The 121896-nt window shown below is 37.8% G+C and overlaps 4 protein-coding genes across 7 annotated transcripts in view; 2 read left to right on the top strand and 2 right to left on the bottom strand.

Annotated features, from left to right (window-relative positions):
* serf2b (small EDRK-rich factor 2b) overlaps positions 1–4201 on the bottom strand; it is a 5948-nt gene extending 1747 nt beyond the window's left edge. The window contains exons 1-2 of the mRNA XM_061964433.2: positions 4036–4201; positions 3244–3352 (exon numbers count right to left, since the gene is read on the bottom strand). Coding sequence (XP_061820417.1) covers positions 3244–3352; positions 4036–4168 — 242 coding nt within the window. The 5' untranslated portion in view covers positions 4169–4201. The remainder of the gene's footprint in view (positions 1–3243; positions 3353–4035) is intronic.
* Positions 4202–45035: 40834 nt separating this feature from the next.
* On the top strand, positions 45036–96635 carry LOC133608849 (RNA polymerase II elongation factor ELL2-like). The gene is made up of 12 exons (XM_061964434.2): positions 45036–45227; positions 45390–45437; positions 72517–72644; positions 74089–74252; positions 82183–82427; positions 82942–83066; positions 85243–85357; positions 85440–85896; positions 86325–86376; positions 91381–91552; positions 91636–91680; positions 92011–96635. Exons 1-12 carry the CDS (start codon positions 45090–45092, stop codon positions 92119–92121), a joined length of 1800 nt encoding a protein of 599 aa, XP_061820418.2. The 5' UTR covers positions 45036–45089; the 3' UTR covers positions 92122–96635.
* A 186-nt stretch (positions 96636–96821) lies between these two features.
* wdr93 (WD repeat domain 93) lies at positions 96822–117721 on the top strand. Of its 4 annotated transcripts, XM_061964437.2 has the most exons (17): positions 96822–97029; positions 97195–97309; positions 101712–101913; positions 102064–102128; positions 102220–102298; positions 102409–102473; positions 104312–104381; positions 104493–104562; positions 104633–104697; positions 104776–104865; positions 104947–105078; positions 109485–109689; positions 109773–109833; positions 109930–110086; positions 112419–112602; positions 112713–112777; positions 117581–117721. In XM_061964437.2, the coding sequence occupies exons 2-17, from the start codon at positions 97202–97204 to the stop codon at positions 117598–117600; spliced, it is 1638 nt and encodes a 545-aa protein (XP_061820421.1). In that variant the 5' UTR covers positions 96822–97029; positions 97195–97201; the 3' UTR covers positions 117601–117721. The 4 variants fall into 4 exon arrangements, with proteins under 4 accessions (XP_061820421.1, XP_061820419.1, XP_061820420.1 ...); XM_061964435.2 differs by lacking the exon at positions 117581–117721 and having other exon boundaries at positions 112713–113888; XM_061964436.2 differs by lacking the exon at positions 117581–117721 and having other exon boundaries at positions 96824–97029; positions 104779–104865; positions 112713–113888.
* LOC133608851 (putative gonadotropin-releasing hormone II receptor) lies at positions 117030–121405 on the bottom strand. Its single transcript, XM_061964440.2, has 3 exons — positions 120887–121405; positions 117949–118153; positions 117030–117883 (listed from the first exon to the last, which is right to left on the bottom strand). The coding sequence occupies exons 1-3, from the start codon at positions 121403–121405 to the stop codon at positions 117402–117404; spliced, it is 1206 nt and encodes a 401-aa protein (XP_061820424.1). The 3' UTR covers positions 117030–117401.
* Positions 121406–121896: the final 491 nt, after the last annotated feature.

Consider the following 121896-nt stretch of genomic DNA (forward strand, 5'->3'; position numbering starts at 1 on the left):
CCGGTCGATCTACGTCCAAAACCTCACCTATGGTCATGAGCTTTGGGTTATGACCGAAAGGACAAGATCACGGGTACAAGCGGCCGAAATGAGCTTCCTCCGCCGGGTGGCGGGGCTCTACCTTAGAGATAGGGTGAGAAGCTCTGTCATCCAGGAGGAGCTCAAACTAAAGCCGCTGCTCCACCACATCAAGAGGAGCCAGATGAGGTGGTTTGGGCCTCTGGTCAGGATGCCACCCGAACGCCTCCCGAGGGAGGTGTTTCAGGCACGTCCGACCGGCAGGAGGCCCCGGGGAAGACCCAGGACACGTTGGGAAGACTATTTCTCCCGGCTGGCCTGGGAACGCCTCGGGATCCCCCGGGAGGAGCTGGAAGAAGTGGCTGGGGAGAGGGAAGTTTGGACTTCCCTGCTTAGGCTGCTGCCCCCGCGACCCGACCTCGGATAAGCGGAAGAAGATGGATGGATGGATGTAACAATTAAAAATTACCTGATTATGAAACTGTGATGTTCAGATATTATATCTTGTTTTCTTATTACATATCTGAGTTTCATTTGCAAATATTATTTAGTAGACTCTGCATGTAGTTGCAAATTCCAAAACATTGGATGGCAGTATAGTATAGACTACTGCAGTGTTTTTCAACCTTTTTTGAGCCAAGGCACATTTTTTGCGTAGAACAAATCCGGAGGCACACCACCAGCAGAAATCATTAAAAAACGAAACTCGGTTGACAGTAAAAAGTCCTTGTCGCAATTGTTGGATATGACTGTAAACCATAACCAACCATGCATCACTATAGCTCTTGTCTCAAAGTTGGTGTACTGTCACAACCTGTCACATCACACCATGACTTATTGTGAGTTTTTTGCTGTTTTCCTGTGTGTAGTGTTTTATTTCTTGTCTTGCGCTCCTATTTTGGTGGCTTTTTCTCTTTTTTTTGGTATTTTCCTGTAGCAGTTTTATGTCTTCCTTTGAGCGATATTTCCTGCATCTATTTTGTTTTAGCAATCAAGAATATTTCAGTTGTTTTTATCCTTCTTTGTGGGGACATTGTTGATTGTCATGTCATGTTCGGATGTACATTGTGGACGCCGTCTTTGCTCCACAGGAAGTCTTTGCCGTCGTCCAGCATTCTGTTTTTGTTTACTTTGTAGCCAGTTCAGTTTTAGTTTCGTTCTGCATAGCCTTCCCTAAGCTTCAATGGCTTTTCTTAGGGGCACTCACCTTTTGTTTATTTCTGGTTTAAGCATTAGACACCTTTTTACCTGCATGCTGCCTCCAGCTGTTTCCAACATCTACAAAGCAATTAGCTACTGGCTGCCACCTACTGATATGGAAGTATTACACGGTTACTCTGCCGAGCTCTAGACAGCACCGACACTCAACAACAACACATCATTTGCAAACTATAATTACTGGTTTGCAAAAAATATTTTTAACCCAATTAGGTGAAATTAGATCATTTCCCACAGCACGCCAGACTGTATCTAGTGTGCCGCGGCACAGTGGTTGAAAAACACTGGACTACTGTGTGTTGCCTCGTTAGGAAGTAATCTTTGCCATAAAGCTGTCTTGTCTTATGTTGCGCCCTAAAGTGTTTATACTGTAAATATTGTACTTATTACACAACAGCTGTTTGATTGCAATGTGGATCTTAGCTGTAGTTTTAATCACAAAATGTAATTTACCATTAAATCGGTGCATAATTCTTTAACAGTTCGTTTTCTAACGTTATGAGACTTATGTAAAGCACTAATGGCTTTTTGTTTACGTTTTTGTGATTTTTTATTTCAGTTTTAACATCAAAGTTGGAATTATATCTGTGTCATTTAGTATTTAACACCTGACTGCTACATGAATAACTATTATTGCTGATTTGGGGAAACAATGTAATTGACGCTATTGTTGTTTACATGCATATTATCTGCTGTTTGTATTGATGTTCACGTTCTATGCAAATAACATACAGACTTTGAGTTTAGTGTCTGGAATAAAGCTTTACGATTTAATAAACATAATAAATAACTTATTTAGGAATATGCAGGGATGTGAGCACCCTTTGAGGAAAGAAAAGAGGAACATCTCCATCCGCACAAAGTGCTGCCATGCAAGTCCCGAAAGAAAATGTTGAAATACAAGACTACATTCCCTGTAATTGGGTGCATTTCCGCACTATATTTTACCTTTAGATTTGTTCTCATCTACCAACCTCTTTTAGCTTTCTTTTGGACACTTATATGTCCCATGTAATGTACCACAGAATGTTCTGGTTCTTTAGTAGATAATTTAGTAACATTATAATTATTGAAAATGTAATATACAATTTAATAACATGTCTGCATAGAACTTAGAAAACGTTTCCCATTCAGCCATTCTATCCTGTAGCCACGCCCCTTTTGGGTAATATACTTCCGGTGTTGTGACCTCTGTTTACAATCCGTCATGTCAAAAATATACCTTCTCGCTGGGTACTAATAAATACTTTGAAACTACAACTGGTTCGGAACTAGTAGTGCTCTGATTGTAGTCATCCAAATATGATTAGCAACGAGGTAGACAGCTCCCAGTGTTGTAGCTCGAAAGGTGAACGGAGGTGACAAGTAAGCTAACGAGATGGTTGGCTAAATAGCGAGCTTGTTTCGGTGCTCTGATGTCTGTGCGGCGTTAAGGGAAGAGGAACAGCGAGCACCTGCAGCTAAGGCAAACGTTCAACAAATTTTGTTTAGATCATGTCCTTTATTGATATTTCATTAAAAAACTAGTTTAAAAAGATGTATTTCTGCCTGAATATGCTAAAGATAGTTTTGTTTTTTACTGTCTTCCAGTACAAGAGGGCCTTTGGCAGGACCTATAAAGCTGAAATGAAAATGAGCTTGACACCCACGCAGTTTAAAAGTACCAAATTTGGTATCTATCCCTACAAGGATCAGCGTTAAAATCCCACAAAAAAGCACGCAGAAATTAAAAAGTCATAAGGAAATGCTGGCTGTTTGTTCAGGGGCAATACTGTTTTATACCTTGGACAATAAGGTAAATAGACTCAAAATAAGCTAAAAGTCATACCTTAAAATTCCCGTGCTTGCGTGAGTAATAAAGAAGTATCAATAAATAATCACATCGCTTCTGTCACAACTTAAAAATGGCAAGTTACAGCCTTCCACTATGAAAATAATCAGTCAGGAGTTCCCAAGTTCGGCACGGAACGGACAGCCTAGTGAGAGTACGATAATAATGCCTTTTACCTCTGCTTCCGAGCAGCAGCCGACAGCCCGTCATCGCCCCTCTTCCCTTTGCCGCCGTCATTCGCCTTCTTGGCATTCTTTTGGCGTGCAAGCTCGCGTTGATTTCCCCCTTTAAAAAGGTAGAGCAAAACCACACAATGTTAAGTACATGTGACCATGAGCCACACTAATAATAGCTTAATACCTTCAATCAACACAACAAGGAGAGAAATGTCATATTGTCTCAACACAACTAATAACATTTAGCATGAAAAAAAAAAGCTGAAGAAAAAGAGCGGGGTAAAAAGCAGCAGACGTGGCAAGGGGGCGCTGTGGAGCAGCATGCAAACAACAACAAGTCAAGCGTCAGTACAACAGGTCAGCCAATTAGCAATATTTCCCGTAGATTGTGATCGAATACATATTTCACAGACAATTAGTTTGAAAATAAAAACAATTAGAAAATGACCATTGTGACAACTAACAAGATAGGAGCGCTTTGAACATGGTATTGCACGAAGTCGGTTTCAGTAGGCCCACTAGTAGATATAAGAAGCTATTTTCGAATAAAATAAAAGTAACAATGTCTTTTAAGACATTTTGGTTGATTTTAACTGTCTTTAAGGAGAACAGTTTGAATATTGGTGCGTTTTTTAATAAAAATTAAACATCCCTGAGGGAGGACGTGATGTCTGGATCCAGCAATTAGACGGCACCCAAACTAGCTCACAGAAACAACCGGCCCAATACGAGCATGCAATTGTTGTGAAGTACATATTGCCTTACGGTAAATTTATATATGTCGATACCCACTGGTCATTTTTGTATTCGACTCGTCTGTCGACCCAAATCCACACGAAAAGCTCAGCCGAAATGGCCAAAGTCTCCCTCTGCGTCTCCTCCGTCGCTCTTTCTCGCCTGCTTTGGTTTGCGCTGAAATGCGCATGCGCGTAGGCAGGACTCGAAGGTTCCGGGTGCTCATACGCAGTGGTGTATAGCAGAGGTGAGCCCCAGAGGAATACAATAGCAGAGGTAAATATTCTTATCATTAAATAAATAAAAGGTTTTCAGGAGGTAAATATTGTAATCATTAAATAATTGTGTTAAGTGAAAACAATGTCCGACAATAGTTATTTTGTGTCAGAATGGTGGTTTGCTTTTTTTATACAATATCGAGTGAATATTTACTTCATTCGCCATCTGCAGAGCACAAAATAAAAAATAAATAAATAAAAATAAAAATAACTACAAATTAATACAAATAAATAAAAATGAATTAAAAAAAATAAATAAAAATAAAAATACTAATACTCGGGCCCAGAAAGCCGGCGGCGTTTCTGGATGTTGTTGATAAATGGCTTTCGCTTTGCATAGTAGAGCTTTAACTTGCACTTACAGATGTAGCGACGAACTGTATTTAGTGACAGTGGTTTTCTGAAGTGTTCCTGAGCCCATGTGGTGATATCCTTAAGAGATTGATGTCGGTTTTTGATACAGTGCTGTCTGGGGGATCGAAGGTCACGGTCATTCAATGTTGGTTTCCGGTAGTGATGGGTCCGGCAACACCGATGCATCGGCGCATGCGTCGAGCTCATAGAGCGAAACCCTGTGTCGGTGCGCGTACCGCTTTTAGAAAGTCACGTGACCGATCATGAGCTGTGTTGGTCACGTGACCGATACGCGAACTGTGTCGCACTGACGCATCCTCTGTGCCCTGTGAGCGGCTCTTTTCTACAGCCGGTGAAATAATAACTAAGAGAAATCGTCTAAAATGTAATACGTTGGACAAACTTTTTTTTTTTTTTTTTTTTTTTTTTTAATAAAAATGTGTAAAAAAATAAAATAAAATAAATTCCCAGTCCACAATCATACACAACACGTTCTCTTAGATTTCCATTTTATGATACATGTTCACATTATTTATTGACTGTATCTAAAAAAGATAAAAATATATTTTTATTTTAATGAAGATATGAAATAATACTAAATGAAATACAATGACTTGGTTTATATTATTGTATATACTAGGGCAGGGGTCACCAACGCGGTGCCCGCGGTCACCAGGTAGCCCATAAGGACCAGATCAGTCGCCCGCTGGCCTGTTCTAAAAATAGCTCAAAGAGCAGCACTTACCAGTGAGCTGCCTCTATTTTTTTAATTTTATTTATTTACTAGCAAGCTGGTCTCGCTTTGCTCGACATTTTTAATTCTAAAAGAGACAAAAATAGAATTTGAAAATCCAAGAAAATATTTTAAAGACTTGGTCTTCACTTGGAAAAAGCGGTAGAAAATGGATGGATGGATGGGTCTTCACTTGTTTAAATAAATTCATTTATTTTTTTACTTTGCTTCTTATTACTTTTAGAAATACAATTTTAGAGAAAAAATACAACCTTAAAAATGATTTTAGGATTTGTAAACAAATATAACTTTTTACCTTTTAAATGTCTTCCTCTTCTTTCCTGACAATTGAAGTCAATGTTCAAGTAAATTTATTTATTTTTTTATTGTAAAGAATAATAAATATTTTAGCTTCTGGTTTTTCGACGAAGAATATTTGTGAAATATTTCTTCAAACTTACTATGATTAAAATTAAAAAAAATTATTCTGGCAAATCCAGAAAATCTGTAGAATCAAATTTAAATCTTATTTCAAAGTATTTTGAATTTCTTTTAAAATTTTTGTTCTGGAAAAGCTAGAAGAAATACTGATTTGTCTTTGTTAGAAATATAGCTTGGTCCAATTTGTTAAATATTCTAACAAAGTGCAGATTGGATTTTAACCAATTTAAAACATGTCATCAAAATTCTAAAATGTATCTTAATCAGGAAAAAATTACTAATGATGTTCCATAAATTATTTTTTTAATTTTTTCAAAAAGATTCAAATTAGCTAGTTTTTCTCTTCTTTTTGTCGGTTAAATTTTGAATTTCAAAGAGTCGAAATGAAGATAAACTATGTTTCAAAATTTTATTTTAATTTTTTTCGTGTTTTCTCCTCTTTTAAACCGTTCAATTAAGTGTTTTTTTTTCATCATTTATTCTTTACAAAAAACCTTCCGTAAAAGGAAAAAAAAAATGTACGACGGAATGACAGACAGAAATACCCATTTTTTTTAATATATATAAATTTATTTATCTAGCTATTCTTGTTTAAATCACACTTACGTGTAACTTACAAATGACAATATATTTATTTATTTAATTGTGTATCAAACTGGTAGACCTTCGCATTAATCAGTACCCAAGAAGTAGTTTTTGGTTTCAAATAGGTTGGTGACCCCTGTACTAGGGCATAAAATCAGTGTCAGTTGAGTCGGTCCATAGGTTGCCTGTAGGGATTTTTAATGTCCAGCAGATGTCAGTATTTAGTGACACAGTATCGACACAGTATCAATACAGTTTTGCAATGTGTCGAAGCGCTTCATGACGCCTCATCAACCCATCACTAGTTTCCGGCCATGCCGCTTACGTGGAGTGATTTCTCCAGATTTTCTGAACCTTTTGATGATATTATGGACCGTAGATGTTGAAATCCCTAAATTTCTTGCAATTGCACTTTGAGAAACGTTGTTCTTAAACTGTTTGACTATTTGCTCACGCAGTTGTGGACAAAGGGGTGTACCTCGCCCCATTCCTTCTTGTGAAAGATTGAGCATTTTTTGGGAAGCTGTTTTTATACCCAATCATGGCACCCACCTGTTCCCAATTAGCCTGCACACCTGTGGGATGTTCCAAATAAGTGTTTGATGAGCATTCCTCAACTTTATCAGTATTTATTGCCACCTTTCCCAACTTCTTTGTCACGTGTTGCTGGCATCAAATTCTAAAGTTAATGATTATTTGCAAAAAAAAAAAAAGTTTATCCGTTTGAACATCAAATATGTTGTCTTTGTAGCATATTCAACTGAATATGGGTTGAAAATGATTTGCAAATCATTGTATTCCGTTTATATTTACATCTAACACAATTTCCCAACTCATATGGAAACGGGGTTTGTATACATATATATATATATATATATATATATATATATATATATATATATATATATATATATATATATATATATATATGGGGGAAATTGTTGTTTTTAGCATTTAAATCATAAAAGCCACTACTACTAAAGCTACCGAATAACACTTGTCCTTGTGAGGTTATTAGTTTTAGACTGTGGAGCAAAACATGTTCTCAAAAATGAATTTTTCTTTATAAGGTTTTTTTTTTTTTTTTTTTTGGCAGTCTTTGAAGAATAGTCACCCAAAAGGGACAAGCGGTAGGAAATGGATGGATGGACACAGAGGTCTCAAAATAAAACGAATAAAAAAAAGCATTGGCAGTATTTGGCCAGAAGATGGCAGCGTTAGCAAATCATGGAAATGAAGGTTAAAAGACACTTCAAGTAGTTTTTTTAAGGATTAAAAATGGTACACGGCCATTGAACGTTTTGTAAATAATAATTTTAGGAAAAATATGTTTTGCACAGTTGTATTCAACATTATTTGACACTCATTGAAAATATATTTATACCTATAATAATGTAGTGCAACTCTATTTGCATGATATTGAAATATGTTGTTACTTTTGAAGTGTTCTTAATGTTTTGGATTTTTATGAAACACTGCATAATCCAATTTCCACTAATTTGAGTTTTACCCAGATTGTATATAAAATAACGCCATACTTGATTTTAAAATAAAATGTTGACTTAGTCTGATCTAATACACTGAATAAGTGAACAACTGTATTAAAAAAAAAAATTTTTTAATATTATTTATTAACAATAATAATATAACATTTCAAATAATATTTTATTAAAAGAACAAGCGGTAGAAAATGGATTGATGTATTTATCTTATTGTTAATTTATATATTAGTTATTCATTAGTTCTTTTTACGAGCTCCCTCCTGGCCATGAGAAAATTTCAACTACATTAGTTGACACATGCAGATCAGAGACCAAATAAAATAAAATAAAAACTCATTAAAACACTAATTACACGAATAAATGATACAAAAATTGAAAAAAAAACAAACAAAAAAAAACAATTCCTTGTACTTTTTTTGACCTCTTTAAAATCTCAGGCTCTTAGCCAATGCACCAGGAAATGTATTTACTGTCACGCGCCTTAAATGACACAAATAACCCCTTAGTGACCATAAACACTTTCACACTTTCACTTCATTTGTGCCACCAGAAGAACGTGTTTTACGCTTGTGAGGCATAATGAAGTCCAAAAAATTAACTAATAGTGTTTTTTGTTTTTTTTAAATATTACTAATGTTTTTTGTTTTTGTTTTTTGTTGTTGTTTTTTTTACAAATGACGATATTATATCATATAGGGGGATTCAAAAATGTATACTTCTTCCCATTACCCTTTTGAGATATGTTTTAATTTAATTTAATTTAATTTTCTTAATTCAATTTTCTTTTCTTTTTTGTGAAATAATAATATTGACATTGAGCAAGAGACTGTTCACTGGAGATATGTATGTATATTATGTACCACATGTATGATATGGAACAAAGTATGACATACTCAATTAACAAAACAAAACAAAACAAAAATCGCAGGTGTTATTTTTTTTCTCTTTGAATTGTGTAGATGAAGAGTGTTTTTGTGTGTCTGAAAACAATTATTAATTAAAAAAATATATAATTGTGTACCTAAATATTTAATTACAGTTAGTACATTATGGCACACTTAATAACACCTGTATGTATTTGATTCACATTATAATGAATTAATGACACATTCAATTTTCTTTCCCATTTCACCCTGCATAAATTAGATTATTATGTGTGAATTTATTCAAAAGACTATCATACCCTGTATATGTTGATAGAAATACATGTTTTTAAATGTATTTCCAGTGTAACTGCCTAGAAATGTGCCTTATAAACACACACACACACACACACATACACACACACACACACACACACACACACACACACACACACACACACACACACACACACACACACACACACACACACACACACACATGCCTTGTACAGTATTTATATTTTGTCTGTGGTTCAAAAATGTAAAAGTTTGCACAATGAGGGGTTCGTACATCAGGGTTCCACTGTACAACAGTATAGTCGCCCTCTGTTGGCCAAAGAGAGAATGCAGCTTTCAAGGGTTTCCTTCACCTTTTGCAATGACAAGCTTTGTCTACATTTTTCAAACAGTAGTTTAGTGGCACACATAACTAAAGTAAAGCAGCTGCACATACATGTTTTTTGTTACTCTACTCCGCAGGTCTTCTTAGAAAAGCCTACCACAATGACATATAATTGGCCATATTGTATTTTGAACTTTCTGGGGGAAAACAAACTCCAAAGAATGTTGTGCTTTTGAGTCACCACATGATGCAGAGAGCTCTCTCCTTTTAGTGAAGACAACAGAGTAATTAAAGCTTGAGACAGGATCTGAGAGGTTTTTGCGTGTTGGAGCATGAAGAATTTAGCAGCATGTAGCGGAGCATGTCAAACATTGTGGTCAGTTTATTAGGCTGCTGGCGACACAGTATGTCTGCCTCCGACTTGTTTTTGCCTCCACAGCTGCTGGCAGCTACAGTGTCATGCTTCAACCAAACTATATTTGTCTCCCGGTGCTTTTAGCACCACCTGCTCATTTGGACTCTCTCAAAGATTTTGGATGCTAATGTCTCCTTCATTGCTGCTGGGCAGTGCATGCACCATCACATCCTTGTTATGAATGCCACATATGTATTCAGAGCCACGTTCCATCTTTCCAATTTTAATTGAAATTCTTAGGAACCTATTATATCCACCTGCACAATCCAAAACTGTAAAAAAAATAACCAGGATTTCACCGCATTCAACAGTATTTTTCACAGTGAAATACTGTAATCGAAACTAAACCAAATTTACTGCAACATTAAAACAAATGACTGTTGAAAAATTATGATATCCTTATATTTCACACGCCATTAACTTTGAATTAGTAATCTACTCTTGACTTTAATTGAAATCAATAATTATATCTAACCTACTTACAGTGTACAACCTTATAAAATGATATAGAACCATGTGTTTATCACAAGTATTAACTTTTATTTAACATATACTGTAAACATGCACCTGGGGATAGGTTGATTGGCAGCACTAAAATTGTCCCTAGTGAGTGAATGTGAGTGTGAATGTTGTCTGTCTATCTGTGTTGGCCCTGCGATGAGGTGGCGACTTGTCCAGGGTGTACCCCGCCTTCCGCCCGAATGCAGCTGAGATAGTCTCCAGCGACCCCCCGCGACACCAAAAGGGACAAGCGGTAGAAAATGGATGGATGGATGTAAACCTTAGGCTTAGGTCAGGCTGATTAGAAAAAAATAGTAGCAACCAAATATACTGCATAAGAAAGGACTCATGAATAACTGATGACAAATATATGCACAATTGTGTAGTGTTAAAATAAATACCCAAAATAATAATGAATATGTTTCTTAACTAAACTGTCAATAAATTAAAATGCAAATGAAAATACAGCTTTACCACTTTAGTTATACTTTTTGCGCTGAATAAATTTCTCCATGACTTTAGCTCCTGACTTCTTCTGTTTGTCTGAGACAGAGTCGTGTATAAATAGATTTTGGCCACCTCGGTTTCGAGCGATCTCCTCAATGATCGGTCAAAAGGCACTCTCGTGACGACAGGGTGCCATGACAGCTACCAACTTTGAGCTGATGGGATGTGTTTGCGGCTTTGAATTCAAGTAAAACTAAAATCATGCAATTCAGTGAGAGAAGAAGAGAAAGTCAAACACAAACACAAATAAACGGACATTAAATGAGTCAAAGAAACCAAATTTTGGGTGTAATAATAGATGAGAAAAATAAACTGGAAATCTCGTTAAAAAAAATTAGAACCTAAAGTGGCAAGAAATACATCAATAATGAATAAAGCAAAAATATTTTCTGGGCCAAAAATCACTCCATATTCTCTACTGCTCGCCAGTGTTACCATATCTGAGTTATTATGCAGATATATGGAGAAATGAGTACAAAAGTACACTTATTACTTAGCATGTTACAAAAAGAAAGCTCAGTTAGAATAATACATAATGTGTGATGTATACAGTGATTACAAATACACTAGAGGCAGCCACCACAGGTGAAATACTTCACACAAAAGTCACAATTTCTCCGTGATTGTTGGTCCAAAGCTAATGAAGGTTTCGGCATAAAGAGGGTAATAATTTTTTTGGTCGTTCTGTGTGTTTGTTTTACATTTATTGTGCCGTCTAGTGCGTGTTAGAGTGCCTGCTGGTCACGAAACACTGCAGGAATGCAGTAGCAGAGTGCGTCAAATACGGCCGCAAAATGATACTTTCACAAAATAAAAGCATGTTTTCTTGTAAGTTTATGAGCTGGAGTATGTTTAGGACTATTTATGGAAATATTATTTTGGTTTCTGTCGACAGAAAAATTAACGTCAAAACGACAAAAATTGCATGCAACCCGTCCTTGGTAGCAGTCATGGCGCCTGTTGTTTAGTTGGCCATACTCTCTTTATACACCACTCTGGTTTAAGATTGTCATTACTGCCACAAGTGGTGGAAAAAAGTATTCCAACTGAGTACTCTGCGTTCATACGCACCACAGCTGAGAAACAAATATCTTTTTGGCGGCCCTCTAGGTGGCACTCACAGCCCAACAGTGGACGCCGGCCCTATGGTTAAGAAACACTGTCCTAAAGTTCTGTTGACTATGTTGCACACACTTGTACAATAGGTGGCTGTATGCTGTTAAAACAAGAGAGTAATTAACAATTAAATTACAATTGTGAAGTTACAGCATATATTGTAATTGTACTGTAATTAACTATGAAATTAAGATTGTACCGCTACATCATTTAGTTGTAACTTTATTGTAATTAACTGTAAAATCAAAGCTAAGCAGTTACAGTCAATTGCTTTAAAGATATTTCACGGTAAACTACTGAAAATGTTATCGTGAAAGTAGTGCAATTAATAGCCAGTAATTTACTGAGAATTTTCAATGAACATTTTTACAGTGAAAAGTTCAAACAATGATAATAAACAAACAGATACCGGTAATATGTGTCAATCAAAACAGCATCAGTCCTCACACAGTGCATGAGGCTGTTGAGGATAGGATAGGATAGACATTTATTTATTTACGTTGTTGCAGTGCAGGTTTTTAAATACAGTAACAGAAGTAAAGCATAATGAAAAACAAAAAAAATTAATAAATACTACATGTTGCTCGTAATATGTATAGATAGAAGATAAAATACTAACATCCGTATTGCACACCATAAAAAAACATCACGGTAATCTCGTAAGTGCGTTGTAAAGTCTTACGGTCGTGGGTAGTAGAAAGGACCTGCAGTAGCGCTCCTTCTTGCACTGTGGATGTAACAGTCTCATGCTGAGGGAGTTACTCAGGGCCTCCACAGTGCCGTGCACAGGGTGAGAGGGATTGGACATTACGGTTGTCAACTTGGTCAGCATTCTTCTGTCAGCCACCTCCTCATTGCTGTCTAGTGGGCAGCCTAGGATGGAGTCAGCTCTCATAATCAGTTTATTAAGTCTGTTCCTGTCTCTGTCCGTGTTTCGCCCACCATTTTTTCACCGTAGTATCTATTGTCATTGTCACAGTGAACAATTTGATGTATAACTTGCTTTGAAAACATTTATTTTTGTTTTGAAAATAAATATATATATTAAATATTATTTTTAATCTTATTAAACAATATTACAATTACTAAATTATTTTAATTATTGATATTATTAGATAATATTACAGTTAAAAGATATGCAATTGCATGCAGTGCATGTATTGTTCTTTGTCAAAATGGAAACAACAAATACATTTAGTAATAAAAGATAAAGTACTTTATTGAAATATTTATTTATTTTATTGCATATTATTTTAAGATTTTCGCGGGCCGTATAAAATGATATTTCAAGGGCAGATGAGTTTGACACTTATTTACACTAACTAAATCAGGGTCTAGCGTACAAAACCAAACTGTACAATGTGTCTTTAGTAAATGTAATTACATTTACTTAGTGGCACCACTTGTTTTCTTTTTCGTGTGGTTGTTTATTTCCTGCGAGGAAAGTCGGAGGCAAGTGTTTAAAGGTGGACTGCACTTTTTGTGGGGAATTTTGTCTATTGTTCACAATCATTTTAAAAGACATGACAATGGATGGATTTTTTTTAAATGCATTCTAAATATTAAATAAACGTAAATAAAAGTCCGCTTACAGCAGAGCCAATGGGAGCACCACTATTCTGCCCATAAAATCAGATAAATAACCATTCAAAAACCGCCAACAATACCCCATTTACATTTTGTGACTTGAATGTTAACCAAGTATGAGTGATATTGGTATTATAAGCGCAGACAAACTATTTATAGCGACACATGTGTCCCTGTGTGTACATCATTGAGTGGTCTGATGTTTCCTCGCTTCCCTGCTCCCTGTAAGTTTATTGGAGATCATAAGTCATGCCTCTCACTTGAAAAGTAGATGGCCGAGGATAAAATCCGACACGTTGGTACACTTTGATAGCCATTCAGGACCTGGAACTGGCGAGAACGACACGAAAAGCGCTTGTGTGATCATGTCATCATTATTCATGTCTGGTTTTTTTTCTGGACACAACAAACCAAAAACACTCTCATCTACATACAATTCAAAAAATAAAAATAGCATGCCATTTGTAAAAAAAACAATAGTAATATTAAAAAAAGACACATCATGTGTGTCCAAATAGGAGCAGGAATAGTCAAAGCAATAATAATAACAACAATAATAATAGTAATAATATGTATTCATCAATATTTATTTACTGTTTTTTAAACATCTTTGGGTGAGTTAAAAAAGCTGTATATAAGTCCAAAACATTATTATTGTTATTATAGTTTTCATCTGTGTGCAGAACACACAGTAGGTCAATTTTATGTGGTACATTTGTAACGACACTTGTCAACATTGGTCCAAAATGGGTTATCCCGCTGCTACAGTACTGTATTTGGACAAAAGAAAATTAAATTAATATGAAAGTGTGTGTGTGTGTGTGTGTGTGTGTGTGTGTGTGTGTGTGTGTGTGTGTGTGTGTGTGTGTGTGTGTGTGTGTGTGTGTGTGCAAGCTGTGATGTGCAGATCCACGTAAACACTCCACTAAATGCACCAATGCTGATTATGAAGTGGTGTGAGCACTGATGTGTAGTAGTGCGCTAGCAGGATGTACGCTTCATTCTTCGGTCTCATTTCACCGCTGTCATCCATCACGCTGCCACAGTGCTGCCTGCTGTCTTCAGTGATGGATGGGAGGAGCTGATCCCCACTCAGGTCCCACCCCCAACCACCCAGTGTCCTTGTTTTTGACGCCAGTCTGCAGGGAAACTGTTTGTGTTGCTAACTCCTGCACATTTAGAATAATGATAGGCTCCCTTTCTGGCAATGTACATTGATCAACAGGTGCATGATCTACAGAAGCAAATAACTTCTTGTCCGTCATTGTGGAAAAAAACATGCTGACTGAGCAGTTTGCTTCTATTACAACAATTGGTTCTGGAGCTGCTGTGTTGTGCATTTTAAGTTTTAGTAAATGACACTGTATTAAAAAAGAGTGGAGTTTAAGGGTGGACACAGTGTGATGTCACAGTATGGTGAACGTACGTACATATGTGCACATCCTACAGTAGTATCTGTTCTCTGCCAGCCTCCTTCCCTTCTGCTGTTAGCTGCAGCCTCCTCTGCCATGCCTTCTCGTCTCATGATGTGTATAAAATAAATACGTATCTCTTTATTTGTCCACATTTTACATTGTTTTGTCAACATGCTCCAGTACAAAATTGGTTTTGCGGCTAAAGTTAGACAAAAAAGACGGCGGCAATGCAACATTACAACTTGGTTTGAGGAAACACAAGATAAGGTAGGATAAATGATTACTATATATTATGTTTTATTATTATTTTTATACTTTTTCTTATTTATTTATCTATTTATTTATTTTTACAAAAAAATGTGTTTTCCATTTTTTAAGTACCACCTCTCAACACTGGTGTTTCACCGGAATTGTTTTTCAAGTACAGATTTGATACTAGTATTGGTTAAAATCATATAAACGATTCCCATTCCTAATCATAGGTCGTTTTTTAAGGTAAAAAAATTAAGTTGTTTTTAACCATCGCTTGCTTCCAAATAATGCCCCCACCGATATATTTACATTACATTCCTTAGCATGAGATTCAATAATTCTACCATGTAACTTAGTGTTACATGACCAATTAATCTAGCAATCTAAAAGTATAATTTACATTTTGCGAATACTAATTATTGCCCTTCGGCACCTGATCTACTAAAGTTTTGTGCAGAATAAGGAGAGGAATAAATTCAGCATAACTATTGTCATGAATCTGTAGAATATATGCTGATTATCAGTACACCCACCATACTGCGAGGAGAAAATGCACATTTAATTGTTTACCACACACAGTGTGATTTATCAAGACTGAAACTAAACTGTGGGAGCTGTTTTGCGTCTTTATGGCCCAGTTTGTGCTGCTCGCCAAATCTGATTATTTTTGCCCTCAAGTGACACAGATCTGATTTTTTTTTGCCAGCTTCAGTGCTCAAAAGTGCTTCAAATCTGATCTTTTCGCATCAGATTCAGGCCACATCAGAAGGTAGTCCAAATCTGATTGGAATCTGATCTTTTCAAGTGTGACTTCAGTCTAAACGGCAATGCAACCTGAATGCGACCCGTATGGGACTTTTTTGTTAGCTTTGGGCGAGCTACGTCTTTGGTGTGCGCGGGTAAAGAAGCGACTCACCAGCGGAAGTGGATACGTCATTACAACATCCGGTGTTGGTGAGCAAAGTCTTTTTTCGATGGCCAAATTTTTGGTGCATCATTAGTCAATAGTGTGCAAATACTAGGCTATATGTAATATATAAATATATATTTTGATTGTTGAAGGACCGGAATTTACGCTCTGGCGTATTTGCTTACATGTTACGTACATTGCATAAGTTGTTTAAGTAATTGAGTTGAAAAATAAAGCTAATGTCGCCTCTACTTAACCTCCCAAATATATTACACAACATATATCCATTCATACATAATATTAATTTAATTCATTTTCAGGTTTAAAAAACAAATTTTTTAAGATGTAGCGACTTTTATTTTAATTTGTAGTAGTAGTAGCAGCAGCGACTTCGTCGTACATTTATGAATCTGGTCAACTTCCTGTATTATCACTTTATCGAACTTTACATGCAAGTGACATCTAGGCCATATTGGGGCCACGTTGGATCCTGAGGGCTTTTACACTGGAGTCTGATATAGACTACATTTTACTTGTAGTGTAAACAGTCAGCTGGAAAAAGTCAGATTTCCAAAAAAATCCGATTTGGGCTACTTTGGCCTGCGGTGTAAACGTAGTCTATTTGGTACGTCTCGAAAGGACGTGCAAACTGGCAGTTGCGCAGACATAGCTGTGAAGAAGGAGGCGATTTTGCTGCAACTCAATCCGACGTATGCTTGTCAACATATATTTACTGTTAAAGATAAAAATATTAAACATATAAAATCATATCGTATATTCAGCAATACCATTTTCTAATTGTATAGCTGATGGAGCACTAAAGGGGCTGATTAAAACAAATTAAATTGAGGTGTTTTGGTGTCTGCACAGATTTGTTTTAATGATGTTTATGTTTTCATATACACTATACTGTATATGAAAAAAACTTGCATCTGGAGCGCAGGCTTGCAGTTAGCGCCAGCCCCTCCCATGAGCGCGCACTCAGCTTGCTACAATAAGTGGATTCTGTTGTAGATGCACCGCAGGACTGCTTCTAAAATGCCCATAAAAAGTGGTACATGTCTGCTGCATGTTTCAAAACCTAGTAAAACACCACAGGTAGGAGCACGATAACATGAATGTACAGTAAATGAGTGTCTCCATGGTGAAAGTCGCAGAGTACGCGTAAAAAACTCATTTAAATAAGGCAGTGTACACCAGTTATCAATTGTACACACAGTCTTAGGGGATCACACGCAACACAACCACAAATAGTACACACCATTTTATGGTTTACAAACACTGTTTAGCGCGCCACATTCAAATCTTAGTAGATCAAGCCTTTTATGAATTGTCTACAACAATAGAATACAATTATACTGTGAAGCAATAAAACTGTTGTTTGTTAAATTTTGCCTTGCAGCTGCACGACTTCCTGTAATGTGCTTGAACAATCTTTAGCTTGCAACATCATTTGTGAGAATTGGCAAACAGGCATTCTACTTTCATCCAGCTTGTAGCGATTCATGTCACCGTGGTCTTTGTTCTCATCACTTTCGAACAACATCCTGGACAGTGGATGGTTGTCATTGTGAAAAGGAGCTTTAAAAGTGGGTTAATGTGTTACGGGAAATGGGTCGTGTTAGCGAGTCGTGTGGGATTTGACAAAGCATGGTGTAATGTGATCGTCTGATCTACTTTTAGATCAACACGTACAAATGTTACACGTAGGGAGCATGATAGGATTAAGAATGCTATGTTTGGGTTGGAAGCAGCATCAGGAGGTAATAGGTTCAGACAAAAGTGACCTTCTCCAAATAGCAGAGTTATTGGTCCACCTTTTTATTACTGCCTGAGGCGTCCACTTTGTCAAAGATCATTTCAGGACAAAAGACTGGCAAGCATCATAATAATAATGCCTCCTGTGGTGCAGATGTTGCACTGGCTGACCTTAAGTCTTGGAAGCAAAAGATCGGTGCAGCAGGGGTGGGGATGAGGCTGGCTTGGATTTCACAACTGTTGTCGTGTTTTGCAAGATCCTTTAAAACTACACCGCTTCTCATTTTTATCTGCACACTTTTTTTTTGCTGCAGCTGTTACATACACTGTAATATTGCACATGGTAATTGGGATTTGTTATATATTGTATATCCATCCATTTTCTACCGCTTGTCCCTTCCGGGGTATATATTATGTAAAATGTAATTTAATATAATATATAAGTATATACTATATACTGTATATATATAATCTTTAAATATAACATATATGTTATATTGTATATTGCTACTACAGTACATTTTTAGTCTACTTTATACCTTTTGTTTTCACCCTCTTTTTGTACCCTTGTGTGCATTATCCTTTCCATCCTTTGTAACTGAGCTACTGTGTGGAACAATTTCCCTTGTGGATCAATAAAGTTTGTCTAAGTCTATGTCCTTTTTATGTGGGCACTTACATTATTTTGCTTGCTTCCATTTTGTCATTAATACATTTGTTCACTGACTGTGTTTACGAGTCATTATTTTGTAATAGGGCAGAAAAGACAAGATAATATGTAGCAATTGCTCGATAGCTTATGCAGTGATGAAGGAAGGGAAAGAAAAAAGAAAAAAGTGTGAAAGAATAGAAGTAAAAGTTAAAAAAAAAAGAAAAGAAAAGTGAAACACCAGTAAATTGCAAGAGTAAATAAAATAATGAATTGAGGAAATTAAATAAGTTAAGGGGAACTGCATTTTTTTTTTTTACATTTCGCCTATCATTCACAATTTATATGAGAGACATGAGTATGGATGTTATCTTTTTTTATGCATTCTAAATATTAAATAAATGCAATCAAAAGTCTACTTACAATGGAGCCTATAAGAGCTGCTCAAATCTGCCCTTAAAGCCCTTAAGAAAACATCTCAACACCTCCATTAGAGTTTTATATACATGATGTAAGTATATATGTAATGTAGTAATGGGCACATTTATAATAACATTTCATATTTACGTATTGTGCTCATTTTAAGCATACGCGGCGCATTAATTTCAAAAACGCATCACAATGTTTGCTTTATTTTTTCTTCATCACTGATTACTGCTCACTGCAGACTTTATGAGAGCCAACAAACACAAAAAAACATCACTTACTGTACAATGTCTGCTGTCATTAGGATGCCGACTGCTAGGATGTTCATATATTCCTGTTTAAATGAAAAATGACTCATAATCTCCCAAAGAAACGGGGTGACGCGGCAGGGGGAACAAGCATCTCTTTGTGTACCAAAGTGTACCAATTTGTCGGATTATATCCTCTGCCATCTTTCCAAGTGAGACGCATGATTTAAGATAAAAAATTAAACTTCCAAAGAGCAGGGAAGCAAGAAAGCAGCATACTACTCGATGATGTAAACATAGGGACACACGGTAGTGATCACTTTAAATAGTTTGTCTGCGTTAGGGCTTATAAAAACAATATATTGGTTAATATTCAAGTCACAAAATGTAAATGGAGTATTGTTTTGAATGGTTATTTATTGGATTTTATGGGCGGAAAAGAGGACCTCCTATTGGCTCCGCTGTCAGCGGACTTTTATTTTTGTTTATTTACAAGTTAGAATGCATTTAAAAAAAAATCAATTTGTTGTAATATCTTTCATAATGATTGTGAAAGATAGGCAAAATACATTTAAAAAAAAGTAAATCGAGATTAAAATGCATGAATAAATACAGTAGTGCCTCAATTTACAAGCTTAATTGATTCTGTGACAAAGCTCAAATCACTTGTATCTCTAATCAACGTCACATATTCATCCATCCCATCCAGCCATTTTCTACCGCTTGTCCCATTCGGGGTCGCGGGGGGTGCTAGAGCCTATCTCAGCTGCAGAATTCGGGCGGAAGGCGGGGTACACCCTGGACAAGTCGCCACCTCATCGCAGGGCCAACACAGATAGACAGACAACATTCACACTCACATTCACACACTAGGGCCAATTTAGTGTTGCCAATCACCCTATCCCCAGGTGCATGTCTTTGGAGGTGGGAGGAAGCCGGAGTACCCGGAGGAAACCCAAACAGTCACGAGGAGAACATGCAAACTCCACGCAGAAAGAAGTCCAGAGATCGAACCCAAGACCTTCGTATTGTGAGGTACATGCACTAACCCCTGTTCCACCGTGCTGCCCGTCGCATATTAAAATGAATTGAAATCAATTTAATTGGTGCTTGCCCCCCCAATACTACACAATTTTGACGTGCAACATGCCTTTTAAAAATTACAATTTACCATAGGATAATAAATATTGTAAAAAACAATACAATAGAATGTACTAATAACAACTACAGTAGTTTTATGAAGTAATGTAATAACAATGTGTACAGCATTTACCTTGAAGAGTGGACCTCTAAGGTGTCTCTTTCTATCTGCTTGTCCGTCAAACACACCATCAGCAGCTTTTTCCACATTTTCATCGATAAATATCTGCCATTTAGATATTATTTTAACATTACTGGCTGGTGTTAAACTCATCCTGCTTCAGTATATTGCAGACGAGCAGTGATACGCTCGAAATGTTTTGTCAAACTGGCAACAGACTCGGCCATGTTTTTGATGATTTCTTTCTTTAATTAAATTAATTAACATCTTCTTCTGAGCACTGTCCTTCACACTCACTTTCTTCCTTCCCATGGTTGGTAAACATATTTATGTTGATCTGTAGTCATAAGCTAATGCTAGCGAGTGAGACCAAATGTTTTGGGCGAATCTTGCGGGGTTCACTGTGACATTTGTTCTTCAACTGTGGTTGTTTTTAAAGGGCTTTATAAATAATATTGGTATGGTATGGCATTTCATTTGCAACGCCAACTTGCTGTAACTCAAATTTTGCGTGCAACTTAAAGTATAACAATTAGCAAAGAGACAGCTCTTATCTCAAAACACTTATATTTGGGCACCCCTTAGTTCAGGTCGCACTGTACTGGATTTGACATATTTTATAAATTTTATATATACATTCACCAATAAGTTAGTAAATTGGCATGCATTATTCCAAAAAAGAAATGATTGTCCTTATTTATAACAATACCATAGAAATGAAACGTATATATACTTTAGAGTATAGTGCACAGCTTGTGTGTATAGCAGGTTATACTGTATCTACTATACACTGAAAATAAACCAACACAAATCCACTATTGTCTAAATAGTTGGCAGCACAGGTGTGAACATGTATTTGCACTCCTTCACCTTCCCACCGCTTGAGGATGCCCCAAAGGTAGGATAGTGTTTTATTAATCCCGCATCGGGGAAAATGTATCTATCACTTTCATCACATTCGGCTTTGCCTGTCAACGTGAGATTATTATCATGTTGGAAAACTGCCACACGTCCCAGTTTTCATGCTAGGGAGGGGAATGTGTTCTGTTTCACATGCGGCAATGTTGAAATTCATGTATGAACCACAACCCCTTAATGTCAGCAGCACTCATGCAGCCCCATGATTTATTCCTAATAAATCAGTCAACGTACCAACAAACAACAAAGCAAGCGTGCCAATAGCATGGGTAGCAAAGGCAAAACTTAGCACAGGAATCAAAAGCATAAAAGCACGAATTCATCCAACATAACTTGTTACGTACAGCCAATAAGGAAGCCAAAATGGCGAAAAATGGGAATAAGTAGCTCTCTAATTAGTGCCCGGCAGCAGGTGAGCATCCCGGACACTAATCAGAGGCAGGTGAAACTAGTCAGCACCCATGGTAACCAAAACACGCAAACTTAAGGGTACTGAAAACAGAACTGATGGAGTCAAAAATAAACTAAACATGACCCGGGCAACGGATCATGACACTTTGTTTTCCAATTTTTATTTAAAAATTCTGCTGTTTAGGGTTAAGGTTACAAAGAACAATTAAAACATTGATAACAGATTCATAAAATCATAAGTTAAATCACAAATAAGCCTTTTGCCGCGAATTCAGCCCTTATAGGCCTCACCAATCACAAAGAAAGCATGCAAAATCCTGGAGGGACTGACTAATGGCTGTGTTGACTATTTTACGGTGAATAGTGAATCTATGCTGCTATACAAGCTGCACACTGACTTCTCTAAACTACTTTTCTGTTTAATATCATTGTCCCTTGAGAAGACAGTGGACTCTCATTGTACGTACTGTACATCCTGAAGTTGCCTTGCCAGCCCCGAAACTGAACGAGCGTACCTCGCTTTCTGTAAATGCAACATGCTCTTGTTCAAAAGAGCTTAATCTCTGCCACACCTTCTAAAGAGCAAACAAAGCCTGCAGATGAACCTCACACGTCTTTCTTTTCGGGATATGAACCCGCTGAGAGAACGTGCAGTGTCATTATGAGGCTGAAATTCAATCTTGACCATGTCCAGACCATGTGTGTTTTTAAATGGTTGCCAGGGTAACAACCATTCCTCATTTAATGCATAGTGTCCAGAATGTATGGACGGTTTAAAGGATAAGAATGCTGACTTGTCAGGCGATTTGATTATTTTTTTCTACTTTTTATTGTTTCTTATTTACACCACTTGTCCTGTGTGTTTGTGTGCGTGTGTGTGTGCGTGTGTGTGAGTATGTGTGTGTGAGACTCTTGGCTGATTCATCTAGCTTAGTCACATCTGCTGATTGACAAGAACCATGTCAGTCAACCTAATCTTTTGCTCTTTATACCGCCAGTTTAACACAACTTCTATCCATAGCAAAATATTCACAACATGTTTTTCAGATACGGGTATGGTTTCGTATATGTTGAATATTTTAGAGAAGTATATGTGACATTATCTCATTTCAGCTAGGCTGTACTGATGATAAATACAATTGCGTTACATATGCAGGAACCTCCTTTCCTTCCGTCTATAATTTTTGTACACTGCAAAAAAAAGATGACAAAAATGTAGGATAAAAGACTAGAATTTAGGAAAATAAATACAAAAAAATTGTGAAATTGTCTGTCCATGCAGCTAGTTAAGACATCCTGAATCATGATTTGTATATTTAGAAATTAGCAGTCCTTTTAAGCTAAAAATAAGTATTTTTATTCTGAAAACAAGCATGATTCAACTTGTAATTCTTAAATTAAGCATCCTCGGGATGTTGCAGAATCTTTAAACAAAATGTCCTATGCGGGGAAAACCAAAATATCTTATTTGAATAAATATTTTCTCAATTTTAACATTTAAAAACTACAATAGACAAAACAAAAACATTTATGCTAAAATTGAGATTATGATGTAAAGTCAATGACTAAAATAAGTACATTTCTACAAATAAAATGTTTAATCTTAGCAAAAGGCAAATAATTTGCAGTTTAGTTAGATGGTAAATGGTAAATGAGTTATACTTGTATAGCAGTTTTCTACCTTCAAGGTACTCAAGGTAGTTCATTATAAGTAGCTACCTGTGTGTTAGTATTGTCACATAAATTAACTTTAGGTGTTAACACAAGTTAAAGTTAAGTTAAAGTACCCATGATTGTCACACACACACTAGATGTGGCAAAATTATTCTCTGCATTTGACCCATCGCCCTTGATCACCCCCTGGGAGGTGAGGGAAGCAGTGAGCAGCACCAGCGGCCGCGCCCGGTATTCATTTTTGGTGATTTAACCCCCAATTCCAACCCTTGATGCTGAGTGTCAAGCAGGGAGGTAATGGGTCCCATTTTTATAGTCTTTGGTATGACTCGGCCGGGGTTTGAACTCACGACCTACCGATCTCAGGGCGAACACTGTAACCACTGAGCAGGTAACATATGAAATAGTATTAAAGTAGGAAGTCAGAGTTGGTAAACAGTATAGACCAGGTAATGCAAATATATGTAAGCTGTGCGGTATGCTTGTTGCCAAAGTATGATTTAATTTGTATACCTGCATAGCTCATCACTACAAATAGGCATATATTTGGCTTAAAAAAATACTTTCCCCCCTGCCCTGACAGTAGCAGGGCCGTGGGTGTGGGCGGTGTTTTGGATGAAGAAGCGCATTTGAAATGTCAATAAATAAATGATTGGGCACTTCATATGAAATGTTACTGGAAATGTATTCCCAGGCCCTTCCTGCTCTGTCACTGATAATAATATATTGACAACTTTTCCTTTAATTTTCAACATTAGGACATAACTACAACATAGTGGAAGATAAAGAGGTCAACAAAAGTATGGCAATTCAAATCCTGTCCTCTCTCCTTTTTCCTTCCCGGGCACAGCTCAATGCAAACTCTAAATACTTCCTGTCTCAAAATCACATAGACACACCCCGACACACACATTTCTACTCAAAACCCTAATTCTGTCTCCTACAGAATGTACAGAGTTTGATTTTCACAACTGATATCGGCTTAGATATAGGGCTTCACGGTGGCAGAGGGGTTAGTGCATCTGCCTCACAATACGAAGGTCCTGAGTAGTCTTGGGTTCAATCCCGGGCTCGGGATCTTTCTGTGTGGAGTTTGCATGTTCTCCCCGTGACTGCGTGGGTTCCCTCCGGGTACTCTGGCTTCCTCCCACCTCCAAAGACATGCACATGGGGATAAGTTGATTGGCAACACTAAATTGGCCCTAGTGTGTGGATGTGAGTGTGGATGTTGTCTGTCTATCTGTGTTGGCCCTGCGATGAGGTGGCGACTTGTCCAGGGTGTACGCCGCCTTCCGCCCGATTGTAGCTGAGATAGGCTCCAGCGCCCCCCGCCACCCCAAAAAAAAGGGAATAAGCGGTAGAAAATGGATGGATATCGGCATTGTGTTATTCAGATCCTCAACCCGAAATTTTTTTGAATTGTTATTCATGATACCAAACTCTGACCTTTTGGTAATAATAATAACAATAATAATAAGAAGAAAAAAAAGTTAACTATAAACATCTATTTCAGCATAAAACAACAGTTTGATTTGACAACTGATACTGGGAGTGTATAATTCAGTTCCTAAACCTGTTGCTTTGTCGAAGCATCGGTATTGGTATCGACAATACCAAACCTCTGAATTTAATGGTTAAAATGTTGTTATTCAGCGTCTGCTTTAGCGCAAAGTATGTGCCAGGGGCAGACTTAACATTAGGCAAACACAGGCAGTTGCTAAAAACTATTCATATCGTTTATCCAAATTCAAACTATTTATTTTGTGCACTTAAAAATACATCAAAATGTTTCCTCACTTACGATATTTTAGACAGCTTCCTGTCCCTTCTGACACAATGGACTTTTCCATGTTACTGCACATGTGCAGACTTGATTCAGGAAGGCGTACCAAAACATACCGGTATATCCATCCATCCATCCATTTTCCACCGCTTGTCCCTTTCGGGGTCGCGGGGGGTGCTGGAGCCTATCTTATATACAGTATATATATATATATATATATATATATATATATATATATATATATATATATATATATATATATATATATATATATATATATATATATATATATATACATACAGGTAAAAGCCAGTAAATTAGAATATTTTGAAAAACTTGATTTATTTCAGTAATTGCATTCAAAAGGTGTAACTTGTACATTATATTTATTCATTGCACACAAACTGATGCATTCAAATGTTTATTTCATTTAATTTTGATGATTTGAAGTGGCAACAAATGAAAATCCAAAATTCCGTGTGTCACAAAATTAGAATATTACTTAAGGCTAATACAAAAAAGGGATTTTTAGAAATGTTGGCCAACTGAAAAGTATGAAAATGAAAAATATGAGCATGTACAATACTCAATACTTGGTTGGAGCTCCTTTTGCCTCAATTACTGCGTTAATGCGGCGTGGCATGGAGTCGATGAGTTTCTGGCACTGCTCAGGTGTTATGAGAGCCCAGGTTGCTCTGATAGTGGCCTTCAACTCTTCTGCGTTTTTGGGTCTGGCATTCTGCATCTTCCTTTTCACAATACCCCACAGATTTTCTATGGGGCTAAGGTCAGGGGAGTTGGCGGGCCAATTTAGAACAGAAATACCATGGTCCGTAAACCAGGCACGGGTAGATTTTGCGCTGTGTGCAGGCGCCAAGTCCTGTTGGAACTTGAAATCTCCATCTCCATAGAGCAGGTCAGCAGCAGGAAGCATGAAGTGCTCTAAAACTTGCTGGTAGACGGCTGCGTTGACCCTGGATCTCAGGAAACAGAGTGGACCGACACCAGCAGATGACATGGCACCCCAAACCATCACTGATGGTGGAAACTTTACACTAGACTTCAGGCAACGTGGATCCTGTGCCTCTCCTGTCTTCCTCCAGACTCTGGGACCTCGATTTCCAAAGGAAATGCAAACCAAACCAACCCAAACCATCAGTGATGGTTGCCACTTCAAATCATCAAAATTAAATGAAATAAACATTTGAATGCATCAGTCTGTGTGCAATGAATAAATATAATGTACAAGTTACACCTTTTGAATGCAATTACTGAAATAAATCAAGTTTTTCAAAATATTCTAATTTACTGGCTTTTACCTGTATATATATATATATATATATATATATATATATATATATATATATATATATATATATATATATATATATATATATATATATATATATATATATATATATATATATATATATATATATATATATATATATATAAATACTGTTTATTAGGGGTGTGGGGAAAAATCGATTCAAATTCAAATTGCGATTCTCACGTTGTACGATTCAGTATCGATTCTAATTTTTTTTAAATCCATCCATCCATCCATTTTCTACCACTTAATCCCTTCGGGGTCGCGGGGGGCGCTGGAGCCTATCTCAGCTGCATTCGGGCGGAAGGCGGGGTACACCCTGGACAAGTCACCACCTCATCACAGGGCCAACACAGATAGACAGACAACATTCACACTCACATTCACACACAAGGGCCAATTTAGTGTTGCCAATCAACCTATCCCCAGGTGCATGTTTTTGGAGGTGGGAGGAAGCCGGAGTACCCGGAGGGAACCCACGCAGTCACAGGGAGAACATGCAAACTCCACACAGAAAGATCCCGAGCCCGGAATTGAACCCAGGACTGCTCGATTTTTATTTATTTTTTATTTTTTATCAATCCAACAAAATAATACACAGCAATACCATAACAATGCAATCCAGTTCCAAAACCAAACCCGATCCAGCAACACTCAGAACAGCAATAAACAGAGCAATTGAGAGGAGACACAAACACGACACAGAAGAATCCAAAAGTAGTAAAACAAAAATGAATATTATCAACAACAGTATCCATATTAGTAACAATTTCAACATAGCAGTGATTAAAAATCCCTCATTGACATTATCATTAGACATTTATAAAAAAAAAAAAAAAAAAATAAATAAAAATGAACAGTAGCGTCACAGTGGCTTACACTTGCATCGCATCTCATAAGCTTGACAACATATTGTGTCTAATATTTTCACAAAGATGAAATAAGTCATATTTTTCGTTCATTTAATAACATCTACTACTCTGCTTGCATGTCAGCAGACTGGGGTAGATCCTGCTGAAATCCTATGTATTGAATGAATAGAGAATGGTTTTGATTTGGAAAAATATCGTTTTTGAATCGAGAATCGCGTTGAATCAAAAAAATCGATTTATAATCGAATCGTGACTCCAAGAATCGATATTGAATCGAATCGTGGGACACCCAAAGATTCGCAGCCCTAATATATATATATATATATATATACATATATATATATATATATATATATATATATATATATATATATATATATATATATATATATATATATATATATATATATATATATATATATATATATACATTAGGCCTGCGAATTATATATATATATATATATATAAATATATAAATATATATATATATATATATATATATATATATATATATATATATATATATATATATATATATATATATATATATATATATACATATATATATAAAAAAAAAAAAATATATATATATATATATATATATACATACATTAATATATATATATATATATATATATATATATATATATATATATATCTTCAGGGGGGGGGGGCTGTTGGGCTTGTGGGGGCCCGGTTGCTGGTGGGGCGGGGACGGTCCGGTTGCGGAGAGTCTCGCGTTGCGCCTTTCAGCCAGTGTGGGGTGTGGACTCTCGCTGGCTTGGGGGCTGGCTGTTCCAACCTGTGCACCCAAGGTTTGTTTTTTTTTTTTTTTTTTTATATCAACCTAATCCACAAGTAACATTTCCTTAGTCTGTCCTGAAATGTTTAATGTTCTCTGTTTGTAAGGCTCTAAATTTCTATCATATATTCTCCTCTCTGATGGCCAAAATTCAGTAAATAGATGTCCAACATGAACTCTCAAACACTCTCAGCACTATAAGTAGCATCCCAGATGCGGGAGGTCTCCACCATGGCAACCGCTCTCAATTAACAGAGTCTCAGGGACACATGGGAAGCCTTCACCCATCTGGAGACGTCGCCAGGATAAGCACAGCAAAGACTAGATCAGTAGATTTTAGAATTCCCACACCGTTTGCTACCCACAGTGACTTTTCCCTGAGAGGACACCAGTGGAAGAGACAAATATTATGAAGGGCAGAATAGTCTGGTTACAGCTCCCATGACTCCACATTATAACCATAAAAGATAGCATGGTGCAGATAATTATATGCAACACATATAAACACAACAAATAAGAATCTGAAAGGAAACTGTGATATAAGCTTCTTGATATGTTAGATAGGATGTTCTATATGTTCTGTTTACATTGCTTCTAAACGCAGCAATTCTAAATCAAAGCTGGTTTAAATTGTATTTAACAGTTTTGATTACTTTTGTTTTTGTCACAAACATCAGATATATATATTATATATAATATACAAATATACACATATTTTTTTACATGATACTACAGTGTATCATTTCAAATCTATTATATATAATCATATTATTTTAATATACTCTAGTGTAAATAGTTTTTTATTTTGTACTTCAGTCACATATAAATCAATTTTAATTCTACATAATTTTAATTAAATTATTATATACAATACAACATATTTTTATATTGTGCAAATATAGCATAAAATATAGGATTTTTTTTTTTATTGCAAAATAGAAACCAATGGTCCCCATCTAGCCTCGCCCCATCATTTTGTATTACTAATAAAAAGTGTTTCTTAGTTAAATATGAAAAAATATAAGTTTGAAATATGATATGATTTTTAATACAAAATATTTTCAGACCAGTAGGTATATTTAATCTCGATGTGTTTGTCTTTTTGTTTTTATTACCTAATTGGAATTGTTTAATTTTTTCCAACACATTCCTTTCCTTCACACAGGAAGTGACCTTAATTTAAATATGTAAACATTGCAGTGTGAATTCATTATCAGCAAAAGACACAGAGGTGTGGGCTTAAATATCATTTTGTATTTTTTATTTAATTTATATAACGCTTTAAAGGGCCCCACAGACGGTGGATGCTCTTAAAAAAGGACTCAAGACCTACCTTTTTAAAAAAGCTTATAGCTAATTTCAATCTATAAACTGTGTGATGTGTTTTATGCAATTATTTTCTTTTAAATTATTTTTTTATGTCTTTTAATATGTAACACTTTGGGATTTGGTGTCAAATCAAAAGTGCATTATAAATACAAGTTATTATCATCATTATTAGTTGTTAAAAGGTACTCAAAGACACTTACACATAATCAAAAGAAAACATGATCATAAATAGAAAAGCACATGCATAGTAATAATAAAACAACCAAACTATTTTACATAAGCTTTGCTTCTTCCTTTTCAAATATGTTGAATGGTGCAAATATAACCACATGATGTTCATTAATATATCCTGTTAAACATGTCTAAAACAAATAAATCATAGCCAAATTTGATCTAAAATTAATACAATAATTTTAATGGAATTTAGCCATGACACAAACTGTCATGTAGCCTACCAAAATATTGAATAAACAGTTTTACGCAACTGCAAACTACAGCCAAATTACTTTACACATATCCATTGATTAGTATTTCATTCATACTTAACAGAAAGTGTTTGCGTTGGTTCCCATCACATAGTGTACCTAATGTTGTGTCCAGTGAGTGTATTTTTCAAACATAGCATACTCCAAAGTCACCTACCCTGAATAGGATGACGTCCGTGGCTCATATGAGTCATCTCAACACACTTCAGAGCTGCTGGAGGCCCCCTTTCCCCTCATATTATTCGTGGATGTGGTGGCTCCAATTACCCAGCTGAAGAATGAAGAGGTATAAAAAAACAAAAAACATCACAAATAAGACACGAGGCAGCTCTTTTGAGCATCATCGCTTGCTGTGCTTGCACATGATTACCTGGTCGTGACAGAGCTCTAACGCTAATCAGGGTTCAAAAGCTTGCTCAGTGTGATTTCAAGAATCAGAGCAGAAACTCAACAAAATGGGGACTTTGGGCCTGATCTACTAAGATCCAAATACCATGTGCTAAACAGTGTGTGCAAACTATAAAAATAGTGTGTACTACTAAAGGGCGTGTTGTGTGTGATCTACTAATTGATAACTGGGGCAGACTGCATTATTTAAATGAGGTTTTTGCGTGGACTGTGGCCATGGAAACACTTGTTTCCCGCCACATTCATGTTATTATGCTTTCCAACCTGTGCACGATGTTGTTGAACTTGCAGCACACGTGTATAACCTGTAACACCTTTTCTGCAATATAAAATTGCAATCAAGACAACAAAAACCATCTTTAGCTCTGCAGGGAGGCTGGGTAGCACCACAACATTGCCGCTGGAATGATCCAAACGCAAGGAAATGTATATTGTAAGACAATTTTTCATATAAGAGATGTATTACGATAATACATTTCCAAAATAAAACAAAAAAACACCATTAAAAAAAAAACTCTAGCAGATTTTAAAACGCATCAATTGAATTTGGTTCATTAAGGCTCTCAAAGGGGTCCTTTTATGCAAAACTAACTTTTCTTACCTATTGGTACCTGCTGTTGTGTATTTAGGATCTGTACAAGTCTCAAAAATGTTAAATCCAACAGTGCGGCGATATTTATAAAACAATCTTATCTTCCTTCATACTTCCTCCAATCGGTCCGTTTGGAATTTGCACAACCTGTGCAGTTAGGAAAAACGACATTGGATTATCCATATATGGTAGGAGTGTCCCTTGTCCAGGGTGTACCCCGCCTACCGCCCGAATGCAGCTGAGATAGGCCCCAGCGACCCCCCGCGACCCAAAAGGGACAAGCGGTAGAAAATGGATGGGATGGATGGATGGTAGGAATGTCCACCATTGTAGCCTGTGCTGTAGTCAATAAGTTCCTTCTTTTTCGCTATCATCTTGTTGTGGGAAAGACTGGCTCGTACATGCACATGCTTCCTCTCCTGTTGCCAATTCTAATACAAAGCAGCATATAGTCCTCTTCACTTATATCTGTCAGTAGACTGGCTGTGGAAGCGCTAAAAACTTCAACATGGCTGACGGGGAGAAGACGCTGTCCAAGTGGAGCCACGTAAATAAAAAAACGGCGCATCTTAAAGAGACGGTCAGATAGCGCCTCGAAAACTGTCTGTAAAACATAATCTATGCAAAATTTTGACCAAACATGTTATGTAGACCACAAGGAAGTGTTTTAAATGTAGAAAAAAAGATCATAATGTGACCCCTTTGAGTAATTCAGCTGCTATCAAATTATAAAATGTTATTGCTGATTAGATGACATGTATATTGTTTTTTTATTTCTGACAGTCTAAATATGTTGACACACTCATGTAGGACAAAGGATTCTCTGTCCATCATCTGTCTTTGCAGCGCCATCGCCTCTTTTCTCTGTGTGTAACTGTGTCAGTTTGCGCATAGTTTTCAGATGTGCTAAATAAAACGCAAAAAAAGAGTAGTTTCAGCCTTGATAGATCATACAACGCGCGCTGAATGATTACATTTGCATCTGCCCCTCCCAGTATTATGAGCGTTCTGATGATCAGCATATATTCTGGACATTTAATTGAAACAGACACACTAAATGGATTGTGCTCCCTATACTGTTCACCAAAAGGGGAACTGCATTTTTTTTAATTATGCCTATTGTTCACAATCATTATGAAAGACATAACAAAGGATTTTTTTTTTAATGCATTCTAAATATTAAATAAACATAAATAAAAGTCCACTTACAGCAGAGCCAATGGGAGCTCCATTATTCCGCCCAAAATCCGATAAATAACCATTCAAATAGCGCCAACAATACTCTATTTACATTATGTGACTTGAATATTAACCAAGTATCAGTGATATTAAGTTAAAGTTAAAGTACCAATGATTGTCACACACACACTAGGTGTGGCGAAATTATTATCTGACCCATCACCCTTGATCACCCCCTGGGCGGTGAGGGGAGCAGTGAGCAGATTGTTATTATAAACCTTAACGCAGACAAACTATATATGACGTGATCACTTCCTTGTTTCCTTATGTTGACATCATCGAGTGGTCTGCTGTTTCCTTTGGCTACCCCTGTGGTAAATTTTAAATGTGCTCTATAAATAAAGTTGATTTGATTTGATTTGATTCCTCGCTTTCCTGCTCCCTGTAAGTTTATTGTAGATCATAAAATATGCCTCTCACCTGGAAAGTAGATGGCTGAGAATATAATCCGACAAGTTGGTACACGTTGAAAATCATTTAGGACCTGGAACTGGTGAGAACGACAGGAAAATCGCTTGTTCCTCGAGCCTCCCCCACCCCTTTGCTTCGCGAGGATTATGCAACGTTTTTCATCTAAATGGGAATATATGAACATCCCAGCAGGCGGCAACCTAATGGTAGCAGACCTTGTACAGTAAGGGATGTTTTATTATGTTTGTTGGCGCTCGTAAAGACTGCAGTGGGCAAAAATCAGTGATGAAAAAAAAAAGCAAAAGTCTTGATGCCATCCATCCATCTATTTTCTGCCGCTTGTCCCTTTTGGGGTCGCGGGGGGTGCTGGAGCCTATCTCAGCTGCATTCGGGCGGAAAATGCGTTTTTTAAAATTAAGGATCAAAATACGTTAATATTAAATGTTATTATAAATGTGCCTGTTACTACATTACATACATACTTACATTGTGTATATAAAACCGTAATGGAGGTGTTTGGATGTTTTGAGGGGATCTATAGGCAGAATTGAACGGCTCCCATAGGCTCCATTGGACTTTTGATTCAATGTATTTAATATTTAGAATGCATAAAAAAATATCCATCCGTCATCATGTCTTTTAAAATTCCCAAACAAAAGTACAGTTCCCCTTTAAGAGACCCAATCCACAAGTTTAGTAGATCATCTGTGCATGTGCTATCAAGTTTGCACTTGTTTTAGTACACGCAAACCTTTAGCAGATCAGGCCTTCAATGTACAAAAGTATTTGGACACCCTCCAGAAGAAATTTGGAGCTTCCACTCATCTCTGTGGGGCTGTTTGCCTTTCCTTTATGCTATGTTTTGTCCCAACGGTGATTGATGGGCTTATTCCACACCAAACCCATCCAAGCGTGCCTTGATGGACTTTGCTTTGTGCACTGTAGATCGAATACTTCACTTTCCCAAACTGTACCTACAAAGCTGGAAGCACAGAATTGAACAACATGTCTCAGTTGGATGAATAATTTAGATTCAGGGGGACTTGATTTATTGACTTTTTTTTTTTTTTTTTTGATAATAGAAAATATTGATCTGAAACTACAACATGGATGACGAGGATAAGACGTTGTTGAGGTGGAGGCACGTACATAGGACCCGCCCACAAGACACATCCCGAAGAGACGGTCAGAGAGCAGCTTGAAAACAGTCTGCAAAACTTAATCTTTGCACAATTTTGATCAAAGAACCACCATTAAATGTCATGTAGACCACAAGGAAGTGTTTTAAATGTAGGGGGGAAAAAATCATAATATTGCCCATTTAAAAGTGGCTTGGTTTCGTGGAAGGACATTGGCCACTAGCTAACACTCTACACTGCGTTAAGGACGCTTTTGCTCGCTTGTCACTGTCAAATTTGCAGACACATATGTGTAATCAACATGCATTGTCACAATATAACAATACTAAAACTCTAACTCTATTGTCGGCCTAATTAATACTATCTATATTGTATATCGCCTATATTGCGCAACCCTAATAGTAGCATACAAAAACCTTTTTTTTTTTACATAGTTGACCAAAAATTTCTCCCCATTGAAAACGAATGGACAATATGCAAACCTCTGCATAGCCCACATTTCTCACCCAAATTGAACCGTTCTACCATCCACACACTCCACTCACCCTGGACATTCAAGCCAACATGTTTTCCCATTCCCAAAATTCCACAAATACTTGGAAATACCAGGAAGGTTTCTCATTTGAAAATAAATAGCCAATATACAATGTTCTACATATCCCACCTTTCTCAATGGATTGAGATGTTGAACTGCTCCACCGTCCACACACTCTACTCATCCTGGACAACGTTTTTCCCGCTTCCCAAAATGTCCTGATTACCCAGAATTACCAGGATTTTTTTTCCCAATTGAAAATGAATGGGCAATGTACAAACCTCTTCATACCCTACAATTCTCATTCGATTCGAACCGTTCCACCATCCACAGACTCCACTCACCATGGACATTCAAGCATTGTAGTTCGACTCGCATATGGCATTCACACGCAATTCCTACCAGAATTGCACAGATTCTAGTTCAGTGTGGGTTGTACACCACTACAAAATATACGTGCTGAATAACAAACACAATTTTCAATGGAAATAAATAGAGCAAGTAAGGGCTCAATCTTTTTGTGATGTATTATTGATGAACAATAAAACCCTGAAAAAGAATGTTAAAGCCAAAATAATGCTCTAAATCAGTGGTCCCCAACCACCGGTCCGTGGATCGATTGGTACCGGGCCGCACAAGAATTAAAAAAAAATAATAATAAAAAAAAATATATATATATATTTATATATATATATATATATATATATATATACATATATATATATATATATATTTTTTATTTTTTATTTTTTATTTTTTATTAAATCAACATAAAAAAACACAAGATACACTTACAATTAGTGCACCAACCCAATGTAACAACAGCAAAAAAAAAACCCTCATTCACACTTATTCGCACAAAAGGGTTATTTCTTTCTGTTATTAATATTTCTGGTTCCTACATTACATATCAATATAGATCAATACAGTCTGCAGGGATACAGTCCGTAAGCACACATAATTGTATTTTTTTATGACAAAAAATAAATAAATAAATTAAATTAAATTAAAAAAACTGCTCTAAATGACACAACCAATCCCTGCTCCTTTGGTGGAATTGCTTCAGTTGTTTGTTTCTGACTTTCATCAAATCATTTTTTTCAGGCTAAAGAGAAAAGGTAAAAGTGGACTATTGCTCCCAATGACCAAATCCTCGATGTTGTTTGTATGCTCTAAAACAGCAGACATTAGCTGTCCCGCTAGAATGTAACAAAAAATATTATTTGACAAAACAGCAATAACAGACGTGCATGGAATAACATTTATTTTCTTGACTAGGAGGGTGGGGACACAGAGCTGCTCTTGTTTGGCTCGTCTGCGGTCATGCGTGGAATGATCCGTCACACCTGTAGCCCATGTCAACGTGGCTCCTGTAAAAGCGTCTGCGATCCCAATAAAATGGCACACACACCTGGGGCTTGCTTATAGCCACTGCTGTTTACACGAGCGTAAAGTCAAAAAGCTTGATTTATGTGGAAAATGAACAAATTGACAAAAAATAAATGAAAAAAGAATGCAGTTATTTAAAGAAGGCTTAAAATTAGCTTCATATTTAACCATCAAATCAACATTAGGTATGTTCCAATCAGGCCCGGCCCTAACCAATCTGGCGCCCTAGGCAAGATTTTAGGTGGCGCCCCCCCCACATCGGCAGTGAAGTGTATGTACTCACAAGAAACCGAATAGCTTTGTCTTTGACCTTTTTTTTTTTACTTACAACTATACCTAATATATAAAGTGGTGGAAAAGTGACTATTACCTGCAGGGCAAACATTAGCTAACCAGAAGGCAAACACAATGTAAACAAAAAACACCTGCTTAAAAGATCTAATACAAATGTCCCTGAGGAATGTAAGGTGGGAGTACTGTAATTACCTAACGTTACATTATTATTTTCCATAACAATTTAGCCCCTCCACAATATTAACCCGACGTTAAAACAGAACTAGCTATTTATTGATTAGCAATTGCCGAATCATGTAACATTAGCTTAATGCTAAAAAGCCAGCTACTATCACATTCTGTAACAGACAAATAATTTCATGTAGGCTAACGTTACCTACCTGCTACCTCTGTCTTTTCTCGTTTCTCCTCCTCTTCTTTTCTCTTTTTTCTTCCCTGGGCACCTGACAGTTTTGGCCGTTTTGACATCTTGTATTGATTTTTTGATGTGGTGACGTCCAAAAAGAGTCATGATACGGGAAGGGAGGGGGCGCACCGTGCGGGGGAGGGGGGGCGTAATGTTGTAACAAATAATATTTCTATTAAATAGGCTTTACTTTGCATTTTAATTAACGTGGGATTATTTTTTTGTATTTAGAAATAATAGTAACAACTTTTTTTTTTTTTTTTTTTTTCTCCAACATTTGTGGCACTGGCGTGGCGCCCCCTGATGGACGGCGCCCTTAGCATTTGCCTATACGGCCTATGCCACGGGCCGGCCCTGGTTCCAATCAATGATTTATGCTGCCGATTTCGATACCGATCAACCATCAGATCGACCGATACCAATACCGGCCACATGTGTTAACTGTACATGTTTCAATGTATTGTGGGTGCTATTGACAGTTAAACAATATCAACACAATATTTACCTAGTTCCTTATTCTCTTTTATTAGATGCAATTGTTTGAGCAAAACAAAGTCAATGGTAGACAACAAGGAAACTAAATATAAAACTATTGTCTGTTACTCATTGGATTCATTTTTGTTGTCAAAGTCCTTCTGTGTCCAGTTATTTTTTCTCAGAATTTGTAAACATTAACAAAAACAACTAAAGTATTGAACATATACTGATACTACCCCTCTTACAGTACGTAATGTGTACTGACTGCGGCAATGCTGACACACCAACAGTTGCTGTTATACTATCCTCTCTCTAGACCATTGGTGCTGAAACATATTCTGGCAAGGAAACATTTAAGGATGCGAGGGCCATTTTGAAAGAATTTTATATTAAGGATACTGAAACTAGTCCAATGTAGGTCAATATATGCTAAACTATCTGGACAAAACATCCACATCTTAGCGTTATGTTGTAGGTAGCATAGCGTATTAGATTAATTTATAATTATTTTACAATGATTTAATTTTTTTATTTTATTTTATTCGATATATCGTAATCTTATACATCTGTAAAGCATTTTGAAACTTACCCTATCTCATCTAATCCCCTTGAGAGATAAAATGTTTTAAAATAAATATTTTTTGTTAATTTTATTATTATACCACCAACTAAATTTTTTGGAGGCACACCCAAAAACTTAACCATATCTTGCAAAAAAATTTGCAGACATGATTAAGAAGCACACATGGGAATCATAAAAGACCATATACATGAATCAGCCATTTTGGTTTTCAGATGGTTGAATCGGTTACATTTTTTCTTAGTTTTTCTGTCTTATGTTCAAATCCGGAACCTGTTTATTTTGTTTTTAAAAAGAGTCGCGGGCCAATAAAAAACAAGCTGCAGGCCACAAAAGGCCCTCGAGCCACACTTTGGACACCTCAGCTCTAGAGTCTTATTAATCTACTTGTTAATTTCCTGTTAATATCTGCTTACTTTTGACTGTAACGCGCTTACTTCTACACTACTTTACTAAGCACATATTTTTTCTGTTGTTACTAGCTAGCATAGCTATTAGCATGCGGGCTCCTGCATGCTCTCGGTGAGTAACATGTTTAGCCTTGTCCTACATGATTATGACACTGAAGATATTAGGAAATGTAGTTTATTTGCTGTTATGGAGGTAAATATTTTTAATTTAGGGAAGCTTATCCACGCTATGTATGGAGATACAAAATTAACAGCTCCTTTGTCAGCAGGTGGACTAAAAATAAATACTGTATTAGCCAAAGGGGATCGGTGTTTGTAATCGGCATTGAAAGGCATTCATCGACAATAGCAATCACATATTTTTTAAAGAAAATTGGCCGATCGATTGGCATATCCCTAATCTACATCATATTACCCGCCCTCACAGTAAAACATTGACAACAAATCATTTAAAATCATCTGATGCAATAGTATCGGGAAAAAAAACATTGAAACCAACTTTTGACGCAACTTTGTGAAAAAGTGTCTGCGAATTCAGATTTTAGATTTACAAAAAACGGAGAGGGACTGCCTGACCCAAAATCACCATTAATGTATTTTTTGAGAGTTTGCTACAACAACAAGAATACAACAGAAGATAGATGATGATAGACACGCTGGCTTCAGACTCAGTGAATAATCTACTGTCAACATGACGAGCCAGTAACACGCAGCCTTGAAATTCTTCCACCTTGCACACTGAAGCCTTGACTGTGTGGTTTGATGCAGCTAAAATGTATTATCATTCCAGTATGTAGATAGTGTTGGTATGGTGTATTTGTACAGACATGCTAACATATGGAACGTAACGTGATTATAGTTGTACTCTTATGAAGATGTATTTAAAAACTGCAGGGAAGTCAGTTTTTTTGCAGGCATTTTGAGAGTCTAGACCTCAGGTGTGCAGCGTCACTCCCGCGGGAGTTAGATGTGTTTTGGCTGTTTCCCGTGAAACAGATGGCAAACCTCAAACAATGAGTGGAGGAGACAGACGAGATGGGTCGAGGAGGAGGGATGCAAGCGGTGAACCTTCTTTTGGTTGTCTCTAAGAAACCAAAACCAAAACTTACTGCAGCGTGTGGGAGAAGGGCTTATAATAATAGATATTGCCATAACGTATTCCACACATAAATGTGAAGTTTAACACCTGACACTCATGTACCTGCTATTTTGAAAGTGGAGCTATCCAAGTTGACGCGTTAATGCATGGGCGATTAATCACGAAAAATTATCGCATTATCATGTGTAAATGCAGATGAATCGCATATTTTATTTTGACCACACATGCAGAGATGGGTGAGGCTATATTGCTTCATCATTCAGCACATTATTTGCAATATCATTGTATAATTGTTCAAAAAGTGCACTTCATATGTTACCAAGTTTTTGGGCAAATAAATGCTATGCATTCAAGTTAGATATTTAAAAAAATATGTGTATGCTGACATTCTACAATAAAATTGCATCTGTGTCAAAATATCAGGGTCTTCTTTTAAGTTATTTTTCCTGTGATTAATCACAATTACCGGTAATCAAAATCCAAAGTGTGATTAATCCTATTTGAAAAATCTTGTTTGACAACAATTGCTGCTATCTGACAAGTATAGTAGTACCTCAACTTACCATCTTAATTGGATGTGGGAAGGAGCTCTCAACTCAAAACATGCCTCCAATTTAAATTAATTGAAATCAATTTAATTGGTGCTTGCCCCCCCACGCCCACACCTCCCGTAAAAATGCACACTTAACATGTAACATGTCTTTTAAAAAGAAAAACAAACTTTTCGATCGGAAATATTGTATGAAAACAATACAATGGAATGTACTACTAGCAACTACAGTAGTTTTTTAAACTAATGTAACAATAATGTAGATCATTTACCTTGGAGAGTGGACTTATATGGTATCTCCTTACAGCTTCTTATATATATATACAGTATATATACAATGTTGTAGTTACATTTTTTTTTTTAAATGGCAGATGCGGTTTCCCTCCTTTGCCCCACAGTAACCCTCCTCCTCCTTCCTCTTACGCCCATTCAAGCAGTAGCTTAACAATTTAGCTAAATAGGCTTATCCTTGTCAGACTCTCCTGCTCTTGCCGTCGCTGCTCGCTATCACTTCAACGCTTTCTCTCTAGTTATGCAAACATACCTTGCTACCGTTCAATTCAGGCACGTTTACAGGGGCCAAAGAGACACCGAAACGTAGATAAGAGGTCGACCTCTGGAGCAGGTCCAGCATTTAGTGACTCCTGTTTGCTCATTATTGTGTCTCAAGCGATAAGACATTGAGAGACTGTCAAAAATGACAATAACTAAACCCATTAGCTCATCAGGATAAGCATTTTTGCTGTCACAAGATTATTTATAGATAGGCCTAACCCACATTTTGCTGTTGTTACATTTTCATTGGTGTTTAATGCTAAACAAGTATTGTCTTTTATTCTATGCTTTTATGTTGCAGTCAGGTTCAGCCACATGATTTTAGTACCAAATAAAACTAAATCTATTTGTGAAAAATCTATTTGGTTATGTTATATTTTTTGTTGGTGTTGTAAATCTTATATTTCTGTCATGAAATTAAAGGGCGTATTTACTGGATCAATGCTTTATAGAGATATACAAAAAGTAGATTTTGATCATTACTGTTCAAGTTCCACTAATGTTGCTGACACAAGTGAGTGCTGCAAATCATAAAACCAATGTGCTTAGTCACACAAATAAAAGTGTATGTTTGAGTTCAAAACATTGAACTATTGTATATCATAATTTTTGGTTTGCTTGGCGGTCATTCGTTTGCTGTCAAAAATAATGTAAAAAGTGCAAATACAATGTAAAAACAATAACAGCAAACTAAATAAAATGGATTATAACATAACAATAATAATAATCCAACTGCATAAATATAAAACTCTTCCACCATGAACGTGGCTAAAACATCCAATAACTTTTTTCTGCTGCAGTAAAATGTCCATGTAGTCCCTTTTTGTACACGTCTTTAATACAACTTTTTGATATTTTGTAAACATGTACATAGTTTGATGCGACTTTTAACATGTGTCATCTTCTTACAAACAACCTATGCTACCAAACCAAATAAAATGGATTATAATATCACCATAATGATAATAATGTATTGTATTTGGTTTGGTGTCATTGATTTTACAGTGCATCCAAAAAGTATTCACAGCGCTTCACTTTTTCCACATTTTGTATTGCAAAATGGAATACATTCATTTTCGTCCTCAAAATTCTACACACAATACCCCATAATCCTGACGAGTCCACCAGTACCTGCCGCTGAAAAGCATCCCCACATCATGATGCCGCTACCACCATGCTTCGCTATAGGGATGGTATTGGCTTGGTGATGAGCGGTGCTTGATTTCCTCCAAACATGACACCTGGCATTTACACCAAAAAGTTCACTCTTTGTCTCATCAGATCAGAGAATTTGGTTTATCATGGTCTGAGAGTTTTTCAGGTGCATTTTGACAAACTCCAGGTGGGCTGCCATGTGCTTTTTACTAAGAAATGGCTTCCATCTTGCCACTCTACCATACAGGCCTGATTGGTGGATTGCTGCAGAGATGGTTTTCCTTCTAGAAGGTTCTCCTCTCTCCAATGCTGTAGCTTTGAGAGAGTGACCATGGGTCACCTCCCTGACTAGGGCCTTCTCCCCCGATCATTCAGTTTAGACAGCTGGCCAGCTCTAGGAAGAGTCCTGGTGTTTCTAAATGTCTTCGATTTACGGCTGATGGAGGCCACTGTGCTCATTGGGACCTTCAAGGCAGCATATATTTTCCTGTACCCTTCCCCAGATTTTGGAGGTTTACAGACAACTTATCCAACTTCATGCTTGGTTTGGGCTCTGCCATGAACTGTCAAGTGTGGGACATTTTATGAAGACAGGTGTGTGCCTTTCCAATCAACTGAATTTACCACAGAATTTACCACAGGTGGACTCCACTTTAGCTGGAGGAACATCCGTCCAAACAGGATGCCCATGAGCTCACATTTGAGATCTATAGCAAAGGCTGTAAAAACTTACATACATGTGATTTTTGATTTTTCATAAATTAAAAAAATATATATTTTTTTTACATTGTCAGTGTAGAGCTGAGCTAGGCTCCAGCACCCCCCGCAACCCTGTAAGGGACAAGCGGTAGAAAATGGATGGATGGATGGATTATGTAACATTGTGTGTAGAATTTTGAGGACCAATTTTATTCTTCCGTTTTGGAATAAGGCTGTAACATAACAAAATGTGGAAAAAATAAAGTACTCTGATTACTTTCTACAAACGTTTATAGATTCACTGTACATTCTATTTGCACTACAGAATCACATCCATTGTATTTTTCTACTTATTATATTCTATTCAAATGCATCATTATTGCAATATTACGTAATGCTACTTTTTACGATTTGAATAATGTATTTATGCAGTCCCGGCCCGTGCCCACCCACAGAATCAGCCGTGCCAGTCTTGAGCTGGAAGCTGTTTATTTTATTTTACTTTATATTTTTACATCGGAGCAGGAAAAATTAGGACAATGTTCAATCAAAACAAAGGCATGTTGACTAAGATAATAACACAACTAACTGACAATTGAGTTAAGTATAAAAAAGAGCTGAAAAGGTTGACAGAAACGAAATCCAATCATATTTAATTTCCTCTTGTCGATGGGTGGGACGAGTTCAGGGTGTATCCAATCACAGCTCCATAACGACATACATTGGAAGAGGTGTGTGGGTTAGTTAGAACTTACGAATGATAGCTAATGAAATGCTTTTCCTCTTCAGAAGAGGAAGTTAGTAGTCCCTGCCAAAAACAAAAGCAAAATGTGTGGCTTTAACATTTCCACATCTTATTATGTGTACAACTGGGATTAATTGAAGAGGACTCATTGGATTTTTACTCCTATGATGCCATCAGCAGCAGTCGTCGATTGTGACATCACAACTGTGAGTTAAATCTACTATTCCTGCTGCGGAGCGTGCGTCGATCGCTAAACCTTCACTGCTGGGGCTTTGTCTGTCAGCAACTGATTACATGTAAGCTCTGACAAACAATTATATTTGTGGTTATTCTAACGATATGTGTTTGAAATTATTTAAGCCTTTATCGTGTCCAAGAAATTAAAGAGTTGGCCATTTTTATGGTATTAATGAGATTGTAAAGAACTGTTGTTGATCCAATGGTGATGTGCTAAAACCTTTTTCTTGTTTATAGTAACTGGTCTTTGTCCATGCACATAATAAATATGAATCAAGTGTTTGGATGTATTCATTAAATCAATGTATTCTCGGGTGCTGAAAAGAGATTCACTGTAATAATTTGACACATGTCTGTGCATAAATTATTTGTTTACCCCAAGAGAGTTACATACATGATAATAAAGTACATACTGTACTGTTTACGTGTTGAAGTGCATCGATCGCTAAACCTTCGCTATTGGGGCTTTGTCTGTCAGCAACTGATTACTATACATGTAAGATCTGACAAACACTTATATTTGTGGTTATTGTAACGGTATGTGTTTGAAATCATTTAAGCATGTATCGTGTCTGAAAATTAAAGAGTTGGCCATTTTTATGGTAATAATGAGATTGTAAAGAACAGTTGTTGATCCAATGTTAATGTGCTAATATCTTTTTCTTGTTTATAATAACTGGTCTTTGTCCTTGCACATAATAAATATGAATCAAGTGTTTGGATGTATTCATCAAATGAATGTATTCTTGGGTGCCCAAAAGTGATTCAGTGTAATACTTTGACACATGTCTGTGCATAAATTATTAGTTTACATACATGATAATAAAGTACATACTGTGCTGTTTACGTGTTGAAGTACCCTTTAAAAAGCTGAAATCTACCCCAAATAACAACGTATGCTTGCCAAAGTGATTCAAAGTAACATTGGTATTGACGTATCTCATATTCACACATCTCATCTGCACACCTCTTAAGGGAAGTCTACTATTTTATGCACAGGTGAGATGTGTCAATATCAAAATATCACTTTGAATCCCTTTTTGGCAGGCAACAATTTAGACTTCCTTTTATTGTCATTCAAATTTGAACTTTACAGTACAGATAAGAAGGACATTTCATTGCATTAGCTCGTTGTAGTGCAGGATTAAAGAGCAATAAGGTGCAGATATAAATAAATAGATTACTGTACAGATAAATATATTGCACTTTTGCATATGCATCCACGTTTATGGATGTGTTATATTGTCTTTATATTCCAGCGAGTTAATCCGTTTTTGAAGGGAATTGAGGGGATTAATATAATGCGTTCGAGTCTTATGGCCTGAGGGAAGAAGCTGTTACAGAAACTGGAGGTTCTGCTACGGAGGCTGCGGAACCTCTTTCCAGAGTCCAGCAGTGAAAACAGTCCTTGGTGGGGGTGGGAGGAGTCTTTGCAGAATTTCTGAGCCCTGGTCAGGCAGCGGCTTTTTGCGATTTCCCGGATAGGAGGAAGAGGAGTCCTGATGATCTTTTCCGCCGTCCTCACCACTCTCTGCAGAGACTTCCAGTCTGAGGGACTGCAAGCTCCAGTCCAGACAGAGATGCAGTTGGTCAATAGGCTCTCTGTAATACATTAATTTAATTAATACATCCAAATACTTTATTATTTTGTAGTATGTGCTTGAACCAAGAACAGTTAATATTGTATGCGGCTTTTAAACAAGAAAAAGGTTTTAGCACACCAACATCGAATCAATAACAGTCCTTTGCAAGCTCATCAATAACATAGAAATGGCCAACTCTTTATTTCTTGAACACGATAAAGGCTTAAATAATTTCAAACACATAACTTTACAATAACCACAAATACATATTTTCTGCAGCCGTGTCTGTCTGTATTTATGCATACAAATGCTTGTCACCTACCCTTGACGGATGCTCGGTAAACGTTAAAATGTAAAAACAATTTATATAAGTGATTTATTGAAGTAGTTGGAATGAGAATAATTAAACTTGCCTTGTCAGAAAAGTAAATAAAAGAAACGCCCCAAACCCCGGTGTCGTCATCATAGCCCCGCCCACTTTGTGACGAATGCTGACGTCGCGTGGTTGAGCGGTGAGAGAGGACAAGCTGCTTTAATTTAGCGGAGAGGGGACTGTGGTGGTAAGAGCCACCCGGCCAGCGATGGCTTCCCTCAGGCAGGAGCACCTCTACGGGCTGACGTGTGGAAAGATCAGTAAAAGCAGCCCCAACAGGACATTTTACCACGTCAAGCTCACCGACAGCGCCATTCGAGCCCTCGAGGCTTACCAGAACCTGAAGGTACCGAATACACACACTTGTCAAAACTTCATCTTCATTTTTTTTTCCATTTCTTTCCTATTCGTAGTTAAAGTCGTTGTTAGTTGTTCATGTTTAAACTGTTTTATTTAAAACATTAACCCTTTTTAAATGTCTTGTTTCCCCTCGTTTTTTGCCCCTCAGGCTAATTTACCAAGTGAGCCGTTGATCAGTTTCAAGGGGAGTCATGGGGTAAGTGCATCGGTTATTCTCTACCTTCTATTCAAGCCTTTTTACTTAACTACAACTTATAACCTTGCTGTCAACTAGTAAAGCTCAATAATTTGTTTATTTCCCCCCTAAAGCTCATTTAAACTCATAATACAGAAGCTTTAGTCCAAATTGATGAAATGAACTAAAGTTTTCATCCTGTCATTTTTGTATATGTCTTGTAGCTCAGTGGTCCCTAACCACCGGTCCGGGGACCAGTACCGGTCCGTGACGCATTTGCTACCGGGCCGCATAGAAACATTAGTTCATTTATAAACTACCGCATTTTCCCCGGCTTAACTTTCGCCTGTCCCACTAAACACACCAATAAGCTTGTTAATATATGTATATTACAATTCCTTTATATTACAACTTCAGCGTTATAATGAGTTGATTTTTCATGCTCATTTTTTTGCTGTTTTTATCTGCCACATGTGGAAAGCCGGTCCGTAAAAATAATGCATACATTAAACCGGTCCCTGGTGGAAAAGAGGTTGGGGACCCCTGTTGTAGATCGTTTTCAATTTATATTGCAGCCATAATAAACAGAACCAGCTTTAACATTGTGATACATGGATTGAATGACCCAGATAGTAGGGAAAACATGCAGTTGCATTATACACAACTTAATTAAAAAAAATATTTGCAAATTGTAGCATTTAATTGTAGAGTGTGATTATTTTAGGCATAATATGCTATGGTCAGGATTGATATGTTGGTAGAATTTAGGGATGTAACTATAAAATAAATTATTATCATAGTATTGTTGAATGTTCTCAAAAAATGCTTATACATGCACTCAAATCTTTTAACCAAGTTTTATTTATTCTAAAATAAATAAACAGACACACAATATACTTTCCGAGGTAGAAGAAACACAAAAAAATTAACCTGGCTTCTTAAGAGGCATATTATTTGGGTTGAGTTTTTTCTTGCCCTGACGTTGGATCTGAGCCGAGGATGTCGTCGTGGCTTGTGCAGCCCTTTGAGACACTTGTGATTAAGGGCTATATAAATAAACTTTGATTGATATTTTTATTTAAATGTATTTGTTGAAAGATGTTTCTTTTACTGTTTTAAATTGTAATGGTTTTAGAGCGTGTGTGCTAATTTGTCTTCTGTTCAGCAGCGATTAGTAGCACTAGGTGCTAACTAATAATAATTGTGCTTTGTAATCTTTAAATGTAGCTTGCTTCTCCAGAAAATTAGCAGTTGAAGTTATTGATCACGGTTTTACGATCTTTTTAATTTGAAACAATAATACTACCGTTGGTAGTTTTACTGCGGTTTATCAACTTGTTTACAGTTGACTTTTTCAAGGCAAAACATGTTATGTTAGCATATGTTACTATTAATAGTTTAAGAAAACATATATATTTTTTAAATGTCTATATTTTCACATATACTAATTTATACTAACTAAAAATTGCAAGTCGGCGCAAATAATTTTTTTTGGCTACCAGGCTTGTCACTCACCCTGTCTCATCAACTCATACACACAGGAGGGCGCGTGCACACATACAAAAGAAATCCAAAAGAAGTAACTAACAATTGTCCGTCTTGTTGTTATTGTTGTTGTGATAGAATATACAAACAATGATAGATAACCTTCGCTATTATTAGCTAACAACACGCAAAACTAATGTGTTACATATGTTTGTAGTGTATGTCTTTATGTCCTAAAAGCTGTAATTAGGTGGGATATAATGCTTGAAATACATTGGAAAGTTAACACAATGTGTAAAGGTTGCAAACAGCCCCTTCATGAGCCTAATTATTTTTCAATCAAAGCAATCAATCAAAGTTTATTTATATAGCCCTTAATCACAAGTGTCTCAAAGGGCTGCAATTAATTTCGTATTTAAATGCATTTGTTTAAAGATGTTCAAAAAGGTTTCAAGAGTGTGTAGACATTAATTTGGCTTCTATTCATATTAGTATTTGAGATAGCAGCGATTAGTGGAGCTGGTCGTTTGCTAACAATCTGCGTGCTCGGTGCAAGCGATTAAAGATGCTTGCTGGCTTCTCCAGGAAATGAGCAGCATCACCAGTCTGTGAGTTTCCTCTAAGTGCGGTTATCTATCACGGTTTTACGATCATTTTAATTGGAAACGATAATACGCAGTTTATCATTAATACCGGAAATTGTTACATCCCTAGTAGAATTGAATGTAAACGTCTTTAAAAAAAGAAAAGTTTAAGTCAAAAACCGAACATGATCGGATTAAGGTGTTTCCATGGGTTGTAGGCTTATTTAGAGCCGGACTTCTTGAGAAATCGGACTAATTTAGTGCATGGACACGTACTGATTTATAGTAGTGACCCGTAATGTAGGGGTTTTATAGCATATAGAAAGCTTGCAGGTTACTGGGTCAGGCTGGTGACTGTGAAGAGGAACTCGGAAGAGAGGGAGACACACACACACACACACATGCACAGTCAGAGTCAACAGTGGGGTGAGGAGCCATTCACATGTCAAATGAGAACCCTCAGTGACGCACATTGGCCCCATTGCCTCATGGGAAAGTGCAATTTAATGTTGCACGCGTCGGTTTAGAAACTATTACTTTCATTTTTTTTGGGCCACACAATTTGCAGGAAGCGTCACCAGATTTGTGTGTGTGTCTGTGGGTGTGTTTGTTTGTGTGTGCGTGCTTGCAGTCAGAAACCGCTACAGTTGGTCCTTTGGGAATATTTTACTTCTCAGTCGATGCTAATTGCAAACTGGTGGGGAAATAGCTGCAGCCACCTTCCTGTCTCGACAAGACTGGTAACTAAGCAGTCTAGTATCATATGTATGCGAGGTCTGCAGGCTGTAATGAAGCAGAACTTGTGTTACTCTTTTCCTGTCACAATGTGAATTTTGTGAATGTCAAATTCAATCTGGCTACCATTAACATTCACGTCTTGACAGCACTGATTATACACTAAATTGATGTAAAATTACAGGCATGAAAGGTGCACTTAAAAATGCAAATGGACCCAATTGTAGTATTTTGGTGTTTTTCTATAGCCACCTCCTCCATATTTTAGGTCCTTCAAACCATGCCAAAGCGAGCATCTCATCACATTTTAATAGTTTCAAACAAAAATAAAGTAGCATATTGTCACGGTTTGCACACACTAGCAATATTACAATAATTGTCATAACATGAAATAAATAAAAAAGTATATGCAAATCTGGCTAAGAATCCAATTCATTTTTAAAGAACATCCCACTTCCGTGTAGTAAGTCAGTGTTTTCCATAGGATTGTAATCTATTTCTGTGCTAGGAATGGGTATCGCTTACAATTTACTCGCCTATAGTACCAAATCAGTAAAACCGGTGCTGGTGCTTAAACAGTGCCTGAACTGGTACTTAAGAAAAGGGAAAACATGCACAATTTGGTTAAGAAACAAAACCAAAACCTTGTTATTCTTATGGAATTTTGTGACATTCAAGTTGAACCGACTAGTCATTAAAAACCGTCAATTATATAAAATAAATTATATCAAAGAAATACATAAAAAAAATGAGTACCGTAATAACATCTACACCAAATTGTCATAATTATTGCAGCAATACAGAACATAAAAAACATTGCAAAAAGCAACTTTTCGATACCAATGCTCACAATTTTCGGGGTTTCTTGAATGCAATCTTGCTCACCGTAACCGTCATTAGTGCATAATGACAAAGTGATGTGTTGTTGTTAGTGGTAGCAACAGTATGAGGGCTGCTGTTAGCGTGTTAAGGGAAGTAATTACCGTTGTTTAAAAAGAGCATCAGACACCATGTGCTTCTTTCGGGTTGGACATCACTTACAAAACGTTACTTTTACAGTATCATCGCTAAACACTAGTTGCAGGTTGTTGCCACTGTATTCATTTAGAAATGAAGTACAGATAGCTTATTCTTTTTCGGCCTGGGTACTACCGCTCACGCTGGCACGGTGCCCATCCCAAGTGGTGGGTTTCATTGGGGGATGTATCTCCCAATTTGCATAATTGGCCATGACGTAGTTGCAAGAAGTGAGTAAAAAAAAGAAAAGTGTAACAAATATGTTTGGAACTAGAAATTTACTTTTGTATGTAACTTCTGTTTGTATTTTAAAAAAATGTTACGAACAAGCAGGGGCCGCCTGTGAGTGCCTTTAAGTGGGGCAGGGGTCTCACTACTTATTGAGGAGAGCAATAATGTTCATGTTGGCATGTCCAAAGGTATCCGTTAGGCCCTAACTTATTTGTGGCGGGCCTCCACAAATGTATGGTAAACACTGTGAATAGACTTCCGCTTAGTTTCTTTCTTGCTGAAGACAACATACTGTATTGACCCAAATGTAAGACAATCGCCTCCGTTTTTTTAATTTTTATATATTTCTAAAGAGAAAATGAATCATGTTTCTTTGCTGTTCTATAGTTATTTAAAAACGATGATTCACTGATAACTCCTCCTTTGCTAATAACTTTTAAGACACTTTTTCAATGGATCTGTGTTGCGGCAAATGCTCACAGTCTGTGAGTGACAGGAAGAAAAGGGCTGACTCACTTGGGTAGAAGTCGTTTTCCGCCACCTGTTGATTTGCATGCAAAACCTTTAGACTCCGAATGTAAGACAACCTGTCTTTTTCAGACTTTTCTTGAGGTAATTTTGTGCATTTTTTGATATAACTTGTGGTTCAGTAAAAAGAGGAACAACTGTGAGTCTGACTTTGGACACTCCTCTCTAACATAGTTGATTTACCTTTCTATTATTGGTCTTATTTTAACACTACTTGTTGAGGCTTCTCTTTAAAAAAAAAAAAGTTTCCTTAAAATTTGTTTTTAAAAAAGGTAATCAATCAGATTGATTCCTTTGATGCTCGCTTTGTCCTAAAATTTCAAAACATAATGCTGAATCGTACGACCGACATTACACTGACCTGTATGCAGGACGATGGTAGACCAGGTTGTCCTGCAAGCCACAGTTTTTAGCCAAATTAATGTTTAAAGGAAATTACAGGAGCAGGAGCCATAATACTTTAGATGACAGCTTTCTCTGTCTCGTCTGTGTGTTTGAGGTCTAGACAAGCGTGGTAGCATTACACTGCATAGACAGCGGCTCTCTCCGCTATGTTTGCTGGCCAGCTTTATGTGAGAATAACACTGTTGCGTGCGTAATGTTTGCCTTTGCATGTTATGACGCGTTTGCATCTTGTTTTGGTGCTGAAGGCATTAAAAGGCATGATTTATTCATGTCCCACCTCCTGCCCATTGTGCCGGACCAGCCGAAATCCCCTGAGGACCATCTGTGTGTTTGTTTATTTGGTGGGTCTGTACGTATGAGGGAGACAGGGTGAGGGGAGCGCTTGCCAATTGCCTTTCTATGAGCGCTAGTGTGCGTCGCGACTGGCTTTGTGTGCACCCTCGCCTTTAATTTGAATAACAAGGAGCAAGGGAATGTGGCCTGTGTTTTGTCACCCAGAATGGATTGACTTCCTCATCCTAATGCATTACAGTCAGTCCAGATGTGTTGTGCTCTACCGTAGAGGTGATGCTTCTGCCCGACCAACATGATGATTTTAAAAAAACTACTACTCCCTGGTGTGCATCTAATGGAGTAGACACAAAGAGGCACTTTTCTGCAAAAGGTAACAATCTAGTTTCAAATATGAGGATAGCTAATGCTTACAGTTTACTAGGAAAGTTCAATGTGGCAGTCAATGACAACATTCACATGCATTCTGGATCCTTTGAACATACATTAGGGCAGATTTTTGTGACCTTAGAAGTTTGGGGATTTTTCCTTTCCTTTTTCCAGCAACTAGTCCTAATTCCAATTGTTTGCAGAAGATTTCATACATCTATTTTTTTAGTGAGTCGCCAACCTTTTCCCAGAAATGCTTTTTCAGGAAATAAGGTACTCCCCAACTTGTGTATTTAACCTGCAGTTAAATACTTGGTAGTGGTGGATTTTTGTGGCAAGTGAGGTGTAGTTCATCTAGTAGTAGATTTATTTGCACAGTAAATTATTATTTGAAAAAACAGTTTCAGAATCCTAATAGTGTGTGTGTTTGGACAAATTAGTAGTTTTGTACCTTGTCTCACTGTTCCTGCCAATGTATGCAGTGTTTACTTAAGGTAGTGAAGCCCTCTGCCCTATGTAAACATGGAAGCAGCGGAGTGCACCTGACTGATATATGCCTAATAGGTTTTATAGGCGCAATAAAAATTCCAACATTTTAGGAGGCTAATATATAAAAATACTGTAATATTGTACCTACATAAGTGGTTGGTGTGGCTCCCCTCAACATTTTGAAAAATAGCACCAGTGTTTGTTGTTGGCTGAGAGCAAGAAACTACCATGCAAACTGCATATTAAATCTTGGCAAGCTGTGCAATGAGTATCACTAATCAGTTGACTGAAACATTAATCAACATTTAATTTAGTGTAAGGAATTTTTCCGAAATCATTCATATGTTTGCCGGTTGGACCAAATGTGGTTGGGTCAGATGTGACGCATAGCGCTAATATTGTGAAGGCCGGAAGTGTGTGACTGGTCGGAAAAAGAGAGCTTGGTGGTGGCCGTGTTTGAACAAAGGACGAGACTGTTGTTCACTTTTTAAATAAGTGCCTCTCTTATTCCTGCCTACCGTCCATCCTTTCTACCGAGCTTGGTATTCTTACCAGACCCGAGGTTATAGGTTTCCCATTTACAGTGCTTTTAATATTAAGAAATGTGTGATGGAAAGCGTCACTCTCCACTTTACCCGTGTCGGGCTCTTGCTGTGTTGAGCACCTACATTAGGTATTACTGAGAAAAAGGTTGACATTTTGGGTAGTTTTAAAAGAAACGTTGCTTTCTTCTCGCCTTCTTCTCTGCTCTGCTCCACTTGGGTAACTCCTCTTCATTGTTATAAAAACGATGCCAACGGGTTTGTTTTGGCACGTCTTCCTAAATCAAGTCGTCCATGCACATGCGCAGTAACATGGAATATCTCTTTGCGTGAGAAGGGAAGTGGAGCTGTCTAACGATCATGATTGAGTAAACATTTTCATCTATTTTTAAGCGTACAAATTTAAAAAAAAAATGTTTAAAAAAAAATTTAAGATAGGACTGTGCAATATGACCTAAAAATTAAATCGGACTTTTTCACAAAAAAAATGCAATTTACCATTTTTTTCCTACCTTCTTTAAGAACCAATAAATACAAATGACAGAGATAATTGAAACGTTTGCTGTTCCATTCATCCATTTTCTACCGCTTGTCCCTTTTGGGATCGCGGGGGGTGCTGGAGCCTATCTCAGCTGCATTCGGGTGGAAGGCGGGGTACACCCTGGACAAATCGTCACCTCATCGCAGGGCCAACACAGATAGACAGACATCATTCACACTCACATTCACACACTAGGGCCAATTTAGTGTTGTCAATCAACCTATCCCCAGGTGCATGTCTTTGAAGGTGAGAGGAAGCCAGAGTACCCGGAGGGAACCCACACAGTCACGGGGAGAACATGCAAACTCCACACAGAAAGATCCCGAGCCCGGGATTGAACTCAGGACTACTCTGAGGCACATGCACTAACCCCTGTTCCACCGTGCTTTTGCTTTTATTTATTAAAAAACTAGTGGTTTGGCACAATTTGCAGGGATACATGGCAAGAACACTGCACATTGCACCTTACACAACATCTTACATCTTACAATTTTATGAAATTGTTCTTTTTAGAACAAAAATAAATTGCAATTTGTATAGAATTTTTGTTGAAAAACTAAATTAAGAGCTTCCTCTGGGCGACAAATTTACACATTGCTTGACTACCTCTTTCTTGTCGTACATGGTTCTTATGTACAGTAAATGATTCTACTATTGTAATCGTTAAGAATTAGTTTGTTTTTTTGGTTACAATTTTGTTCGCCTACTCTGCTGCATGCCTCTTTTTCAGAAGCTGGAGTAAGTTGTGCCGCTGTCTTTTTTTTTTTTTAACACACTTTGCAGCGTGCAGTCACTTGTTCCATGCCTCTGTTGCCGCAAATCAAAGCCACTGACGACACTATTCTTTTCTTTGAAACGAACGTATTGTTAGCGTTAGCAGTAACCATGCTTTACTATGTGTGTAAATCTCCACTAAAAAAATAAGAGGGAGGACGGAAGCTTCTAGTGGCAAAAAGTATGCCAGAGCAAGGGGAGAAAAACGATTTATTTTTTAAATTGCTTACAAAAAAACAAAAAACCTCAAATTTATAAACAAAATTGAGTTATCGTCCAGGCCTAAAATAACTATTAATCGTTACTTATGTGATGTTCTCTTGCCCCTGGAAATCTGGGGACCCCAGGCAAGTGCTTGTGTTTGCCTAAGGGTAAATCCACCCCTTGACCGTGATTGATGCATTATAAGGAAGTTTTTGTGTTGCTGTTGTGGCGAACGGTGCAAAGAAATGTGTGTGCTGTGGTGGATCTGATGACTGTTGCGTGGAAAGATCGACAATTAAATGACTATGCGTTTCTATGTCTATATCGCTGCACTAAAGTAAAGGTAAGTTAAATTATGTTGGTGGTAAGTTACTTTACGAAAAATTGTGTTGGTTGGGAGTTAAATATAAGCGTGTCACTTACAATCAGTAGCTTGAAGTTGAGTCAGGGCAGTGTAAACAAACAGCAACAGGTACTCTTAAAAAGGCTTCATTCAGTGACTTCCTGTCTTTAAAAACAACTATAGGCATTGCAAGTCAACATAGCAAGTGTAAATCACTAACATAACAAAATGTTTACAGAGCAGAGGTTACTTTTGGTTGCAAGATGGAGATTTGTTTATATTCATTTTTTTGTACTTTTAGGTTATTTAATTACTGTGTTTTCCGACAGTGATACATAACACCTCAAAATTTATAAGGAATGTTTATGTAATTTTATACATTTTTTGTAATGAAAGTAATCACTGCGTGATAATCTTGAAACCGTGATTATTACTCAGACTATTATTGTACAGCCAAAATCTATAATCGTTGCATCCCTATTTCTGGTTGCAACTCACTACTTTCTCCTAACAAGTGGACATTGTAAATGTTGTAGAGTGGTCGGATTACATATTTGTTTATCCAAACGTGTGAGTTTGAGACAAGTGGCCACTGAGAAGGTGAAAAATGTGTTCTGTGCTCAGAGATGCTGAGCTCATCTTAGCTTACAAGAACCACATCCCGACTAATTCCCTCACGTGAAGGTCCACGCTAAAGGCTTATGAGGAATAAAAGAGCACTTGTGTGTATGTGTGGAGCCGGCCGTAGCTTTGGGGCTCACAGAGAGGGGTTGCGGTGACCCACAATTTGTTGACAGTCTGGCCCCCGGGCACCTGCAAGAGACAAATGCTTCTTGGCACAGTTTTACAGAAAACCTCAAGGATGCTTGTGGTACAACACCCCTCTCTTCCTCCATTTCTCTCTCCTGACTTCCTTTCCCCTGAGCTTGCTTGTGGCTCTGTCTGTCTGTGAAATTGCAAATGAAAGCGAATGGAAGGTGATTACAGGCTCAGTCTTGATTACACGCACTGTCTCCCACTGGAGGCAGTCACATTAATCACCCAGCATGTGAAATTTAGCAAGAGAGAATACTGAAGCATCATAAAAAATTAAATGAGGAAATAGAGATTAATGGTTATAGATGCAAAACTGGGTAAAATTACAGTTTTGCACTGTATTATAAAACTTGTATAAATGTCAGTATAACAATCCTTGAAAGAGGTCTTTAGTGTGTGCAAGGTGTGTGAGGAATGGAGCAAAATATCTGGACAAGTTCCTGGCAGCTACCATCACTCCTGATGATGCTGAAAATAGAAGATGACAATAAAATACCTGAAATCAGTATGCAGTGCTTGCCAGGGGAAAAACATTGAAACTTCAGTTATAAACACCTGCACTGTTCGATATTGTGTCCAATTAGACTTGCAACTGAGTGATGACATGTGCTTTTGTTATGAAGAAAATGTTCATTTGAAATTATTTAGTTGTCAACCTGTCGTACCAATGAGATGCAAAAACCAAACAAAATAGGGACAAATACACCTGAGTCATCATTCAAAACATTAACATTTGACGTTACCTGAACATCTAGTTTAAAGGGAACTGCACTGTAGGAGCCTAAATGCTGTTTATGAAACGACTGGGTCGCATAGTGATGCGGTTGTGGTTCTCCCAAGGATACAGACGGCTTCGGACACAGCTTGCAGGTAGGAAAATGATTTATTTTAAATATAAATCATATGATGAATAAACAAAAGACATGCATGTAGCACAAAAGGCAAAACAAAAGGACTAGCGTGGGAGCTAGCAGGAAAAAAATAGCATAGCATGAAATCTAAGTAGTCGTTAACAGTTGTATGAGAACAAACTACGAAGCCAGACCGAGTGAGGCCAGAGCAAAGACTAAATAGCCCTCTGATTAGCGCCCGGGCAACAGGTGCGCGTCCCGAACACTAACCAGAGGCAGGTGCATACAATCTGCCGTCATGGCAACAGAAACAAACTAAACTCAAGGTGCTGAAAACACGTGACACAAACATAAACAAACTCTGATCCGGGCAGCGGATCGTAACAGTACCCCCCCCTTAAAGGACAGATTCCAGATGTCCCTTGACACGAAATAAAACTAGAACCCAAAAAACAAGAAACAGTTCAAGAGTCCAGGGAGGGTGGAGGGAGGATTTGGTGGTGGGTCGCCAGGCCACGTGTCCCCGAATCCACCGGGGAAGAGTCAGGTGGCGGCGGCGAGTGGAACGCCGCTGCCGCAGGCGAGGCGGGCGACCACGGAAAGGCCACATTCGTGGCTGCCGAGAAGGTGGGCGTGAGTGGCGCCAGAAGCTCAGCAGCCAGAGAGTTCTACGACTACGTCTCGGGTGTCGCTGCTGTTTGCGCCACTGGCGTCCATAAACAAACCTCCGAGAGCGCCGCTTGCGCAGCCAGACCACTCGAGGTCGCTGAGACGAAGACGAGGAGAGAGCAGACGTCGCCGTGGAAACAGGAGGAGCCGACGTCGCCGTGGAAGCAGGAGGAGCCGACGTCGCCGTGGAGGCAGGAGGAGCCGACGTCGCCGTGGAGGCAGGAGGAGCCGACGTCGCCGTGGAGGCAGGAGGAGCCGACGTCGCCGTGGAGGCAGGAGGAGCCGACGTCGCCGTGGAGGCAGGAGGAGCCGACGTCGCCGTGGAGGCAGGAGGAGACGTCGTCGCCGTGGAGGCAGGAGGAGACGTCGTCGCCGTGGAGGCAGGTGCAGGTTCTGGTACCAGCCGTGGAGCCGGCGCTGGTGTGGGTACCAGCCGTGGAGCCGGCGCTGGTGTGGGTACCAGCCGTGGAGCCGGCGCTGGTGTGGGTACCAGCCGTGGAGCCGGCGCTGGTGTGGGTACCAGCCGTGGAGCCGGCGCTGGTGTGGGTACCAGCCGTGGAGCCGGCGCTGGTGTGGGTACCAGCCGTGGAGCCGGCGCTGGTGTGGGTACCAGCCTTGGAGCCGGCGCTGGTGTGGGAACCAGCCTTGGAGCCGGCGCTGGTGTGGGAACCAGCCTTGGAGCCGGCGCTGGTGTGGGAACCAGCCTTGGAGCCGGCGCTGGTGTGGGAACCAGCCGAGGAACTTGGCATGGTGGAGCTTGGCGTGGTGGAGGTACAGGAGACGAAGTTTGGTGTGTCAGCCGAGGTGCAGGAACAGGTGCTAGCCGAGGTGCAGCTGGAGGTGGCCTAGCTGGCGGTTGTGGCTTAGCATGGCGAAGGACTGGTGGCGGTGGCCGTGCAGGAGGTTGCGGCTTAGCACGCCGAAAGACTGGTGGCGGTGGCCGTGCAGGAGGTTGCGGTTTAGCATGCCGAAAGACTGGTGGCGGTGGCCGTGCAGGAGGTTGCGGCTTAGCACGCCGAAAGACTGGTGGCGGTGGCCGTGCAGGGGGTTGCGGCTTAGCACGCCGAAAAACTGGTGGCGGTGGCCGTGCAGGAGGTTGCGGCTTAGCACGCCGAAGTTGTGCCACCGCACTAGCACAGTTCCCAGTACTAGCCCCCCCCCTCAAGACGCGGATACCAGACGCGCTCTTTGCGGTTTGGAACCGTCTTCAAGGGTGGGTGGGGGGAGGTATGGAGGGGGGTATACTCCTCTTTAAATTGTCCAAATTGACTATTATCACTCCTCACTTGAGATTGGGTGAGAGAACAGGGGGAGAAAATATGTGCAGTGGGCGGAGCAATAGTCACTGGGGGCGGAACCAAAGTCACTGGAGGTGGAGTTTGAAAATCAGAATGTGACTGACTAGACTTACACTTAATAAAAATGTCCTGATAATGTTTTATCTTGGAATACAAGTTATTTGGAATTGGCTGACAGAAAGAAGCAGATGATGGAAAAAAAATTCTTGCTCAATGACGTCATCGGGAGTGGGCGGAGTTACCTCTTCGGGGGGCGCCAATGAAATGGCGTCATTGTTGGAAATGTCCATGTGACTGACAGCCCAATCAGAGAACTGTTTGGCGAAGTGGTCGATGGGGTTGCCAAACATCTGAGGAGGGGAAGTTTGGGCTGAATGTAGCTTGCTTCGGTCCGGGGGAGGAGTTTGCAGGAGCGGCGCGTCTTGGCGGCGAGGGAAAGACCTCCTGGCCGGCTTCCGTCTTTGACGGCGCGCACGGTACTGCGGTGTAGCGGCGATGTCTTCCGACCAGAGGGAATCGATGGGGATAAGAGAGCCTCCAGCTCCCCACATGAGATTCGACCTCTCCTCCGTCGAATAGCGAAGCGTCTCGGCTTCCATCGCTCGCAACACCATGAGCGTACCTTCGTCCCACTCCTCGTTAGCCGGTGCGGGAGAATTGTCTTCTGCTGGCTTCGTACTGAAACGACTGGGTCGCATAGTGATGCGGTTGTGGTTCTCCCAAGGATGCAGACCGCTTCGGACACAGCTTGCAGGTAGGAAAATTATTTATTTTAAATATAAATCATATGATGAATAAACAAAAGACATGCATGTAGCACAAAAGGCAAAACAAAAGGACTAGCGTGGGAGCTAGCAGGAAAAAAATAGCATAGCATGAAATCTAAGTAGTCGTTAACAGTTGTATGAGAACAAACTACGAAGCCAGACCGAGTGAGGCCAGAGCAAAGACTAAATAGCCCTCTGATTAGCGCCCGGGCAACAGGTGCGCGTCCCGAACACTAACCAGAGGCAGGTGCGTACAATCTGCCGTCATGGCAACAGAAACAAACTAAACTCAAGGTGCTGAAAACACGTGACACAAACATAAACAAACTCTGATCCGGGCAGCGGATCGTAACTGTTTAAGTTAATTTACATTTTATGGAAGGTGCTTTATGTTTTTTCAGCCAAAATGGGACTATTTACTTTAGTTGCATGCTTAGAATAATTATAAGGCACACTTTATTTGTAATTATTACATTTGTCTAAATAATTTGATGACGTAACTGTTTAATTGCATATATGGCGGAAGGATCTGTGTGGTAATATGGTTTGGACACCAGGTATTATGGGCACTTTTTTTGAAATGTTGCCTAGTATTCACAATCATTATGAGAGACAGAACACACATCTTTTTTTTTTTTTTAGGATTCTCAAGATGAAACAAAACGCTTGCCAGATGACACAGCCCTCTAAAACAACTTTAAAACCCTCCATCAACGTTTTATATACACACAACTATTATATGTATAATGTGGTAACAGTTAAGTTCATAACAATATGTAATGTGTACAAAATCTACCGTGTTTTGGTCATTTTTAGCATTACCAGAACTTTTTTCCTGTCCACATTTATTTCAGTGCCTATAGCAACCCACTTCCTGCTTCCGGCAACAAACCCGTGTGTTTCTACTTCCATCCATCCATCCATTTTCTACCGCTTGTCCCTTTTTACTTCTGGCAACAAATGCATGTGTTTTCTAATCATGGCAGACTTCGTAATAGACGACAACGATGGCTATTTTTAGACAAATGAGGATTTCCAAACTTATCTTTTTGAAGCTGACTATACAGAGGATGAACTGCTGGTCTTTGTATTTCATGTCTAGGATTTTACTTTTTTCTGTATGTTTTAATGGATGTCCTGATCTTGCTGGCTGCAAAACAAGTTTACAGGGCTCGGATTTGACCGCGGCAATTGAGGCAAGTGCTGCGACCGCCCTCGTCTTTCGCCGTAATGCCCAAAAAATTTACCAACTTTTGCGGCAAGAACATGCCGTGGCCGTCCTTGACCTTTTTACTTGTTAATGGACGAGGGATGTAACGGTAAACGGTATAATGATAATTTGCGATAAAATCCCTGACGATTAGTAATAACGTCTAATTTTTTAATTACCAGAAAACCATCCATCCATTTTCTACCGCTTGTCCCTTTCGGAAAAAACGTATGCGCACTAGCGGTGTTTGGCTTGATAATCATGGCGGACCGACACCGACTTTGCTGCGGAGATTTCCCCTCGGAGTAAACGAAGCCAAGCTCTTGGTTTAACGTCATTTTCCTTCGATGCCCGGCGTGCGGTTAAGAGCGCACTGCTGTGTTTAGATGGAGACAGGTGTGGACAATATCGGAGACAGACGCACTTGTCCCCACACTAAAAGTATACAGCGAAGGAGAAAACTATTGTATGTTTTGCAGCAGGCGATGTGTCGTGAACGTTGTCACAACTTGTTTATAAAGTCTTTACTTTGTTTACTGGGATGTTAAATGATAATAAATGATAAATGGGTTGTACTTGTATAGCGCTTTTCTACCTTCAAGGTACTCAAAGCGCTTTGACACTACTTCCACATTTACCCATTCACACACACATTCACACACTGATGGAGGGAGCTGCCATGCAAGGCGCTAACCAGCAGCCATCAGGAGCAAGGGTGAAGTGTCTTGCTCAGGACACAACGGACATGACAAGGTTGGTACTAGGTGGGGATTGAACCAGGGACCCGTCCCACTGTTCACTCGTCCTTTATTTAACTGCAAACTGTATCAGTGTTCACATAACATCAATACCTGCTCAAATGTTTTGTCATCTCATCAAACTGAACGCAGGCTTTGAAGATTGTTTATTTGATATGAGAGGTATCACTCCGGGGTTTTTTGTTGGCCAAACTGAATGAAACACTAAACCATTATTTACTTTTTACTTTTTAAAATTCGATCTCAATTCTGTACACTGCTGCTGGAATTTTAATTTTCCTGAGGGAACTCTCCTGAAGGACTCAATAAAGTACTATCTATCTATCTATCTATCTATCTATCTATCTATCTATCTATCTATCTATCTATCTATCTATCTATCTATCTATCTATCTATCTATCTATCTATCTATCTATCTATCTATCTAGGGAGGCGTTGGAGAAGAACAAAGCTTGTTTATTAGACTTCATCTTCATTAGCCAAACTGCTTTGTTTTATTTTGATATCAAAAAGTAAACACCAGGTTTTTTTTCATGTCACTAAGGTGTTACTTCAAAAATCATTCATGTGACACATCATTTTGTTAGTTTTATTGTATATAATTAAATACTATACCACATATTTCTGCTCAAACTCTTAATGGATCTGTCCCGAAACAGCATCTACATGTACATATAAATGTATATAACTTAAAATAAATGAAAACTCTCTCTATCAAAATGTAAAAATAGAGATGAAGGCATCATGTAATGACAAAAAGCTGACAAGTTGATGGTATTAAAGAATTAAAAAAAACTAATATTTGTCTATAAATATAAGAATAATGATTATCTATAGTCTTTTTATTAGACATTACAATTGGCATGGTTGTCTTATGTTCACACTCCAACACTGCTTAACTTAACAATCAGTAATCAGGATTTCAATATTGATAAGGCAAGGCAAGGCAAGGCAACTTTATTTGTATAGCACTTTTCATACACAAGGCAGGCTCAAAGTGCTTCACAGACAACAAAGTGAAATGAAAGAAAATAAAAGCAAAATTAAAATGCAGACAATAAAAATAAAAACAGTGCGGACGTTAAAAGTTAAAATATTAAAAGATTTAGCTGAAAGCTAAGGTGAACATAAAAGTTTTCAGTCTAGTTTTAAAAGTAGTCAGAGTTGGGGAAAGTCTGACATCTGATAACAATAATCTTAATTATTACTTTGGCCAGCCCTAGATCTCATACATGAACACTATTTATATATTTTATATATATATATATATATATATATATATATATATATATATATATATATATATATATATATATATATATATATATATATATATATATATATACTGTATATATATATATATATATATATATATATACTGTATATATATATATTGTGTATATATATATGTATGTATATGTATGTATGTATGTATGTATATGTATGTGTGTAAGTAAGTAAGTAATGTAAGTAAAATATGAGCCCTCCTTTAAGGCAACACTTGCCTTGACTTTAAAAAGTAAAATTTGAGGCCTGAGTTTATCTTTGGGTACTAATAGCAGCCAGAAGCCGGGAGAGTCAGGACCGGCATGACTTGGCGGTGTAAATGTGAATCTTTGAGCCAAGCTGTGCTGACAGAAATTGAGTGCTTACCCAAAATCAACTGGAAACATCCATCCCCGACCAGCTTGACCAAACAGACAAATGTCCAATGAGTAAGTCGCAATAATATTGATCATAATACATGATACGTGGGCTAATACTTAACAGATACTGTAGAATGATTGTTCATGTTTTTCAGTCAGTATAGATTGGTGTTCTATGGCATTGTGTTGTGCATTACAAACTCAAGCGATTCAGCTGTTAACGCATGCTACGGCTAATGCCGTAGCATGCTGTCGCAAGGCAATGTGTTATGACGCTAAAAAAACATATTCTCAGTGTTTGGGCTTACAATAACAATGTCGCTACAACTTGGTTATTATACAGGTTACGGAACGTAAATGAAGTTTTGTTGGCGGTTTTTGGATGCATTTTTAGAAATATTTAGGGTCAGAATAGATTTCTCCCATTAGCTGCATTAATAGCCACCTAGAACGAGACGATTATTGCAAATTAGATTGCAAACATATGTGTTCTTGTTTCTCATAAAGGCAAAATTCCAAAATAATGTGCAGTTTCTCTCAACAGGGGTAAAGCTGACATGTTACCAAAACATCAGAAACCTTTATTTCTTATAGTGAATAATGTCAATGTCATTATTCACCACCATAAAATATTTTATTATTAACTGCACAGGTACTATTTAGCGTTCTCTACAGTCACCAATTGTATGTGTATCAATACGTTAACCTAAAAAACAATGAGTTATGTAATCAACTTTGATGGTGGCTAAGGGCATAGTACTTTTTAACATTAACTGTCACAGAAGTATAAAGAAGAGGGAGCGCTATTGAAGACACATTGTCTAACAAACTACATGTAGCTTAATTTGCTATGTACAATATTGCTACTCTTGCCATATTGTACTGAGCAGCCAGGACAATTACGCATCTCTCACCTTTCGACATTGCCATCACTCTTTCTGGTTGTATGATTATCTTTTTCTCTTTGCCACTACTGTTACGCTTCTTTCATGGCATCTTAAAAATATGTATGCGTACAAAGAAAAACACATTTGTGGAATTTAACAACATAGCTTCTCACTTAAACTTTATTGGAATGGTGCAACATGTTTGCATTGCATATCTTAGATTGTTGGTAGACGTATTTGTTTTGGTTCTGGTCCATGAAACGAGGCTCGTCATTTAATTTGGGATAAGATGATAAATTTACTTGGGAGTGATGAGGGTGAAATGAGGAGGAAGCCTGGCTGTCTGCAGTATGTGTGTTGTGTGTGTCCTGCAGATAGCACATTTTTGGCCTTAAGAGTGACAGAAATGCTGATCCCACCCTAGTGAGAGGAGCTTTTGGCCGTGTGTGTCGTGCATCCTGCCCGGCGTGCCTTGCCTCCTGCTGGTGACAGACAGCGGTGGTGGCGACAGGCTTTTAGTCCTTCCCTCCTTCTTCTCCTCCTCCTCCTCCTCCATCAGCCAGAGAGACGAGGCAGTGCCATGGCATCACTCTATGGAGCCGAGGAGGCAGGAACAAAAGACGGCCTGTTTTCAGATGGCCATTACTTAGGCTGCAGAGGATGTGGAAACAATAGGCTGCATGAGATCTACACCCCAACCCCACATTCGGCCAAAAGCTCGCAGGAAACATAAGCCCCGTGCACCGACAGCAGTCTCTCACAGTTTTTGTAGCGACTTTATAGCTTGATAATGCCAGGAAAGAGAGCCTTTCCCCGTCCGGCTTGGTTGAAACAGTTATGATGACTTATAAAACTGGCTCTTATTATAATTAGAAACATACTTTTGTTTTTCATTGACAGTAATTGCAATCAATGCACTTTTTGTAGAAATTATCATTTTTCATCATATTTATGTTCAAATCCTGTCAGAATCCTCTTATTTTAACGTTTTGGCATTTGTTAAAGTAATTTGAGCTGTTTAAACGTGCATCCATATTAGAACATTCCAAATTACAACACCCTAAAAGTCATACAGCTTGAAAAAACTATCCAAAATTGTTGGTGAAAATATACCTTCAAAACAAGCTTAGTTCACAGAATCAAGATGAATAATAATAGTAAAATAAAGAATAATGCAATTAAATAAAAAACCCTATATGGACAGGATTAACCCTTACAGTATAATCATCTGCTTGTCGTTGTCACAAGTGGTGTTGGAGTAGCAGTTTTACTGTATTTCCCAATCGATTTAGATTACATGCAATGTACCCCAAATGGCTAATTATTGCAATTCAGGGTAACTGGTTTTACCTTGATCCAAAGCTGTAAAAGTGCAGGGTTCATTGGCAGTTTTAGTAATTGTTTTATCAGACTACATGACAAAAAGGATCCATTCTAATTGTGACATTGAAGGAATACCCCTCTGCAACATGAAGTATAGATGAGACTTTAGTTGGCCCTGTTCCCTTTTACTGTGCAATACTAAGCACTAACCAAATACCCTACTAAGCAGCCTTTTATTGCAATGTGTTAATCTCTTGCTTGTAAGCCTATTTCAGTTTCACTTTAACTCATCAAGCTTGATTTGCTCAAGTTTGTCTTCTTTAACAATCTCTAAAGATATACCAGCAGATTCCTTGAATGTTTTACTTGAAAGGACTACAATAAATATTTGATTGTTCACGGTCAGTTGGATTCTTAAAGAGCTCAGACTTTTGTTAGGGCGCTTGTCGTCTGAGGTTGAATTGCCGTGGAGAATTACTCGGGGGAGCGAGGCAGCAAGGAGCCAGCGAGAGTGCCTCATGCAGTTTGCACAGCGGGAGTCTGGAAGTTGGCTGGTTCGAGATCTCACGAGGAACCAGCAAAGTGCTGTAGCATCACTGTGTGCTTATAACATCTGGCTGTGGCGCCAGTGTCACACAATCCATTTAACAAAATCCCCAAATAACTAGAAAAGTTGGAAGAGGCCTGCCTACCTCCAGCTAAGCCAAAATGTCCTAAATGTATCCACCACCAAATATTAGATCCTCATAGACCACATGCTGTTTGTAAAAATAACTGAAGACACACTATTATTACTACCGGAAGTCAAATGCCCACAAAATCTTTCTATCTAAAGTTCAAACATTTTTTTAAATGAAAAGCAATCGCACAGCATTCAAATAAAACATGGATTTCAAACCATCATCTCTTGGCACCTCAGCAAATCTGACAAGATTTCAGCTCAGTGATATTATATGATTAAACTCCAACAAGTGTGTTTTGTTTTTTCGTGGAATTTTTTTGTCATCCCACCACACAAAAATAGTATTGATGGCGGAAAGCAAAACTGATGTTGACCTAAGAACTCGAAATTACTTACTACATCTGGCTTATGTAGTATTTGGCTGCTTAGTTCAACATTAGCAATACAATTACTATCACAAGGCAGCTTCTGAGAGATAGTTGTTTTACCTGAATGTAGTTTTACTGCACTTATTTTTGCACTTGAATAATATGAGTAAAGAATGTTTAAAGGGGCCATATGTAGTAATGTGGCCAGAAATGGTACTGTAATAATGGTCAAAATTATGTAGTCCCCTCCCACTCTCCATGACTTTGATTTGATTGATTGAAACTTTTATTAGTAGATTGCACAGTATAGTACATATTCCGTACAATTGACCACTAAATGATAACACCCGAAAACGTTTTTCAACTTGTTTAAGTCGGGGTCCAAGTAAATCAATTCATGGTAAAGACTGAGGTTGCCAGATACGCAGACGAATCCGAATCCTACTACAAGGAATTTCAAATGGCAATCGACGAGTCCTACGGTGTAGGTTTCTCTTGTTTATGCTTCTTGCAAGATGGTTTACTAAGTAGTTATGCCACATTTTACTAATGTCTATCAGCCAAATGTATTTGTAAAGTTACGCAGCAATATTTTAGTCTGGAGTCAGGACAGATTGTTGGTATTAGCATGCTAAAATGTCTAGTTTGACCGCACGGACCAGCATCAAAATATATTATGTATAAAAATATATAACAATATATAATATATTATATATCGCATAGGCCTATTTTGATGGCAAGCCAAGGCCAACAATAAAATTATTGCCACATTTCTTTCAACATAACACCATGTTGCATCCAACCTGACGCACTGCATTTTCTTCCATTTACGCACATCAAAAGAGCATCATACACAAAGACAAATAGACGTAGTAGACATTGAATGGCTAAAAGAAACTAGATTTTTGGGTGTAATAATAGATGATAAAATTAACTGGCAATCTCATATGAAAAGTTTGCAACATAAAGTGGCAAGAAATATTTCAATAATGAACAAAGAAAAATATGTTTTGGACCAAAAATCAGTCTATATTCTTTACTGCTCACTAGTGTTACCATATCTGAGTTATTGTGCAGAAATATGGGGAAATAACTACAAATGTGCACTTCATTCACTAACCGTGTTTCAAAAAAGATCACTTAGACTAATACATAATGTTGGATATAGAGAACATAAAAACACTTTATTTATTGAATCCAAAATATTGAAATTCAACGATTTGGTAAAATTGCAAACAGCTAAAATGATGTACAAAGCAAACTATAACCTGCTACCCAAGAATGTACAACAATTCTTCTCAACTAAAGAGGAGAAATATAACCTTAGAGAAAAAAATAACTTAAAACATTTGTATGCACGTACAACTTTTAAGACCTTTAGCATATCAGTATGTGGAATTAAACAATGGAATGGATTAAGCAAAGAAATTAAACAATGTACTGATATGATCCAGTTTAAGAGGTTGTTCAAATTAATAGTGCTTACAAAGTACAAGGAAGACGAATTATGAAAAATACCTCCAACCCTATTGAAAACGGGATATTCTTCATCTCAGTATGTTTATCATGACTGACTTAATTATATATTGCAAGAACTGCTGTATTAATCATTCACTAATGTAATTTTGTGTTGCAAAAAGAAGACATGAACATATGTATTTGTAAAAGCTCCGAAGTGGGAAAGGGGTAGGATTAAATAAGCTTTGCTTCTTCCTACTCCTTTTCGGACATGATGTAAAGAGAAATTATGTGTGATGTATTATACTGTAAGTGTGTTCATGTTCAAAATAAACTATACTCAATCAATCAATCACCATCTTTCAGTGCAGAGTTTTATTAGCCACCCCGCGTTACGCAAAAACCACGTTACGCATATAGCCTATCATATAGCCTACTACCATGTCAATACACAGAGTAGAAAATCATAACATGTAATGCATTATATTGTGCCAAGCAAATACCACCCCATATATGCCTGATGCACATACAGTACCCGGAACCGCAATTAGCCGTGTTAATGTCGGAACCACAGGAAGAGCTGGACGAAGTGGCTGGGGAGAGGGAAGTCTGGGCTTCCCTGCTTAGGCTGCTGCCCCCGCGACCTGACCTCGGATAAGCGGAAGAAGATGGATGGATGGATGGATGTCGGAACCCCCTTTCCTCAGCGTATCAGCATATTGAGAACGAAATAGGCACTGACACTACCCATATCCACATAGGTTTCATTTGTCGAAAATATATTTTGCCCTGTCAGTTGGATGACACATCGACATACAGGCTAATGGGCATATATTTCCCCCGTTAGCCTATATGTTGATGTGTCATTGACAGGGCTAGCATGCTAAGCATTCGTTGCCCGAACATACTATCTTTGTTAGACAATATCATGGACTGCATGGGACAATATAGTTTACATATGAAATGTCCATTTCCATTTATTACAAGTAATAAGAAAACGTAAATGCCTTACTTACCTATTAAGGAGGAATTTAGCAAGTTTTGCGTCAGATGAAAAAATATTTTCCGCCTTCAACGTCTCTATCTTTCAAAGGCAAATACAAATCCTCGTTTTGTTCCTGGCTTTGTCATGAATAAGTTGAGAATCATAACGTCGCCTTTTAGATTTACTAAGGTCTGACATGTTTAGTAACGAAAGGTGGCAGTGCGTGACTGGCAACCTGGATGTGGCACGCTCACGGACTTTCTAATTGGTCAAACGGTGGAGGGCGGGGCATCGAAATGAAAACAATAACAAGATTTCGGGGCTGTAAATTTAATTTTTTTTAAATTAGCATATCCCGGCTGAACTACCGTCATCAGTTATAAAGGTATTCGAAAAGAACATGATTTATTAATGCCTTTTGACATATCAGGGCCATTTAATGATGACTTGGCATGAAATTATTACATATGGCACCTTTAAAAAAAAAAACAAGTTAAGACCTTATGATGGTGAAGGTTTTCTGATGAAGATAGAATGGTTTAATTTCGTTTCCATTAGTTTGTGCCTGAAATGTCTTGAGTATGCATTATTTCTTATGGGGAAAATGTTTTCAAATGAAACCAATTTGGATGTAAACCAGGATCACTTGGTGCTTCCACTTTGGTGTTTCCGTTGTAGTTCATTTTAGCATTTTACTTTATTCTTCCGTGACGAGCCTTTATCACATAAATGTCACATCTGCACTTTCCTACACTACTCCTCCAACATTGACGTGTCGACCCAGCGTGCTTCCTAGAGTCGACAGCACCAACGCCATGCCTATTAAACAAATCATGCTCAGCCATGTGCTCCCACTTAGTGTAAACACAGAGAGGAAGACTGGCTTTTTAACAAGGCTAGCACAGTTTTATAGCTGCATGAAGTTCTTCCATTTCCACACTGACCCCCGTGCTCTGGCACAGGCCTTTCAAATGGCATTTTTCCACATCACGTAGTCAATCTGACTGCTGAATTCCCCTGGAAATCAAAACAAATGCAATGCAGTCATCTTGAGGCAAAATATGTGATTTCAACAATCGATGTTCTGCTTTTTTGTGGAGATGTCTGGTCCATCTAGTAGAACGCCCACACAACCATGTTGTTGAGCTTTATGTCTCTCATATAAGCTTTAAATGGTATGTATCGACTTTAGTTAAAAAAAATTAATAAAAAATCAGATACGTCCTTTTCCCATTGTTTATTTTTATTTTTTTATTTAAACCGAAAACAATTTGTGCATTATTTGTATACTAAAGTCCATGAACTTATTTGTGGTGTAATTGTTAGAAAAGCACAACAGTCAAACACTGATGACATCATAAAAGGGGCGACAGGGTTGACGGGGAATGATTTAGAGGAGGCAAACACAGACATGTCGTCGAATAAAGACACAGTGAAAAAAACACAATTGGACCCAGCTTTACTATGTTTAAAGTCCCCAATTTATTTTAGTTCAAAATTCAATCAAAATGTATTCATATAGCCCTTTAAATACATTTGTCTCAAAAGGCTTCAAAAACTCACAATGATATCCCCTGATCTAAACCCACGAAAAACTCAAAAGACCCCAGCTGGGGAAAAAGAAGAATCCTTGAGAATTGACCGCAGATGTAGGGAGTCGGAACCCCACTTTCCAGGTTGATTGCCTACAATGGATGTCGACTGGGTATAATTATTGAATTGTTGGAGTCCAGTCCATCGGGAACCCAACAGATAGTCATAGAGGGATCTTTTTGCGGTTGTGCCTTTCCCCTCTATAGAATGACGGTGCGCTTATATGCGTCCCCTCATGTTGAGCCAATGTTCCATGTATCTAGCCATATAACATTTATCTGCCATTTATTATCCGATTAGCATGACTAAAGTTGTCACACTTAAAGACAATACACTGGCTGTAGAAATTAATGGTGTATAATTGGTTCTGAAATCTTTCTATTGGTCACATGCTGGCAAACCAAAACCGGCACGTATTATCCAACCCAGTTAATAAAGGAACACAGTGTAGGATTTGACTTGCTGCAGCCTCGTCTCAGATTTCTGCCCTGTATTCGATCAGGAAATGTACAAATTCAGCGATTTTTACAAAAGAAAATGTTAAATAAGAAAATGAGTACATTTCAATAGACAAATAGGAATATTTGTATAGGTTGTTAATTTTTCATGATGACCTTCCTCCCCTGACAGCATGCCAGTGAAGCAAGCAGTACTTAGTCCCATTATAGAGTTATGTCACATGCTAAGAAGTCTGTGTGCTACATTTACATCATGGCCCAAAATCATTAGAATTACTGCATGAATTTATTTAAAACAAGCTTTTCAAAACATAGCCTAGCTGACCTTTCAGCGGTAGCAGCCATAGCAGTTTGTTGAAATTCTTGCAGGAGTCTGCAAGTAAAGACTTGCAAGGTGAGCTGATAAGTTGAGTGAATCTCTCGTTTCACACTCAAGAACACTGAGTCGTGACATTGGACTGTCATTCAATATTAGGCTGAGATAGTTTTAGTGTCAGTAAATCATCCGTTTAATGTTTTAGAGCAGAAAGTAGACATAGTTGAACACAAACAAGCAGTTGACAGCATAACTATTTTGAATCCCCTGACACAGGCACGTTGCAAAGTTTCCACCCTACTTGATATAGCTGCAGCAGTAAGCTGTAACTTTGAACACTTTTAGACATCAAGAGAGCAGATTAACTCATGTAATCAATTTCAAACATGAAAATCTGAAGTGATAGCAGTAGGGTTGTTTCGATCAGGGTTTTATGCTGCCGATTCCGATACTGATCATCCATTAGTGAAATTAGCCGATGCAATACCGATTACGTACTAACTGTACATTTTTCCATTTATAAATGGTCAGTGATGTTGACAGTGTAACAATATCAACACAATATTCACTAAACTTTGTCCTCAGTCCTCCTGTGTCCAAGGAATTATTCCCCGAGTTTGTAAACTTTTTAACAAAAACGACAACAAAATGTATTTAGAATATATATATATATATATATATATATATATATATATATATATATATATATATATATATATATATATATATATATATATATATATATATATATATATATATATATATATATATATATATCTAATTAGTCATGAATTTATTATATACTGATATACCTCTGGTATCGACAACACCAATTTGTGCATCGATCCGCCCTCCTCTTATGTGCCTTTTGACTGTGACAATGCTGAAACACCAAAAGTTGTTGTAACCTCACTCTAGACTTAATCTTCTTGTTAATTTCCTGTTAATATCTGATTACTTTCTACTGTAACATGGTCCCATCTACACCTCTTAAAGTTTACTAAGCATTTATTTCTCGGTGTTTTAAGCTAGCTTTGTTATTAACAGGCCTGCTCCTGGCTTGCTGCTCCTGGCTTGCTATTGATGTGTAACACGTTCAGCCTCGTCTTCCAGTGATAAATGTACTTGATAATGATATATAAGAAACTTGAAAATGCAGTTCATTTTCTGTACTGGAGCTGAATATTATTAACATAAGGGAGTGGCTCCACACTGTATATGGAGACACATGATTAGCTGCTAGCCACTTGTCAGCCGAGAGATTCAAAATAAATAGTGTCAGTCAGATGCACTGTTTGTGATCAGCATTAAAGTCGGCAATGGCGATAACTTACTTCAAGAAAATTGTCTATCGATCGGCACGTCCATGGTCAGCAGAGGAATTGAGCCACATGATTTGCAAGTAAATTTGGTTAAAAACTATTAGTACTTGTCATCTCTTTTTTAAAAATGCAACAAAAAAGACAACTCTTGCTTTTGAATCCTTGTGCTTGAAAGCATAATGTATGTAATTAACATCAGGTCAGGCCAAGATATTTTTATATTAACAGCTCTATGGCTGTAGGCAGCCTACCTGAGTCTCTTAACGCTACAAGATGGCAGTAGCTGCATTTGAAGTAATATGAGTCATTCATCAAAATTCATCAAAAAGCTAAAAAGACCAGGGGGCCGGACTTTTCCCTTTTATTATTGGTCTTATTTTAAATATTCCAGAAAACCAGCGTTCTCTATTGTAGTCATTTGATTTTAGTCTATATATTATGGTAGAGTTACAGGAGCGCTCAGATGTTTTCAAGGACCTTCTGCAAAAATGTAAGTCTTTAACAAGTTTTTTTAACTGAACTCGCGGGCCACCAGTTGAATAACCCAAATGATGAAAAAGAGGGGCCTAAAATAGAACCTTCAGGAGCACCACTAGTATAATTAAAGAAGTTGAACAAATGACTACTGACTGCATATGAAGTAAACAAGTTACAGCAACACCTTAGATACATAAAGTACAATATGAAAACAACTTAAAGTGAACTTAAAGTGTGTCTTCAGGAACGCCTCAATTATGTAAATCATACGTTTGGACCCCAGTGTTCTATGTCTGCTAGCAAGGGTAAAATGTCAATACAAGGATCTGTCAATGTGTTTACAGTTGTCCAAGTTCCTCTATACAACAGAAGCCCTCTTGTGTTTTTAGGAATTTGCTGCAAAAATGTTTGTCTCCCAAGTTTTTAATTGAACTTAGGAGCCAGTATGGTGTCATTCCCGGACAGTTTTGGCCCCCGGGTCGTCAGTTGAATAGCCTTGATCTAGCAGCTTTATCTAGCTCTGAAGCGCTTTAAAATGTTAGTTGCTTTGCTCACCAGTTGTGAAATTTATGCATGTTATACATGTTTTTAGGTCAAAATTGTATCTTTTCAGCGTGCCATGTATATGTTTACAGTATGTATCACCGGACTTTGTTTTTCTCCTGTTTACTTTATAGTACATCAAGCTGCCAGCTCCTACAGCAGAGTCGCCCAATGCTCTTCGCGTCTTCTCCTTCTACCTATCCAGCGATTGCAAAGACCAACCACAGGCCAGCTTTGACTGCATCCATCAATATGTTTCAAGGTATGCGGCTACAGTAGATGCAACGGAAGATGACCAAACTGATTTTGTTTCGATTTAGTAGCTATATTTCTCATAGGAATTTGACTATAGGAATAGCAACCAACAACTTTTTGCAGCTTTAACATTACTAAAGGGGCACCTCTTATGCAAAACCGTTTATTACCTATTGGTATCTATTTATATGTATTTGGGATCCACGTAAGTCCTGAAAATCTGAAATCAAACCCTGGAGGCAGATATTTATAAAACAATCTTGCCTTCCTTTATACTTTCTCCAAACGACCCATTTGCGGCAATATAAAGATGGATTTTCACAAAAGCTACTTTTAATGACTGAGTCAGGGCCTACTATTTATGGCAATGGAGGAGACAATGAAACTGTAAAAAAATAGGAGTAGATTGCCAGTGTGTGAATGGTTTGTTAGCAATGTTAGCTTGATTTGTAGTGTAGCTTGTAGCTTAGCCTTTTAATGTAGGATAACAGCTTTACAAACCTCCGAGAATATAAAGATTGTTATAAAAGCTACTTTTGAGGATAATATTAATGGGGTGACAGACATTGACATGTGTTCATTTGAAGCCTTTGTTCTGAAGTTTCTTCTTCATTTCCTTTTAGCTCAGGGTCTGACTCTGGCTCGTACATATATGGTGGGATGCGTCGCTGTTGCCATTTATGTTGCTCAAAAGTGGAATATAGTTAGAATACCATATTTTTCAGTACCTTGCGGAAAGCTTCTCACTCAAACTACAGTTATGGTTGCCGATTTGGGGACGAAGGTTCAGTCAGCGTGAGGCGTACATTTGCATCTAACAACTCTGCCCCTTAAAACGGCTTGTTGAGCCAAAAAGTGCCTTGAAGATGGGTCTTATCAGCAAAACCTATGAAAAATGTTGACTAAAGAACCATCATTACATGCTGTGTAGACCAAAATGAGGTGTTTAAAGTAGAAAAAAATCATAATATAACCCCGTTTGCTGTATTTTAATAGGAAACTTACATAAACTGTAGTTTAAAATATATTAAAAATACACTTACAGCCTCATTTGCTGTCTTTGGTCTGGCCTTAGTAAGTTGATATTTTGAAGACAAAGACGAGAAAGCGTGCAATCATGCGTGGAAATAAAGGCAGGCTAGTGATTATGTGTGTGACGCATGAAAATGACTTTTGTCCTAAAAGAGTTTTTGTAAGGCTTGCTGGCTAGAGCCAAGCTGTAGTTTTTCCACTAGCTGAATCCTGGCCGCCATTCTTTTTTCTGCAACATGCATGGATGGCTATTGCAGTATACTATCTGTGACATAACATAACGTAGGGTAACATAGCCCATCTTAGCCAGCTTCCACCGCAAAGCTGCTCTGAGGTAGCTCAACAGGACTTTGTCTTCACAGCTTTGACAGCTAAAATCCCCTGTGGCTCAGCAACTCTTTTGTATTTTTGATTCGCAGTGACGGCCGTGAACAGCTGGAAGGTCAAGGGGTCATCCAGGACAAGATCACCGTGTGCGCCACCGAGGACTCCTACCAGATGACCCGTGAGAGGATGTCTCAAGTGGAGAAGGATAGCTGGAGTCGCTCCGCCATCGAGATCAAACCGGGAGTCTCACACCCCAGTAAGTGTCGAACTACAACGAGCATGATAGCTTATTTAGGGCGCTGGTAGATTTCAGGAGTGCAGTAGTTAAATCATTGCATGAGTCGAGTTGTTTGTCCTCTAAAACTGTTTTTCCCATATCAATGATGGCTTTACTGGGACTGAAAGTAGCATTCTAACATTTCTTAGCAATTGTTTGCCAGTGAAATTTCTCTGCCACAAGTTTTTGGCTTTGGAAATAAAAAGGGTCTTTTAAAGGGGAACTGCACTTTTTTGTGGAATTTTGCTTATCGTTCACAATCAATATGAAAGACATGACGACGGATGGATTTTTTTTTAATGCATTCTAACTTGTAAATAAAAGTCAGCTTATAATAACCAATAAATAACCATTCAAAATGCGCCAACAATACTCTATTTACACTTCGTGACTTGTATTTTGACCAAGTATTAGTAATATTGTTATTATAAGCGCTAACGCAGACCAACTATTAATAGCGGCGATGTGACCACTACTGTGTGTGCCGATGTTGACATCATCGAGTGGTCTGCTGTTTCCTCGCTTCCTTGCTCTCTGTAAGTTTATTGTAGTTTATAAATCATGCATCTCACCTGGACAGAAGAAGTCGGAGTATGTATTCCGACAAATTGGTACACTTTGACAGCCATTTGGGACTCAAAAATGGCGAGAACAACACGAAAAGACGCTTGGTCTCCCCACCCCCCACCCCTTTTCTTCGCAAGGATTATGAGACATTCTTCATCTAAATGGGAATATCGGCATCCCAATGACAGCAGATCACCTACTCAGTGGCCTAGTGGTTAGAGTGTCCGCCCTGAGATCGGTAGGTTGTGGGTTCAAACCCCGGCCGAGTCATACCAAAGACTATAAAAATGGGACCCATTACCTCCGTGCTTGGCACTCAGTATCAAGGGTTGGAATTGGGGGTTAAATCACCAAAAATGATTCCCGGGCGCGGCCACCGCTGCTGCCCACTGCTCCCCTCACCTCCCAGGGGGTGATCAAGGGTGATGGGTTAAATGCAGAGAATAATTTCGCCACACCTAGTGTGTGTGTGACAATCATTGGTACTTTAACTTTAACTTTAACTTTATCTAGTACAGCCTTTTTACTGGCCTTTACATGGCGAATGAGTACTTTTGCCCTCACGAGATTAGGGTCCTGTATTTTGAAGCAGGATTTCTGTTTATTTAAAATACATTTGAGGGCTTAAGTCAGCATATGCAGTACTGAAAGCTGGTTTTGTGCCGGTGTTCTGGACCAGGGGTACTGCGGAAACAAGATCGGAGCCCAGGGTTTCCCCTCAACTGCCAAGATATCCGTGGTGGTGGGGGAGTGATCACCATGACGTCATTGAATAATTTGTATAATTTGCTATGATGACATTATTTTCTTTAAAAGGCTCAAAAAATGTATACATGCATTTAAAACAAATCTATTTTCATTAATTAGTATTAACACATTTTTTAATCGTTTTGCCATATTTTCAATTGTTGCTGCTTTTTGTACAATGTACTTTGTTAATATTTTTTCAAGTATTCACAGACTTAATTATTTTATTTTTTTAAATAACTAGCAATAAATCAAACATCTTTTTCTGGTGTTATTATAAAATGTACTCATGTTTAGAGACTACTTCAGTCCTTCGATGTCCCTGACGAAAGAAGAGAGCCGCAGCAAGTGCTGTTGCTCTCGTTTATCTTCTTAATATTGGCAGATTTTGTAGATGGCTGTCCGCGGGTATAGCTGCAATATGTATAAAAATCACGTCCTCATCGCAGACATGCTGACAACACTCCAGACAATGGCGTGCATTTTGTGGTGATCAAAGTGTTTTTTCGATGGTCAAGTTCTTGGTACATCACTTGTCAATAGTGTGCAAATAAGAGTGTATTTATATACATTCATACTGTAACGACCAGCTAATGTTAATGTTTTATGTTTGTGTGGTTTGGATTTGATGTTAGTTGTTTCCATGTTTGCAAACACACCGTCCGTGCCTGAAAGGTGATTGACGAAGTGTTCTTGTGAGTCCGGGTAAGTGCGGACTCACAAGACGAAAGTGTTTTTACGGGAGGTAAAACCTGTTGGAATTCTGACGTTGTCTGGTATCATAAGATTGGTAATAAAAGCTAAAAATAGCGTCTGACCTTTTTTGATTTCTTCTGGGGGCTAAAATATATCATATTACTTTAATTTGTTGTCAAGTAAAAAAAAAAACACAACAACCTTATTTTCAAGGTGTGGCGGTAAAGAAGTGCTGTGGCGACGCACCACATTCAATTACATTAAGGGGAAACCTTGGCGCCATTCAAAGTACCGCCCAAAGACCAATAGGAGATCAGAGCGTATAAAAGTAACACTGATATGGTAAAATTACACATTCATGTCATAGCTTATACACTATTGCCATCTAATGCCTTGAAATTGCAACTGCACGCAAAATCTACTAGAGAACACTGATTTTCGAACAGTTTACAGCCCTATATTTATCAACTGTAGCCGTGTTTCCTATATAATTTTTATGTTCTATATATTTGTTGTAAACGATTATTTTCAAATTTAGTAAACTACTGTGTTGGTCGTCTGCTGCCAATTCCGCCATTTTAGGTAAACACGGTCATGAAAAGACTAGAATATCCAAATTATTATACATGTTTTTAGTAGATTATCCCACATCCTCTGATTGACTTGGCAAAACCAGGGTATCCGCGGGGTCGTAAAAAGTCTTAAATCCAACAATTTGAATTTAAAGCCTTAACATGTCTAAAATTCTCCTAAAATCTCATAAAGGTCTTAAATATGATTTTGAAAGGTCTTAAAAATATATTAATGTTAGTTTTATTGAAAACATGCATAAACTTCAGTCTTGCCTTTAAATGTTTCGATGTTTGAGGACGCTATAACGTAACTACAAAACGTAACTAAAGTAGGCTACCTGTGCTGCCCGGTCAGAAGTTATGGAGCACCACCAGCTAGCGTGCTTGTGCGTGCAGCGGTGTGTTGATTTAGCTTAGCATAGCAGCAGAGAAAACTTAAGAAAAGCCCACAGCATCGTCAAATTACTTGCATAAGATGGTTAAGTGCAAGTTCAACTTTCAATTCTGGGCCTTAATTTTCCTTCATGTCTTTTGTAATTTTTTTTGCCAGCCGTGACTAGCGAGGCACTGTCGGTAGCAGTCCCGCCCCTACTCACTTAAACAAAGATTGTAGATGCCTGACGAGGGATTACTCTGTTCATTTGCAGGCATGTGAAATGTCAGCGAAAACAAACATTCTCAAACATTGATGTTTACGTCTAAATATCACATTTGATTCTGCTAGTAAATGAACGTGTCCAGGTGCTGAGAGCAATGCACGGAGTGAAACCTTGTGTACTCTGTTTGAAATTTAAGAGATGAAGACAACAACACACAAACATGGCAATTTATCAATGCCAGCAAAATTATCAAGTAAATGTTTTATTTATTGTTCAATTAATTGACCTATTATCGGCCCAGGTCGAAACATAAAGGGGAACTGCACTTTTTGGAGGGAATTCTGCCTATCATAAACAATAATTATGTAAGACAAGAATTCAGATGTATGTTTTTTTATTCCTACCCGTAAATAAATGCGAGCAAAAGTGTGCTTGCAACGGAGCCTATTCCGCCCATAAAGCCCTCTAAATAGCCATCCAAAAACTGCCAACCATACTCCATTTACAATCAGTGACTTGAATATTAACCAACTGTTAGTTATAATGTTATTATAAGCGCCAACGCAGACAAACTATTTATAGCGGCGCTATGATCACAGAGCGCTAACTAGCTTGTAGGGCTATGTTGACATTATTGGCTGGTGAGCTGCTTTCTCGCCTTGGTGCTCGGGAAAGTTTATTCTAGATCATAAATAAGGCCTCCCATCTATCGATGTGAAATGCGTCTTAAATCTTAATCATTATGATCTTTAAAAAAGTCTTAAATTTGACTTGTTGAAACCTGCAGAGACCCTGAAAACAAAAAAGAGCCGTAGGAGGGAAAACACTCTCCTATATTTTGTGAGGGTGGAATTAATCAATTGGCACGCCATCATTCCAGATTTACCAATAAAAAAAGCCTCTAACATATTTTTATGAGGAAGCCATGCCCACTAGTTTGAAGTAGATTTGCAACACAAAATTTGAGAACACAACCAATACAAACAAACAAAACCTAAGAGAATGCAAACAACTTTATTGTTTTATGAGAACAGTTTTGTAAAGATTTTTAAACAAGATTATCACTTAAGTTTTGTTTGCAAATCTTTTTTTGTTTGTTTTATTGCATAAAAAGACACAAATTTACCTCCATACAATTTGGGCAGCGTGTGTCTTTAAAAGATTGTGTCACTAAATCAAAATTACATTTCAACGTACTTCCTAAGTGATAATAGTAACTGACAGCTGTATATAATAATATACAGTACAGGCAACTATCAATCTGTCTTTAAAGCACCTTTTTTTGTTTTTGGCGTGTTGTGCGTTTAAATCAATGTTAGCGATCACGAACACATATTAATTATAACGTGCTGAGGCATCTTTTGCCAGCTTCTTTTCTCTTATTACTGTATATTACTCCTCTCCAGCCATTGCTGCTGTTATGCAATATAGTTTCCTGGCAGGATTGTTAGACCCCCATGTCAGTACTGAGCTCCAGGCTCTTTTGCTCAAACTCTGGATGCTTCTTGACCAAGTTTAACCCATGTTGATTGTGTAACAACATGCTTTTTAAGGTGAAGATGGTTAAGGAGCATGCAGCACATGCACATCAATAGGTGCACTTGGTTTTTCTCTATAGCCTTAGGTGCTCTTTGAACTACCCTATAATGACATATGGCAAATGTATGGAAAAGACACATATAGTGATTAATGGCTTACTATGCATTATTATTATATTGAATATAATAATAATGCATTCACAGTATCTTTGCAGTTGGTTAAAATTGAAAGCATCTGTTTCTATAATGTTGCCTTTCTGTAACCTTTAAAGTGCAGATTAAGGTATAACTGGATTATCTCATACCGGAGCTCTCGGTGCTCCAACATGCCCATCCTGTACATTGCAGTGATCAGTGTGAGGGATTCACCTGGAGGACAAATAGCTGCCATGCATTTTGGAGGCGGTGCTGCCACTTGTGCAGGGTTACACAATAAACATGTTGTTGATTTCAACTTTGACTGCTACATTTGACTACTCGTGTTTTGAAAAAGGCATTGACTTTTGTGTAGTAAAAAGTTTTGACTCAACAACTTTTAATGGATGAACACAATCTCTTCCAGGACAACCTAAAAATAACCGGCAAATAACTAAAAACTGTTTCCAAATACAGTATAATGAGTTGGAAATTAAAATAATATTTTCCGAAGTCAACATGTAGCAAATAATATTTTAGTAAATGCACAGACAATATTTTAATTAGCTTAAAACATTTTAGCTGTGATACAGGTGTAAGAAGAAGGGAACCACAAGTAAACGTATATATGATTTCCGTGTTAAAAGAATAATGGAGTTGCCAAAAAAAACGTAATCCATCAGATGCGAAAAGCCGCGGAAATTGACGTAATAGGACTGAAATTGACGTAATAGGACTGAAATTCTGTCATCTTTTGTGTAGCCTCGGAAGACCCACATTCTTGTATGGAATGCATTGTTTATTTATCTTGGCTATATGGCCTTTTTGGAACCCAATGAGTATAAAAACCAAAAAAAGTTGAAAGTTGCCATTTGAACTTTTGTTTTGTTTTTAGCCATCTTGAATTCAACATGTGACGTGGTATACTCTTACGCTACCACCAATTGGCAGTATAATGTCCTCATAAGTGAAAACCAGGGTCTTGTAGAGAAAATGTTGTATTGTGGTCTACACAACCAAAAATCTGATGTCCATATATGTGGACGCCATGTCCTTAAGGAAATCAAGAACCTCCTAGCAAAACAAAATGTTTCATTTGCCTCATGGAGCTGCGACAGCACACTCACCGGCCGCCCTGCCCCCTTTTCGGCCTAACTCTCTGCCTGTCTCAGGGACTCTGTCACTTAGACCTCAAAGAGGCCACCTTCAAGTGTGTGAAAAAACTACGAAACACGTCTCTTACTCCAAAATAAAAAGCAGAACATTTTATAAATTACTTCTGTGTGTCAAGACTCAAGTGTGGCTTTTTCACTGAAAAGCACAGAAAAACACTGTACTCATGGGAAAAGTGTGGAAACCGCTGGTGCAGATGACAAAAAGACGCAATTGTACAAAATTAAAACAGAAAAATTTGAATTAAAAAAAAAATTAAACGAGATTTGGAAACACTTTTACTGATTTCTTTCGACCCTTCGTAAATGAAGATAACGTATGATAAGACAACATATCGTTTGATGACACTGGTGTAACCCTTGATGAAGTGGACATGGTCATGTGTCATGCTTTTTAGCACCGTTCTTTCTTAATCTAACTTCAAATTGCGTACTAACATAAACATGGAGAGTGATGATTACTGCATCTGTGAGGTGAGTCCCTCCAAAGTTTGACTGCGTAATGTACATTCCATTCTTTTTTAATCCCTAATGACGTTTTGTCATTTCAGCCATATTGTACTGAAAAGCCAGGACATTCTGTTGTTGCCAAAAAAAAAAGAAGCAATACACATTTGTGGAGTTAATGCTGTAGAACAGGGTGTCCAATGTGCGACCCACTGCTAATTTTTTAACGGCTCACCACACATTTTAAAAAATATTACAAAAAAAACATTAAAAAGTGGAATAAAAGAGCAAACAGGTGTTATGTAATGAGAAAATGCTGCAATGTTGACACTGATAACACAAAGCTACCTACCATGTAAACAGTTTTTCCCTATAAGACTGTCATTTCTCAACAAAAATAAAAACCTTAGTATCAGCTGCTAGATCTGATGTTCCAGCCATCTATCCATTTTCTACCGCTTGTCCCGTCCGAGGTCGCGGGTGTGCTGTAGCCTATCTCAGCTGCATTCGGGCTGAAGGCGGGGTACACCCTAGACAAGTCGCCACCTCATCACAGGGCCAACACATATAGACAGACAACATTCGCGCCCACATTCACACACTGGGGCCAATTTAGTGTTGTTGATATTTATATTTAAGCAATGAAAGTTAGAATAATACACATTAATATTTGACTTATTTTTAACACTTTCATGAGTGACAGCCTTTTGGATCTCAGACCTTGATTTAGTCTGACAATTTTTTTAAACTGTCATTGCTCAAAAAATAATAATGATCCAAAAGCAATTTTTTTGGGAATTAATGTTTTAATTTAAGGCTCCAATTACTTCACATTAAACACTTTAAACATTGGGAAAATATTGCACATTTGATGTTTTTTCTATTAAATAAAGTGGGTATTGACAAGAAGGGCATAAAACATAAATGGAGTTAAAACTTTATGTCAACGGATATATCTGAAGTTGATCTATAGATATTTAAGTAAAATTAAAGTTAGAAATAAGTGATGTGATATCATTTTTTTTAACACTTTAGTTGATTGAGACCCTTTCGGGTTTCCGGGACCTTTTAATGTTCACCAAAATTGAGGAAGCCTTAAGGGTAACAATAGATATTGTATTGGTTTTGAAAATAAAAAATATCAAAATGGCTCTCGCATGCTTTAATTTTTCAGTGTGCGGCCTTCAAAAGTTTGGACACCCCTTCTTTAGTTGTGCACTGAGCTGAAGTCTTTGCTGTCGTCTCACGAATGATGAATGTGCAAATTCAGATTTTTGCAGCAGTTTTTACAACCTTAGTAACGTTCACACTTTAAGGGTCTTTTGTAGTTTAGCACAAGCTTGTGGGTGGTGTATTGCAACAATAGACTTAGTGGTAAAGCTTATTATAGCATATCCCTAAGAGATTAATCAGGCTCTACTGTTCTGTGCGCTCAGGCAAAAGCATCAAGTTCCAAAAGAGGCCACCTCTTCCATCTGCATCAGACGGCGGCTCTTGCAAACCTCCCGTAACAAGCCGGTGGAGCGGCAGCATGTCCTCGGTCAACCAGAAGTCCCTCAGGGAGCGCATCATTCACCTGCTGGCTCTCAAGCCTTACAGGAAGCCAGAGCTGCTGTTGTGGCTGGAGAGGGAACGTGTCGCGTCCAAGGACAAGGCAGAGCTTGGAGCCATACTGGATGAGGTATGACTACAGATACTAACTGAACACATTGTTAGGTACACCTGCACAAATTTGAAATTAAACAGTATGTTTACTATTGTGGTTGCACTGTGTGTAGAACTGCTCTCATTAGATTGCGCATCATTGTTTGGATTAGCTCCACACAGTCTGTTATGTACTTGCACAATCTAATGTGATTATGCTCACTTAATGCTAGGTATCATTTCAACTATACGCATTATGTTTGGAGTCTGCTATGGTGTATAACTCTATATATCCTGTATTCAGACATGCTATTAGACAGACTTGTCCTTTTCTATGTTGGGTTTGCTGTGTTTTTAATTATGCCGTCACAATACATGTCTCAGTAGACCTTGTGTTTGTTTTGGTACGGGACGTTCTGTCAGCTACCCCCAAAAGATAATAAACCTTACAGGCAGATTGTGACAAGATTAGGGACCAATTTCAAGATGTTTTCATGTTCCCCAGACTATCAGCAAATTGGCAACAAATTGAGCTTTGTCTTGTGTTTTAGGTAGCAAAGGTAAACCTCAAAGACAGCAGCTACATGTTGAGAGACGACTTCTACAAGCATGTGCGAAGGGACTGGCCCAGCTACAACGAGGAGGAGCGGCAGCTGGTCAGCAAGTTGTTGTCACGGTGCGTTTGATTTAAACTAAACTGCCTTCAATTAGTTCAATGTTCTAATGCTTTGGTAGACCTGTTAGCATACATGTAATCAGACTCAGATTTATTGGCCAAGTATGTTTAAGACACAAGGAAATGTGCTCTCTTTCCTCAATGCAAGAAACAAAAGAAAAACGCAACAACTACGAGAGAGCACAGTACCGTGTAGATGTCAAGATTTGTAATCATTAGACAAACGCTCAGTGACTCATAGGCATTTAGGTGCTAAGTTCCGCTCGTGCAAAAACATTTGTCTTAATCGTGACCGTTTTTCAACCAATCTTTCTCAAATGTTACTGACATGCTTGTCAGTCAGGCAGACAAGTTTATTTATAGAGCACAATTGGTACACAAGGCTTTACTCAAAGTGATTTACAGAAAATTACAAGAAGGCAAAAAATAAGAATATAAAATAATAAGATAATCATAATTCAAACTAAAATTTGAAAATAAAATCAACATGAAACAATCAATCAAAAAGTGTAGATACATTTGCTAGGAAGCTACTAACGTTACGTCCAGCTCATGTCCCGCCCTCATGAATACTGTTGGTGGTCAAGCTAGCTCTGTTTTCAATGGGTTCTAGGTGCCATTTATCCTTTCTCAAATACGAAATGCCTTATGCTTGTTTTGTTTTCGGCTGTACGAACCGTTCAAATAGCGGAAAGGATAAACGTTTCTTCGGAGTTCCTCTAGAGGTTATCAAAAAGGGCGGAAAACTGCAAGATTTGTGGAAACGACGACAAGAAAATCATGCCGCTCACACTGTAGTCCAGTGCATCTCAAATATTTTCTGTTATTCCCCCCCCCCAGGAAAAAGAAAATATTTCACACCATTGTTGCCATTGTTGAGGTCTGTCTCACATCTTCTGGAACATAAAAAAAACGCAGTCTCACCATGTTTTGTTCTACCTCTACGCTCCAGCAGGAGACCACTCTCTGAGGTTCTCATAGCTCGAGATGGTTCATATGGCTCTAACATGTTGGAGATGTACTTGGCACAAGACCATGAAAAGACTTGTACACAAGGAGAGGTGTTTTAAAGTCTGTTCTCTGAGCAATAGGAAGCCAGTGCAATAACTTAAGCACTGGACTTTTATGGTTGTATTTCCTGGTTCTTGTCAGGACTCGAGCAGCAGCATTCTGAATGTACTGCAAGGGAAGTGGCAATTACAGTAGTCTAACCTGCTGGAGACATTATTTCCCCTTTTAGTACCCTGAAGATGTGTACCAAATATTTTTGTATGATTTTGTTACACACCTTTAAGTTACAGTGGGTGTTTAGTAGAACACAATAAGTTATCTGCAAAACTTCAAGTCTGTAAGCTTTATGGAGTCACAGCTTGGGGTTTAATATCAGCGCCACCATGTGGTGTATTTTTCACAAAAATTATAGCACAGGCAACTTAGTAGGCAGCCCTCCAGGAATTTGCCAAGTCATGAGTGCGCCAATTCACACAAATTCAATCAATCCCCTGTTCCTGTCTAAAGCGATAAGCCTTCTGTGTAATATAGTGTATAACATTCACTTCCTAGTTTACATGTGTTTTTATAATTATTTAACATTTATTTATCGGGGGTAAGACAATTCAGACTATATTTTTACTTGCAATGCTTACCTCGCAAAGAACATGACAGTGATGTTGAAGTGTGATGATAATCTCTTATTGTATCTCATTTACCAACAAAAGTTTACGCTATAGATCTCTTTTAACAGTTCATAAATGCTCTTAATGTGCGGTGACAAATGTGTTGGAACATAGATGAATGTTTAAGATTGACAAACACTTTCCAAGCGTAAAACATACACGGAGAATGTCTGTAACTTGTGGACGACAGAGCAGACAGCGAACAATAAGGAAGGCTTTGATAATGTTTTGTTTTATAATTATAATTATTTATTACTATTATTACTTGTAATTCATTAAAACAGTACAGTCATTTGACAATGGCTCTTTAGTAGGGATGTACATTATACCAGTAATAAGTACTGCAGTACTAATTAAATAAAATCTGTACTATACTGCCATTTGGAAAAAAATGCTGGTACAGTTTATTTGGATTACTTTTTAGTGTGAAAATGGAACAAATTAATGTAATAATGTAATGGTGGAATTTAAATAACATACAATATTGTTTTCTTAACTAGGAAGTTACAGCCTCATGTCAACGGCCAATCAAAGAACCCCCAAGCCAATGGATCAATACTGATGACGCCGGAGGACAGAACACTACATCACAGCATCGCAAAGAACCCAGTAGTGGTAAGTGGTCATGTTTGATGTTGTGATGATTAAAATTATCTTTCAGATTAAAAAAATATGTCTTGTGTTGTTCATTATCTAGAAGCGCTCCATACATTCTGATTCCCTACCAGCTTTGGCCACAAAGCGACAAAGACAAAGTGATCACAGAATGCAGCAGCAGCCGGCTACCAATGGACACATAAACAATAAGAAAGTGCATGGTAATGCACATCCCTGTTTCCACTCACACAAGACTGATTTACCGGGGACTCATAACACAACGGGCAATTATGACGGCTCGCCAGGAGGGCAACACTGTTCTCCTCTAACTTACCAAGTGTTGAGTATCTCTGATGTGTCCGGCCAACACGGAACCAACGCTATAAACCACAATCAACCACGAGTTCAGTTGGACGGGGCTCAGCCGCCGCAACAGCAGCAGCAAAGAAAGAAGAAATCCAAAAAGCACAAAGAGCGGGAGAGGTTAAAAGACAAGCAGGACAGCGGATGGTCAGAGAGCAGTCCTGATCTCAAGCAGAACCAGGACAAACTTGGGAGTAAGATCCTACTTTTCTCTTTCATTTTTTTTAATTTGGTTTTTTGTGCACAAAATAGCAGTATAACCACAATGCACCGAGTGCTTTAAACACCACAGGTAGCCTCCTGGTGCACTCACACAGTAATAACTCAAAAGCATGGGTGTGTTTGCAGCCCCGAAGATCACTCTCATGAGTCCTCAGCCTGTTATGTTACTGACTCACTCAACAACAGCTCTAAGAGCACTATTCTCCCTAAGGTTAACTCCTCTCCTGAGCTTAGAGCTTGTCTGTGCGTGAACATACACTTAACACACACACACACACACACACACGCACACGTAAAAACAAGACCTAAAGTATATGACCACTAAACTTTTAAGTATCACACTGGGGACTCACCTGACTGTCAATGTCCTAATCTATTGTGTTTATGTGCTTATTTTTAGATTGTGACATAACAAATGACATGGACTCCAAGGAGAAGCCTGATTATGCGCTGTGAGTCTAAACATGATTTGTTACATGTTGAGTCACCACTATAGCCTACCGTAGGTGTTTGTGTTTAAATGCATTACATGCAATAAGCATCAGGAGTGGCAATTTTCCTCAATGTGTGATCCTTTGAAACCGCTGTATTTATTAGTAATGTTCAACATGGATTTATCTACCGTATTTTCCGGATTTTAAGGCAAGCTTAAAATACTTTCTCAAAAATTGACAGTGCGCCTTATAACTCGGTGTGCCTAATAATTCTGGTTGTGCTTATTAACCTTGAAGCTATTTTCTTGGTACATGGTGTAATGATGCGTGTGATCAGTAGACGGCAGTCACACATAAGAGATATGTGGAGACTGCAAGATGACACCAGTAAACAACACCAAAATTGTAAATGTTCCATTGAGAATATAGAACATTACACACGGCGCTCAGAAATCCATCAAAATGTTTTAGTATGACTTTGGTAAGCTATGAAGTTGCACCGCTTGATGGATTGTCGGAGCATTACGGCTAACGTAGTCAGATGATCTGTGATTCAACATACGAGTATTATTATGGTGTGTGTGTGTGTGTATAAGGACCACAAAATATAGCTCGGTTGGTAGAGCGGCCGTGCCAGCAACTTGAAAGTTGCAGGTTCGATCCCCGCTTCCACCATCCTAGTCACTGCTGTTGTGTCCTTGGGCAAGACACTTTACCCACCTGCTCCCAGTGCCACCCACACTGGTTTAAATGTAACTTAGATTTTGGGTTTCACTATGTAAAGCGCTTTGAGTCACTAGAGAAAAGCGCTATATAAATATAATTCACTTCAAAATGGCACTTATTAACAGACATATTACCTGGCGTTTTGTTTTGCAAGGTTATGCAAAACCAACTTGTCTTACCTTCTGGTACCTGCTTATGTGTATTTGGGATCTGCATAAGTCTTAAAAATTTGCACGTGTCCGCCATTGTAGTCCGTGTCGCACCGTAGTCGATAAGCTTCTTCTTTTTCTCTATCTTCTTGTTATGGGGCGTTCATCCTCCGCTGTTGCAATTTCTAAAATAAAGTAGCGTAAAGTTCGAACTTATATCTGTCAGTAGACTCGCTATGAAAGAGCTAAAAACTACCGGTGTTGTGGGTTTACATAAATCACCGACGGAATTTTAGTTTTAAGAGAGTTCCGGTCGGACGTTTTTTCACGGGACACATTTGCGATGCTGTTGTTGCACTGGTGAGCCACGGATGAGGAGATGCTGCTCTGTTATTGATTTAAGTAAAGTCTGAATGTCATTAAAACAGTTAGCTCCATCTTTTGACACGCGACACCGGTACAACAAAGATGACGGGGAGAAGACCGCCCACAAAACGGCGCATCCTGAATCGACGGTCAAAGAACCACCATTACATGTTATGTAGTAATATATATATATATATATATATGTATGTGTGTATGTATATATATATGTGTGTGTGTGTGTGTGTGTGTGTGTGTGTGTGTGTGTGTGTGTGTGTGTGTGTGTGTGTGTGTGTGTGTGTGTATGTATGTGTATGTATATATATATATATGTGTGTATGTATATATATATATATTGTTATATATGTATACATATACAGTATGTGTATGTAAATATGTATACATATGTGTATGTATATATGTATACATATATGTGTATGTGTATATATATATATATGTGTGTGTATATATATATATATATACATACAGTATATATGTATACATATATGTATGTATGTATGTATATATATGTGTATACATATATGTATGTGTATGTATATATATATATATGTATGTGTATATATATGTGTGTATGTATATACTATATATGTATGTATACATATATGTATATGTGTATGTATATATATATATATCAGTGACGTGCGGTGAGGTTCATGGCTGGTGAGGCACTGACTTCATCACAGTCAGATTTACAAACATATGAACCCTAAAGAGTATCTTATTCACCATTTGATTGGCAGCAGTTAACGGGTTATGTTTAAAAGCTCATACCAGCATTCTTCCCTGCTTGCCACTCAGCATCAAGGGTTGGAATTGGGGGTTAAATCACCAAAAATTATTCCCGGGTGCGGCGCCGCTGCTGCCCACTGCTCCCCTCACCTCCCAGGGGGTGATCAAGGGATGGGTCAAATGCAGAGGACAAATTTCATTACACTTAGTGTGTGTGTGTGACAATCATTGGTACTTTAACTTAACTTTAACTTTACACATACAAACTGTAGCACACAAAAAAGCACATTTAATAAAAAAAACGTTATTATGGTCTTACCTTTACTTATAAATGAAATCCATTCGCCGCTGTTGTGCTGGATTAACGCAACCCCTGACGGGAGTGTTATATCAACTAAAGCCCTCACTTAAACGTTCCACCTGCAAGATTGAATCTATTTAAAAAAGTGTAAACGAGGGTTTATAAATGTCGCCTATATTGTATGAAACTACAAAATAACAAACACGGAGGCTCCAGTTTACACGAGGACCACTTTATTTACCTTCTTTCAAAAACTTCCGCTCCAGTCCGTGTCATCACTTCCGCTCTTAGTGCCTTCAAAATAAGAGCTCAAGCCATATACTGTATAACAGCGCATAACAGGAACTTAACATCACAAAGAGGAAAGCCCATAAAAATAGGTTACAAAAGTGATTTAATAAGAAGCCAAAAAGTGCACAAACAATAATGTTCGTGTTGGAGGAGTTGTGAATAAGGTACACCTGCAGTCTGCAGGTGTACCTAATGTTGTGGCCCTGCAGTCATTCACAACTCCTCCAACACGAACATTATTGTTTTTGCACTTTTTGGCTTCTTATGAAATAACTTTTTTAAATAGATTCAATCTTGCACGTGGAAAGTTTAAGTGTGGGCTTTAGTTGATATAACACTCCCGTCAGGGGTTGCAATCTACGGCGGGGGTGCAGGAGGCGGGATTACTGGAGCCTCAGCCAGTGCGTCTTTTGCAGCCGTTTTATGATCGCTCAGCACAAGAAATACGTTACACACATACAGTTGTTGACAAAATACACTGTACATTATATACCTCAGCTAACTAAACTATGGAAATGTATAATATAGTTCATATAGCAATACGGTCTCACTGCACAGCAGGCCACCAGTTAGCCGAGTCCGCAATCCATGTTGAGGCACTGAGTGACGTGCCTCAACTGGCTGCTGTTCACCGCACCGTCTCTTCTCAGTATTTGAACGGCAAATGTGAAAATTCAGCGATTCAAAATAATCTAAAACTGGTGACGTTAAATGGAAAATAACTTTATAGTATAATCACTGGATACATATAACAATTTAATAAAAATGTTTTCTTTTTACATTTTTTTTCTTTCCATGATGGCAGGTGAGGCCCCGCCTCACCTGCCTCTAGTGACTGCACGTCACTGATATATATACATATGTACGTATACATATATGTAAATATGTGTATATATATGTATACATATATGTATATATGTATACATATTTGTATATATATATATATATATATATACATATATGTAGATATGTATATACATATATGTATGTATATGTATACATATATGTATATATATGTATACATATATGTATATATATCTATGTATGTGTATATATGTGTGTATATATATATGTGTGTATATATGTATACATATATATATATATACGTATGTATATGTATATACAGTATATGTATACATATATGTGTGTATATATATATGTATACATATATGTATAAATGTATACATATATGTATATATATACATATATGTAGATATGTATATACATATATATACAATATATGTATACATATATATGTGTATATATATGTATACATATATGTATAAATGTATACATATATGTATATATATACATATATGTAGATATGTATATACATATATGTATGTATATGTATACATATATGTATATATGTATACATATATGTATATGTATATATATATATGTATGTGTATATATGTGTATATATATATATATGTGTATATTTATGTATACATATATATATATATATATATATATATATATATATATATACACGTATGTATATGTATATACAGTATATGTATACATATATATGTGTATATATGTGTGTGTATATATATATGTGTGTATATATATATGTATACATATATGTCTTAATAAGGTTATCCAAAAAATAGTGCTCGATACCGTAGTAGAGCGCAATATATATATGTGTGGGAAAAAAATCACAAGACTACTTCATCTCTACAGGCCTGTTTCATGAGGGGTTCCCTCAATCATCAGGAGATTGAGAAATCTCCTGATGATTGAGGGAACCCCTCATGAAACAGGCCTGTAGAGATGAAGTAGTCTTGTGATTTTTTTCCCACACATACATATATGTATACATATATATATATATATATATATACGTATGTATATGTATATACAGTATATGTATACATATATGTATGTATATATATACATATATATGTGTGTATATATATATGTATATGTATATATGTGTGTGTATATATATATATGTATACATATATATGTATATATATGTATACATACATATATATATATATATATATATATATATATATATATATATATATATATATATATATATATATAAAAATGTGTATATATGTATGTATATATATACATATATATATATATATATGTATATATATATATATATATATATATATATATATATATATATATAAAAAACATGCTACAACTTATATGAATAGTATAAAAATACTTTAACATTATAGTTACTTTTTAAAAATGTTTTATTATTGTCAGAAATTACTGGTGCTTTATCCACTGGTTCTCTGCATTAATTGTTTGCTTTGCCTAACACAGCAATATAAATCTTTGTAATGCTGCCATCTTGTGTCATAAAATGCAACTGCATCATTAAGAAATTAAAAATTAGATTCATTGTCTTGCATGTTTTTTAGTGGGATAATGTTTAAATGGATACATCAAAGATGTATTGTTTATTTGTAGCATGTATGTAAGAGTCACAACCTTGGAGCAACGTCAGCAGTACCAGGAGGATTTCAGCGCCGAGTACAACGAATACAAAGACCTCCACACCCGAATAGCCACCATAACGCACATGTTTGTTCAGCTTGAGGCCAAAATCAAGAGCATGTCACCCGGCAGTAAAGAACACAAGGTACCAGCCCAACAGAATTGTTTATCAGTAATTATGTCCAATAGTACAGTCATGTAAACAGCATTGTGTTCTGCTCCATATAGGTAATGGGAGATCAAATATTAGAAAAATACAACAAGTATCGAAAGGTAAGATGCAATTGTTTTGGATATGGATATATTATTGTTGATTTTAAAGAAACATGAAACTGTTTATAATCATTAATTTTACGTAATGGTTTAGTTCGCCCCTCTATTTTTCAATAAATCATACGAGAAGAGCAAACGTATTTTTTTATCCTTGACAGTTACTAATATTTGGTCAAACATTGTCTATACAGCTTTCACCATGGCAACAGTTTGACCTTTGACCTAACTATTTCTATTTCTGTTGTTATTACAGTAAATGGCTTTGATGTAATTACTCATTTTTGATGTGACAGAAAAACCCGGTCTAATGGCACATTTTATTCTCTGTAGAAGTTTCCAGGCTACCAAGAAGAGAAGAAGCGCTGTGAATATCTACACCAGAAACTGTCCTTTATCAAGCAGCTCATCATGGACTACGATGTAACGCGGGCATCCTCGTAGCGATTGCTCTCCCTTCCGTGCTAACAGGGAAGACGTGTAACACTCATGGACATTAATCACTTTCAAGATGATTTCAATGAGGCCCCGAACAGGGATCGTACAAATAGTCTTACATTTTTAAGCAGGTTACTTGTAAAGTAAGAAAGACAAACACTGAACAGCATCAACTTCCAAATGCACATGAGAGTGCCGTCCTTTGTGACCCTGCAAGAAAGCCTCGTGGTCCGCTGCTTAGCTAGTGCCTCCTGTTCTCTGCTGTAGCATTGACTTTTGTGTTAATTTATCTTTTAACCAAAGTTGATTTCCTCTGGTTCAGCATCATATTTATATAGTTCTACACACCCTCCATCTATCTGATTGCAGCTGACTTTGAATTAGATTTCTTGCTTAAAGCTGCTGCCCCCTGCCCCAATGCACTTGATTATTAAGTATTTATTCAGCACAGCCTTTCAGTTTTGACTTAAATTGGTCGGTGAATGTTTGACGTTTCTCGCTCATTCAGTGACGTGACAGAGTATTTTTCTTGGAACTGCTGATGTATTTATTTTAAGGCAGCCTTCTTCCGTCCTCTAATGCGGGCCTTTTTGTAGATTAAGGCATGGGGGTCACATGACATCTTATCCAAACACAGGGAAAGAAGAGAGGGAGCGGAGTAACCTTTAGCCTTATGTAACTTACTTATACACTTCCTGTAAAAGCTGGCATTTTTTCCACTTTTTTCCCCACTCGCTGTTTTGTAGAAACAGCACGTCCTCGCAATTTTCCACCTAAAAGGGGTTAGTTTTAGGGCCGTAAAAGATAGGGAAGCGGCTGTGTAAACGACTACTGCGATATTAGGACATGGGTGTTACATTTTGATGCCAAGCTAATCCCGTTCTGTTCTGTTGAAATAAATTGCCACTGTGTGACAAGTTACATGTACTGTATATTGTCATTTAAGTATGTGTTTACCAGGTGAAAATGCACGGAGCCAAAGTCGGATATTGTGTCGTTACGTAGTTGCGGAAATACGACACTTTGCAGGGTTCTTTCTGTGTTAAAGGTGAAGGAGGATCTTCTGTGATGTCTCTGACTTTTCACTCTGCGTGAAAGGGTTTTTTAAGAGAGCAATACAACAAATTTGTGCGTACCTGATTTTGTGTGTCAGGGTGTTATTACACACGCTTGATATCCGTAAGACGTCTTTCATATCAACTCTGTATTTCATCTCGGGCTGTCTTCATATAGTCGAAGATGTGATTCAGAGGAGTTTGATTTCACTATTTACCCCGCAGGGAGGAAGGCAAGTTAATACCTGCTTTGGCCTGGCATATATCAGGTGTGTTGGAAGGATACATCGATTGCGTTCATCACCATGTCGTCTTTAAATATTAATAAAAGACTCTTGTGTCCAAACAAGTAGTTTTTAGAAAGTAAGAGAGTGTTGCTTCCTGGTGTGATGTCACGTTATCAGCTAGCTATGTATTGGTCGCTCACATCCCTAACTCTATAACAGTGGTTCTCAAACTTTTTTCCCCCCAAGAATCACCTCAGGAAAAAACTTGGCTCTCCAAGCACCACCATAATGGCTGACCCCACATTAAAATACAGCAGCGTCGTAGGCCTAGGTATTCATTAAAACAAGCCAGAAGTTTTATTTAACAAGTACATTTTATATGTTTGGCTTTGGTAACATTAAACACAGTTTAAATATAGAAAAATAAAATACTGTACTTAAATCAAGTGATTATTTGGTGTAACACTAGTGGTATGCGTACCACAGTTTGAGTATCACGGCTCTATATAATCTTTTTGTCTGCAAAACAATATTTTACTAGTAGTGTTGGGAGGATGTTTCTAAATAGGTGACGTGATTGAGGCTCGTCGGGACGCGCTGCCATCAGACACGAAGCTCGCCGAGGCCATGAGGTGTAGCGATTTTTTTTTGCAAAGGTAACAACCCTTTCATTTGTTTGCATACGGAAACGTTATGATTTTTCTTTCTCTATTTAATCAAGTGTGATATGTCCCCTTGATGCTGCACCTTATAGAGCCGAAAACCTCCCCGACACCATGTTTAACGCCACCTTTTTTGAGATAAAAAAAAAAAGTCGCAAATTACATTTTGATTTTGTTCACTTAACTGAAAGACTACTTTTAATATGTATTAACTTTAGGAAATTCACTGTATAACGCAAGTGATAGAGCACATCCAGCACGTTACTGACACCTAGTGACCAGTCAGTATACACAAATACTTGTCTGTCTATTTTTATTATTTAAATGCCGTGGATTCGACTGATAGTTGTAGAGGGCAAAGTCTAACAATTCAGTTTTGACTTTGAAAAAAACAGTGGTGGGCCGTCAGGGCCAGCAAGGCCTTCTCTGCTGGCCTAACATAACCAGAAATCATGATCATAATTAAAGATAAAATTAAAAATGTTTACCGTATTTTTTGGAGTATAAGACGCACCGGAGTATAAGTCGCACCTGCCGAAAATGCATAATAAAGAAGAAAAAAAACATATATAAGTCGCACTGGAGCCCGGCCAAACTGAAAAAAACTGCGACTTATAGTCCGAAAAATACGGTATTTACTTTCCCTAAATATCTACAAGTATTCATATTCTCTTCATGTCATATTATGCTCCTTCCAGTGGTGTTGTTTCTCGGTTAGAGTTTTTATTCTTCAGAATCAACAATGCGTCTGTGCACTGTAAGTGAACGGGCACATACAGTTGATAGATAATTGCGATAGCCAATTAGATCACAAGTTGTCAGTAAGGCCTTCTAGCTGGCCTCACGTTGGACGTGACATTTACGCGTCCTGTGATTGGATACTCACTGGTTTGAGCCGCGGCGGTGCTATGCAGATCAGCAGAGCCACACCCGTTAGCGGATGAATTTAATGTAAACGAACAGAACACATACAGTTGATAGACAGTTGCGATAGCCAATCAGATCACAAGTTGTTGAGAGTAGCCTATCTAGGTAGCCTGACGTTAACGAGACTGATTAGATACTTTAGTATCCAATCACAAGTTGCAATTTACTGAAGCAGGAAGTGTTGCACCGTAGCCGAGCAGAGAAATCCCCAATACTCACTTTTTTAACCCACAAAGAAGGAGAACAAAACGTTGATTAGGTGGCAGATATATATTTGCAAGGCCATTTTCAAGAAGGATATTTAAAGAGAAACTACATCTTGTGAAACAACATCAGCCAACCCCGGAAGCTAGCTCAGCTGTCCCGGTGTTGAAATGGGGAAATGCCCGCCATTTCCACTCGAATCAACCGACTACGAGTGGTACCATTGGCTTATACTGCGTTGAATGGGTGCTACAAATTGTGAGTTTTGACACTACCACATAAGTTATCTTTTAATAGCTGATCCGGGTTTATTGATTTTTAAATGCGCCAGAAAATAGCCCGTTTTGTACACTATTGAGGTGGTTCAATGACCAGTAGTGCGTAAATGTGTTTCTGTATAGTATTTCTCCAGCAATGGTGATATAAATGATGGTATTTTGAGAGGTAATCATTGAAGTCTGACATCACTGAAGGCCTAGGTGGGAAACGTATGGCCCGCCACTGGAAAAAACATAGTTGAAGACAGCCCTAATTTGAACACAGCATTCGATGGGAGGGTGTGGTGTATAAATACTTGACAGAGCCACAATAGCTTATACACCACGGGAGAGGAGAGGTTTATACCCGCCTCTGTTACGGCTCTGACGCTACCTCCAAAAGTGGAAAATTGCCCTGATCGTTGTTGCCTTTTTTACAAAACGGCGACATGAAAAAAAAATGCCAGTTTTTCTCTCATTCACATTTCAGAAGAATTCCAGAATGACCCATTGGATCTTTTTAGATGGTACTGTCTGTGAGTGACGTTCTTTTATATATTGTCATATATTTGAGTCCGATAGAGACAAAAAAGGGGGTTGCAATGTATCAGGTAGTGATGGTTGGGTCATGGAATAATGAAGCCATATTGGTTAATTAAATCAAAGCATATGCATTTGCTTTACATATTGCAGTACTGTTTTTTTCACTGTCTTCCAGTAATTGATCAGAACCCTTTGTAACATTTTCACTCTTATCCTGGTTGTTTTTGCACTTAATTTGGAATTTGGAAGAAGGGCCAAACACCAGCGATAAGACTTTGTTGTGTTATATTTAAATTTAAGTTTAAGCTTTCTCGTGCATGAATTGATATAATTCTAATGTTAATACATGAAAATTGTCTATATTTAATGTGTGTACCCTACAGTCACACTTTCAAAATTGGAAAACAAACGTTACAAAAATTGCATTTTACTGAAGATATCTCGCATCTAGCTTTTATTGAAGAATAACCTGACAAATGATTTCATCTATTACTGGAAGTGTTATTGTAAAAAGAGTGAATGAGGTTTCACAATGTGCACTGGACTGATGAAATTATTCATAATGAATTTCATTTATAATATATGTATAAACAGTTCCTGTCTTTTGAAAATGTGAATATTTTACCATACGGAATAATATGAATATATGTGCACCCTTCAAAAGAATAAAACATTAAAGTAATACGTTTTGTTATTCTTCTGACGTCTTATTTGCATTTTAACAAACATCTGCCTACTACACTAATCAGCTTTTTATTATTTTGTAATTATATCTAATTATTCATATGTGTACCTGCTGCTGCTGTTACTACTAATTCTTAACGAACCTATCCTCGCGACCATATCCCATAACCTCCGTTTCCACGGAGACGATGTTGCCATGACGACAAGCTACAAACACCAGCTCCGCCATGATGACTTCGGAAGTTTATTGAAGCGTCGACATCCTGTCTTGTTGGAGATTTCAAAGGCTACATTTTTCCAACTTTTCTCCTTAAAGGATCATTTAAACTGGTTCAACCTTTAAAATTTAAACAAGGTGGTAATAATTCTTACATCTAGAATAGTAATATTTATTACAGTTTGCTAAGGTTCACAGTACTGTAGTTAGCATTACCATTAGCTAAAACTATCTCACTTGAATCGACATTAGCACCAACACGTCAAATGGCTGTTTTATAAAAAATATTTTTATGTATTTTAGGTTGTCCATGTATAACATGAAAAGTTCAACGAGTTCAGAAATGACGTCTGTTTCTGGCAGTGCGAGGAAACTCAGAAAGAAGCCACTCCTGTTAAAACTGACCAATGCTTCACAGGTACGCTCTTTTAAATACCGGATTTCCTCATATACAGCAGCAGCAAAAAACATTAAATAATACAAGAATATATCATCACGATCCGATATGTATATTTTTGGTTTGTTCAGAAATATAAAAATGTTCAAATGTATTTATATTTCCACAAATATATATTTGATTATAATAAACCCCACTTTTTCCTCTCAGACCTTTGACCAATCATGAGATTTTATGAATTGTATTATTATGTAGAACCATTGTATTTTACTTGTTTTTTTTACTTGTGTTGTCTAAATTGGCCCTAGTCACTAGGGCCTATTTAGACAATACATGTTGTCTATCTATCTGTGTTGCCCCTGCAATGAGGTGGCGACTTATCCAGGGTGTACCCCGCCTACCGCCCGAATGCAGCTGAGATAGGCTCCAGCATCCCCCGCAACCCCGAAAGGGATAAGCGGTAGAAAATGGATGGATGGATGGATGTTTTAATTTGTGCTATATTTAATTATGTGATGTAAAAATTTTCAACAACTAAACACGGTTATTTTAAGCGTACAGCAGCACTTTGAGTAAGGGCTTTAGCTCTATACCGCAGGTGTCAAACTCAAGGCCCGGGGGCCACATCTGGCCCGCGACATCATTTTATCTGGCCCGCAAACACCTGGAAATGATATGAGTCAATAAAGTACTTAATATTTTCACACTAAATGTAATTGTTGTTTTTTTTCATTTTGCCAGAAAAAATATAAGTACTCTTGAAATTGAAATGGCATACATTTTAAACTTTAATGGTATCCAATATTGCAACAAATATTACAGTATATTATCATACTTTCCAAACACGTTTGTCTTTACAGTAAACTACCCATCAAATTATTAATAATGACAATACATTTTGCGTTGTTCTTTACAGCATATTACTATAAATTGAAAAAAACTACTACTGTTTTTTGCGTTAACATTCTGTTGACTGAGCTGCCAGTTTGTGACTGTAAAATCTACGGTTGTTGTTTTAATGGTGTATTACTATAAATGGAAAGACGGTACATTTGTTTTTACACTAGAAAAAAAAATGGCAGCAAAGTTGCCAGAATAAAAAAATAACTTGTACTGTTTTTCCATTAACAATATAATATTGTAAAAAAACAATTTAAATTTAACACAAAAATTCTGGCAACTCAGCTGCCAGCTTTTTCAGTGGTACTGTTTTTCCATTTACCGTAAAATGTTGTAAAAAAACAACAACACTATATTTTACAGTAACATTTTGTAAATGTAAAGTTTTTACTGTAAAATCGACAGTCTACTTAAAACAATTTATATAATTAATAATGAAATCCAGATGCAAATGTATACATTATTCGCTGTTACAAGCGGCCCTCTGATGGCAGCCATAACTGCGATGTGGCCCTTAATGAAAACAAGTTTGACATCTCTGTTCTATACTGGTAGTGCTCTATACAAAGGTAGTGGAGGTCGTCTTGTTCTACAGATGGCAACTAGATAGCCTTGCGGACAGGCCATAAATAACTATGTGCTAGAAAGAGGTCAATATGAATATAATAATAATAACAGATTTTATTTGTATTTCAGTTTACATTTGAATAACAAATCTCAAAGTACTAATATACAGTGCGATAAATTTGAGAAGCCACCATTTTCCGGGCCAATCAAGACGACTTTGCGGGCCAGACTTGGCCATGGGGCCCCACTTTGGGAACCCCTTCTCTATATTTTATATGTATGTGATTGTTGGTCATTTTCAAAGTACCAGTAGAATGGAAAATAAGTTGTCTTTATATGCTTAATTGTGTTTCATTGTATCCATTAAACCATATCCAATTGAATTTACAATCCGCAAAGTATGTGAAAATACTGTCTTACCATCACAAAATGCCACAATTTCAGATTGCCATTTTGAATACTCCGCTCCGAATATCTTCGGCAATTTCTGTAGATTCGAGGTCGTATGACGTCACGATGGGAACGCTCTGCACTCTTACCATCAGAACAATCTGGAAATATATAAAAAATGGAAGGAGATGTGCTGTCTATCATTCCCAATCCCTATGTACTGTAAGACAAGAACAACCCTCTAAAAAAATTCTAGAAACCTCCAACAGTATTCCATGTCCATGTCATGACCTGAATATAAACCAAATTTGAGCAATATTGTTATTATAAGTGCTAACGAAACCAGCCTATTTTAGCGGCTTATTGATAGCAGTGCGCTAATGCTAGCTTACTCTGCTATTGTTGATGCACTAAGCCTGCGGCTGCTTCAGCTTCGTCTCAAATGTCAACACTACTGCCATCTGGCGGCTAAGATGAATAGTGTACCACCTCAATTCGCCACGTTTCATGTATCAGGTTAACTGGGACAAATTGAGCCATATAAATCCTCTTCCTACTGTAGGTAAGGTTACTTACTCGAAGAGCAACTTCATGTTAACTTTCTCCCGCTCATCAGCTGTACAGATACACTAAGTACGCTCTATTGCATGTGACCTTACCTTAGACCTTGCTGTAGGCCATTCCATCCTCTCGAGTGCTTCGATCCGCAAAGTTCCTCCACTGCTTTCTGTCTGGGGCTATTGATTTAGCTTGTTCCCAGGTGGTATTTCTGCTTGTGAGGTCTTTGTTGTTCTCCATGTTGTCAATGTGCCGCTTTTTCTTTTGTCCACTGAGGCAGGGGCGCCGAAAAGGGGGGGTAAAGGAGACGGATTCTAGGGGCCCATGATGGAGGGGGCCCAGAGAGGCCTCTAATGATGATGAAATTATAATACAGAAAAAATAATGACACTGTGTTGGGGGCCCTGTAAAGATTATTTTCATGGGGCCCAAAATCCCTAGCGGCGCCCCTGCACTGAGGGTTTCCATTACAGTGCTATTTTAATTATCCTTTCATCTGACATTCTCATTACATGTCCAAGCCATACCAGTCTGCATTTACTTTCGTGTCAGTAGTTTCTGTTTTGATTTATCTTTTGCGTACTTCTTCATTTGTGATCTGGTCTTTCCAGGAAATTTCCATTATTCACCTGAGGCATTTATGGTAGAATGCATCTATCTTCATTTTATCTTTTACAGTTTTTTTTGCCATGTCTCACATATATATAGCATGACATATAGTAGTACTACAACTTCATATATTTTGATCTTTGTTTACATTTTCATATTTTTCTTTGCCATAAAGTTATAGAGCTTTCCAAATACGGAGTTTGCCTTGCCAATCCGTGTTCTTATTTCTTCCGAGCTGCTGGTGGGTGTGGAGTAAAGACATCTATCGCTAGTAAAGGCGTCTATTGCTTGTATTCTGACACGTGGCTTCTTCCCGAAAGTGAAAACCTGTGGTGGTCAACCAAGATAAGATGGCTGTTGTACAGCAAGTAGCGTGCAAACTGAGTACAAAAGAGGCTTAAATCTTCCTGCAAAAAGCAGATACGAACAAAAAATCAAACTATGCAATGAAATAGATCCTTATACTTTATCAAAAAAAAGATTTGTCGAGTGATATCAAGAACTATACGTCGGTCTCGTTCCTAGACATAATGAACTACTGTGCTCCAGACACCATTCTACACGACAAAACTGATGAAAACATGGAAAAGCATGGAGGTCTACTACTACTTTGTGTGTGGAAATTGGTATCAAGACTCCCGGATAAATATGCATCGTTTTTGCTCGTGTAAGGTTGCATTTCATGATTCAACTTTACGTCTGCAGCCGTGTTTGTTGCTGTTGCACGCGCCGTTTACGAGTAGTGTGTTTTTCCCCGTCTTTATCAAAATATAACTATAGATGTCAACATTATGTATGTGGTGAACACTTCATTTATGATTGCTGCCTTTGGTAAAAACTTAACTTAACTTTCATTTGGACACGCAGAGTTGGTGCTTTTCTAAACACTAGTAGCATACATGTGTTTAACAAATACAAATAATATCAAGATAATACTTAAATGGTAAATAATAATCGTTAAAAGTATATCAAACAAACATTTAACGAAATGATCTCTGCAAACTCATGCATTCTTTGACTCTGCTCCCTTGGACTGGAGTGTGAGCTGCATGCTTTTCTCATCATTGTTTCATAAAATCGTGCACTCTTCTGCCCTTTTTGATAACCTCTCGAGGAACTCTGAAGAAACAATTATCCTTTTCGCGATTTGAATGATTTGTACAACCGAAAACGACACAAGCATAGGGCATTTTTTCTTCGAGAAAGACTAAGTGGCACCTAATACCTATTGAGAACAGAGCTAGCTTGACCATCACACATATTTAATGGTGGGACGTGAGCCGGACGTGACGTTAGTAAAATCCAACATAAATTACTTCTGAGGAAATGTGATTACTTTTCTGGTGTGTATTATTTTGAATGATAGTATGTTTTATGATTCTATTTTCACCTATTGCAGCTTCCGCAGAACACTAATTGTCTGGCGTGTTCAGATGATGGCAGATATCTCTGCTTAGGTCATGCGGGGGGCTTGTCTGTGTGGTGCGCGACTACACTGAACCAGGACGCCCAGTGGCTGCAGGAAAGGCTGGAGATTACGTGCATTCACATGACCACCACCGGCGATACCTTTTATCTGCTGGCCAGTATTGATGATATGGGTTAGTACATTAAACTCAGCCTCTCTGTCTTGTTAGACAGTCAGCCCAATTGTCTGTTACTGCAATCATTTTTGTAGCAGGGTTAATGAATGTAAAAGATAACAGAATAACACCAATTGCAATTTAGTTGTTTGTCACATGTCTCCTCAGGTGTTGCCAGAGTCTTTATGTTTAACTTGGAATGTATTTATCCTTTCAGCGTTATTAACTCATTGGTGAGTTATTACATACAGTACTATCAACAGATGTTCCTGGATTTGTAATGCCTTAAAGTTAATGGACACTATTTTTATTTTCCTATGTCAGGAGGATATCAACAAAAGAAACGTTTGTTTCAACTTTGAAATATCTGAAGGAGGCGACTATGGAGCTGCATCAATGAGGTGTAAGTAGGGTCATCGATAACATTTTGGCATCCTCAAGTATTTTCTTTCTAAAGTTGTCAGTTTGACTTCATACAGTATTTCAAAAAATAACATAACTTTGTCCTTTCAGGCAACACCGATATTTGGCTGGATATCTATTACTTTCCAGTAGATGACTGGATGAGAGAGTTAAAGGTACTATAGTGTACTTTGGGCTAGTAAATATACTGTGTGGCTGGATTTAATTACAGTACAGTATGGTCAATGTACATTCTATTTGCGTTAAAGGTTGCAAGGTATATGAAAAAATATATATATAGTAAATACAGTTACAGATAGATACAATCTGGTTAATGTTAAAGAAAGTATAGCAATATAACAGTATGGTATAGTGAATGTACATTGTAGTTGACATTTAGTTAAATTTGGCCTAGTAGAGGTTAAGGTAGTTGCTGTACTACATAGTAAATTAGATAATTTTTGTTAGAAATGTTCCAATCAGGATTTTATGCTGATTTTAATATTGATCATCCATGAGTGATATCGGCCGATACCAATACCGATCACATTAATTAACTGTACATTTTTCAAATACATTTTTGGTTAGGTCTATTGACAGTTAAACTATTTCAACTAGTTCCTTATTCTCTTTTGTTACATACAATTATTTTATCAAAACAAAGCCAATAGTACACAATAACAAAACAAAAAAAACCTATTATCTAGAACTCTTTTAAATCAACTGTTTTTTACACTCAACGTGCTTCTCTGTCCAAGGAATTATTACCTGAGTTTGACAACATTAACAAAAACAACAATAAAATGATTTTGAGAGAAAAAATATTGATCTGAACACTCTAGTATCAATTACACTATCCTTGGTATCAACTCCACCAACTTATGCATCGATTTGCCGGCTCTGATAATTCTGACACACCAACAGTTGTTGTTTTATTATCCTCCTATTAATCTACTCGTTCATTTCATGTTAATAGTTGTTTACTTTCTGCTGTAATAAGCTTCCATCTATATTTCTTAAACTCCACTAAGCACTTTTTCTGTTGCTTTAAGTTTAACTTAACCTAAGTTTAACTTTTAACACACTGACATTAAAAGATCAGATAAACTCACATAGTAATTCCAAACAAGGTATTCTGAAGTGTCAGCAGTAGGGATGTTCCGATCAAGGTTTTATGCTGCTGATTCCGATACCGATCATCCATGAGTGAGATTGGCCAATGCAATACCGATCACATGCATTAGCTGTAAATGTTTCCATTAATTTATGGCGAGTGCTTTAGACGACAATATCGGATCAAATTTAAACCAGTTTCCATTTGAGCAAAACAAAGTCAGTGTTACACATAACTAAACATAATCAAAAATGACAATACTACTCATTGAAATACTTTTTTTTTGTGCTCCTGGCTTGCTCTCGGTGTGTTACATGTTTAGCTTCATCTTCCAGTGATAATGTTAGTTAATAAGAATGTTTAAGACAAAGAAATGCAGTTTCTATGCTGTGATGGAGGTGATTATTATTAGCTTAGGGAAGAGGCTCCACACTGTGTATGGAGACACATAATTAGCTGCCAGCCTCTTGTTAGCCGGGTGACTAGAAAATAAATACAGTGTCAGCCAGAAAGGATCGGCCTTTGTGATTGTCATTAATCTAATCTACATTTACTTTTTTTTTTAAATCTGATCGTTGGCTGATCAATCTGCACATCCCTAGTTTATGTTTATGTTCATTTCAAACATGCAAACAAGGTTACACAATAATAACTCACATATTTTCTGTGTCACACAAAGTTCAACATGTCCAAAAAGGAGTAGGAAGTTCCATCCTACCTTTCTCCCTTTCACAGCTATTACTAATACTTACATCCACTTCCTGTTGTCAATCTTTAACATAGATATATACGTAAAACTACAATTTTATGGAATTAAATGATGTCCTTTTATGTCCAAAAGTTCTGTTGTTTTGGATTTAAGGTCCATTTTGGATAATTAGTGCCCTTCTCAATCCACAGGATCCCAAACTCTCTGCAAACATGAAATGGTCTCCAGCTCCTCGGGTGAATAAAATCATGCCATCAGCAGGTATTAGTACTTCAAATAAAGACATTGATGACTATTTGCTACACAATCCATGCACGTGTCACTTAAAAGTACGTGTTAAGAAATAACGCAGCACGTTTCTGTGTTTGGCAGCGACCATGACGGATTTCTCCAACATGTTGACTCACTGTTTGGTTCTAGAGGACACGAACGAGCCTCCCAGGTGCAAAAAAATCTATACAAATACAGAAATTGACATGTATTTGTTGCTAATTACATTTTGTTATTCTCAGACATTGCACTTATCATTTTCTCCTGAAATGTGGTCACTCTCATGGCCAGAATAAACCAAAGTCAGGTTTGTAAAGTAGAATAAATCATAATTTAAAACAAACTATTTTTTATCTAGTATTTTTAACCTTCTACATTCTCTTAGCAGGATGTCCCATAACTGTATGTTTTTGGTGGAACGGAAGTTACAATCTTCTCTACCACATGCTGTCCAAAACAACAAAGTCCAAACAAGGTCACACAATAATTTTCAGTTTTCAGGGTTCATACCAATAAACCATCACTAAATGTTTGACAATTTCTGGTTATTACACAGGTCCAGAACCTCAGCCATCTGTGCTGTGGCCCAACGCAGCAGAAATCGTATGCTCCGCCATCAGCAGATGCACTCGTTTCATTGCGCTTGGCCTCAGCAACACTCTTGTGTGTGTCTGGGACAGGCTAGCTGGTGGGTGCAAAAGCATTGTTATTATCATTACCATTTTAATTGAATTTGAATTTGAATACTTGAATGTTTAGCAACAACTTATTCCCACTGATAACTCAGCCAAGTAGGATCACAGTAGACACAGCCACATTAATTGACAATATTTGTACAAATACAATAGGTAACCAAATAATAGTTGGACTACTTATAAACAACATTAGTGATCAACTTCCTGTCTTTTGTATCTTCCATCAACTCTTAAAAAATATTTATGAAACTAAAACAGTCAATAACAAATTGATTAGATGTAAAACACCTTAAGCCGGCTGCCTCCAAAGCGGACCTGTATTTACAGCAATGGGAAGGATTCTATGCCAATAGTGACCCAGATAAGGTGTATAATGTTTTCTTGTCAACATTACTCAAACTCTATGACACACATTGTCCACACACACACAAAAATCATAACTAAAAATAGAAATAAATCAAATAAACTGTGGGTCACTAAAGGTATTGAAAATGCCCGTAAAAAGAAAAAATCATTTAAAAATAAAATGTATGGATGGATTCATAATATAGAATTAAGAAAACAGAAAATATATATACAAAAATATATATAGAAAAGGGGGATTACTATCATAAAAAGCAGGAACAGCATATATTTCATACTCAAGGAACCTAAAATATATACAATAATTAGAAATGGATCAGTAAAAGTTCAATATCCCAATCACTTTGTAAATGACAATATATTACAGATAATATTGAAGAGACAACCAATTCATTGTATTTATTTTTTTGTAAAATGTAGGTCCTACTCTAGCAAAACAATTATAGAGCCCACAGAAAAGGTAGTAAAGGAGGACGTAATTAGACAGAATCCAACTTCAATATTCATCAGAAGATACACAAAAGTGGAATTATACATATAGTAAGAGAATTCAAGAACAAACAGTCAACTGACTGATGACATTCTGGTTTGGCTTTTACCTAATATTTATTAATTTTATTGAGGTCATTCGTACTTTACTTTTTATTTTATTAGTTATGCTGGATTTTATTTAGTTCTAGTTATTATATACTTACTGTGTATATATGAACAGGGGTTAGTGCGTGTGCCTCACAATAAGAAGGTCCTGGGTTTGATCCTCGGGCTCAGGGTCTTTCTGTGTGGAGTTTGCATGTTCTCCCTGTGACTGCGTGGGTTCCCTCCTGGTACTCTGGCTTCCTCCCACCTCCAAAACATGCACCTGGAGATTGGTTGATTGGCAACATTATTTAGGCCCTAGTGTGTGTGAATGGTTGTCTGTCTATCTGTGTTGGCCCTGCGATGAGGTGACTCGGTCTGGCCTGCTCTGGGGCTCTGGCTGCATGCATCTGGCTGTTCGTGGTCCGTTGCTCTCTGCGTGTTTCGCTGTTGTATGGTGGGGGCGGGGCGGGGTGGGGCGGTGTCGCACTAAATGGAGCTTTGGGCTAAGTGGCCGCTTCCCGCTGGCACCAACCTGTTTGAAGCCTTGCAATAGCGAGGAACTGAGGATCTAGGCATTTCGATCTTTGTCCCAAGATGTCGAGATGTGACCGACAAAAGGAGTACGATTGTTTGAAGTACCAATACTAACAGAGCTAGCAGTTTTGTTGGTCCAGTCATGGCACACGCACTTTGTGGGTTTTGTCGTCTGGCTTGCTGCTTGAGGGGGGGCGCTGGGCACTGGACTTTTGGCTCTGTGCAGCTAGCGGTTTGGGGGGTGTCGGGTTGGGTTCATATCTGGAAGCAGAGTTGTGTCCACGTTCCGTCCCGAGGGTTCATCTTGAGACCTAATGTGTACTCAGTGGCCTAGTGGTTAGAGTGTCCGCCCTGAGATCGGTAGGTTGTGAGTTCAAACCCCGGCCGAGTCATACCAAAGACTATAAAAATGGGACCCATTACCTCCCTGCTTGGCACTCAGCATCAAGGGTTGGAATTGCGGGTTAAATCACCAAAATGATTCCCGAGCGCGGCCACCACTGCTGCTCACTACTCCCCTCACCTCCCAGGGGGTGGTCAAGGGTGATGGGTCAAATGCAGAGAATAATTTCGACACACCTAGTGTGTGTGTGACAATCATTGGTACTTTAACTTTAACTTTAAAACTTTAAGTTGCGTATACTGGAATTCAAGGAAAAAAGAAAAGTATATATATATTGCTCTGAAGATTGTTGTGATGTGGAAAAGGGGTGGGATTTAATAGGCTCAGCTTCTTCCTACTCCTTTTCGGACACGTTGAAATGAAAACTGTTAACCTGAGTTTGTGCACAAATGTAATCTGGTATGCATATCTAGAATAAAATGAACGGAACTGAAAAAGTACAGTGTTGACTCGGAGATAGACCAGAACAAAATCTGATCTTTTTGTTCCCCAGTGGAACCACATGGAATTTAAAGCCATCCTCAGATTATTTATAATCATCAGAACACCCTGTTGATGTAAAATGATAATGGGACACAAAATGACCACAGAAGCTGAGGTCAATAGTTGCATCAGTACATCACATCCTCTCATGTTAGAATTCAAATACTAAAACTCAAAATTATTGAAAAGTCAAACCCACAGCACACTCGCTCACCTGCAACTTCATTCGTGTGCGTAATAAACTTTATCTCATATTATCGCTGCACTTGAGAAACTGAAGGCAGTGCCAACCTTGCACAACACATATAACCACATTGACTAAAATAAACGAACTTAAAATATTCCATAAAGTCATAGAAATTACAGCAATACATTAGATTACATTAGACAGTGGCAACCTTGTGCAAAATGAGTAATACTACAAATAAGACTGAAAATAGTCCATAATGCCATAGTAATTGCAGCAATATAGCAGATAAGTACGTGTCATTCAAATCATGTAAGCAACGCTCCTGCAAGTAAATAATACAAGCGGCAACCTTGTGCAAAATAAGTAATCAGAAGTTAAACGACTACAAATAAGACTGGAAATAGTCCACAAATAGAATTTACATTAATACACCAGATTAGTACGTGTCATTCAAATAATGTAATCGCCATTCTTGCAGGTAAATAAGAAAAGCCGCAACTTTGTACTTAATAATTAGTTTTGAGAAGTTGAGCAACTACAAGTAAGACTGAAAATAGTCCTCAAAGTAATAAAACTTGCAGAAATATACCAGATTAGAGGTGCCGTTTAATTACGGTAATGTATTTGCCACTGTTGCAAGCAATACACCAGATTAGAACATGTCATTTAAAAAATTTAATCGCCGCTCTTGCAACCTAATAATAAAAGCGGCAACCTTGTACAAAATAAGCAACCAAAAGTTGGACGATTAGAAGGAAAACTGGAAATAGTCCTAAAAGGCATAGAAATTGCCGCAATACAGTAGATTAGAATGTGATGTTTACGTAATTACCACTTTTTCAATTATTGACAGCGGAAATCTTGTACAAAGTAAGTAATCAGAACGGCTACAAATAAGACTAAAAATAGCCCACAAAGTAATTGCATTTGCAGCAATAAACCAGATCAGAACGTGTTCTTTCATTAATATAATTGCTGCTCTTGCAAGTAAATATTAAAAGTGTAAACCTAGTACATATTAAGTAATCAGAACAACTCCAAATCAGACTGGGAATGGTCCACAAAGTCAGAAAAATTGCAGTAATATACCCATTAATAGTCAGTATTAATAAAAGACTCACCAATTTCAGATTCAGAAAGTATTTTTCAAAAAACGGGTTTTTGAAATCATAGATGGATTGTTCTTATATTATAATCCTATTCAGGACTGCCTTATATTCATGTCAATAATGTACTTTGGAAGAAATAATACTCACATCAGTTCTACAGTACAGACTGTAGTACAAGCTGAATTGCAGTGCTTGAACAAACACTCACTGGCCATTTGATTAGGTAATCCTGAACAATTTTATGAGAGTCAATACAAGCTCTGCAAAAATAAACATTAAAGGGAATCAAATGTTAAAAAGTGATTATCTTTGAAACGGCAGAGTTTTAGATACACCATTGGATCTTGATTTCGATTACACTGCATGTGCACAACTTTCATTTATGAGTATGAATCATCAGCTACAAAAATCATCTTCATTTTTAGCAACAAATAAAAAACCTAGAACTTTCTCATATAAGCCAGTGTCTGTGACACCTGAAAGAGCCCTGCAAAAAAGATGCACTTAGTAGCCTGTGACCCAAAGGATTCTGCAGAACGCCACAGCCTGGATATATTTAGCATTTCCCTCAGAGAAATTCACCCAAAACACTAGAGTGAAGATGAGTCAGTTTGTGGGAAAAAAAAGCGTTTTGAGTGACTGCCATGCTAACCGCCATTTGTGCTTGTTAGGCCTTTTAATACCCTAAACATAGCTTCGGGGTTTGTTTGATTCTCACTATCAATGTTTCTCTCTCAGGCGCTCCCTTGTCTGTCTGTACGCTGTCAACAGACAGCGCCTTCCTCAGGCTGCAGTTTGCGGATTACTGCCTTGCATGCACTGATATTACCCAGACTTTAACCACAGGTGAAATCCACCTTGTGGTGGTTTGTAAAAGTGGAGCAGTTTATATTATGAATACAAAGCGAGGAGAAGCAACCCGCTCAGCGCAACTCTCGCAAAGGTTGTGTAAGATTTCCCTTATTTTAAGAATCAATGCATGTATTATTCAACTTAACTTCTTTATTTATTTTGTCTCACACACAGGCCAAAAGACAGTGGTGATGTGCTGGCTGTTACTGCATCCGTGGCATTTCTGCGGGGCTTGGTAGGAAAACAGCTTAGTACTGTAGGAGTATTGTAGGAACACATAAAAAGAACAGTTGCAAAACATATTTTTGTTCTCTTGTGGGTTGGCGTAAAGTCACTTTTGGTGCATCGTAATGGGAAAATGTTCCTGCAAGATGTCGTCAACGGAGCCACAGTATGTGCCCTGATTCCTCCCACCAATCATCTGCTGGCTACCCACTGCACTCCTGTTTACGCTCTGAACGTCAAGCAGCACATTCTGTATATGCAAGGTAAAAAAAATTGTTGTTGGTGGTGTACACTCTGCAGCCTTTCTTGCCAATGGTGTGGGTTTGATTCCCGGCCAGAGCCCCAACACACAGCCTGTGCCTGTTGCATTTGGAAATACATCAGACAAAACACAAAAATTGTGGCTCATGACATTTTTTTTCACTTGATTGAACTTATTTGATACATGCAGTGGAAATGCACCACCAGCTATTATATTTGTATTAGGCTCGTCAAAAATACCGAGTTAACTCATGTGATTAATGACAACAAAATATCGCATTCATTATTTATATATGCAGATTATTCACATGATTCATTTTGACTGTCCACGCTCCTTTACCTTAACTGCGGATGCCTATACCTGAAAGGCGGCGTGGTTTGTTATATGGTCAGTGATCAGGTCATTGCATACGTCAGTGCAAGGATAAATGAGGAGACTCTGACTGTTGTGCTAAATGGCAAATTTTAGATAAAACTATCAGAAATGTTCGAGCAAATGAATAATGTGCATTAAAGTAAAACACTTAAAAACATTTTTACAATAACATTTGGTCAAAATACTGGGCTTTCTTTTTAGGTTAATGTAAATTATTCAAGCGAGTAACAACCATGATTAATCCAAATTCCAAAGTTTGATTAATACTCATTTGACAGCGCTAATTTATACATTTGTATCCACGATGCACAGTGCCATTATTTGAGGCATACCGGTTTTTAGGTCAGACATTCTCAAGTACTGGGTAGCCACCAACTTTTAGGTCATCATTTTGAAAAGTGTTTCATTTTCAAAGATAGTGAAGAAAAAATATGACCTTGGGTATTCATACATGTGTATTGTAGTACTTTGAGGACAGAAATGGACCGATTGCCCCGTGGGATGGCGGTAGCTTAGCTACTTTTTAACGAGTAGGCTTTTCTGTAGTTTAGCTACTTTTAAGCCCATGTAGCTAGGTAGCTTACATCAAAGCTACAAGCTACAAAGAGAGAAAAAGGACTGCGAATCCAGGCCAAAAACTTTTTTTTTTTAAATCCAATGACTTGGATAAATTAGATCATCCATACATACAGAGAAAATCCATAATAATTAGTCGGTGTTCATATGATGAGTCACTATTGACTGATCACTATTGGGCTCTGTACCGAGGATGTCGTTGTGGCTTGTGCAGCCCTTTGAGACACTTGTGATTTAGGGCTATATAAATAAACATTGATTGATTGATTGATATTGGCTAAGATGAGGACAAAACATTACGGACTGACCAATCAAAGGCAAGATAAGATGGGTCATCGAAACTAGTAAGCAAAATCATAACAGACACACACTCATGTCACATGACGACAAGGGCGTCAGAGACGGAGGGACGCTTCAAGCTGACGACTCAAAAGAATAAGAAAACATACTTGAAAATCTCAGAGGGATTCTCTCCCGCACATTAGATTTTTCCTTTAGTGATGAAGACGACGTGCAGGAAATCCACAATAATGCGTGTCCTTAGCCATATTTAGACAAATGTATGCGTTTAGAGAAAACAATGTCCAATACCTTAGTTTTTAGTTGTTCACTCTGTAAACCAAAATCATAACTGCATAACTCTTCATCAAAGATGTGGAACACAAATTTAGGAACACACATTAAGGTGAGTTGAGTTCATAAAAAGTTTTACTGAAAATAACAATTACCAACTGTTCCCAAACAACGCACAAGTCATTGTTTAGTTTTTTTTTAAGATAGAGATAGATGTTTTTTACTGCAAGTTGAGGAAAAAAATTAATAACATTATAGGGGTGGGCCAAAGAAAAAGCCAACTAAAATAAATACACCCAGTGGGGTGCGGGGATCCCTTGAGGTAGTTGTAGGGTGTCCCCAGCTAAATGACAGACAGTTAATAGTAATGGACCCTTATTGGGTCAATTTGTACACTATCAGTTACATTAACATGTATATTTTACATGTGGGCCCATAGATATAAATGCTGTTAAATGTAGCTTTGATGTAGCAAGCTACTTTTGCCATGAAGCTTGCTACAATTCTCCAGGGATAGCTTCCCCTGTAGCTTAGCTACATTTAATAGAGAGTAACTTGTAGTTTAGCTTATTACATTTTCCAAGTAGCTTGCCCATCACTGCTCTTTAGTTCGTTGACATATAAGTGAAATTTGTGTGTGCTCAAATTTACTTCTTAGTTCATTGATAATGTGCCAGAGTCTGCACGTCATATGCTCCTTTTTGAGGAAATACGCTATATCCTACATTGTCAGCTCTATGTCAGAAGTACTGTATTGGATGACTAAACGATGAGTAAAGCATCACTGAAGGTTTGTGCATCTCATCCAGGGGTCCAGGAGTCCACCCTTTGTAGTTCATCCATAAGAGATGAGCGTCCGAGTCAACTCCTCGTTCTACGTTTCGACGAGCATGACGTCACCAAGCCATATGTTGTGTCACCACCACAATCTCCAAGGCTACAAGCAATAAGTATTACCGGCGAAGAAGCTTGCAACGATTATCTCCATGAAAGGTTGGCTTCCTCTTCATCTCAATGCTTCTTTCCTAAATGCGCCATATTATTTTCCAGTCTTTTCTATGCCTGTAGTCATTCAGATGATTGGGTTGTGTCGTCATTTGCAGAGCTCTGTCAATGGAGGAAAGGCACAAATCCATAACGCAGACATGGAAGCGACTGCAGGAGACAGGTGCTTACGTAAAGAACTGCTAAACATTTGTATCTTACTCATTGTTAACATTGTCAAAACATTTTGCAAAAATGCTGTTTATCGTTTAAGTTCAAATATTGTGATGTCCCAGCTTCTGTGGGCATGGAGATTAATTTATTCTTATTCTAACATGGCTCATTTTAATATTCAATGAATCAATCAATCAATCAAAGATTATTCATAAAGCCCTTAATCACAAATGTCTCAAAGGGCTGCACAAACCACAACAACATCCTCTGATCTGATCCCACAACAGGGCAAGAAATAACTCAACCCAATGGGAGCAATGTGAAAACTTAAAAGGGACCGCAGATATAGGGACCCCCCCCCCTCCTATGGGATCTGATATTGATTTAAAATGTTTTGTTTTAAACACTCTTTTGAATTATGAGAGATGTAGTTGCCAAAGAGCTGCAGGTGAGGGTCATGAAAGAGCTTCTTGGCACCGTTAGCAGTAGTTTCCTTCCACAGTAGAAACTGGATTAATCATTATTATTATAGAACGTAATAACTGCGCAACTGAGTCCACTCGAATGAAAAGACTCAAAAACCTAGGGCCTGATCTACTAAAGGCTTGTGTGTGTTAAAACGTGCTAACTTGATAGTGCTTGCAGAGCTGATCTACTAAGCCCCTTGCGCAGAGGATGGCGTCTCTTAAATAAGAAAAATAGAGCGCTTAATACATTAAGCGTGTCTGTCTTTATGTACTGTATTTACAGAATATATGCTGATATTAAGAATGCCCACAATACTGGGAAGAGGAGATGCAAATATAATCATTTAGCGCTTGCATTGGGATTTATCAAGACTAAAACTGCTCTGCGGTCGCTATTTTGCATCTGTATTTAGCGTATTTGAAATGTTTGTGCAAACTGGCACATTTACGCAGAAATGGCTGTGAGAAAGGAGGCGATCGGGCTGCAAAGACAAACGATGGACAGAGAATCCAGTCCTATGTGTATATGTCAACATATTTTAAGTGTCATAAATAAAAAACTAATAGGCATGTCTTCTATTCAGCAATATATTTTTTTTATCATTTTATAGCTGTTGGGTGACTTAAGGGGTTGATTAAAACAAATTCAACTGATTTGTGTTGGTGTTTTTTTTAATGGTGTTTTTTTTATCATATAAGACATACATTATTAATATATATTATATAAAAATATTGCAATGTGCATTTTCTTGCCTCTGGATCATTTCAGACACACCATCACAACACTGCAGTTCCTTCCCACAGTGCACCATCACTAGATTATGTTTGCTGGATCACGCTTCAATATAGTCATGTATAGGTACTGTATATCAGGGTTTTTGCAGGTTTCAACAAGTCAAATTTAAATGTACATTTTAAGACTTTTTAAGACCATAATGAATATAATTTAAGACCATTTCACATCCATGCGAACAAAAATTTACTAAATAATTAGACTCGCCAAGTTGATAGTTTACGAAAAATTCTTTATAAGAACTCTGAAACAAGATAAACTACAAATAATATCACGATAATAATTAAATGGTAAATACTAAACATTAAAAGTATATCAAACAAACCTTTAACAGGGTGATCACTGCAAACTCGTGCATTTTTCGACTCGAACTGCTTCCCTTGGACTGGAGTGCTTGCCACTATTCTCGTCTTCTTTCGTAAAATCTTGACCTCTTTCGCCCTTCTTGATTACCTCTAAAGGAACTCTGAAGAAACATTTTTTTCCTTTTCGCGATTTGAACGGTTCCAACAGCCTAAAAGAAAGGCAAGTGTATGGTATTTTTCTTTGAAAAAGGCCAAATCTTGCCCAGAACGCTATGATTACAGACGCTCGTTGGCCCACCACTTCGGGTCTCTTACATTAAATGAGCTGGACGTGACGTTAGGTGAATACAACTCAGAATTTAAAAAATATATATACCGGTAGTACTACTACTGTATCTGCACAAAGTTATGAAAAACAGAGTGTGTAGACAGAAGGATTGTCTAAAAAGTAAAGAAGGCGATTATGGCTTGCAAACCTAAAACATAGTTTGGATGTGAATAATGTGGATACCATTCAAATTTTATCAGCTCATTTTGTATCTGGTATTAAAACATTTTTACCTGTTTTTGTGACGTTTTTGAAAACATGTTCCTAATAAACAAGTAATAGTTTTTATTTAAGCATGACAAGATGACATTCGTAAATCTTCCTTGCTTTCCTCACCCAACCATAAACTGAGTGTAAACACTAAACAGACAACATTTATAGCTTTTAATATCACTTGCTGAATAAACTTGAAGAACAGATAAGACATGAGAAGCTGACCTGAAATTCTTGGAAAAAATAATGGAAATAATATAAAATAATTGTGTTGTTTTCTTTATGGTTTTACTGTTGTGAGGACGCTATTACCACAGAGATATTAGCGCGTGCTTACTGCATGTAATAGTGAACACTCACGTACCGCCGTCTGTGCTTGCAGTTTTTGTGCTACAAATATAGTCCTACCTTATTAGTTGCGCAGCACTCAATGCTGGTGGTGCTCGATAGATTCTGTCCGGGCAGCACAGGTAGCTGACTTTAGTTCCGTTTTGTTGTTACGTTATAGCGGGATCAAAAATCGAAACATTTAAAACCAAGATTGAAGTTTATGCATGTTTTAAATAAAAGTTTTAAGACATTTCAAAATCGAATTTCAGATATTTTATGAGATTTGGGAGAATCTTAGACATTTTAAGGCTTTAAATTAAAATTGTTGGATTTAAGACTTTTTAAGATCCTGCAGATACCCTATATATTATATTTGTGTGCTGCATGTCAACATGACAAAACACCACAGGTTGGACCGATGATGAGTATATAAATGAGTATCTCCATGGTGACAGCCGGTATACATGCAAAAAATGTGGTAGTAACTAGATCATGATCACCCATAAAGATCACTTGCACATTATAATATGTTTTATCTCGTATAATAAGAATATTTAAGTAAAGCTGTCTGATCTCGAGTTTCTATGCAGATGTAACTTGACTGTTTTATGTGTGCTGTCTTTTAACTTCAATAAATAATAAATAAATAAATGGGTTGTATTTGTATAGCGCTTTTCTACCTTCAAGGTACTCAAAGCGCTTTGACACTACTTCCACATTTACACACACATTCACACACTGATGGAGGGAGCTGCCATGCAAGGAGCAAGGGTGAAGTGTCTTGCTCAGGACACAACGGACATGACGAGGTTGGTACTAGGTGGGGATTGAACCAGGGACCCTCGGGTCGCGCACGGCCACTCTTCCACTGCGCCACGCCGTCCCAATCCTTTTAAGATCGAAAGAGAAAATAAATTATGTTCATGATAGTTTTTGCATACCAATCTCAATGCATTCCATTGGGGAAGGAGAAACAAACATGGCCCTTAACCTTTGGGAATTGACTAAGCACAGATAATAGGCAGCAGTCCTTCAAAGAGATGTGAACACCTAGCCTGAGGCGTGTTTGCAGCATTTGCAGTGTATGTGTCCTTAAAAGTGAGTTATGTCTTTTTCTATTCACCTCAAAGGGACAACCGAGTCACAGTCAGCACTTTTAATCAGCAATACCACAATTACACAATTTTGAAGCGCACACACAGACCCTTTTTGATTGGCTCTTGCTCAAGTCTCCAGATGTATTTATTGTACTGTAGATTGTTTGGAGAAATTACCCCTAAATAAAGTATCAGACTGTCATACGTTTTTCCCCCCAACAATATCATTAACAAGCGTTCATTTTGAAAATTGTAAACCTTTTTCCAAACTGTAAATTTTTTCATTTTTTCATTTTTGTTTTTTATCATTTCATATTAAATTAAATGTTTCTAATGATCTATTAAAGTTAATAAATAATTATTTAAAATAAATTATTTTGTGTAGATAATCATCGGACCATATCACAAAACGTGTTTGCCTCTGTGCCTTTTTTAAAATTTTAAGATGTTTCCTTTATTATTGCTAAATTTTAACTACAGTTTTACTTAGTTTATTTTTATAATTTATTAAATATTTTTTTATTTTAACTTTTGTTTTTATTTAGCACAACTACAACATTTTTAAAAGATTTTCCTTTAATTATGCCTATATTAATAATTACTTTTAAGTTCTTTTTGTTTTTATTTTGTGAGTTAAAAAAAAATCTATCCATCTATCTGTCATATATATATATATATATATATATATATATATATTATAATATAATATTCTAATGTTTTTGCCATATTTTATCGATATTTTAAAAATGGTATTTAAAAGTATTTTGTATAATTGAAAATGTAAATAGTTACTAATTATTGTTACTTTCTTTAGATTGCAATCTCTGTTCTAAGGAATTGATAGACTCATAAACATGTCTTAATAGATCTTGATTTGTGCACTAGTATCAGAAAAAGACATTCTAAATATATGATAGACTCATAAACATGTCTTCATAGATCTTGCTTTGTGCACTAGTATCAGAAAAATGTGTTCTTCAGACGGTACCCACAAAGTTAGAGGAAAAAAAGATGAAGAATTAAGATTAACGAAGAGGTGTGTCTCAACTCTTAATGCTTTTGTTCCCAAAATGCAGGATGTCATATATTTGCGCAATGTATTCATATGCCGCTCTCCATGTGTCTCCCTGCATTGTTATGTCTCGTTAAAATGCTGTTTCCTGCTGTTGAGCTGTGATTATTGCCACGCATCATGAACTTCTCTTGGCTGCTGAGGATAACCTCTCGTTTCGGCAGGCTTGTGCCACCGGTTGTGACCGTGTTAACATCTGTGTCTATAGTGGCTTCTGATCTGCAGTAAAACCTGTGGAGGCCCTTGCGGAAATGAATTGTGAAGAGGCCGTAGATGAGCGGGTCCAGGCAGGCGTTGACCAGCCCGAAGATGAACAGGAGGTGGGTCAGCGAGTGAGAGACCTTCCCTTCCAGGTCATCTGGGAGGAACCAGTACCACAGACCCAGCAGGTAGTAGGGAGTCCAGCAGATGATGAAGGACAACACGATAACAACACTCATTTTTAGGGTTCTCATGCGAGCTCTTGGGATGTTGTTTTTGGAGCAGCGCAAATGCACCTCACCGGAAGATACTGGCAGGGAGAAAAAAACTTGATGAATTCAACTTGAATTAGAAATGATTGCTGATAGAACTCACTGTTGTTCTTTTTCAGCCGCTTGGAGATCTCAAAAAGGATCCTGGTGTAGCACGTGATCATGATGGCCAGCGGCAGCAGGAACTGGCAAGAGAAGGTAAACATGTTGTACGCCGTCTCGTGCCAGCGTCTCTTGAAACTTCCCCGTGTGGTGCACTGGGTGAAGTCCTCGGGATGCTCTATGGTCACGTTGTGGAACAGGTATATCTGACATACAAAGATGAAGAGAAAACACTGCAGGTACAGAAGCAGCAGTGAACATGTAATCATATGACCTCATCAGTTTTGGTTAGATCGGCTTGGATATTCAAAAATCCGTAAGAGTTCTCACAAGGGGTATCTAGGATAGTACAGAGGAGTCTGATTCGACTATCAACTTCGCTGTCGAATCGTCGGACATAAATCTCCACTCCGTGAGAGTAAGGTTAGTTGAGTAGGTGAGACAACTGTGTTGGGATGATGTTCCTTGATAAGGGATGCCCCGCTCTAAGACACAAAGCTTGCAGTCCCAACACACAGACCCACGAAAATTGGCTGCCTCGCCCCTAGGTGTAGCTTTGACCAGCGCGCTCAGGCAGGAGACCTCCTTCCCTGTTCCCCTCTGTCATTGGTAAAGATCCTTTCACAGGTTTACCTACAGAAACCTTTTACTTTCTAGAGATCGTCAAGTTTAAATGTCTTCTTTTCACTTGTGTTCTCCCTGAGTTGTTAAATTCAGAAGAATCCTCACTCCTCAGATAAAAAATGCTTCCGAGCAATGTCTAATGCTGCGTTCCATTTCTTTTGAACCAAGTTGAGAGCCATATAGTATCAAGTTGGTAGCGTGTGGTTTAGTGCCACAATCTTCTACTGTACAGGTGAGATGCATGTTTTATAATCAGACATTACCTTTTACAAACTCAAAAGCCAAAAAACAGCATCAACTCAAGCTCCTTATTATTCATTCTATGGCCGGTCTCAACCAACGTTAATAGCAGCTCAAGTTAGCTAACATAGATGTGCAGATCAATACTGAAATATCGATACTGTCGATACCAGATCTTGATGCAGCATAAGGGCAGCAACATTAGAAATACTGTACTTTCTAAATTTTACTTGACGCATTAGGTATCGAATTGGTATCACCGATACCAGCCTGAATTTTACTCTGTATCGAACTGTAAAGAAAATCAGTGGTATCGCACATCACTACTGTCGAGTAGCTAGCTACTCGCTAATGGTTGGCGGAGGAGTGTGAGCAAGGCAATGTGTCACGACGCCAGAAAAGTAGTTCTTTGGTATTAGCTCTCACAATAATATTGTTGCTAAAGCTTGGTTAATGTGCAGGTCACGGCATGCGAATAGAATATTGGTGGTTTTTGAATGTTTATTTAGAGAGGCTTTATAGGCAGAGTAGATCAATCCCCAGTTGGGGACATTCAATTTTAATTATCTTCAAACAGGATATACATTAACATTTCTTAAGTTTTTAAAGGTTATAAAAACATTTTGATTAGTTTTTTCACCCGTTTTTTTTCCCTCAAATTTCTCAATAAACTTCAGTCCTTAAAAAAAAATGTCAAACATGTAATGTTTTTTTTAAAGATTATGACCCTTTTGTAGGCCTTTTGATCAGATAATGTCACACGTTTAAACCAGTAAAATAATTAATGTCATGCAAATTTATACTAATTAACAACTGTAACATAATTTGATCAAAAGGGCTTTAAAGCGTTAAAAAAACATGACCTGTTTTGTATCTGTGTTAAGGATTGAGAGATTTAAGCAAAGAAAGTTAAAACAATAGGAATCTAAAAAATGTTTATGTCCTTTGAATCACAAAGGATTTTACATGGGTTTGCCGTACACTGGAATAATTGCCAGTGTATTGTACATCTGTGAAACAATTGAACTTTGCAATGTTAATATATAACATGAAAATAGCACTCTAAGAAAATCATGTGTAATGAAGTAACACAACACAAATCATTTTTTGTTGGTGCAAAAAAACTCATATAACTAATACATAAAGTACTTCAGTTTATCAGCCCAATACTAACACTATGCGCCATGACGGGAAATATTGCCATTATATTTGTATCAATGACGTAGCAGGAAGGTGCTAGGAATACTTTTGTGATAAAATTTCATATGAAGCGTCTTGTCATTCATTAACTGACATTTTACATCCCCTTCCTCGCACAAAACGGGGCCATACTTGAAGCGCGTGATCTGCATAGATGGAGGGGCGGCCCTTAAAGGTGGTATGGTATGGTCTAATTTCACGTCACTTTCCTTTTCTTTTACATGCTGCCACCAGAAGAGTCGGCCTCATGATTGGGAGACTTAATGGAAGTTGCATGTGGATATTCAAATTTAATGGAGGTTAAAATTTTAAAGTAATATGAACAAAAGTGACTTTGTCCTTCCTTAGTGTAGTGACGTGCTATATGCTACTCCGCGTCCGTATCCCTCCACCACGTGGTGTGTAGATTTTCTTTTCTGTTTGAAAAAAAACAACCACTAAACATTGTAAATGTCGAATCTTTTTTATGTTTACAATATGCCATTGGACAATAGAAAACAAGCTTTGTAATATTTTAGTAACTAATACACAAGCTAATTTAAAGATAGAAAATGTGGAATTTGCTGATAACGCCCACGTTTTGAATGTTTTATACCATAAAACATGTCATAGCTTAAACATAAAGGCGACCTGAGGTTGAGTCAATTATTAAAATAAGACAGTGTACTGCAGCATCTTAAATATCTATGAAGCCCTTTTTAGCATGATGATGACCTCATAGTTTTGCTGTGGTTCTGGATGGAGGTGCATCCTGTGGTCAAAGGACATGTTTTTAACACTTATATTCAAATGAGTACACTAATGTCATGACAGCTGCAATGAATTAACATTCGAGTTTGACCTTTTAAAAACTGACCTGGAGCCAGCGAGCTCACCTGAGGGACGGACAGCAAGACGCTCATGGTCCATGCCGCCGTCAGCATGACCGTGTTCCTCTTCCTCGCTTCGTTGATGGCGAGCGGGTTCAGGATGGCTGACTGACGGTCCAGACTGATCACCACGGTGACAAAGGCGCCGGAGTACATGGCTTGGAGCTTGAGGAACATCAACACCCTGCAGGCCACATCTCCCGCCAGCCACTGCACTGTGATGTTCCACACGGCGTCCACCGGCATCACGATGAAAGTGACCAGCAGGTCCGCCAATGTCAGGTTGATGATCAGCACCCTGACGTGGGACTTCCGCTTGCCATCCGCGTAGGCCGCCCGCAGCACGGCCAGGTTGCAAAAGGCCGACAGACCGCACAGGATGAAGGTGATGATCACTCGGACTTTGGCGGCCGTGGTGAAAGTGGGCAGCTGCAGGTGGTCATCCAGGCACGGCCAGGAGGAGACATTGCAGCTGGTGTTGCCGGGCTGTAGGTCTGCGCTCAGTTGATGCATGTTAGTGCCCATTTTCTTGGGGAGGGGGCATTCTGCTCAAGCGTGAAGGTCAGTGCTGGTCACACAAAGACATCAAAAACATCCATGACTCACAAGCTGTGCACTACATGCAAATCATCTTTTGTCATTTAGCACAACTACAAACGCTTCATCAATTACTCATACGGACGCCATGTTTGCTGGGGGGGGGGGGGTAGGAAAGCATGGTTGCAATTTTAGCTCATACATACATTAAAGGTCTCAGATGTCCCACAATAGTATTGGAAGTACCTTGTCCAAAATCTAGTCTTGATGCAGGAACGTTTTAAAGTTATTTTTGGTTAGCCTTGTGGGAATACGCCATTATGTGTCTGTAGCTTTAATGCTAATGAGCTGTGTTGTCTCCATTTAAGGGCCTGATTTACTAAAGGTTTGCGTGTACTAAAAACACATGCAAACTTGATAGCACACGGGCGCACGTGCAATTTGATTCATCAACACTGTCTCACCAACATTTTACAAGA

The sequence above is a fragment of the Nerophis lumbriciformis genome, linkage group LG06 (genome assembly GCF_033978685.3).
Source record: "Nerophis lumbriciformis linkage group LG06, RoL_Nlum_v2.1, whole genome shotgun sequence".
NCBI classification, from domain to species: Eukaryota; Metazoa; Chordata; class Actinopteri; order Syngnathiformes; family Syngnathidae; genus Nerophis; species Nerophis lumbriciformis.

Coding starts and splice junctions, on each gene's coding strand:
- wdr93 (XM_061964435.2), top strand. CDS start 97,202: ATGTATAACATGAAAAGTTCAACGAGTTCAGAAATGACGTCTGTTTCT. Junction 104,382..104,492: donor TAAAATCATGCCATCAGCAG/GTATTAGTACTT, acceptor TGTGTTTGGCAG/CGACCATGACGGATTTCTCC. Junction 109,690..109,772: donor TCAGCGCAACTCTCGCAAAG/GTTGTGTAAGAT, acceptor TCTCACACACAG/GCCAAAAGACAGTGGTGATG.
- LOC133608849 (XM_061964434.2), top strand. CDS start 45,090: ATGGCTTCCCTCAGGCAGGAGCACCTCTACGGGCTGACGTGTGGAAAG. Junction 83,067..85,242: donor GTCAGCAAGTTGTTGTCACG/GTGCGTTTGATT, acceptor TTTCTTAACTAG/GAAGTTACAGCCTCATGTCA. Junction 85,358..85,439: donor TCGCAAAGAACCCAGTAGTG/GTAAGTGGTCAT, acceptor TTCATTATCTAG/AAGCGCTCCATACATTCTGA.
- LOC133608851 (XM_061964440.2), bottom strand. CDS start 121,405: ATGGGCACTAACATGCATCAACTGAGCGCAGACCTACAGCCCGGCAAC. Junction 118,154..120,886: donor TCTTGCTGTCCGTCCCTCAG/GTGAGCTCGCTG, acceptor TTTGTATGTCAG/ATATACCTGTTCCACAACGT. Junction 117,884..117,948: donor GCGGCTGAAAAAGAACAACA/GTGAGTTCTATC, acceptor TCTCCCTGCCAG/TATCTTCCGGTGAGGTGCAT.